At 38.6% G+C, this 144,179-nt stretch overlaps 4 protein-coding genes across 11 annotated transcripts; 3 read left to right on the top strand and 1 right to left on the bottom strand.

Moving 5' to 3' along the window:
- The first annotated feature begins 6,696 nt into the window (after positions 1–6,696).
- APOBEC4 (apolipoprotein B mRNA editing enzyme catalytic polypeptide like 4) lies at positions 6,697–8,423 on the top strand. The gene has a single exon (XM_044676162.1). The coding sequence runs from the start codon at positions 6,697–6,699 to the stop codon at positions 7,804–7,806; it is 1,110 nt and encodes a 369-aa protein (XP_044532097.1). The 3' UTR covers positions 7,807–8,423.
- A 6,290-nt stretch (positions 8,424–14,713) lies between these two features.
- ARPC5 (actin related protein 2/3 complex subunit 5) lies at positions 14,714–25,352 on the top strand. Of its 2 annotated transcripts, none has more exons than XM_044673088.1 (4): positions 14,714–14,996; positions 17,768–17,840; positions 21,149–21,325; positions 23,980–25,352. In XM_044673088.1, the coding sequence occupies exons 1-4, from the start codon at positions 14,854–14,856 to the stop codon at positions 24,040–24,042; spliced, it is 456 nt and encodes a 151-aa protein (XP_044529023.1). In that variant the 5' UTR covers positions 14,714–14,853; the 3' UTR covers positions 24,043–25,352. The 2 variants fall into 2 exon arrangements, with proteins under 2 accessions (XP_044529023.1, XP_044529024.1); XM_044673089.1 differs by having other exon boundaries at positions 17,759–17,840.
- Positions 25,353–62,982: 37,630 nt separating this feature from the next.
- NCF2 (neutrophil cytosolic factor 2) lies at positions 62,983–100,604 on the top strand. 4 transcript variants are annotated; one of them, XM_044676729.1, is made up of 15 exons: positions 62,983–63,156; positions 64,667–64,749; positions 80,010–80,118; positions 82,520–82,654; positions 84,756–84,863; positions 85,332–85,391; positions 87,963–88,006; positions 89,304–89,445; positions 89,612–89,680; positions 91,863–91,938; positions 93,306–93,331; positions 94,162–94,313; positions 94,399–94,510; positions 96,861–97,038; positions 100,321–100,604. In XM_044676729.1, exons 1-15 carry the CDS (start codon positions 62,983–62,985, stop codon positions 100,431–100,433), a joined length of 1,581 nt encoding a protein of 526 aa, XP_044532664.1. In that variant the 3' UTR covers positions 100,434–100,604. The 4 variants fall into 4 exon arrangements, with proteins under 4 accessions (XP_044532664.1, XP_044532667.1, XP_044532665.1 ...); XM_044676732.1 differs by having other exon boundaries at positions 93,306–93,334; positions 94,159–94,313; XM_044676730.1 differs by lacking the exon at positions 82,520–82,654.
- Positions 100,605–102,383: 1,779 nt separating this feature from the next.
- Positions 102,384–142,394, bottom strand: SMG7 (SMG7 nonsense mediated mRNA decay factor). Of its 4 annotated transcripts, none has more exons than XM_044677083.1 (21): positions 142,322–142,394; positions 140,988–141,120; positions 129,173–129,344; positions 127,792–127,863; positions 126,203–126,353; positions 125,628–125,763; positions 122,833–122,995; positions 122,360–122,516; positions 119,028–119,098; positions 118,232–118,292; positions 115,913–116,032; positions 115,110–115,398; positions 112,905–113,049; positions 111,905–112,287; positions 110,536–110,904; positions 109,548–109,697; positions 107,428–107,508; positions 106,796–106,955; positions 105,483–105,653; positions 105,221–105,369; positions 102,384–104,699 (listed from the first exon to the last, which is right to left on the bottom strand). In XM_044677083.1, exons 1-21 carry the CDS (start codon positions 142,372–142,374, stop codon positions 104,586–104,588), a joined length of 3,300 nt encoding a protein of 1,099 aa, XP_044533018.1. In that variant the 5' UTR covers positions 142,375–142,394; the 3' UTR covers positions 102,384–104,585. The 4 variants fall into 4 exon arrangements, with proteins under 4 accessions (XP_044533018.1, XP_044533016.1, XP_044533019.1 ...); XM_044677081.1 differs by having other exon boundaries at positions 114,972–115,398; positions 142,322–142,392; XM_044677084.1 differs by lacking the exon at positions 109,548–109,697 and having other exon boundaries at positions 142,322–142,393.
- Between the last annotated feature and the right edge of the window lie 1,785 nt (positions 142,395–144,179).

Below are 144,179 nucleotides of genomic sequence, written 5' to 3'. Positions count from 1 at the left end.
CCTCCACTTTCTTAGGGAGCTCCAAGGAAGACTAAAAAACAACTAATAAGAACAATTAGAAAAGAAAATGCTAAAAAAAATCAACAGCTTAGAACAAAAACTTACTGAAGAAAACTTCCCTTAAAAAGGAAATACACAGCCTCAGCCACTTCCCAGCTGTGTGACCCTGGGCAAGTCACTTGACCCCCATTGCCCACCCTTACCAATCTTCCACCTATGAGACAATACACCGAAGTACAAGGGTTTAAAAAAATGCTCTTGATATCTAAAGGGAATAAATGATGACTGACTAGTTTCTTTTAAAAAAAAAAAAAAGGAAATACAGTGCATCAAACAGGAAAATAACTCCCTAAACAAGGAAGTACAAAGATTCAAAAAAGAAAATGACTCCCAAAAAATTAGAATTGGACAAACAGAAGCTAATGGCTTCATGAGACAGCAGGAAATAATAAAACAATTTCAAAAGAATGAAAAAACTTTTCTTTCTTAGTGGAAAAATACTGACCTGGAAAATAGATGTAGAAGAGATAATATAAGTATCATTGGATTTCCTGAAAGCCATAATCAAAAAAAGAAACTGGACACCATATTGAAAGAAATTATCAGGGAAGACTGCCCTGATGTTCTTGAACAAAAGGGGAAAATAGAAATTGAATCTACCAAATACCTCCTGAAAGAAATTTTATAATTTGTACTTTCCTAGTATCTTTAATTTAAGCTCCCATCTCTCCTCTGACATGACCACAATCCTGGTGTAGGCCCTCATCACCCTTTACATGAACAATTAGTATAACCTTCCAATTGGTTTCCCTGCTTTAAGTGTCTCTCCACTCCAATCTATCATGGACTCAGCTACCATAGTGATTTTTTTCTGAAACCTATTTCTCTATTCCATAAACTTCAGTAGCTCCCTGTTACCTCCAGGATTAAATACAAAATTCTGTTGATGGCTTTCAAAGGTCTTCAAAGCCTTTTCCATTCCCATATGTCCACCATTCTTCTACTTCACTTTCCTCTTCATATTCTATCATCTGGCTTCACTGGTTTACTTAGTATTCCTCAAACAGGATATTCCCTCTCCTGACTCCCTATATTTGCACTAATTTCCCTAGATTCCTTCAACACTTAGCTCAAGTCATACCTTCAGAAGCCTTTTCCTGGCTATCTTTCCTCTCCTTTAGGATGGTCTTTTATTTGCACTATATGTATCTTAAATATACATTGTTTCTTGCTTTCAGTTTCTCCTATTATACCTTGAGCAACTTGAGAGCAAGAACCATGTTTTTATCTTTCTTTATATCCTCAGTACTTGACACAATTCCTGGCACATAGTAAATGCTCAATAACTATTTAGTGACCAGCTGACTGACTACTACATAAACATGGGAGTTGATTTCTAGTTGATGCCCCAGGTCTCTTCTAGCTCTAAAATCCTGTGAGCATATAGGGGTATTATTTACCATAAATACAAAGATAATCTAAACAGTGACAACAGAAATTTGAGTTAAGTGAAATCAGGCACAGAATGTTCAGCCAAAAGTAAGATTTGGTATAAAATAAAAAGCATTTTATTTCCTGTTACTCATAGAGACAAGTCACAGATCGTCTTGTTAATAGTCTACAATGTGACCAAGACTAGTTATTAATAAAGTTTGGGAGGGCTAAGTCAAAGTCTTAAACATACAGCTCATTTTAGGAGAATTCAATGATAGCTAATAATAATAGCTAACATTTATATAGCACTGTGATGGTGAACCTAGAGCACACATGCCAAAAAGGGCCTACCGAGCCCTCTCTGTGGGGACCCCACCAGAGTTCATTACTAGAAACCAGAAGATCTCCAGGCAGAGATGCTCCCCTCCCCGCCTCCATGAACCTGAGGACATTCCTCACTTTACCTGCCCTTCTGCCCAGTAGTCCAAGGGAACACTTTCTCCCTCCTGTCTGGGATAAGGGGGGGGGGGAGTGGGGTGGGGCTCACATGCTGCGTGAGGATGAGGTACAGATGGCAGGTTGTTGAGTCTGTGGTGAAGGCGATTCCCGTGGTGGGGCTGGAGAGGAGCTAGGTTTGAGGGGAGCATAGCTCACAATGTGGCACATAGCTGGAGGGGAGCAGAGCCCTGGGGCCACTTTCCACATATGCCTCTCATCACCTACCCCTCTGTCTAGCAGCCCAATAGGGGTACTTCCCCCCTTCCCTGTCTGGGTTAAGAGGGGGCAGGGCATGGAACTCAGTCTGACAGCTGGGCACAGCACTTGGCCTGGGGGGTGGAGTAGGGGAGGGGCCTGGTACTCCATCTCAAAAAGGTTCACCATCACTGATATAGCACTTGCTATGTGCCAGGTACTATGTTCAACACTTTATAACTATTAATTCATTTGTACCTCACAGTAACTCTAGGAAGTAAGTGTTATCATTTTACAGATGAGGAAACTGGGTCAGATAAAGGTTAAATTATTTTTTCCAGGGTTACACAACTAGTATCTGTGGTTAGAATTTAACTTGGGTCTTCCTGACTCCAGCCCCGAGTTCTAGGTACTGTGCCAACTAGCAGCCTTTGCTAATTCATTTTCCTACATGAAATCTCATTTTTCGAAACAAAATGAACCATATGAAATTAGAGCATACAAATATCAAAAGATGACTGAAGAAATATAGTTTGGCAAGCTTTCAGATTCTCCAAGATTTTTGACACTAAAACAATAATACATCCATGTTTGGAAGTTTTCCTCTTCTGCTTCTTTACTATCTTCTGATCTTCTTTGGTCCTTTTGATCAGGTTATCTCCCTCTACCTAGACATGAAGGTCTCATAGGTAGTAGGGGTTACCCAAAAGAAAGGGCACACATTTTTAAAGGAAACAAACATAAAAAGAAGATAAACCTATACTCATCTGTTTTGTTTCTGGAATCAATTCTACAGTTTATAGTACCTATACGACAATCTTTCATATGTAATAAAGTCATAATGTTCCATACTCACCCACCCCCAACTCAAGCTGCTGAAATCTTACTTAGTCTTCAAGGCTTAGTTTAAATATCACCTCCTCCATAAGCACAGATCCTTCTATCAATTCAATCCAAGAAATGACTAAACCTTATTAAGATGATGCAATGCCAAGATTTTGGAGGTGCTCCCTTTTGAGATGTTAATACCACAAAATGTTTCTCAAATGACTCTTTAAAAATGAAGTACTTCATCCCTCCCAACAAATACTCTAAGGCAGTGATGGTGAATCTTTTACAGATGGGGTGGAGCAGGGGCATACCAAGTGCCATGTCTGCCCCACCCAGAGACCTTGTGCTGTGCTCCTCCCCCCACCAAGTGTCAGGAATGCCTCACCTCCCCCCTGTAAGAGGGAAATAGGTTTAAAGCATTTTGGAAGCTTAGACAGACAGGCAGGAACTGAGATTCCAACTGGAACACAGTGGACTCTCTCAAAGAGGCAGTTGGGGTTTTGAAGGAGTTGGGGAAAGCCACTGACCTGAGAGACCTATGGATTTGGGTATCTCAAAACAACACCTGGGGCCCTACTACTGCCAGGATCAAGGAGTAGAAGTTGAGATTTCTGACTTGCTTGGTGGACAAGCAAAGTCGATCTCCCTGATTTTCTCTGAAGAGTTATTCGGCTGGTTCCTGTGCTCTTGGAGTATACTTGGACTACATCAGATCAAGACCATCAGATCATCTATGTGAGATCCCATTTGTCCCTTGTGTCTTAGCTGTCTATTTAGAGTAGTGTAGGGATTTCCCAGATCTTCAACTTTTAACCCTGAATTTGATCCTTAGTGTTTTAGGTTGTGTGACCTCTCCCATTGTTTCTAACCCTATAGTCTGCATTAAACCTGTGTTTTTATAATTTTTGGTCCCAGTCTACTCACTTGTTAGTTTCACAGACTCCCAGGCTAGGTGGATCTGTTGTGGTAGTTGGTATCAACTGCCAGTCCATAATCTCCCATTCCTTGTTCTTTGGTGGGGTTTGTGTTTCCCCAGTTTGTTAGTCCAGTCTGTTATCCCTATCCAGTCAGTTCTCCTTCTCCCCTTTCTCTAAACCCAGTAATATTTAAGTTACCCACAAGTGTTTCCCCATAAGATCCCTTACCCCACACAGGGGAGGGAGAAAGCTTTCCCATTGGGCTGCTGGGTGGACAGGCAGGGGGTGTGAAAAAAATAATCAGATCCAGTGGAGAGGGGGAGGGGAGCAGCTCCACCGAGTCCCTCTGCCTTTCTAGTAATGAACTGGGGGGAGAAGAAAAGGGGGAGGGGGATGCATGCCCACAGAGAGCATTCTGCATTCCATCTTTGGCATCCATGCCATAAGTTTGCCATCGCTATCCTAAGGCAACAACAGACCAGGAATTCTCCCCCACCAGGACTGGCTTTCTTATCTGGTTGTTTGATGTTGCCAGGCAAAGGTGAAGCTTAGACAGTTTCTATAATAGCTCCTGGCCTTAATGAGGAACTTATGTTCTGCTTGGGGGAGGAGGGAATATGTAAAAGAAAGTAATTTGAGGAAGAAAAGGATACTAACAGCTGAAGTATCAGAGAAGACTTTCACAGAAGAGGTGGCACCTGTGGAAGAAAAGGTAGGAATGAAGAAAGCATTCATTTAAGGATGGGGGAATACCTTGAGTAAGTACTGGAGAATGGAAGACAGAATACCTAGATTAGGGAACAGTGAATGGTTAAGAATAGTTACATTTTGATAAACTCAGGTTCTGGGCAACAGAATTATAGATTTCATCTCTAAAACTGTCTGAGATTTTTTCCTAGGGACTCTTGTGGAGAGAATCCCAGAGCAGAAATAATATTTCCTTGGGCTTCATACGGCACTTTGTACTTAGTCCCCGAATATTATTTTGTTGTTTGCAAATATGTCATATGCTCTGCTAGATTGTTTTAAGCTCATGAAGACAGGAGAGGCATGTCTTACTCATCTTGATATCTGATCCAATACTTTGCACAGTTCTCCAAAGAAAGGAGAATGGAATTGAGGTCAGAATATTAGCTAGCCATGTTAAATAGGTGTTCTCTTTCAAGAATCTTTGGGTTCATTCCATTAACACCTTCGAGGAGTCAAATATTTTGCCAAATATCCAAACATATTAAGGTCATTTGTGTGTGTGTGTGTGTGTGTGTGTGTGTGTGTGTGTGTGTGTAGTTTCCAACTGCACTAAGACTTTTGGAACACCCTGTAAACCTGTAAACATATATAGATACATACGTATGCATTTAAATATTTAAACCCTTATCTCCTCATTTTGGAATCAATACTGTGTCTTGGTTCCAAAGCAGAAGAGTGATAAGGGCTAGGCAATGGGAGTTAAATGGTTTGCTCAGGGTCACACAGGTAGGAAGTATCTGAGATCACATTTGAATCCAGGACCTCCTATCTCTAGACCTGGCTCTCAAGCCAATGAGCTGCCCAGCTGCTCCCTAAATAAACAATTATGCATTAAATAGGTGGTTTGAAATTCAAATAAATTGGGTAGGAAAGGGACTATATGTATCCTAGCATTAGTTAGTTTGCAAACATTACTGCGGCAATGACTAATCCAACAGGAAAAAGGTATTTATAACTTGCAAAATCAAACCTCCAACTAACATGAGATATAAAATGTCAAGAGAGTATTCAGTTGACAAGGAGACACATTTTTACGGTACTAATATCCTCAGAAGCTATGCCCCAAGTTACTGGAGAAATAAAGATAAAATTTAAGTGGTCCCTTACCTGGAATGTGATCCAAGCCTAGAAATAGCATGCTTATAATTACAGTTATTATATTTGTCCTTCACAGCTAGAAGATCATGTACTGATTGTGGAGAACAAATTCTGTTCTCCAATTATTTCAAGTAAAGCAACAATTTTACTGAACCTACTGTAGTTTATTTAGGTGAGTAAAAGAACATTTATTTAAAACCATTAAAGGCCAGCCTAACCCTTCCTCTGAGTGTTCTGAGTGTGCTATTCAGTGGTAAATCAGAACCAGACAAACCAAGGGATACTGTAAGGCTCCTAAACATGTTTCAAGAAACCAAAGACCCCAGAAATCTCCCTTGCTGAAAGCCCAGGGAGACTGGAAATCACAGGATGATTTTTCAGGCAGCAAAGAAGCAGATAATCAACTTATTTCTTGGATGTTGTCAATCAATCAATAAGCATTTATTTATTAAGTGCCTACTATGTTCCAGGTACTAAGCTAGGTGTTAGGAATATACAAAGATAAAAAGTTAATAGTCCTTCCACTCAAAGAGCTTTATTAAGCACTTACCACATGCCAGGCATTAATTACTATGCTCACCACTAAGGAACAAATACATAAAATTGAATAGGAAATTAGAAACTATAGAATTTAAATAGAACTGGGTTTTTACAAACTGAAACCCATGCTTAGTTCTAGGGACTTTCATAGACAAAAGGGACTGAAAGAGTCATTTGGGATATCATAAGGATCCATATCTATGAGGCTAACTCTTTCCTTTTTTCCTTTCTAGAGATTTGAATATACAAAAGCAAATGGATAGCTTTCTAATCCATGGACATAGTAATTCTCCTTCAGAACCAGAGGTGCTTGTGCTACAATATTACCTCTTCTGATGAGTATGTAGTTTATTAGCTAGAGTTTTTCATGAACAGTTTGCATATAAAATCTCTCCTTGTCAATGGTGATTGCTAGCAAAATACAAACCTAATAATGGAGCCCTTATACCAGGAATACCTAACAAATCATGGAACTGTAGTAAAACCTTATTATTGGTTGGCCTTGACTCTAGACTGTTCTAAGTGCCCTTATCACATCCGGACAGGGGAAGAAGCAAGAGTTACTCATACTGAATTTTATCAGCTCTTTGGATTCCCTTGTGGGCCTAGTCCTCAAACAAAACATCTCACATTTTATGAATTAAAAACTTCTTCTGGCAGCCTGGTGCAAAAGGGTCAGGCTTCAAGTTGCACCGAGTATGATACCCACCCAGAATCTATGTTATTTGAGATGGGTAGTTATCTTGAGTCACTCATACATAACAATGACAACGGTGGACAGATCCTTCTTTATTCTAACTACTGTCCTTGTAATGAAGCCAGCCATTGCTGCATCAGCAAAATATACAACTTTCTGATGAGATATCCAGAAGTTAGCCTCAATATATATTTCTCTCAGCTTTATCATACAGAGACTGACTTCCCTGTTTCAGCATGGAACCGTGAAGCTTTACGGAGTCTGGCCAGTTTATGGCCTCAGGTCACTCTGAACCCAATAAGTGGTAGAATTTGGCATTACCTTCTCTATCATTTTGTGAGTGGTGTCTCAGGGGCAATTCTTTACCAACCAATTTGGCCTGCAAGAGCACTGGCTGACAGACACAATGCTTATGAAATCAAAGCAATCACAGGAGTGAAACCATACTTCACTGATGTACTTCCCCAGACAACAGTGAACCCAAACACAAAAGCTCAGCTGGATTTACAGAGATGCCCTTTAAGCAATGTGTTCCCTCAGGAGTCTTTTCAAGTGATGAACAACCAACTACCACCCATGATGATGACCCCAGAACAGAAGATGCCTGTAATTTTTATGTTAATGCCTTTCGGAGAGCAACAACCATTCAGTATAGGTCAAAACCCACCCAAACCAAAAAACATTGTAAGGCACTTAAACGTGCCTCAGATGTTATTAAATGAAACCAAAGATCCAAGAAGACCCCCTGCTGGAAGACTAGTGGAGACTGTGGAAATCATAGAACAATTTTCAGACACTAAAGAAGAAAGAAAAAAGAAAATGAAAAAAGTAAACACGCATTTTTAAAAAGATAATGTTAACAGACATTAGAAGGCTTATGAGACTATTGGTGTATGTTTGATAGCTTTCATTCCTGGACCAGATGGATCTGGGCTACCTAGAAAGCAATCACACTAAAAAGCTATCCATTACATTTTTCATTACATCAACAACAAGCAGGCACAGTATTTTTTAACAGTTGAAATTTTTCCAATAAACAACTTGACCCCTTCAAGTAATAGCATCAAAGTGGAACTATAAGTCATTCCCCAATAGCTTTATGTGGGAAAGTAATGTTTTTCTAGGCAGCCCACATCATCATTGAGCACTGCAAAGAAAAAGAAAAAGAAAAAAGAAAAGAAAAACTTAAGTGAACTAAAGTGAGTCCAAAAATTAGTTTCAGTACAAAGATTTATTGTGAAGTTGGAAACCTGCCTGAAGTAACTGACATTAAGTGCTGTTTGCAGCAGCAAACCAGTGATTTTCCATTAATCATTTATTGTCAGCAGATAGACTTTAAGCAGCCCACTTTCTCTAAAGTGATTCAAAATAATTATGAAAAAAGAGAAGCCATTCTACTAAAGGATTTAATGCATCTATGGAAATAGATTGTTAAGTTCAATCACCCACTCATGATGGATGATTCTTACCTACCCAGGCTCCGCTTCATGAAATTAAGTTACTGGTTAGATATCTGGGTGAATGAGGCATTCAGCCCTGTGGAATGAAGTAACTATAACCTAAATACAAAATCTACATTTCTCTATTTGGCTTTTAAGGTTTCTCTCCACTCGCTTATTTCATGGCAGTATGTTTTAATTTCCCAATTTGCTTATAAGTTTCTGAAGTATAGGCTGTATGTTGTGCTTTAAAAAAATTCCCTTTGAACCTAGCACAGTGATAATGCTCATGTTTGGTAGTAGCTGAATCTTACTAACCTCGTTATTTATTACTCTTGGCATAAATCCATTCTAGCCAGCCATTGTCTTCCCATGTCTGACTTCTGCCTTGGGCTTACTATTTCCCTAAATGAAAGGATCTTGATCCCTACTCCCTTCCTCTCCATCAATCTACATCCTTTACTTCTTCAGAAAAAACATTCCACTTCTTGATTAACCTGTTCATATCTATACTTAGACTTATTCTTTTTATGCCATATTAATTTATTGCTCACTTGTATGTTGTCTTCTAAATGATAATAAGTCTTTTTAAGTATGTATATTCCCAACTAGAAGTAGAGGGTAAGGATCCATTAAAAAAAAATCTTCCCATAGTTTTTAGCACATAATGTATATTCAGTGAATGTCAATGACTAATTCAGGGACTCAGGGAACTGGATGGTTTTATTCTCTAGTAGCATGGCAATGTTGATGCAGAACTCATGCACATTAAAAGAGGGAAGGTGTATATGGTTATTATCATATTGTCTCAATTAAGTACCCCTATTAATCATGACTATCCAAATATACACAGTGATATAAAAAAAAAATCATTGACGGGCAACTAGGTGGCTCAGTGGATTGAGAGCTAGACCTGGAGTCAGGAGGTTGTGGGTTCAAACTGGTCTCAGACACTTCCTAGCTATGTGACCCTGGGCAAGTCACTTAACCCCCATTGCCTAGTCCTTACTACTATTCTGCCTTAGAACCAATACACAGTATTAGTTCTAAGAGGAAAGGTAAGGGTTTAAAAAAAAATCACCAAGCAATTTGGTTAGCTCTATAACTCCTGTAGATTTGCCAGGTCACAATCCTGGAAAGTCTCTGGGCTACTGGAGACAGTTTCAGAACTGGAATAATTCCTTGGCCTAGGTAGGTTCTGGTGCATTTTATTTTATTTTATTTTATTTTATTTTTTAAAGAAACCCTTACCTTTCGTCTTGAGAGTCAATACTGTGTATTGGCTCCAAGGTAGAAGAATGGTAAGGGTAGGCAATGGGGGTCAAGTGACTTGCCCAGGGTCACACAGCTGGGAAGTGTCTGAGGCCAAATTTGACCCTAGGACCTCCTGTCTCTAGGCCTGGCTCTCAATCCACTGAGCCACCCAGCTGCCTCAACTGGTGCATCTTATTAACCATATAACAAACCCAAGATCTAAAGAGATATCTCAAACGGTGTGTATCAGCTCTTACTTCCCATGGAGAGGCAACAGAATAAAATAAATCTCAAACAGGGTCACTCATTCTGGACAAGTCAGTATCTTTCTATTGTCTAATTGCATTAAAATTAAGTAGAAAGCCTGTGCAACCCATTGGGTTCTGTGGTCAGACTGGTTAGTCTGAGTAGACTATCCCAAAGAGCTATCAAACTGAAGTGGTCTCTTTCAGAGTGGAGATTAAGTGATGAAGGTAAGCAATGGGCAGTGATAGAGGACTCTCATGTTCTGAAATTTAGTCAAGCACCTTCTACTTAATTCTGGATCTAGATTACTAAAAATGTTTTTATATCTCCATTATATGTATTCCTGTAATAATAATTATACATTTGACTTATCTAAGAATCAATTCTTAATCTCTCAATTTTATTATTTTGTATTTATAGTTTACCACAGTTTTTATATACTAGTATATAGTAAAAATTAGTTAGAGATTTTAAAATTGATAAGTTTAAGTATGTTTTTAAAAAGTACACTTAGAAATAAATCAGGCATAATATTTTGTTAAAGTTATTTCCCAAGGTCTTGATCAATGATACATGTAAAACCCAGTGGAACTGTGTGTTGGCTGGGGGAGAGGGGGAGGAGGAAGAGGAGGGTTTGGAGGGGAAGAAAAGAACATGAATCATGTAACTATGGAAAAATATTCTAAATTAATTAAATAAAAATTTTCAATTAAAAAAAGAAAAAGAAAGCTATTTCCCACCACCATTTCCTCAATGTTTTCTCATTTATAAATTAAGAAATAATACACATTTTTAAAACAATAAATTATTTTTCAAATGTAATTTTGAAAATTTGAAAAGTTTCTTTTTTGAATTTTGAATTTTGAAACTTTGAAAAAAAAGTATTTTTCTTTAAAACATTTAAAGAATTAAACATACTAGCTTTCAACCTTTATTTCCTTTTTCCTAACAACGCTTTCAATTTTCAAAGTTCTCCAAGAAAATCTCTATCAAAAGAACAAAAACAGAGTCATCGTTAGTGGGTAAGTGAGACGTTTCTATTTAGTTTTATTAAAGTTATCAAAATGAGATTGAAATTTTGAATAATTAATCAAGATATTTCATGTGGCATCTAAAACCTTGGAAATAGAGGTGTGAAGTTCTAATTCAAACAATTATAGCCATATAAGAAAAGTGGCACAGTGGATAGAGTACTGGGCCTGGAATCAGAAAGGCCCAAGTTTTAATCTAACCTCACACACACTAGCTGTGTGACCCTGCACAAGTCATTTAACCCTGTTTGTCTCAGTTTCCTCATGTATAAAATGAACTGAAGAAGGAAATGACAAACCACTCCTCTATCTTTGCCAAGAAATGGGGTCATAAAGACTGAAGAACAAAAAAGAAAAGGAGAAGCAACATGACAGAGTAGATACAAGATTGGTCTGGAATCAGGAAAATCTTGTTTTAAGTCTTGTTTTTAACACATACAAGATCATATGACCATAACAACAGCATTTAATCTCTCAGTTCCCAAGGCAATTTCACTAAAATAATGAGAAAGGAAAAGTTGCTTATTTGCATTGGTAAAGGGAATTGCATACCAAGAGTTCCCCATATCAATGTTCAGACCAAAAAAAAAAAAAAAGTGTTACCCTAAATTTAAAGCTTCTAGAAAACTAAAGAGTTTGCAGTAGAGAATTTGCTGATAAACAAAGTAATTATATCTTCTAAACTTCAAGCTACTCTGAGACCACAACTATGGGAGTTTATGGTAGGGTATTAGCTAATAAGCTGTGATTGTGTCTTCTAAATGAGTTGGGAGTTCTATAACTGGTATTAATACTTATACTTCAAAGCTGTGATTTCACTCCTGTGGTTATAAGCAACTCCTCTACCAAAAGATACAATAAAATCTTTTGTGTTTTGAACTTAGTAGATAGTCTTTGAGAGTTTGCAACTGGCCAAAATACTCATCATTCCAGAACCAACTAGATGATGAGTCTCTCCAAACTTATCTAGGATTAATCTCAGCTGACAAACATATAAACCATAATCATGCTCATGTGCAATTTTCCAGCCTTAATGGCCTTAACAAAGCTTTAATTCCATTGGCATTCTCTTTAGAAACATGGGGAGAGGAGCAGCCAGGTAGAATAAGGGCCAGGCCTAGAGGCAGGAAGTCCTGGGTTCAAATCTAGCCTCATTAGAACTAATACACAGTATTGATTCTAAGATAGAAAGTAAAAGGTTTTTTTTAATTTTAAAATAAAAATAAAAACACACAGTCTCCTCAACATATATTATGAAGGCAACAGAGTAGGAGTTTAGGCCTTAATAGTGGAAAGGAAAAAAGTCTAGATCCCTCTTCCCCAAGTAAATGAAGGTATGTCCCTCAGTTCTTTTCTTCTCTAACTATACTATAAAAAGCACTGAATTTGATATCATGCTCACATCCTTTCCTTGCTACCCCAAAATAACCATTTAAGGTATTCAATTAAACAAATCTTCCTTGCCATTTAACAAGTATTTGTTGACAATCTATTACACACATAACATGCACCCAGTAAAAGTTCTGAGAATTCAAAGAAATATATGGCATGGTTTCTCAACTCTGGGATTTCTGGGACCAGTTAGATATTTAAGATTTCTACAGTGCGAGACCACATTTTATTAAGGGTTAAAATGAGTAATATTAAATGCTGTAGAAATTTAGAGAGAGAACTAAATTGAAGCAACTATGGGAAACCTTATGAAAGATGTAAGAGAGGCTGAATCCACAAAGATAGGTGAAAAACCCTAAGAACAGTCAAAGGCTACTTGAGCTAAGCATTTTATTAGCCTATTTGGAAAAACTTTCATTTAAATCAGCACTATAATACAGGGGTCACTCCCTCCTTGCCAATTACTACTACAATAAGGCCTCTACCATTAGAAAAGACATGTGGATATGTAATGGGATCAAAAAATCTAGCCCAATCATGAAATAGGACATAAACCAAAGCTGGCCTGAAACACAAATTGAAAATCTCCATGCTTTCATTGACTCTCCCTCTGGCAGGGAGTTTAGTCCCCTCTTCCCTTCATCAGTACTTTTGCCCCAGATCCCTAGAATCAAAAGACTGCATTTAAGCTGACCACCCCACCTCTCTAACATCTCTCATATATGTCCCTTTCCTTCAAATGACACTGCTACTATCCTAGTATAGGCTCTTATCAGCTCAACAGTACAATAGCGTGCTGATTGGTCTTCCTATCTCAAGCCTCCATCTTCCACTCAGATTTTTAGAGTCCAGATCTAACCATATCAACCTCAAACTTCTCCCACCCTTTTCAATACATTCCAGTAGCTCCTTATTACTTCCATGATCAAATACAAAATCTTCTGTTTGGTATTCAAAGTCCTTCATAATCTGCCTACCCTAACCTTTATCTTTCCAGTCTTCTTACCCCTTCACTCCCTCATTTACTCTTCCAGTTGACATTAGCCTTCTTGCTGTTCCTTACACTAGATATTTCTTCTCTGGACTTTAAGCCTTTTCACAAGCTGTCCCCTATGCCTGGCACATTCTTCCACCTTCCCTCTATTTCCTAGTTTTCCTTGCTTCCTTCAAGTATCATCAACAATAAATCTTTCTTGATCTCTCTTTCTTTTTTTTTTTTTGCTGCCACAATTTATCCCATACTTACCCAAGCTACATATATTTTTAAACCTTTACCTCCTGATTTTGGAATCTATGGATAGTATGGGTTTCAAGGCAGAAAAGCTGTAAGGGATAGGCAATTAAGTGCCTTGCCAGGGGTCACACAGTTAAGTATCTGAGGTCACATTTTAATCCAGGACCTCCCTTCTCTAGGTCTTGTTCTCTACCCACTAAGACACCTACCTGTCTCCCATATTAAGTATTCGTATAGTTGGTTGTTTTCATGTTGCGTCCTCTATTAGCCCTCCTTGAGAACAGGAACCTTTTTGTTTTTTTACTTTCTAGGCACACTGTCTGGCACACAGCAGTCGCTTAATAACTGCTTGCTGAATGCTCTGTACTCCTATGCTCTATAGGTTCAACGCGAGTAGGCCACCGGGGTCCCTCCTCCCATCTGGTCATGATTGCCACCCTCCCAATTTCCAGGCCAGGGTTGGAAGGCTATGTCGAGTGCTTTTCCATAGTGACTGTTAAATCCTTTGGGTTCTATCCGTCTGGACCTCTTCCCAGTCTGCCCTAAGATTTCTGGAGGAGGGACACATCCTGCCAGACCCGGTGGACCTCCGCTTCCACCGACCTACGCTAGTGCATGCTGGACCCCGCATGGCCCTGGCCCCTAGTCCAAGTCATCCATCCCTCCACTCCCGCGAGCACGAGCCCGTATCCTCAGCAGCTCCGTCGGGACCGAGGTTACAGCGCAGCAGCGGTAGCCGTTACAGCTGGAGCCCATCTTTACCAGTCCACCTCCCCCTACCCCGGGCGGGGAAGACTCATATCAGACCAGTTTAGAGACCAGTCCAGAGACTGTTTCTATGGTAACCCCCTGGGGATCACGTGACCCGTGCGGACGACCAATCGTCTCTTACCTCTGCCTCCTCCAGCGGTTTTGCTTTCTGCCCTTCCTCTTTTTTTTTTCCGCCCACCCCTTTTCCCCAACCCCGCCCCCTTTCTGCGGAGGGTGAAAGAGGTAGGGATTATGCGCCTGCGCACATGGAGAGGCGCGCTTCCTCCGCGGGCTCGCGCTGCCTCGGTGGGGGAGGGGCGGGACCGAGAGTGGGAGCCCGCCCCTCCCTAGCACGCAGGCGCAGTAGCGGCCGGCGCCGCAGCGGGCGACGCCCCAGAGCGGAAGAGGGAAGTGTAGGCGAAGAGAGAGCTGAAGAAGCCGGAGCCGAAGCCGACCTGGGGGGGTCGAGGACGGCTGGGGACCGGGGAGGGGACAGCGACGGCGACGACAACCACAAGGGCTAAGTGCCACCCGGTCCGGCGTGGGAATGTCGAAGCACACGGTGTCGTCGGCCCGGTTCCGAAAAGTGGACGTGGATGAGTATGACGAGAACAAGTTCGTGGACGAAGAGGACGGGGGTGATGGCCAGGCCGGGCCCGATGAGGGCGAGGTGGACTCGTGCCTGCGACAATATCCTTCCGCCCACCCGCGAGCCCCAGGCCATCCAGCCTTCCATAGCCTCCCTGAGGGGTAGCGGCTTCCCCCACACCCACCCTCCCCCGCGTGTGCATGGGCAGGACCTGTCACTGCTCAGGCCTCGCACCCAGAGAAAGAAAGAAGGGGAAGGGGACGGGGACATGCACCCTTCCGCTTCTGCTTCGGGAAGCCCCTACCCATGAACCTGGGGCGCCCTTTTCTCTTTTCCACGCCACCGCCTTTTGACCCTCCGTGAGTTGGTTTTTCTTTAGGATGCAGCCCTAACCCAGGGAACGCCTGGGAAGAAGGCGTGTTATAATAGTCGGTGGGGCGTTGTCTCCAGTATGGGCAGATCTATTGAAGGTCTTTCAGCCAGAGAGGCCCTAGCGTTCTGGGAGGGTGGGGCGATGTGGATCAATTCCTGGAGAACTCTTTTTTTCTCTTCAGAATTTGAGGGGTGGGGGGCGGGAGAGAGTCTTTATATTTCCCAGTTATCTCCTTATCCTTTCTGGCAGGTGTTTTTTTTTTTTTTTTTTTTCCTGTTCGTGCCGGTAGTTAGAATAATTTGTTAGAGTAAGCATGGATTAAATAATAGGTGAATTCTTTCTAATCGTGAAGGTAGTGAGAATAGCCTGTTTTGTCCAGTATCATTTGAATAATAGGTGAGTTCTTTCCAATCGTTGTCAGAATAACCTATTTTGTCCAGCTTTGATTAAATAATAAAACTACACTCCTTAGTCTAGAGACCCCTCGAAAGAACAAACTGTCAAGAAAACCACCTTCTCTGCTGGAATTATATCTGCCAAGAATTAGAAAGATGTTATCTCTGGGAATCTAAAGTAAAATCCCATTCATCAAACCCTAGAGGAACATAAATGGCTAGAGTAATGCAAAATCATTGGTGTGATTTTTGGATTGATGCCATTTTTATTTTAAATGAGGCCATCATTTCCCAGCAAATACATTTTATAAACTGGGTACAAATACATTTTATAAAATCTGTGGAAAGATGTGTGTTGCAGCAACCAAATTGGCTTTTTAAAAAATCTGCTAGTTTCTTTTATACTTTTCTAATTGTTCTTGGAATTTTATAAGCTTTTTTTTATATGTGATATTGAAGTGTTGGTAGAAATAGGCAAAAAAAATAAATATATTTGGGAGTACCCTTGATGTACTAAGGCATTCCTAAACACAGCTCTAAATATTTTTAATCAGCATTATTCTTCTAAATTTCTCTGCTTTAAAAAATGTCACTTTCTGCCTCTGTGGGCTGTGGTTATGCTCTATTACCTTTCTGTTTGTGAAATATTTAGTAATGATCCTCCCCTTCCTATATGTACCTAAAGTACAAAAAAGATAGTTGAGAAACCCCCTATTAGCTTTGAACATGGGGTGGGGGAGAATAGGGTTTTTTAGATTTTTAAAAAAATCGGTCATTGCTTCCCTCTAGCCAGTGGGTTCTAAGAAGTGTTATCCTTTCCTATTTATCATAAATTTTCTTCTGCAACCAAATTATCATTCGAAAACAACCTGATGTAATATAAAAGAGTATGGGCATTAGAGGTCTAGGTTCTAATCCCAACTCTTGTTTTGAGCTGTGTGACCTTGGGCAGGTCAATTCCCCTTCCAAGCTCAGTTTCTCTAATTCTGAAATGAAGGGGTTAGGCTAAATTAATTCTTTCTAAGGTCCCTTAGTGCCCTAAGACCATGACTTTGAATGATGGATTTAACATATCTCAGTGATTTCAAGTGATATGGTTATATTTTGATTAGGATATTCATTTCATTTAAAATATTAGTAGATCAATTGATAAAACTGCACTTATTAAAAAATAAAGATTTTTCTTCTTTATTTTACTAGAGCTAGGGAAAGATATACATTCTTGGAGCCAATCTATATGGTTCTAGAGATGGAGGAAACAAATGAACACTGTGTGGTTTTCCTTTTAGGGGAATAACTCTACATTCTGACAATCTGATTGGCTTTCAGTTCCTCATGATTGCTTAGTCAGTAGTGTTTGAAGAAGAATCTGAGACTTGTTGGTATGATCTAAATTTAGTGATTAACCTTTTGAAAAGTCCAAGAGAGAGGGGGAAAAATATTTCTAAGATAAAAGTTAAATGAAACTTTTAATGAACAAACAAAACAGGAAATTATTTATGGTTTATTGCCCCTTCTTACCTTGATTTTCTAGTGCTTCTTTATGAAGGTTGGCTTCATGAAATATTGCAAAGGTGCCATTAGTTCAATTTAGCAGTGTTTTAGTATCCCCTTTAACTTAGTATAAGGTGTTAGTAACAAGATGTTATCATTGTTTTAAGTTATAACCTTATATTTTAGTAGGTGATCAACTAAGGTTTTCCCATTGGGTACATATACCATTTAGGGGGCCTAATAATTCTAATGTAACATTTTGGGGTTTCTCTAATACCAGCCTTCTTACATCTTGGGATAATTTTTTGCACACTGGTGTTATTTAAAAACCAAAACTTTTCAAGCCTAATTTAAGATTTTTAGAAACAAATCTGAATGAATGAAATGACAATATCAAATGGTAGTGACACCTTTTTTTATTTTTTTGCAAGTATTTATAACATGAAAAGTAAGGTTTCATTATAAATTTGCCTCCTAGAAGCTAGCACATTGAATTTTCTCATTAAAAGTAATGATAATGTTTCCTTGAATAAATAAAGGGACAATTTTTTATGAATAGCTTTAATGCATTTGAGTGCTTGGTTTTCTTGTTATCCTTAACTTCCATTACAGGGAACATGACAGCTGCATTACAAGCAGCTCTGAAAAATCCTCCAATCAACACCAAGAGTCAGGCAGTTAAGGTAAATCATTAACAGCTTAAATGATCTCTGCTCCTATTACATCATATTTACTGAGGCTTAGGTAAATGGAAAATTCAAAAAAGTCCCTGCTTTTATTTCTTCAACTATTTTATAAACTCCTTGAGAGAGCATACACACAAAGATAATAACAATACAAAGCAATATATGATAAACGGGCAGCTAGGCAGTGCAGGAGATAGAGTGCCTAGTCTGGTGTCAGGAATTCTTTTTCCAGAATTGAAATCTGGCTTCAGATAATAGCTAAGTGATCTTGGGCAAGTCATTTAACCCTGTTGGCCTCGGTTTCCTCATCTGTAAAATGAACTGGAAAAGGAAATGCCAAACCACTCCAGTATCTTTGCCAAGAAAATAACAAATGGGGTCATGAAAAGTTGGAAACAACTGAAAAGAATAAACAACAATGGCATATTTTCCTCACGAGGTTAATATTACCATAAGAGTTATGTGATATATAATATGGAGAATGTGGACAAAGTAATGAACTAGGAATCATAGAATCTGAGTTTGAATCCTGTAATTCACTTAATTTCTCTGAGTATCCTTATCTGAAAGATAAGGAATTTGGATTAAATGACTTCTAAGGTCTCTTCCCACTCTAGTTCTGTGACCCTCTGCTTTGAAAAATGTCAGCTGTGATAATGATTTATAATTAGTCCAGTCTGGAGATGAGATTTGAACTACGCCTTGAAGGATGGTTTGGGTGGGATTTCTCTAGTTTGTCAAATAAACTCATTCACTAACATCTGATAGAGAATAAGTATTGTTGCCACCAATGAAATTGTGTGTTATAGCTCTGAATCTATTCTCATTAGATCTCTTAATTACAGGAAAAGGCTGGGTTTTAAGTTTTTATGGCAATCAATATATAGTATCTTAAATGTGGAAATAATCTAAGCAGACTGACTTTCTAACAAAAACAAATTTCCTTAGTTTCTAAACTCGGTGGGGAGCTTTTCTGAAGTAGTAGTTTAGTAGCTTTTATCAATTTTCATGTGGAAGGTTCTACATTGCAATGGCTGAATAAATATTCTCCAAATCCTTTAGTTGCAGAGTTTCTAAATTACTTCCCTACAGATAACAGTATGTGGTGGGAACATTTTGTAAAATTTCAATTTAAAATATACTTAAGGTATTCTAAAGGGAGAAAGGAAATATTGAAAGGAATAATGTTTCTTTGGTTGTTCTGATTACCTAGGGTCCTGGGAACGTATGGAAGTGAGAAAATAGCTTTGCTCTTGGGTAGCCTTTTGTAAAAGAAATTATTGAAGACAAATGAGGATATATACATTTTGCCACACTAATCTTAGTCTCTACTAAAATAATGAAAGAATCATATCCTTTTAAAGGCAAAGTTAATGCAAGGTGAAATCAAAACAATCTTAAAAAGTTTTAGATTTTGGAGGGCAGCTGAGTAGTTCAGTGGATTGAGAGCCAGGCTTAGAGACAGGAAATCCTAGGTTCAAATCTGAACTCAAACACTTCCCAGCTGTGTGACCCTGGGCAAGTCACTTAATCCCCATTGCCTAGCCCTCACCACTCTTCTGCCTTGGAACCAATACACACTATTGATTCTAAGGTGGAAGGTAAGGGTTTAAAAAATAAATAAACTAAATTTAGATCTTGGTCTGCAACTTCAAGACTGAATTTTGACCAGATAAAATTGAAGTCAAAGCACTACATGGGTTCAGATCCCACCATAGATGCCTCTTATCTACATAGCATTTAGTAAGTCACTTAACCCACTTTGCCTTCCATTTCCTAGACTAGATGCCCTCTGAAGTTCCTTCTGTCTCTAAATCTCTGGCTCAGTTCATCCAGATACAAAAATTTCAAACTTTTAGGCCATATTTAAAAATTGCAGCCATTTGTAATTTTTAAAAATGTCTTAAATTACAGAGACTAAGGTATGGTAAACATGCCTTGATAAATTTTTTTTCTCCCTAGGAGTTGCTTCAGGGCTCACTTTTTTTTTTTTAACTTCCTCCTTTTCTTTTTCTCTAGACTCTAGGCTTTAGAATGACGTAATAATAATATTGCTCTTGCCTTCAGCTTCATATTCAATGTAAATACTTGGTTCTGGATGTTCTGATATTGCTTTTATAACAATGTTACCATCTTAGCATGTCAGGATTATATAACTCACCTTCACTTCTACTAAGTTGTATATTATACTTTTTAAATTATATAAATGTTGTCTGTTGTATCTGTTTTTCTACATACAATTCAAAATAATCATGGTAAAATTATAGTCATGGGTAAACAACTTAATGAATAAGCAATATAGTGTATATTAAGGTTGAGAATTTACTGAGACTGAATGGAAACTAGAGAATAAATTATCTTTATCTCAGGTTTCAACAGCCAGTAAAATTCTAGACATATTCTTAAATAACAATTTAAGGCTGCCCTTCTTATGCAGGGGTTGGCAACGTATGGCTCTCGAGCCATAACTGGCTCCACCTCCCAACCAGCCAGTCCAGGCAGAGCCCCAGGATGTGCCCCAGGGGGGCCTTCAGCCCTCACCCCATATTCCAGCGCCTTCTGCCTCCATCCTCCTCCTTTCGCAAGCATTTATGGTTCTCATGGCCAAAAAGGTTGCTGACCGTTGTTATAGAACCACAGAAAAGCCGAGAAAACTATAGACTATTCAGAATGCCATGACTTTGACTGCAGCAGGATAGGCAAACTGGAGAAATAGGAGAAAAGAATTCTTGTTCTCTTTGTCTGAAAGTCTTAATTCTAGGTCAAGAACCACTCTCCCATATACCAGACCAGTGTTATCTTGACCTAAACTAGCATAATCCAGAATTCCTTCATTGGCCTGTTTCTTACATCAGTCTTTGGAGACCCAGTTATATTGTTATGTTATGGAAGTCCCTAGTGCACACATACCCCATGTGGCTTGGAAATACTATTGAGGTAACTCTCCTCTTGACTGTAACTGTGTTATGTGGAACTCGTCTTTCCTATCCCCTTCAAGTGATCTATTAGCTCCTGGGAGAATGAAAGTGCTTTGGGACCTGAGTTTAGATCCCCACTCTGGTTCTTATTACTTGGTGACTAAGCCACTTTAGGCCTCCAGTTACTTATTGGTAAGTCCCTTTCCAACTCTAACCCTTTGATGTATCCTGCCTGGTTGACTGTGAGACTCTTTCCAGCTGATATGAGGAGTTATTCCTGAGTACCAAGTCAACAGAGTTAGTTCTTTTCAGCATCATTCAGCTGATATTGAGCATGGCGTGTACAGCTCCTCATTATGATGCTTGTATGTGTGTGTCTTCTTATAGGACCGAGCAGGCAGCATTGTCCTGAAGGTGCTCATCTCTTTTAAAGCTAATGATATTGAAAAGGCAGTGCAATCTCTAGACAAGAACGGTGTGGATCTTCTCATGAAGTACATTTATAAAGGTTTTGAAAGCCCCTCGGATAACAGCAGTGCTGTGCTACTGCAGTGGCATGAAAAGGTCAGTTTCTGATGTGATGTTTTTGTGAAGTTGGTGGTAAGAGTAAAAAATAATGCTTCTAACATAGGACTTTGCTTCCAGAGATATATATCATCATTTTTCTTCTGGCAATTTTTACAGATAATTGTTTAAAAATAAGATTTAGACTTTGGTGTTCACTGTCCTGGATTTGGGCTTTTACTTTTGACCTAATATTCTCTGTAGTAATATATTCATTTCAATATTTCAGGGATCTGCAGTATCAGTGGGAGCAACTCTAAATAGATTGTCCTTAAGCATCACAATAGTTCAAATTATTTTTGCTCAGCAGACAATCTAGATGAGCTTTTCCAGATTTAACTTGGCTGGTCCTCAGAAAAGAGAATTGTGCTTTATCACTGAGCCTATATTCAAAGCCTTTCTGTCTTGGTACGACCTACCTGAGCTTATATTCTTTTGGTACAGTATTTGAGAACCCAAGGTTGTCTCCACAACATGATGATACATTTGAGTAGGACTTTATGTATCGTAATACTACTGGAGTAATATATGTCAAGTAATCAGTAAGTATTAAGTACCAGCTATGTGCCAGGCACTTTGCAAAGTACTCAGGATACACAAAGAGAAAACAATTCTTCCCTCAAGGAACTCACAGCCTAATAGGAAAGACAAGTAAGCAAGCAAGCAATTCTGTATAAATAAGCTCTATGCAGGATAAATAGAAGAGAAGATACTAGAATTAAGAGGATGAGGAAAGGCTTCCTGTGGAAGCAGAGATTTTTTTTCTAGGACTTGAAAGAAGGGGGTAGGTAGAGATGAGGAGAGAGAATCCAAGAATTAGGGAAAGCTAGAGAAAATATGGGTAGTCAAGAGATGGAGTATCTTCTTTGAGGAATAGCCAGGAGGTCAGTGGCACTGGATCAAGAGAGTAAGTGAAGAAGGGAAAGGTGTAAGAAGACTGGAAAGGTAGAAGAGGGAACAAGGTTGTGAAGGGCTTTGAACACCAGAGGATTTCATATTTGGTCCCAGAAGAAATAGGGAGCCATTGGAGTTTATTGAGTAGTCAATATGTGCTTTCAAAAACTTGAGTGGGAAGAAGATTTGTGGCAGGTTGATGAACCAACAGGCTATCATAGTAGTTCAGACATAAGATGAGATCCTGGCAGTGTCTAAGGAAAGAAGGATGTGTGTGAGAGTTGTTCTGAAGGTGAAAATAACAGGCCTTGTCAATAGATTGGGGATAGTTGAGAAATAGAGGGGAATCAAGAATGATATCTGAGTTTTGAACCTGGGTGATGACAAGACCGATAGTGCCCTCAAAATTAATGGGAAGTTATATGGTATGACATAATTACATGCAAAGTATCTTTCACTACTATAAGTCAAATTTTTACTTTGTAACAAGAACCAAGAAATCTTAAACTGAATTGCTGTTAGGCAAAATATTTCCCCAGAGTATAGGCATGTAAACAAAACTCTTAGTAAATAAAATACATTGAATGTGAAATTATTATTATAAGTTAATATTAATATGTTCATTATATATGTATGGTAGAACCTTAAATATATGAGTGTTGACTATAAAATAACAAGACTGGCTTTTGTATGTGTGACTTGTAGGGGTAGTTTTATTTTACAGGTAGCATTTTTCATATGTGCACTGCATATTTCCTTTGTGCTAGAACCAGTTACCATATTTTACATAATTATACCTTCAGAGAATGTGAATCTGAATACTTGAAACTACTTCAGAGGATTCATCATTCACACTTAAACAAGAGCCAGTATTTAGTTATCCCTTGTACTATATATGTATATGCATATAGCATTTATCAAGCCTGGTATGATTTCATGTTCTTAATAACAAGTGAACTAAATTATTCTCGTACTTTTTTTAGTTTTTTTAATGTAGTTCAAATATATGTGCTTTAATGTAATTGCCATCTTTCATGTAAATCATACTCATTGAAAATTTTTTAAGAAGTGATGTTCTGCTTGTTGAAAATATTTTCTAATTGCTATTTAAGTGACTTTTTAAAAATATTTTACAAATTGTAATCATAATCCTGACTTTGAGATGCCATAATTAACTTAGCTTTATGCAAACATACCATTTATAATTTGCTCTTATCAAGTACATATACAAAATTATTAAAACTTAAAATTGCTAAATTATGTCTTTGTATGTAAAACATAGATGCACACACACAGCCATTCAGGTTGAGCATAATGATGGAAAATCCAATTATTTTGGATTACTTTTGTGAGGAAATGGTCACGGTTTAAATATTTTAGAATATCTTATTAGTTATTAAATAGTACCTTTTTAATTTAAGAATAATATTTAACTTTTTTTACCCCAATCTGAATAGATATTGGAGTGGTAGATTTTAAATTGAATCACTGATTCATCATTCATAATGAAATAACCTATAAATATGTTAAGAGTTTGCATGTATCTGCTGGCCCCATTTATATTTATTTGTCCATGAATTTAAATGGGAAAACTTCATTTTGTTGCTTCTTTTCAACCACGTTATATATTAACCACGAAAAATCAACATCTTCACTCCATTTTGGATTACCAATACACATTAACTCCCAACATTTTATATAATCTAAATATGTTTGGTTAATGATTTTGTGTCAATATTTGTCTTTTGGTTTGTTCTTAGGCACTTGCTGCTGGAGGGGTGGGGTCCATTGTACGTGTCTTGACTGCCAGGAAAACTGTTTAGTACAGCAAGAAGTGAGCATCTGCCACGGCTATGGGAATTGCTGGTACAAAGACCAAAACAGCCAAATGCTACTGCTGCCCTGTGGGGAGCATCTCTGTCTCTCAGCTTTGCCTTCTTGCTTCTTTTTTCATATCTGTGAAAGAAAAAAATGCATATCAGTTTTTCTTTAGTTAAAAATTGGGGTAATGTAGAGGTGCAATTTTGTTTTAGCAGGCATATTTGATGCTCTCAAAACTGTTTCAGTCACATAGATACACACACACATACACACACACCTATGTATAAAATGATTTGCATTCAAGTATATTTGTGCAGTTTTAACCCCCATTGGCTGGATCTTTCAAGCTATAATAGAGATATATTTGATCAGAAACTGAGAGCAGTGTCTTAAAACATTGCCAAACAGAGGAGTATACCTTAAAAAAGATGTTTGAGAGACTGGCAGCTATTAACATTGCAAAACTGGACCAAATGCTGGTCAAGAAGAATGTATTACTGAAACAGATTTAAAAAAAAAAAAAAAAAAAAAGAAAATACACACCTTGCAGCTTTGGTTCTCTTTGCATCCAGATTATCTATATTGTGAATCGTGTGTTCTTTCTCTCAGCATCTACTATTTATATCTTCTCAGTTTCTTTGACTATTGCAGATCCAGAACAAGGGGTCAAAGTATAACCATAAAGTATCTGCACAATATTACTGCCTGACTAGCATAAGCATAAAGCTTTTGCCCCAGTGGAATGGCCCTGTTTAAGGGAGCTGTGATCCTGATGGGAATCATGATATGATTCATGTCCTGGACAGCACCTGAATAAATGCTATTTCCTACAAAAGGCATAGTAGCTGCCTTCAACAGTATGAAATGTACAACTGGTATGTGCCCTATAGTTGTGTCTCTGATCAGTGTTCTTCAGGTAGTTGGGATCTCAAAAGATTTGGTTCTGATCCAAACAAATACACATTCCGTGTAATATTACAGTGTTTTGTTTTTAAGAGAAACAACTACACAGCAAAAAGTGTTTACTTTGTTGGATAAACCAAATCATTTCTCTCAAAAAATGACAGGTGCTTTAAAAAAGCTATTCTTCAGGAACTCTAGAGCAAACCACCTGGGACCACCTGAATGCATATGACCAGGAGGGAAACCAGCCTATATCTAAGACTTACACCCGACACCAGTTCACATATCGGTAACTTCTGTGAAAACTGGTGCAGAATTTCAGAAAACTCTTTGCTGTTTTTGATACCTGCTTTTTTTTTTTTGTAAAAATGATGAAGTTCTGAAAATAAATTGTCATTGTTGAATATTTTATTTTTCTAGTCGTATTTTTTTTTAAATACAAGGGTTAAGGCTATATAGAAGAAAGATTTATGTGACTGTCTGGGAAAAGTAATGTCGGCATCATTTCCTGGGACTGTCAATTTATTCCTGGGTCTAGCTTCTCATGTAAAATTCCCCTATAATGAAAATTTTAAAGGAAACTACAAATATAGTAGTTGGATAGGCAGAGGGATACAGTAAGAATAAAATTTCCTTGCTAGAAGAAATCCCCATAGATGTTTTTACTGGGTCAAGTGCTTACAAAAATTCATCTGTTTGCACTGACGTTTAGAGATTAAAAACAACAGAAACAAAACCATTGGCAAATCAGAGCTCAGTCATTGGAGCATAATCAAGCTGGTGAAGGGACACCAAATCTTGTCATGTAAAGAATAAAAATTATATAAGAGAAGAGAAAACTGAGAGGTGGCATATCTGTCTTCAAATACTTGGAATGCTATAGTCTGGAATAGGCATACTCTGTTTTACTGGAGATAGAACTAGGCTTACGAAGTACTCGAGTTAAAGAATTTTGAGATGACTGATTTGTGGTCACAGGATATGGATCTCCATAATTACCACTCCAGACTGCAGACATTTCATTGTAGATTCTCACAGATTTGAGAATGGACATCTGCTAACCAAAACTTAATATTGTTGAAAGTATCTACTGTGACTGAAATGATTTATTTGACAAGTATTTGGGTGTCCATTATGGAGATATAGATAATTTGTTCTTTTTCCACAAAGTGTTAAGCTTCTTATTGCATAGTAAGTGGGTAAAAGGAATATTGAATTTGGAGTCAAACACTGAGTTTAAACTCTGACTCAATTGTGTGTCTTTGTCATATATTCTTTCTGATCCTTATTTTCCTCATCTTTAAAATGGACTTGGTAACTTGCATTATCTGCTTCACAACTGGCAGAGCTCAAATGTATTTGAAGTTCTCTCTAATAATAAGAGCCATGTATAAATATTGAAAGTCTAAGAATACAGTGTGGTTGAGGAGTAACTTAAGCATAGAAATAACATAAACTATGTGTAGTGTAGACAAGTAGAGTTGTCAGATGAGACAACTTAGGTTTAGGTACTTGGGGGGGAAAAGTTTTGTGGAAAAGGTGGGATTTAAGAATTTGAAGGTATTAACATTGAATAGGAAGATAAATCCAGTTTACAAAAGGTCTTGCCTCATTGGATCTGCTTAAGTTCACCTTATCCTTGGTTCATGCAGTCTAAAGAACTCAGGACACCAGTTTTGAATATAATCTGGGATGAACCCTGAGATAATATACAATGGCATAAGGGTAGTGTTCACTCAAACATCACCTTAGTCCAGCAATGGCAAATCCTTTAGAGAATGAGTGTCCGAACTGCAACCTTTATGTGGCATGTGAGCGCCCCCCTCCTCCACCTTATTGCAAACGGGAGAGGGAAGAAGTGCTCCCACTGGGCTATTGGACAGAGGGGTGGATCATGTGAGAAATGTCCTCAGGTACAGGTGGAAAGGGGAAAGGGAGCAGCCCACTCCAGCATGCATGCCATAGGTTCGCCAACATGGCTCTAGTCAGTCCATCTTAATATTTCAGTAAGACCCTGCAGGAAGACAAATTTCATATCCCGTTGCTCTCCCACCTTTATCCTTTTGCTTCTTGGCATTATTTTCCTGTCTTCCTTGTAATTTATCCCTTTATTTTTTAGCCTAATATATTCTCTTTACTCCCTTTTTTCTCCCCTAACTGCTTTCCCTTGTAGTCTTATCTTTTTCTACCTGGTCACATCTAAATCTCATTCACTGGAGAACCAGAATTAATTTACAAATTAAAGGAGATATATTGAATCATTTATTTTAGACTTGAGTTTTGCTTTTTGGGGGCAGGGGGAGATTGTCTTCTCTTGAATAAAAAATTTTAATTACATATTTGGTTTTACACTACCACTTTAAAATAATATCCTCTACTCAGGAAGCCATCCTTTGTGACAAAGGAATAAAGAAAAATCCTCTTCTCTGAATTCATCATATTCTTAAAATGTAACATTCTAGATAAGATTAGATCAAATTGTACCCATGTACATTCAAATAGTGCTCAAAATTTAGAAAAATGTGTTGTTTTTAAATATATACTAGGAATTGTTTTGGATTTGATTATTATAGATCTGATAAGTAGCTGGCAAATAAAACAAAAATTAAAATATAGTTTGTTTATCCCAAGTGCTATTGTACAAAGAATGAAATAATTCCAATTTATAAAAAGCTTACATTCTAAAGGAATATAAACAGGCTATATATAAATGTAAAGTGAATAAACACAAAAAGTTAAATACCAAATAATTTGAATGCAAAGGCACTAAAAGGTGGGATTAAACAGAACTTTGTGGAAAAGATGATACGGGAGTTTGGTCGTAAAGGGAAAAGTGCATTCTAGGCATGTGGGATGACCAGTAATGATGTTTCATGTGAAGAAAATAGGGAAAACAAGTTTGATTGGATTTCCAAGTTAGGAGGAGAAATGATATCCATTAAAGCTGGAAAGATAGGTTGGGGACAATATAGAAAGCTAAACATGGGTTTGTGTTTTATCCTAAAAACATCAGGAAGGAGGGCAGCTGGGTAGCTCAGTGGATTGAGAGTCAGACCTAGAGATGGGAGATCCTAGGTTCAAATCCGGCCTCAGACACTTCCCAGCTGTGTGACCCTGGGCAAGTCACTTGACCCCCCCATTGCCCACCCTTACCACTCTTCCACCTAGGAGCCAATACACAGAAGTTAAGGGTTTAAAAAACATTTTAAAAATCTTTAAAAAAAAAAACATCAGGAAGCCACTAAAGTCTAGTACTGATTTTGTCAGCACTGTGTATTACGAATTAGAATGGGGACAGACATGGAAGAGTAGAAGCTGTTGCAGTAATTTAGGCAATTACCACAACTAACGTAGTACCTGTACTGAGTGGAGAGGAAAGTTTGGATGTGAAGTTAGAAATATTGAGATGTGGTAGCTGATATGTCTAGAGTTGCAAAGTGCAGACTTGTGGAGAAAGCTGATGTTGTGAACTTTGATGTCTAGAAGAATGGTGGTGCCTTCAACAGGGAAAAGAAATGATTTCAATTTGGGACATGCTGAGACATTAAATTTGAAATTTCCAATAGGCAGTCAATTGGTGGTGTGGGGCTGACGAATGACTGAGCCTGGGAACAGCTAAGTAGCTCAGTGGATTGAGAACTAGAGACAGGCCGAGAGACAAGAGGTCCCAGGTTCAAATCTAGCCTCAGATACTTCCCAGCAGTGTGACCCTGGGCAAGTCACTTAACCCCCATTGCCTAGCCCTTACCATTCTTCTGCCTTGGAACCAATACACAGTATTGACTTAAGATAGAAGGTAAGGGTTTTTTAAAAAAAGAATGGCTGAGGCTGGATATATACATGAGTCGTCTACATAAAGATAACTAAACCCATGGGAACTGAGGACCAAGAAAGAGTATAAAGGAAGAGAGGACCTAAGGCAGAACACCCATAGTTTACAGGAGAAGGAATATGGATAATAAGTCAACAAGAAAACTAAGGAGTGGCCAAATGGGTGGGAGAACCAGGAGGTATTTGTATAAAAAAAAAAAAAAAGTAGAAAATATCCACAAGAGTGGATGGTCATCGGTGTCAAAGGCAACAGAAGGGTTAATAAGGTTTAGGACTAAGAAAAACCATTAGATTTGGCAAGTAACCAATCATTGGTGAATTTGAGGGAGAAGAGAAATTTTAATTAAGAAGTTGGAAGCCAGATTGGAGTGGAAAACCCTTTAGAAGGGATAGCTACAAAAGAAAAGCTCAGCTATGCTAACACATTTGTGACCCTATAGAAGGGCAGGGACAGACAGCTCTGACCACGGACATAACAGCGTACTTCTTGCTAGCTAAATAGGAACCAGAACTGGGGAGTAATAGAAAGAATATTCTGAGGCTGGAGAAAGTAAGATATATCATTTGCCTCTAGATGGTGCTACTTAACTACATTGGCATACTCCTTTCCTATAGATTCTTAAATATCTTGGAAGAAGTCCAAATCCCTAGATTTTCTTTGCCATTAATAAATTTGCCCTGTGCATAAATGGAATGACTGGGTTCTTGAAGGCTATGTCAATACAACACAAACTCTGACAGGCTGCACCATGCTGGAAAAGCTTCATGTATAGAATGATAGTTTGTATATTTGTTATCAGAGGCTAAATTTCTAGAGTTTCATCACCAGATTGGCCACAAGGTTATGAATTTTTCAACCACAAAAACTTTTAAAGACCATATACCAAGTTATACCAGCATTGTGCTACAAGTTGGTAAAAGGGGTACTCACGACAAAATTACTGATTCTTTGAAGAAATCGAATTTAAGGAAGGACGTGATATACAATTACAGGCAAGAAAACAGGTACAGAGAGGTCATTGTCCAAGGGCTTATAATATGTTATTAGGAGAAGAGTTAGAATTAGAACCTAAATCTTCTGACTGCACACACACACACACACACACACACACACACACACACACACACACAATCTTGGGACTCTTCAGGCTTCAAGAGAGAAGATGGATGGTGGTAACCCCACTGAAGGTTGCAAAAGAAAGACTGGGAAGAAGCTCAAAGAAGAATCAAGAAAGCAAATATTCTAGAACTCTCCCTGTCACCAACTCTGCAAAGGCACAGGGCACTGATATCCACCAATGAGGAGAGAGTCCCTTACTCAAAAGGTTTGGGGACTGGAATTATATTATGTAAACTATCAATACAACTGACTATAGGCATAATAAGAACAACAAAATATTATGGTTATATTAATAGATGTAGAAACAGCTCAACAAAATACAATACCCTTTTCACATACTAGAAAATAGAAATAATAGACCTTTCTTTAGCATGATAAAATATGTGTGTGCATGTGTATTCACATACACACATACCAAGAGCCAGCTTTATAGGTAATAGGGATAAACTAGAATCCCTTCCAATAAGAAGAAACGAGATATGTCCACTGTCATAACAATAAGAAGAAAAAGAAATTGATTAAATGAACATAGGTTAAGAAGAACCACTATTATTTTTGCAAATTATATAAAGGTATATTTATACAACAATTAAAATTCTCTGGAGACTGTATCTTAATTTTATAGTTATTTACTAGATATCAGAGAGACAGAGAGAGAAAAGCATGAGTTGCTACTACTTGGCTGACTAGCTCTTCCAGCTGCTTATTCCATGACCAGACTAAGCCAAGCCAGAGACAGATCTCATACCCTCCTGAATCTGTGGTTCCAGGAAAAAGGGCTGACTTCCTGCCCCTTCCATCTTCCTGATGTCCCTTTTCAGAGACTCTCTGATTGGAGATTTGGACCTCAATCAGGACAAAAGGTAGGTCTTCCAGGCTCCACGTACGATCACATGTAGCCATGGCACAACTATACTCTTACTTCACCACTCAAGAAACTTCTTGTTTACAGATAAAATGAGGACCCGATCTCCACCCTACCAGACCTTACTAAAAACAAAAGATGTAGAGTCGTAGACAAAAGGAGGAAGGCCCCTACCCATGGCCTCAGAGAGGGACAGTTTGAGCGTTAGCCCTAAAATCAAAATTTTGAGCTTTAAAATCAAAAGATTATTTGAAGATTCAAATGGTGTACAAATTAATATTAACTTTCCACACTTATAAAACCCTAAAAAGTCATCTAAAATTTAATAGAAACAATTACTAACACCAGCAAAATTTCAGAATACAAAATCACAAAAATAATCAGTATTTGTATATATGAATAAAATGTGACAGAAAAAGATCAATTAAATTAACCAAAGAGTATAAATTACTTTAAGGTCAACCTTCTAAGAAAAACAGAATTATATGAGTATAGTTGCAAAACTTGGTTAACAAAAATAAAGACAGACCCCAAAAGAGAAATATTAATTGCTTCTTCTTGGTAGTCAAAGAACAAATTCCAGGTATGTGCCAGACTTAATTCATACTGGCTCTCAAGAGCTGGTTGTTAAATTTTCAATGTAAGCATTTACACCTTGGAACCAGAGCTTAATTGATTATTTTGGTGATCATCTAAACTTAAGAAAGCGATAAAGAAAAAGTTAATACACATTAAACTTAAAGTGTGTTGTAGGTACATTTTTTTTCCACAGAGAGGTTGCTATTAACATTTACAAATACATGACTGAATTGAACTGCCATCAAACAAATTCATCTTTACTCTGATATTTAATTATGAGGAAAACTGGGACAAATTTTTCCTGTCCTATAAATATTCTAAGCTTCTCCATTGGTTCAAAATAATGCCTGATGTTTACTCTCTGAACTCCTGATGGAGAAACTAACTAAACGAGGAAGTAAAAACAAAAGATATATCTCAACATATTGAAAAAGTGTTTATATTGGCCAGGTGTAATTAGCTAAGCTAGGATTCTCTTAGGAAAAGGGTTTTACAATTACTATATAAATGGATAACTTATAAATATAGGGGCAGTGTAAGAATGCAATTTCCTAGTTTAAAAAAAAGTGTTCAATGTGAAGTTTTTAAAGACTCTTGAAGAATTCTGATTAAGTTTCTTGACCTAGCATATGGCACACAAGGCTGCTAGTGATGAAATAAAACACCAGGCAGAATGTTAGCTCTGCTTAATTCTGCTAAGTGATTTAATACTAATGGGTTTGGGAGGTCAGAAAGTACAGAAACAGAACCGGAAAAAGACTTTAATAAGTTATTTAATCCATCCTCCCCCCACCCCTTACAAAAAAGCTTCCACTAAACATGCCAGATAGATGGGTATTGATCCCAGAACCCAATCCCATGTTGTGTTAGATCCAAACTGGATTCCTCAGCCTGGCTTTCAAGACTTTCCATTAAATAAGCTAGCCCATCTTAAAGATCCAGACTCATTTTTTGATACTCCCCAGCCCAGCTTCTTCATTCTACAGAATCATAAGCCATCTGGTTCAGCTGGTAAAAAAAAAACTAGCCTTTCATCAGGCAAGTTCTTTGTCATCTCCATCCATATAGCCTGATCCCTTTTAAGACCTTCCTCAAGCTCTTGTCCTTCATTAGCATGCCCTTGGGCAGGGATCTTAGCAAGGTAGGGCTCTTGAGCCATATCTGGCTCCACCTCCCCACTGGCCAGTCCGGGCAGAGCCCCAGGATGTGCCCCAGGGAGCCCTTCAGCCCCTGCCCCATATTCCAGTGCCTTCCATCTCCATCCTCCTCCTTCCGCAGGCGTTTATGGCTCTCAAGGCCAAAAAGGTTGCCTAGACTGTTGCCCTTGGACCTCTTCTCTACAAAACCAAATCTCTTCCTTTCACCATAAACCAGTACAAGAATCATCCCCTCCATGAACATCTACCTAGAAACCTACATCACAGAATGGCTGAATAAATTGTCGTATATGGTGGTGATGGAATACTATTGTGCTATTAGAAATGATAAGCAAGATGATTTCAGAAAAAGCTGAAAAGATCTGTGGGAACTGATGCAAAGGGAGATAAACAGAACTGGGAGAACTGAATACAATAACAGCAATATTGGACAATAATTATCTGTGAAAACTTGGCTACTCTCAGCAACTCGATGATCAGGGACAATCCTGAAAGACTTATGATGGGGAATGCTATCATCTCCAGAGAAAGAACTGTTGGAGTCATCTTTCACATCAGTGCATTTATGGTTTTACTTGGGGGTTTTGGTTATGTGTAACTTTGGTCTTACAATAATGACCAATATGGAAGTGTTTTGCATGATAATAAAAATAAAAGAAAATAAAGAAAAAAGAAAAAAAAGAAGCCTACCCCATAGCAAGCATTCCCCTAACTCAATTTCTTCTGGTATAGTGGTTTTCATATAGCTTTCATACACTTCCTTAAATATAGCCTTAGAACTGTAATCAAATTATGTCTATTAGGCAGCTAAGTGGTGTGGTGAACAAAGCACTGGCCTAGAGTTAGTAGAAACTCGCTTTCAAATCGTCCCTCATATACTTACTAACTGAGTGACCCTGGGCAAATCACTTCAACAATTTGCCTCGATTTCCTTATATGTAAAATGGGGACAATAATAGGACCTACCTTCCAGGACTGTTGTGAGAATACGGTACCATTTGTAAAGCACTTTGAAAAACTTAAAAGTTCTATATAAATTCCAGCAGCTATTATCAAAATGCTAAATTATGTTTATATTCTGTCCTCCAACTATATTGTAGTTCACCAAGTCAACAGCACCCTACCATGTGCCAAGCTTAGGTCACCGAATTGATCCCTTAATGAACAAGTTCAAGTCTACACTGTCCTCTTCTCTTGAATTCCTATCTCTAATCTTACCTTACCAAGCATCAGCCTTGGAGTACTCCCATTCCTCCTTTGCTTTTACTTACCTGCTGCTGAGCAAAGCTGGAAAAAGTTAAAAAAAAAAAAAAACAAATACATGCTGACTGGGACCACTATTTATGTTACCTGACCTCAACTGCATAAAGGTAATCAGTCCCTAATTGACTCACTGTCCCACTCACCACAGAAGCAGATAGAGGTTAAATGACTTGCCCAGAGTCACCCAGCTAGTAAATGTCTGAGGCAGCAGCTTTGAAGATGAAGCTCTGCTAAGCTCCATTCATCAGAGTCCTGCAAGGATTCAGACATCCATCTGTCACTGGCCCTGACACCTCACCAACAGTGAGGATTCTCTGGAGAAGGGACATTAAGGTCTTGCTATTCCAGAGCTGTGTTCTCTACATGTATTCCTCATTACTGTTGTGCTTTACATTTGTGGACTCCATGTGTCATTTTGGAGAGTACACCTCATTTGGGGTGGGGGTGAGGGGGGAATCCTTTGTAACTATTGCTCTTGCTCTGTAGGTGCCTTTTCTTCTTTTTTTTTTTCATTTTTATTTTTTAGAAAATTTTTTTCCATGGTTACATGATTCATGTCCTTATTATCCCCTCCACCCCACAACCCTCTCTCCCCACAGCTAACGCCCATTTCCACTGGTTTCTTCATGTGTCATCAATCAAGATCTATTTCCATATTATTGATAGTTTTACGAGGGCGGTCATTTAGAGTTTACTTCCCAAATCATATCCGCATCAACCAAAGTGTTCAAGCAGTTATTTTTCTTCTATGTTTCCTCTCCTGTAGTTCTTCCTCTGAATGTGGGTAGCGTTCTTTACCATAAATCCCTCAGAATTGTCCTGGGTCATTGCATTGCTGCTAGTACAGAAGTCCATTACATTAGATTTTACCACAGTGTATCAGTCTCTGTGTTCAATGTTCTGGCTCTGCTCCTTTCACTCTGCATCAATTCCTAGAGGTCATTCCAGTTCACATGGAATTCCTCCCGTTTATTATTCCTTTGAGCACAAAAGTATTCTACCACCAAGAGATACCACAATTTGTTCAGCCATTCCCCAAATGACGGGAATAACATTTTCCAGTTTTTTGCCACCACAAAGAGCACGGCTATAAATATTTTCATGCAAGTCTGTTTATCTATGATCTCTTTGGGGTACAAACCCAGCAATGGTATGGCTGGATCAAAGGGCAGACAGTCTTTTAGAGCTCTTTGGGCATAATTCCAAGTTGCCATCCAGAATGGTTGGATCAGTTCACAATTCCACCAGCAATGCGTTAATATCCCAATTTTGCCACATCCCCCTCCAACATTCATTACTCTCCCCTGCTATCATTTTAGCCAATCTGCTAGGTGTGAGGTGATACCTCAGAGTTGTTTTGATTTGCATTTCTCTAATTATTAGAGATTCAGAACACTTTTTCATGTGCTTATTGATAGTTTTGATTTCTTTATCTGAAAATTGCCTATTGATGTCCCTTGCCCATTTATCAATTGGAGAATGGCTTGATTTTTTGTACAATTGATTTAGCTCCTTGTATATTTGAGTAATTAGACCTTTGTCAGAGTTTTTTTGTCATAAAGATTTTTTCCCAGTTTGTTTCCCTTCTGATTTTGGTTGCATTGTTTTTGTTTGTACAAACCCTTTTTAATTTAATGTAATCAAAATTATTTATTTTACATTTTGTAATTTTTTTCCTAATTCTTGCTTGGTTTTAAAGTCTTCCCTTTCCCAGTGATCTGACAAGTATACTATTTTGTGTTCACTTAATTTATTTATAGTTTCCTTTTTTATATTCAAATCATTCACCCATTCTAAATTTATCTTGGTGTAGGGTGTGAGATATTGATCTAAAACTAATCTCTCCCATATTGTTTTCCAAATTTCCCAACAGTTTTTGTCAAATAGTGGATTTTTGTCCCAAAAGTTGGGCTCTTTGGGTTTATCATAGACTGTCTTGCTGACGTCACTTACCCCAAGTCAATTCCACTGATCGACCCTTCTGTCTCTTAGTCAGTACCATATTGTTTTGATGACCACTGCTTTATAGTACAATTTAGTATCTGGTACTGCTAGGCCTTCCTTCCCTTTTTTTTTCATTATTTCCCTTGATATTCTTGATCTTTTATTCTTCCAAATGAACTTTGTTATAGTTTTTTCTAATTCAGTAAAAAAGTTTCTTGGTAGTTTGATAGGTATGGCCCTAAATAAGTAAATTAATTTAGGTAGAATGGTCATTTTTATTATGTTAGCTTGTCCTACTTATGAGCAATCAATGTTTTTCCAATTGTTTAGATCTAGTTTTAATTGTTTGGAATGTGTTTTGTAGTTGTGTTCGTATAATCCCTGTGTTTGTTTTGGTAGGTAGATTCCTAAGTATTTTATATTGTCTAGGGTGATTTTAAATGGTATTTCTCTTTCTAACTCTCATTGCTGCGATGTGTTGGAAATATATAGAAATGCTAATGATTTATGTGCATTTATTTTGTATCCTGCAACTTTGCTAAAGTTGTTGATAATTTCCACTAGCTTTTTAGTTGATTCTCTAGGATTTTTTAAGTATACCATCACATCATCTACAAAGAGTGATAGCTTAGTCTCCTCATTGCCTATTTTACTACCTTCAATTTCTTTTTCTTCTCTAATAGCTACTGCTAATGTTTCTAGTATAAAGTTAAATAATAGAGGTGACAATGGGCATCCTTGTTTCACGCCTGATCTTATTGGGAATGCTTGTTGATATGGTAAATTATGTGGATGGTTTTCCTAATGTTGAACCATCCTTGCATTCCTGGTATAAATCCTACCTGATCATGATGGATAACCCTCATGATCACTTGCTGGAGTCTTTTTGCTAGTATTCTATTTAAGATTTTTTCATCTATGTTCATTCGGGAGATTAGTCTGTAGTTTTCTTTCTCTGTTTTTGGTCTGCCTGGCTTTGGAATCAGTACCATATTAGTGTCATAAAAGGAATTTGGTAGAACTCCTTCTTTGCTTATTTTGTCAAATAATTTTTATAGTATTGGGATTAGTTATTCTTTGAATGTTTGATAGAATTCACTTGTGAATCCATCAGGCCCTGGCGATTATTTTCTTAGGGAGTTCTTTGATGGCTGGTTCAATTTCTTTTTCTGATATAGGGTTATTTAAGTATTCTATTTCTTCTGCTGTTAATCTAGGCAATTTATATTTTTGTAAATATTCATCCATATCACCTAGATTGCTATATTTATTGCCATATAATTGGGCAAAATAGTTTTCAATGATTGCCTTAATTTCCTCTTCATTAGAAGTAAGGTCTCTCTTTTCATCTTTGATACTGATAATTTGGTTTTCTTCTTTCCTTTTTTTTAATTAGATTTGCCAGTACTTTGTCTATTTTATCTTTTTTTTCAAAGTACCAGCTTCCAGTCATATTAATTCAATAGTTCTTTTACTTTCAATTTTATTAATTTCTCCTTTGATTTTTAGTATTTCTAATTTAGTTTTGATCTGGGGATTTTTAATTTGTTCGCTTTCTAGTTTTTTAAGTTGCATGCCTAATTCATTAACCTCTGCCCTCCCTATTTTGTTAATATATGCACTCGATGATATAAAATTTCCCCTTAGTACTGCTTTGGCTGCATCACATAGGTTTTGGTATGAAGTCTCATCATTGTCATTGTTTTCAGTGAAATTATTCATTGTTTCTATGATTTGTTCTTTAACTAACTTATTTTGGAGAATTATATTATTTAATTTCCAATTAGTTTTTGGTTTGCCTCTCCATGTACCTTGCTATCTATTTTTATTACATTATGATCTGATAAGGTTGCATTATTTCTGCTTTCTTGCATTTGTTTGTCAATCTTTGTGGATGTTCCATGTGCTGCTGAAAAGAAGACATATTCCTTTTTGTCCCTATTTATTTTTCTCCACATATCTATTAACTCTAATTTTTCTAGGATTTCATTCACCTCTCTTATCTCTTTCTTATTTATTCTTTGGTTTAAACTATCTAGATCTGATAGGGGAAGGTTTAGGTCTCCTACTAGTATTGTTTTACTATATATTTCCTCCTTGAGCTATGCCAGTTTCTCCTATAGAAATTTAGATGCTATACCATTCGGTGCATACATCTTGAATACTGCTATTTCTTCATTGTTTATACTGCCTTTTATCAGGATGTAATTACCTTCCCTATCTCTTTTAACCAGATTTATTTTTAATTTGGCTTTATAAGAAATCATGATTGCAACTCCTGCCTTCTTTTTCTCAGTTGAAGCCCAATAGATTTTGCTCTAGCCTTTTATTTTTACTCTATGTATGTCTGCCTGTGTGTCTGGTGTGTGTTTCTTGTAGACAACATATGGTAGGATTTTGGTTTCTAATCCACTCTGCTATTTGCTTCCTTTTTATGGGTGAGTTCATCCCATTCACATTCAGAGTTATAATTATCAACTGTGTATTCCCAGACATTTTGATTCTCTCTCCTTGTCCTGCCCTTTCTTCTTTTACTATTTCCTTCTATACCAGTGTTTTATTTTTAATCAATTCCCCTAATCCCCTCCCTTATTGTACTTACCTTTCTCCCCTCTCCCTTCTTATTCCCCTCTTATTGTTCTTTAGGGTTTTTTAAGCTACGCACTTCCCCCACACACACACACACAGTGTTGCTTCCTTCCCCACCAGTCCTTTTGTTACCCTTCTGCTTCTCTATAGGGCGCAAATCAATTCTCTGCCCCAATGGATCTGCTTGTTCTCCCCTCTTTAAGTTCATTTCAATGCACTTAAGAATTAAGAATTTCCTCTCTCCAACCTCCTTACCCTTCCAGTGTATTGGTCTTCTCCCATTTGCCCCATCTGAATCTTTATGGAATAGAAATTTACTCCATTTTGTCTGTTTTCCCATTTCTCTTAACATTATCTCCTTTTTTATCCTTTTGTTTTATATATATTTTTACATCTACACACACACACATATTTTGACATTTCATCCTATACAATTTGTCATTGTTTCTTCTAAGTAAACTTCTAGTTACCCTGTTTATAATAACAATTTTTAATATTAACCAATATCTTCTTTTCTTCTAGGGATACAAATCGATTGAACTTATTGGGTCCCTTAAAGAAAAGATTTTTTTGTTTATATGTTTTCTTTCTTCCCCACTCTCTTAATTACCTTATGGTGATTCTCTTGAGTTCTGTGTTTGGGCAGCAAACTCTCTGTTTAAGTCCAGTTTTTTCTTCATGATTGCTTGGAAGTCTTCAGGTTTATTGAATGACCATACTTTCCCCTGAAAAAATAGAGTAAATTTTGCTGAATAGTTGATTCTTGGTCATAGACCTAGTTCTCTTGCTTTCCAGAATATTATGTTCCATGCCTTCTGGTCCTTCAATGTAGATGCAGCCAGATCCTATGTTATCTTAACTGTGATTCCCTGGTATCTGAATGACTTCTTCTTAGCAGCTTGTAATCTTTTTTCTTTGGTTCAGTAGTTTCTGAATTTGGCTATAATATTCCTGAAAGTTGTCAGTTGTGGATTAAATATAGGAGGTGATCTGTGTATTCTTTCAATTTCCACTTTTCACTCTTGTTTGAGAATGTCAGGGCAGTTTTCTTATATAATTTCCTGTAGGATGATGTCTAAATTTTTTTTCTTTTGTCATGATATTCCAGTAGACCAATAATTCTTAAATTGTCTCTTTGAGATCTGTTTACCAAATCTTTGGTTGTGTCAATGAGGTGTTTCATATTCTCCTCAAATTTTTCATTTTTTAAATTTTGTTTTATATATTCTTGCTGCCTTGTGAAGTCATTTGCTTCTAGTTGTTGAGTTCTATTTTTTAAGACTGAATTTCATCCCTAGCTTTTTGGTCATCCTTCTCCTTCTGGTCTGATTTTCTTTGTTGATGATCTTTTGTCTCCTTTGCTTCATTTTTGAGCTGGTCAATTTGGGGTTTTAAGACCTTATTTTCTTGTTTTAGCTTGTGTATTTCCTTTTTCAAATTGGCTTTAGCCTCTCTTGATTGTTTTTTAAGTTCCTGAAGTTCTTAAGTTAATTGAATTTTGAGATCTTCCAAAGCCTGTGTCCAATTCACTGGAGCTTCCTAATCTTCTTCTATTTCATCTGTTCTTTTTTTGCTTCTGGGAAACAAGCTGTCAATTGTAATTTCTTTTCTCTTTTTCTGATATTTACTCATATTTTTTCCTTCTCTGTTCTGCTAGGTTAAGCAGGATTTAATGAGCTTTGATGAAAGCTAGCAATGGAGGTTTGTAGCTTCTTTCTCTGCAGTCTATGGGGAAGGGTGTTGGAGTTTCCCTGCCCTCTGAAGGCTTCTTGTCTATCCAATTGATGGGATTAAGCCTGTACTGGGTTAGTCTGTAGCTTAATGTCCCCTTAGGCCAAGACCTCAAGTTCAACTCCCTGAGTCTGGTGCCAGCAAGGCCCTCTCTTCAGGCTGGTACACCTGCCTGCCTGGAGATTTCAGAGGTTGCTGGAGACTCTGCAAAGCCCTTTCCTCCCATACTTCCCGCAAGACAGTAAACAATCTGATAGAGATTTTACATGTGAAATCATGTAAAACATTTTCCCATATTAGTCATTTTATGGATGAAATCTCAAATGAAAAAGAAAAAAAATTAAGTGAAATATCTTATGTTTCACTCTGAATCAGACTCCATCAGTTCTTTCTCTGAGAACAGATGGAATTTTTCTTCATGAGTCTCTGGGATTGTCTTGGATCACTGCATTGCAGAGAATAGCTAAGTTGTTCACCATTGTTCATCAAAAACATTGCTGTCACTGTACAATGTTCTTCTGGTTCTGCTTACTTCTCTTTGCATTAATTCATGTAAGTCTTTCCATATTTTTCTGAAATCATCCTGCTTGTCATTTCTTAGCACAATAGTATTCCATCACAATCATGTACCATAACTTATTCAACCATTCCCCAATTGATAGGCATTCTTCAAACTGCAATTCTTTGCTATCACTGGTTGATTAAGTGGTACACCAGTGGGTATTCTGTGAGCTATAATAGTGTTAGGAATAGTCACTCATAAGGATACTCCAGGTTTCAGTCTCCCCTCTCCAGGCCCAACTTGTTAGGGCCAACATGAATTGTGGGAGTGAGACCATAAAGGGTGCTATAATAATACAGGGTGTCCCAAAAGTCTTAGTGTGGTTTTAGTTTTATCAATGTAATATTGAAAAATTAATATACCAAATTTAATATGCTAAATGTAATATTTAGAAATTTGTTTGGAAATATATTCATTTAAAAAGGAGAGATTATGGTTGCCATTTACAAAAATAATCCTTAAGTCATGAGGATGATAATAGCTTTTAACAATTTAATTTTAATATAAATGTAGTCTAAGAAAGAAATAAGGAGGGAAGGAAATAGAGAAAAAAATTTCCTCGCCTACCATCCTAATCTTAACAGCCCACGTGAGTGTCTTCCACCCTTGCCACCAATGCCAAATCGCAGTCAGACCCCCAGCCAAAGACCTCCAGAGAAGAGCCCAGCCTCCTCTATGGTCTCATTTTTATAGTCCTCGTCCATGTTACGTCCTTTCCCTCTGCACTGGCTTACCACATCTCAGGAATCAATCAAAGTCTCTCTGACCTAGACCCATAACCCCTACTTCTGGGTCACTAATGGGCTGGCTTGGAGGAGCAGAAAGTTCATGATCCTTTGAGGAAAGGGTTCCCTTTACACATCACTCTATTTTTATGTACATGTTTCCCTCCCCCTATAAAGTGCACACTCTTTGAAATGTGAGGGTTAAATTTAATGGTTGGACAATAATTTTATGAAATCATGTGGTTGCCAATATTTATTATACCTCAAATCAGAAATTTGTTTACAATTATTTACAAAATGGAGAGGAAACAATAAAGTAGAGAAATGTAAAGAGGTTAGAGAGGTTATCTTAATCCAGGAAGAGATTAATTAGCTCTCAACTAGGAAGGCTGGTGGTGACTAACCATGCAGCCTCCTCCAAGATGGAAGCTAGACCCTCCAGAAACTAGGAAAGAAGTAAGTCTTTCACTCACTCCACGAAGTAGTCCAAGAGTCAGAATCCAAGTTGAAGCTGAGCTCCACCCCCCCTCCCACCCCCTATCTCCAGAAGACACTCTCTTCAGCCTATCTTCCCAAAGACAATCTGCTCTGAGGGAGTTTGGGGTTTGCTTTTATGATATTGAAGGTGTCAACTCTTATCAAAGGCCTCTGAAGGTATAAACTCTTATCAAAGGATTCACAAATTTCTGGAGTTGTCACCCATTTTAGTAAGTGACTTGCCAACTCCTCCATCTAGTTCAAACTTTTTGTTGGTTCAATCAAAAGGCAGACAAAGAAGAGTTAATTCTGTCTTTTATCTACTAGTGAGGTACTAAGTAAGGGTACTTAAATTAGTGTTAACTCAAGAGAGACAATAGAGTAAACAATTCTCTTTCACAGAAACCAGGGATTATTTCATTTTTATATTTGCATCTAGCACAGAGTTCCGTTCTTTGAGATCAAGGTCTTTCTATATCTATCTTTGTATCTTAAGCTTCTAGCTGGGGATCTTATAGTAAGGTATATTCAAAATGAAGCAGCTTTAAAAGCTACTCAGCTTTATGTAAATAACAATTCAATATAATTAGTAAATTGATTTTCTTTCACCTGTCCAATTTCTTAGCTATTGTAATAGCATTCATGAATCTTCATCATTCAGCTTTGATGAATTGTCAGGGTTTATTCCTCCCACGCTTCCTCAGACAAAAAGGTTATAATCATCTGCATCTATGAAGTACCTTGTTCCAAAATATCTTATAATAATTTCCCAATCAACCCTTGCCCTTAGGAAAAGTGCCATTGTTTGTTGTTTTGATATGGTAAAGAGGAGAACTGAGGCCCAGGGTCTAAAAATGAGTCAAGTTAAGTTTACAAATATTTATTGCATCTCTACCCAAGATGCCCAGGCCTTTGCTGAGTGATTTTGGGAAAACAGAGAAGAAATAAAAGCTATATTCCCTATTCTCAAGAATCTAGCTGGAGAGACAAACTAACACACATAAAACAAAATGAGACCAATACAAGTCAGAAAGGGCTGGATGGCCTACTAATTGGGAATTTTTCTTCAGATGTGTGTTGGACTAAATGATGGCTGAAATCTTTCCTAACTCTGAAATTGTGATATTGTGATTTGATTGTACAACTCCTAAAGCCAGAGTCAACTTTAAGTTATTCAAATTAATGTGAGTACATATCTCAATGCTAAATTAAGTGTGGAAGGACTTTCTACATTTATTCCATGTGTTTATATCTGTGGTTCCCAAATTTTGGGTCTCAGAATCCCTTTCATTATCTTAAAAAAGACTGAGAGTTCCCCAAAGAGTTTTTACTTCTGTGAGTTTTATCTGTAGATATTAAACACATTAAAATCTTATTGTTATTATGAAAATGGTTTTTCTATTTTTATTTATGCCTCTTATGCCTTCCAGACCCCTAAAAAGGGTCACATTGAAAACCACTGGTTTGTATATGTATTTGTTGTATCCCCTATTTGAATGGAAGCTCCTTAAGAATAGGGATTGTTTCATTCATTGTACTTGCGTTCCTCGTGCCTGGTACATAATAAGCAAATCAAGGCAACAATTGTGTATTTGTATCACCAGTACCTGGCACATAATAAGCAAGTCAAATCAAGTCAAGAAGCATTCATTAAGGACCCTCTACATGCCTGGCCCATGCTAAAGGCCAGAGATAAGGAAACAAAGAAAGGCAGAAAACTTCCTCTGCTTCCACTGAGCTCCTAGTGAGGCAGCTGAGGTGCTACAGAAGATAGAGGGCATGGACTGGATCAAAGACCTAAGTTTCTGTTTGCCTCAGTTTTCCTCACTATAAAATGGGGATAATCACAGCAACTCCCTTGCAGGGTTGTTGTGAGAACTGAATGAGATAATATTTGTAAAGGTTTTCGAAGAGTGCCTAGTGCATAATGGGGGTGGCGTTTGGTCATTTCAGTCATATCTGACTCTTCCTGACCCCGTCTGGAGTTCTCTTGGTAGAGATACTGGAGTGGTTTGTCATTTCATTCTCCAGCTCATTTTATAGATAAAGAAACTGAGACAAATGGGGTAAGTGACTTCCCCACAGAGAGTGGGAGACCAGATTTGAATCCAGCACACTGTATCCACTGCATCTCCCCCCTTTCTGGGGTCGCACAGGTGCTGACATCTCCCATGGACTAGCCAGCATGAGCCTGAACTTGACCAGAGGATTGTGTGAAGGAAATCACTGGGTGAATTGGGTCATGAGGAGAGAATGGCAGCAGCCAGAAAAAGGCAGCAGTAGAGTCTAGGGATCACCAGAGGGAGGGGGATGGGGGTGGGGAGTAGGCGATGTCTTGGCACTGGTCCCTGGGCTTCTCCCCTGAGGCCCAGGCAAAACAGAAAGCCACACTTGGCTCCAAGCCCAAACTGTGAGAGTTAGTGGATGGAGACAAAATTTGATAAACTGAGGCAAAAGAAGATTTTGGCTTCTTCTCATCATTGTTTATTGCTGGCTGGACTTCCCTGTGAGCATGGCTGGGGGGGGGGGGAGGGGGACGCTAATGGCCACCACAGAATAACAAGCTGGATGGAGAAGCAAAGAAAAGGAACTGATGAGTCTCTTTCCCGTTTTACCATTTTCCCCTACTACTTTTAATTTAATAAAATTATTCATTTATTGTCAGTCTCATAATTTCCCCTCTTACATCAAGTTGCCCCTATATAAATGCTTATCCACCTTCTTCCCTCCTAATGGGGGAGGTACTTAATCTATACATATTGAGTTCATTCCTTCCAAGATAATGTCCAGGAAGGAGGCCAGCCTGACTCTACTCTGGTGTACTATGGAGAGTCTAGAAGCCTGGAAAAAGAGGAAGGAGCTGGAGCACAAAGAGCTGAAATGACAGATGGAGGCTTTTGTATTTAGTCTTGGAAGTAAAACAGGAAAGGCCTTGTGTAGAAGACAGCACTTGAGCTGGGCACTGAAGAAAACTAGAAATTCCAGAAAACCAAGGAAGGAGAATATTCTGAGAACTGGGGACGGTCCTTGCAGAGGCATCTGGATGGGATGTTATGTGAACAAATAAGAATAACAATAATTAACTAATATATAACCCTTTGAGATTTGCAGTGTTGTACAAATATTATCTCACTTTGTCCTCACAACAACCTAGGAGGTAGATGCTATTATTATCCTAATTTAATTAAAAAAAAAAACCTGAAGCAGACAAGTATTAAGTGACTTGCTCAAGGTCTCTCATGTAGTAGATATTCCAAGGCCAGATCTGAACTAGATCCACTGTACCACCTACCAATCTCAACAACAAGCATAACAACAATAATATTCCCCGCCCCCCCAATTTTTTTTTAAACCTTTACCTTCCCATCTTAGAATCAATACTGTGTATTGGTTCTAAGGCAGAGAGTGGTAAGGGCTAGGCAATGGGGGTTAAGTGAACTTGCCCAGGGTCACACAGGTAGGAAGTATCTGAGGCCAAATTTGAACCCAGGACCTCCCCCATCTCTGAGCCTGGCTCTCAATCTGCTGAGCCACCCAGCTATCCCCAATAATTGAAATTTAAATAGTACCTTAAGGCTTCCAAAGTTACCTCATATCTCTAAGCCTCAGTTTCCTTATCTGTAAAATAAGGAATTTGGACCAAACTACTTCTGAGGTTCTTTCCAATTCTAAATCAATAGCCTTCTTATTTTATGCTCCACTTGAGTCACAAGGCCCAGTGAGGTTGGTAGTTCAAGTATTCTTGTCCACCTTTTAGTGGCTCTTATAGCCTTTAAAACTTGGCTCATACACCTGCTTCTATGTGACTCCTTTCTTTCTTCTTCTAGCTGCTAGTGCCTCTCCCTCTGCAATTCGCAGTGGACCAACCTAGACAAACTCTTCCAAAATGAGAAGGTGACATCTCCCTTGTAGAGTTCTAGGGATATGCTCTGAGGATTTAGAGTAGTTTTCTCTGATGTTATTGACTTGAGCCCCCATTCCAGTATGTTTCCCTCCTCAATTAGCCTCCAACAACTCATGCCCCAGGTCTTTCTACATAATAGAAAAACAGTAGCTTTAACAAAAAGGTATTTACTTAGCAGATAATAGCAAGAACAAAAGGAAAAACATTTTACCCCAACATCTGGGAGAAACACTCTCCCTTATAATTACCTTGGACCCTGAGAAGAGGAAGCTCAGATTAAATTAACCTTCATAGACATATACAAGACTGCTTAATAATAATGATTGTTGATTGGGTCATTCATCGATTTTACATTTGTGAAAAATGAGCTAACTTTCCCAAGGTCCTATAAATGGTAAGTGTCGGAGCTGGGACTCATGCCCAGGTCTTCTGACTTTTGCAGTATTCTTTTGACCAAACCATTTCTGTGGAGTCATGATTAGTTGAGTACACTTTTGTTCTCAATTCTCAGCCATTTAAAAAATAAATCTTCCTCAAACCACCATTATTCCTATTTGTGGAGCAATAGTACCACTGCCTCTGGCCAGAGGCAAGCTCACAGGCTCTAGCCCCTCTGTAGTTGTCTGATTCTCTTTTCTTGTGTCCAGGTTGCTATAGAGATTCTGGAGGAACTCTTTTGGAGGCCAAAACTGAGCAAGTACTCAAGGAGTCTCATCTTTCAGTCTAAAGGTATCTCAATAGAGACAGTAATGATGAAGGCAATTTTAAAAACTACTATAATTATATGCCCAGTCTTGATCTCCCTAGAGAACACAGAATCCCCTGTTCCTGCCCTGAGGTAGAATAAAACCACCACCATATGAAAGAACACTCCAAAATCATTAATAAAAAAAATCAAAATCAAAATAACCCTGAAGTCTTACCTCACACCCTGCACATTGGTAAAAATGACAAAAAATGACAATTAATGTTGGATGGGGTTGTACAATAATAGATACACTAATAATGTGGTTAGCTGAACTGTGAAATGATAGTCTTTATGGAACACAATTTTAAATTATATAAAATGACTAAAGTGTTTTAATCTCTTTGAACCAGAGATTCCAATATTGGGCTTACACACCAAGGAAGTCATCAAAAGTGTATGTAACAAAAATTATAAAGACCAAGCAGGACTTGGGAGATGGGAGACCCACAGGTGTTACATATTGCACAGGTTTACAAACTGTCAATATGTTGATCAGTTTTGCTGATTTATTTTTCCTCTTTAAACATGTTATTTGTAACATGGGATGACTCTTAAAAAAGGCAAAAGGCCAGTACCTGGGAAAATTATGATAATGTAAAGAAAAAGAAGACATCAATAAAAACTTATTTTTAAAAACCAAAAGAATCCTTTATAGGCTTTCCATTTAGTTGGCTTTGACTGTAGGAAAGGCAGGTTTCCTTGGCATATTCTGGCAAATTGACTTAGTGATTAACCTTGATGTTGCCTAAAGAAGCCAAATCCACAGACTCAGGTCCTCACCATCAGGACAGTGCCAGCTCACTCTGGAGTCAACCATCTCACAACCTTCGTAACTAATCTTAACCCATAAAAACAGTGCTATCAGGGATTGGTCTGCCTCTTTGGCTATTTCCTCTCAGATGTGTTCAAAAGAGGGCAGAATCAATCTGCCCTTTAGGTGGGAGACCCTTTAGGCACTTATGTCCCAACCATATGGCTCATTAATTTATAACCCCACTATTGCTTCTGTCGCTGCTGTGTCCATTATTTCTGATTTTAGGTAAAGGATGTTAGACCTGGCTCTTACCCTATGGGTGTCAAAGCCTCAGGAGAGCAACCAACCAGAAAGGCCTGGGTACAGAATCCATGCCAGATTTTGTAGCCAGGCAGTTCATCACTGAGGCCCCAAGGCACAACCTTTGGCCTTTGGGACTCAGCCTAATAGACTCTTCTACCTACTAAGTATGCTGCATTTGCAAATGAACTTGGTAGGGTGAATACTATATAGGCCCTAAGTCAAGTCTAATTCCACTTTCTCAAGGGACTTAGGGGGCAGAAGGGATAGTGTACCCCTAGGTGTTGGGTAGCAAATGCTTATAATTCCTTTTTTTGCTATATGTTTGCAATAACTATCTCTTTGTAAGAACTAATCAATGTAAAGTGATTGAATAAAATTGGGTAGTAACCATTGGAGGCCAACAGTGGGGAGAATACACCAAAATGGGGGTTCAATTTGATAGTAGTAGAGGAGTCCAATCAACCCTCTGAGGGGAGAAGTATAGCTGCCCCAGTGAATTTAGAGCTTTTCTACAGTAGCCTTCCTGCAAAGCCAAAAGGAGAGTTTGGTACCCACAGCATGCTGTCCCAGTTTGTAAGGATATACGATAGCCCTGGGCCACAGCAACCCAAACCTATACAAGAAAGTATGGCAAGAGGGAAGTTTGCCTAGGGAAGGACTGGAGTTGCCCCACTTCACTAAGTCAGATTCTAGCAGATGCTTAAAAGAGTAAAAGCTCTCAGTGTCTAGACCCAACTGTTTCTTCCATTTCAGGGCTGAGGAGTCTCAATGTGGACAGATTATAAACCTCCAAGATCAACTAACTCATTGTACTATAGGGGGAGAAAACCAAAATATTTGTTATCCTAAGGACTGAGAATTTCACAGAATTTCCATGTTATGATTAAAATTATTGGAGAGACTGCTTTGGGATAAGAATATAAATTTATTGATTAGGCTAGTATTATAACCTATAATCACAATAAACTGATGTTAATGGCCACCTTGAAAGACCAAAGACCCCAAAATTCCTTTGGTCAGATCTATAAATACAGTCTGGTACTCATTATCCAGCCCCTCCCTTGAGCTTCCCAAGATATCTCTAATTGGTAAATAGCTAATAACTAGAAGATGGTCCACCAAACTCCCAACCCCTCCCCAAACCATAGCTGATGGAGATCACATCCATTGTCTCCCTTTTTTTTTTTAATCAACCAAATTTTGTTAAAAAGAAGACAAAGAGGGGGCAGCTGGGTGGCTCAGTGGATTAAGAGTCAGGCCCAGAGACAGGAAGTCCTGGGTTCAAATCTAGCCTCAGATACTTCCTAGCTGTGTGACCCTGGGCAAATCACTTAGCCCCCATTGCCTAGCTCTTACCACTCTTCTGCCTTAAAACCAATACACAGTATTGATTCTAAGATAGAAGGTAAGGGTTTTAATGAAATAAATAAATGTTTTAATAAATAAACAAATAATGAAAAGAAGACAAAGAAAATGTAAAAATCAGTAGATGAGAGGGAGTCCCTCTAATCTAGGGCCCTGACATATAAATTAATACAGTATATGAAAAATAAATAGAATTTCAAATTATTTGTTATCATGAGGACTGAGAATTTTCCAGGTCTCTTTCCCTGGTCCGTTTTTAAAAAAAATTGTTTTATTGGTCCCTTTTGGCTATATAAAGTATCATAGTCATTTCCTACTCCTAACCTTGAGAATGAGACTTCCCTTGTGACATAAAAAGCAATTAAGCAAAAACATCTGCTACATGATAATAAATACAATATGTTGTCCTAGGAGTTCCTTTATACCTTTGCCTTGAGGGTGGAGATATGCTTCATTATCTCTTCTCTAGATCACTTGTATTTTCCATTACTCATAGCTCAACTTCCTCTTAATGATCTGTTCGTTTTCATTGTTGTTCCCGTCATTGTACTTTTCTCTTGGTTCTGATGATTTCTCTTCATCAGTTCATGCAAGTCTTCTCACATTCCTTGTGTTCCTCCCTCCTTCCTACATAATCATATTCCATACTACATGCATATATAAGTTTTTTCAGCTATCCCCCAATCAATGGGCACCTACTTTGTTTCCAGTTCTTTGCCACTGCAAAGAATGCGATGACTTTTGTTTTTAAAGTCTACCTCTTTATCTGTTGATTTTAGAAAAACAATGTTCTTGGGCAGCAGGGTGAGGTTATGAATAACCTATTTTTGAAAAAGAAGGATTAGAAGGGAAAGGGTGTCCAGGACTGAGGCTTCAGCTATATTATAGGTTCAAGGCTGCCAGACTGTTTGCCCAAATCTTCAAACTGCTCATCCTAGGCTCCCTCTGCTTTACAAATATTAACTTATTTTACCCTCCATGGAGCTTTCATAGAGTGTCCTCTTCCTTTAAAATATAGCTTGGGCACTGTGGAAAATATATGTAAAGGTAATGGGGACACCCGGGATATTATGATAAAACTAAGTAACTATGGGTACACACACACTGGGATTTATGAGAGACTAGACCAGGATGGAAAGACCAGAGTTTACTGGATTCCCACAGGAATGGCAGTTGATCTTAACTGTCACTCAGCTTCCCCTAGGCCAGAGTCTAGAAACAGGCTGACAAGGTAAAAGGGACTTAACAGCTTTAATTATGTTTGACTAAAAGGTGGGAAAAGGATTTCTATACTTAAAATCTAAAGGATAAAACAACAGGGCAATGGGAGGACTTATTCTACTCTTATCTAAGTGATCTAAACTAACAGGGCCCAAGGAGCTGTAAATGGAGTCTCTGGGTGACTGCCTCAGACCTGGAACCTGCCAGGCTTGAGTACAGATAGGGGCTTTGTGCTTTTGGGATTCTCACGGCAATCCACTGATGATCTCTAGATGCCAGGAGCTAAGGTTGTCTCAGGTACCAAGTAGGAAGAGTTTTGCTTGAAGCACTGTCCACCAGATTCTCAAAACTTGACCTCTTCCCTGGCACAGGATTGTTGATCTTCTCTCCTTTTGCTAGATGCCACCACTCAGGATCCCAGGGAAAAATCAGGATACAGGATGTCCTTTTACTCTGAGTGCTCCCAGGGCTAACCACAGTTTGTGTTAACCCCCAATGGAGTCCTTCTCAGAGCCAAGTCACTCATTCCTGCTTCTTCATTCCAACCTGGAATTCCCAGCTCCAGCTCCTTCCTGCTATGTACATCCTAATACCTAATCAATACCTATCAATACCTAATCTAATCTTCCTCACAACATTTCCCCCCTTTGCACAAAGCCAAAATTACCAAAATTTTGGTATTTGTGCACTACAAACTAAACTAAAATTCTAACCCAAAATAACAAACAACCTACACTAACTCTATTCTATCTAACACTATCCTACTCTACCCTACACTAGGGATTTCAAAAAGAAAGGTAAAAGGATAAGTACATTGAACAGTTACATAGTTCAAAGCATAAAACAAGTAACAATGCAAAATTTCCAACAAAATCAATAGCAAATATGAAATATCAACACAAAAGTCAAAACAAACATCAAACATAACTGCTATTCTAATACAGAAATATCCTACCAATTAATAAATGCAAACCATTTTGAAAATACATTTTAACACAACATTGCATAAGTCATTACATCAAAATTAAAACAAAACATTGAACTTCCTTATGCAAATTACACTTGAATGTTTGCAACTCAATCATATTAAAGTATTCACAGAATTTACATTTTACACATATATACACATGATACATACATACAATATATACATAATACATGCATGTATGCTATATGTATGTACACATAATATATACACATCAAATATACACATGTATACCCTTTACATATATATAGTACTTACACTATAATGCAATTTACAATATACACATACTATTTAAAGTATTTACATTATTTGTGATGTGATCTGTAACATGTTATATGTTCTTCATGTAATGCAATTTTGTTATGTCAGTTGTATCTGCACTGTAATGTACATTAGTACCTTATCTTATCCTCTAACCTAATCTAATACCATATCTATTCCACTAAACTATTCTAAACTAACCCTAAGGTATTAGTGTATTAGTCTAGCTACATCTATCAAAAAACTAGCTAATCTTTGTTAGTAACTATCCTTTGTTAGTACTTACTTATCCTATAGCTAATTCTAATATTGTTAATATTATACATTGTTTCATTCCATAAGGCATACAATGTATCCTAACATGTTTGTGTAGTATGTATCTGATTTGTTATGTTGTTTCTTTGCTATATTGTGTTGCAACATGTTACTGATGGATGCATGATACCTACCAAAACTCCAGATCTCCTGTAGATCTCCTCCAGATCTCCTTTCTTCTTATGATGTTCCACTCCTCTAGGAAATCTTCTCTCCGTTTTTCCTCTTCTTTTCTTCTTCTCCATCGAAGGTCTTGATAGTTTTATGTGCAATGTTGGATGCATATGAGTATGTAATGATACTATATACATTACCCAAAATACTTCCAAACCATTTAATCCAAATTGTCCATGATTAATCCTCTTCTTTAAGAAAATCCTTGAAACTGAAGTTTTATCAGTTCAATTCATAAGTTCATCAGTCTTAATACAAAGTCTATAAATCCTGAATCTTGAATCCTCTTCATCCATGTCCTCTTCCATCCGAACGTCCTCTTCCGCTGGAATGGTCCTCTCCTTACTGAACTTTCTGACTGCAGACTCTAATTAACTGAAGATCTCAAACTACACGATCTCTTCTTCTTCTTCTTCATCATTATTAACAATCTCTACATTTTCATTATCTATTCCATATGCTAATCTAATGTGAGAACAATGATACCACGAATCTCTACCTAAAACTTTCACAGAAGATGGCGAAACTAATACAATTGTATAATGACCTACCCAATTTTGTTTTGTTGCCAATGTTTTGGCAAAATTTTTCACATAGACCATATCACCTGGTTGAAAATTATGAAGAGAATAATCCAATGGACCAGATTGCATTAATACTCCCATATCTTGTAATTCTCTTAGCCTCTGCTGTAAAGCACTTAAATATGAAGCAATTTGGCAATCACCTCCTAAGAGTGATGCATAAACAGCCTTACAAGTTTTTGCCTGTAGTGGAGCATGTCCAAAAAGCATCTCATACAATGATATATGTAGATCTGCTCTTGGTCTCGTACATGGGTAAAACAAAGCTATGGGAAGAATCTCTGGCCATTTAAGATGAGTTTCAGCACAGAGTTTCCCAACCATAGTCTTGAGTTCCCTATTCATACGCTCCACCTGACCTGAACTTTGCAGATGATAAGGAACATGATATTTAGGTGTTATTCCTAGATTCTCATAGACTCTTCTAAGGATATCCTGAGTGAAATGAGATCCCTTATCCGAATCTATGGTTAAAGGTACACCAAATCTAGGTACAATTTCCTTGAGTAACACTTTCACCACAAAACTAGCTGTATTTGTATTTGATGGAAAAGCTTCAGGCCATTTAGTTAGTCTATCGACTATCACAAGACAATACTTGTATCTTCCAGCTTTAGGCATACAGATGTAGTCAATCTGTAAACTCTCAAATGGACAATATGCTAAAAGCCTACCACCCAAACCTTTCTTTCTGAATGCACTTTGATTGAACTTTTGGCAGACTGGACAGCTATTACAGATCTTATTTGCAACAGTACTTATTCCAGGAGCAACCCATTGCCTCCTGATGGAATCCACAACAGCTTGTGTACCAAAATGACGTTTTGTGTGGATGGCTTGACACAAATAGGTATACAAATCTTTTGGTAACAATGGTCTTCCTGTATCAGTAATCCATATCCCATGTTCTTTCCTAGCTCCAAATTTATCCTTCCATTTCTCAATATCTGAGTCTACATAAGCTTTCTCTAGATCATCAGAATCAATACATGTTAAATTCATTATATAAATTGGAGTATTCTGGGCTGCATACTTCACAGTGATATCAGCTCTAATATTTCCTTTAGAGACTGAATCTCTACCACAAGTATGACTCCGACAATGAATTACTGCCAGTTGTTTTGGCTTTTGGATTGCTTCCAACAACTCAGTTATTATTCCTGCATGAGCTATTGGTTTTCCTGATGCAGTAATAAAACCTCATTGTTTCCAGATTGTTCCTGTTGCATCCTCTCCTGATCCCCTCAAATGCTAGTTCTCTGTCTTCCAAAGTGCCTTACGAGATGTTCACAGAAGACTAACACCACTGGTGAGAGGGCTTGCTGAGCTTTTTTTTTCAGAGTGGCTCATTCATCCAACTGTCACCCAACTCTTACCTGGGTCTCCAAGAAGCTGTAGCATGCACAGTGGCCACACCCTTAAACACCATCATGGCAGACTGGCTAAACCAGTTTGAGTGTAGCCCACAGGCTTTAACCTGTGTGTGATCTAGGGGATGTATACCCCAAGCATGTGGAGACTTCTCCTGGCCAAATGGGCAGATGAGAACAATTTGGTTCAATGGCCATGAAGGCAGCTGAAAGGAATCTTGTGGAGTGCTTAGAGCTTGGTCAGTCATCGAAGATTCCAAAGTCATAACCACTAGTCATCTTTTTTTTTTTAAACCCTGAACTTCTATCTTGGAGTCAATACTGTGTATTGGCTACAAGGCAGAAGAGTGGCTAGAAAATGGGGGGTTAAGTGACTCGCCCAGGGTCACACAGCTGGGAAGTATCTGAGGCCAGATTTGAACCTAGGACCTCCTGTCTCTAGGCCTGGCTATCAATCCACTGAGCTACCCAGCACCCAGTCATCTTGACTTTTGTATTGCCCCTAGACTCATATGACAAGAAGAGAGAGTGAGGCTGACAATTTTGTGTGATTCTGCTTCACTAACACCCAGTTCACTTAGAGCCAAGATGTCACTCACTGTGATATCATTGGTCTTCTTCAAAAATGAAGGATGAATAAAAACATTTGTATTTATTAATTTTACATTTATGCTGCATATATTCATAAATATGTATTTTTTCCTCCCTTGTTAGAATATAATCTCATCAAAGCAGAGATTATTTCCTTCTTTGTAGTTTGTATGGAACAGTGCTTAGCATTAGAAGAAATTTACAAAGTACTTGTTTATTCACTGATTGAGGAATGGGTAGGGAGCCCAACCATTGTTTCTAAAAGACTTGAGGAGGATGAGCTTGCCCAGGCAACATAGCAAAGCAGGTGAGGAAACAAGGCAAATAATCTAGAAGCAGAGAGAAAAGTCAGAGTTATGGGCCAAAATAGTAAATAAAAATACGTTACAGGTAAAGAGGGCCCCTAAAATTCTATTTTGGGCCTTCTCTTTTTTCTCAACTTTCTTCCAGGATAATCTCATTCAATTTCATTATTTCAGATATCATAGATATGCAGATGATACCCCTGTCTATCAAACTGGGAACTAATAGAAAGTCACATAGACTTGTTTTTGTTTTTCCAAATATAAAATGGGACCTTAACCTGACAAAAATGGTAAAATGGACGACTCATACCTAAACTTATAAATAGTCAAAAAAACTCCTTTGTTCATAGTGAGTTTCCATTTTCTCCAGGATTACCTCATTTTTGAAGTACTCCTAGCTCTAAACTACAGCAAAGGGGAAGAAAAGGATGGTCTCCAAAGATTATACAGATATAAGTAACCATGAAATCCTGTTTATTTTTTTAAACTCTTACTTTCTGTCTTAGAATTACTGCTGTGTATTGTACTGGTTCCAAGCCAAAAAAGCTGTAAGGGCTAGGCAATGCCTTACCCAGGTTCACACAGCTAGGAAGTATCTGTGGTCATATTTGAACCCAGGACCTCCCATCTCTAAGCCTTGTTCTCAATCCACTGAGCTACCTAGCTGCCCCCTAAGATGAAGATTTAAAATCATTCTCAGATGAGTGAGCATCCATGGGAAGATCTAGGGAAATTTAGACTCAGAAGAGAAGATTTAGGTGGGATATAGCATTTATCCCCAAATATTTTTAGAACCATCACATAAAAGAAAATAGCAGTGGGTGAACTTACAAGAGGCAGGCTTAAGCCTGATGTCAGGAAAAAATTCCTACTAAGAACTGTCTAGAAAAATAGAATGAGCAGCCCTAGGAGAGAGTGATTTCCCTCTCACTAAGATCTTCAAGCAAAGACCAGATGACCAGTAAGCAAAAATGTTCTAGAGGGATATCTTGCTATGGTAATGAATTAGCATGCCTCCAAGGTCACTTCCATCTCAAGATTTTGAGAATTCCTCAACTCTAGCCAAGGATAGAGGCTGCAGGATTATTACACTGTCCTTTAGGCAATGGGTTTTCTTTTTGTGATTTGCATTTTCCTCTTTGATATTCTTTTTAATCTGACTTAATCTATCACAACAGGATTTCTTCCTAGATATTAGAGTTAACATATGTAAAGAACCTTGAAGGTATATACCATAAAGCGCTCTATAAATATTATTAGCTCAAACCCCTCTGGGGATAGCCTTGACTTCTGCAACCCTGCCTAGCATAGATCTAGGCCTACCAAATACTTGTTGATTATCTGATAAATTTAAACTTCAGTCAGTGGGATAACTAGGTTTTCCTCCTATCTGTTGGAGCACTAAGGAAATGAAGCAGAGGTCTAACACATTAGTTGTGATCAGGAAGAAGGCAAACCAGAGTTTATACAGAAAAGAGAAGAATGGCTTGTTTCATCACTGGAAGATCTTACTATAGAATGACCAAAGTTTTAGAAAGACTCCTAAATTTGTGCTGATCTTAAGTTTTAGGGTCCACAGAGGCATAGATTAAGACCTAGAAAACGCATTAAAGGTCAGCTGGCCATAGAATCCTTTATTGACTGCTAGAAGGGATCTTTGAGGTCAATTTTGTCATTTTCAAAGGAGGAAGCCAAGACCTCAAAAAATTATGGCTTGCCCAAGGCCACAGAGCTGCAAAAGCCAAGATTCAAAGTGATGTCCCCTTATCAACTGTGAATGGCTTAATCCCCCCACCAAGCTTTTCATTACATGATATGAGCATAAAGGTAAAAGGATGAGAGAATAATCATAGATCCAGACCTTGGACTCCAAAGGCAACTGTCCTAACTCTGCTCATTCTACATTTTTTTAATATTGAGCCTTTGATACCCCACTATTGGCCTATATCCCAAAGAGATCAGAGCTAGGGGAAAGGACCTAATTGTATAATAATATTTATAGCAGCCCTTTTTTGTGGTGGCAAAGATGGAAATTGAAGGACATCCATCAATTGGGGAACGGCTGAACAAGCTATAGTATATGATTGCAATGGAATACTATTGTGTCATAAGAAATGACAAACTAGATTATCACAAACAAAACCTGGAAGGACTTATAAGAAGTGATGCAAAGAGAATTGAGTAGAACCAGGAGAATACCGTACACAGTGATGGCAATAGCATACAATGATCAACTGTGAATGACTTAACTATTATCAGCAATGCAAGGTTCCAGGACAACTCCAAGGGATTCATAGCCACTGCCATAGAAAGAACTGATGGAGTCAGAATGCACATTGAAGCATATCATTTTTCACATTATTTCTTTCATGAGTCTTATATGAGCGATATGTATCTTCTTTCACAACATGGAAATATGTATTGTATGATGACACATGTATAGTCTATATTATGTTACCTGTCATCTTGGAGAGGAGGAAGAGAACATGGATTGCAAAATGTCAGAAAATGATTATTAAAATTTGTATCTACATGTAATTGGGAAAAATGTAATTTTTAAAATATATTTTAGAAAATATTAAGCCCTAACCAGAATGTTTTTGGCCCTACAGGAGTAAACCTTCTAAAGAACATAATATGATTCTGTCATATGTAAAAATGGATGTGATGACATAGTCAAGAAATAATTAGATCTAGGAGTAGTGAATAATAACAACAACTAGGCATTGCAAAGTTTTCTACTTGCAAGATAGGAAATTAAAGCATTACTATCCCCCTCTTACCGATAAAGAAACTGAGGTTCAAAAGAGATGAAGGAATAATTTGCCTATGATGAATCACATAGCTAATGTGTCAGAATTTAGATTAGTATCTAGATATTCTGACTATAAAATCCAGGACTTTACCCACTACAATGTGCTGAAAACTATTTGAAGGAAAGGCAAATTTCCAAAATGGAAAATCTTAAATCTTGAGGGAGTAAATGAGCAGAGCGGGAGCTAGCAATTCTGATGTCTTGGGCAAATAGCACTCAATTAAGTCACATTCAGTTTTGTAATTCAGAACTGAAATAAAAAGTATTATTGGTTTTGTTGAATAGGAGAAGGAACTAGTTGTCATAATGTCTGAAAATAAGCATTATTAACAATTCAAATCTAGCAGTTTCCTATTTCACTAATTATCCTTGTGAACAAAGTATTGGCTTTTCCATACTGCCTAAAGAGTACATATTTTATTTTGTTGTTGTTCAGTTCTTTTAGTCATGTCCAACTCTTTGGGATCCCATTTGGGTTTTTTTTCTGGCAAAGATACTAGAGTGGTTTGCCATTTCCTTCTCTAGATCATTTTAACAGATAAGGAAACTTAGGCAAACAGGGTTAAGTGACTTGCCCAGGGTTTCATAGCTAGTAAGTGTCTGAGGATGTACTGAACTCAGGTCTTCCTTACTCCAGGCTCTAAGCTCCACTATCCTAAGTTTTTGCAATAAATGACTGGGCCTTTTCTCCTGGACACTGGAATTTGTTACTTAAGTTTTTGCAACAAATTTCAATGCCTTGTAGCAAAGATCCAGTCATTCTTTTCTAGTTATAGTTCTATGTATGAGTTCTGCCTTGGTAAGGCAGAAGAGAAGTAAGGGCTAGGCAATAAGGGTTAAGTGACTTGCCAAGGGTCCCACAGCTAGAAAATGTGTGATCTGAACCCAGGACTTCCTATCTCTAAGGCCTGATTCTCAATCCAGCTAGCCACCTACCTGCCCCCATGAGATAAATATTTGCTCTCTATCTTATATAATTCCACAAAAGCTAGAGCCACTATAGTAAAATCCCCTGTTGGAGCAAGGCCCAAGTTAAAACTAAACCTTGGATTTTAAACCCTAGAATCCTGAATAGAATTCTATTGCCTGTGGTTCTGTGGTTTGGGTGTTGGGCCATGCCAGTCTATAGAAAAATGCAGCTGTCCTTAATTCTCCTGATGCCCTGCCCCTGGCAGCAAAGGAAATGCTTGAGGGTCCCTAAACATTTTTTTTTCTGTCTCTCCAAAGTTCACATTGTGAAGAGTGAATCAAACTCTCTTTGTCTATCAATCAGACTATGAAGTTAATAAAAAACTTAAGTACCCCTACTTAGTACCTTACCAGTCACTCAAGTATGAGAGTTCACAAGTTGCTTGCTAGAGTGGTACTTAAATTTTTGATTAACTTCAAAGTTGCTGATTGATAAACAAAGAGAGTTTGATTCACTCTTCATAACTTTAAAGGATGTCAGTATACCATTCCCTGCCTGCCTAACTTATCCCATCCTGAGCTGGTTATAAAACATTTCCCAGCATGTCCCTGTTTGGGTTTAATCCATATTGGTTGTGTGACCCTGGACAAATTACTAAATTTTGTAGGACTCTAAGCAACTTTCTAAGAGTATTTATTGCAGAGAAGGTAGCAATCTGCATTGCTAGAGAGTTTCCTCCCTTGAGAGATCCTATACCAGTGAAATCACAGGTCCAGTCCCTACCACTATCACATACTGAGCTGAACATAATACTCCAGATGTGGTCTGACCACAGCAGAGTGCAAAGGGACTATGACATCTCTTGACCTGTTCAGAATACTTTTTATTATTGAGGTTTTATAGTTTCTTAGCAACTACAACAGACCATTGGCTCATATTTGGTTTGTGGTTAACTAAGACTTACCACTCCATAGATTTTTTTTCATATGAATTGCTGCTGCCAACCCATGAAAAACTCCTCTGTTACGAGTTTCTAACCTCTGGGTCATGGACTCTAGAGGGATAGCAGAGTTATTGCAAATACAATATGAATATGGGTATCAGCAAGGCCATTTTTAAAAAACACTTACCTTCTGTCTTAGAATCAATACTATAAACTGGTTCTAAAGCAGAAAAGTGGTAAGGGCTAGGCAGTGGGGGGTTAAGTGACTTGCCTAGGGTCATACAGCTAGGAAGTACCTGAGGTCAAATTTGAACCCAGTACTTCCCATCTCTAGGCCTGCCTCTCAAAGCATTGACCCACCTAGCTTTCCCCAATGGCCATTTTAATCTTTAACAAATAACCTCCTATTGACTGATGTCTCACAGGCATATGTATGTAAGCTTTTAAATGTATTACATGTAAATATATAATTATAAATTTTAAAATGATTATAATTAATATTTTGTTTTTATATTATGCTTTTAAAATATGCATGTATGCTATTGTGATAAAGAAAAATTTTATTTAAAAGCGATTATGTCCTTTTTCAATCAACTGATAACTAAGTACACCTTTTATCAAAGGGATCTTCATGCTTGAAGAGATTGGGAACCATTTTACTAGGTTTTGAAAGTCTGTTTTTTTCCTTTCATGATCCCTTATTTAGTGTCTGTATCATTTATGGTTTGGGGCTAGGAAAAAGTGGAGAGAAGAGAGATTCCAGATGGGAGGGCAGCTGACTAAAAAAAGACTTCATTCTCTCATTCTTCTGGTTCAAACAGTCAATAGGGGGAGGAGAGTGGAAGAGAGAAAGGGAAGGAGGCAGAGATGGGGAGGGAGGGAAGAATAGAGATAGATAATATAAGAGTAATTTTAAGAATTTAGGTCTTATTACATTAACTCTATGGATAAGGAGCAGAGGAGCTGTCCATAGAGTTAATGTAATAAGACCTAAATTCTTAATATTACCCTTATAATACAGAGATAGAGATATGCAGACAAGAAAGATGAGGAGGGAAAGAGAGAAAGAGAGAAAGGGAGGGGCGAAGAGAGAGACAGAGAGAGAGACAGAGAGAGAGAGAGGGAGAGAGAGAGAGACTGAGAGAGAGGGAGAGACAGAGACAGAGAAAGTCAAAGAGAGAGACAGAGACAGAGAGTTAGTTTTAAAGTAGGAAATTTTATGTCCTATACAAAGGAGTTTCCTCAACAATCACTGATCCAGAATAGGCAGCCAATAACAGGAGATCCAGGTTTAATTGTGCCTGAGAATGTGATAGAAATGCAGCCTTGAGGCTGATAAGCAGGCATTGCCCCGTTGATAACAGCTACCCCAGCACACTAAGCTTCAGGGAACTAACTGCCTGCTCCTTCCACCCTCTAGCCAGAGTGCATTGGCCCAGGTGTCTGTGAATTCTGGCCAAGTCCAGTTACATGAAGGATGCTTGTGTATCTGGCCCAGAGATAATGGCCTCAGTGTGCTGCTCCTTTTTTGGCTCCACAACTAATGTTATAACAAGTTGTGTTGGTATAAGCAACTACCATGGTTCTGAAAAGCTGTGGGAATGCAACAAGTCAGCCAGTAAGACAGTAAACAAACAGTTATTAAGCACCTGCTGTATACCAAGCACTGTGCTAAGTGCTAGGAGTTTTTGTGTACCTAAAATGTACTATGATTGGGCTGAGCATATTGAAGGATATGTGACATATGTGCTTGCCCTCAGTGAGCTTAAATTTTAGCTATGGAGGGAGAATTAGTGAGATAAATTAAATACTAAATACTAGAATAATGAGTATAAGGAAAAGGGATCATAGAATCAGAGATATAGAGCTAGAAGGGACCTAAGAGGGTGTCCTGTGCAGGGGTTCTCAACCTGGGAGTTGGTGAGTTCATTTGAAAAATATTTTGAGAGCTTTTCAATATAACTGGTTTCCTTGATAATCATCTGCATTTTATTTTATGTATAATTAAAACATTATTTTGAAGTAGCAGCTAGGTGGCTTAATGGATAGAAAGCCAGGCCTGGAGAAGGGAGATCTCAGATTCAATTCTGGCCTCAAACATTTCTTAGATGTGTGACCCTGTGCAAGTCACTTAACCCCTATAACTTTTCTGCCACATAGTACTGGTTCTAAGACAGAAAGTAAGTGTTTAAAAAAAGGAGTTTATAAGTTTCATCAGGCTGCCCGAGGGGTCCATGACACAATAAAAGGCTTTTAAGCCACTGGCTGAGTCTAATCCTTCTAATCCTTCCATTTAATAAATAAGGAAACTAGACCCCAAGTGCTGGTCAGAGCCAGGATTGTGATCCTAGCCTCTAACCCACCCCACCACAAAATCTAGCTTTCTTTCTACCACAAAAAGTGGTTGTTGAGCATTCCCAGAACTAAAAAGTTATATTTTGGTTCCATGAACTACACACACACACATCTTTTTCACAAACACAGGAAGAAATGGGGTGTTCTTGCTTTAAAACTGATCAAAAGCATTCCACAGGAGACTTATAATATGTAGTATATTATAGATAATGCCTCATTAATGGACTCAGAGCCCATTAATTAAAAATTCATGAGTCATTTATTCGATAGTTGAAAGAAAAAACTTACCTTGTATTTATTTATAACAAACCAATTTCCTAAGCAAAAGAATAGGGCCTTCAAACTATGCAAGATCAGCTGTTTTCAACTTTTAAGATAACTTTTATCTTATATATTTTAAGATAACTTTTATCTTTATAACCTGGAAAAATTTTGCATATGCATATGCATACACACACATAGACACTCTCCCACAACATTTTTGTTTTCAATCTATATTTTATTAGAGTATATTGTTTATTTTTATAACATTAGCTAATGTGAATTAAAATTGAATTAAAAAAAAAAACCTTTACCTTCCATCTTAGAATCAATAATAGGCATTGGTTCCAAAGTAGGGCTAGTAATGGGGTGAAGTGAATTGCCCAGGGTCACACAGAAAGTATCTGAGGCCAGAAGATTTGAACTCAGGACCTCCCCTTTCTAGGCCTGGCTCCAGATCCATTGAACTGTGCTCAAGAACTAGATTTCTAAAAGAGTCCAAGAGAACCTTTGATTGCAGCACCACATCCACTCTCATCCTTTCAGATAGGGAAATTGAGGAAATGATTGATCCAAGGTCACAAAGATAGAAAGTGAGAGAGCTTGGTGTAGAAGCCCGGATAAAGAGAACAGGACAGAGTGGGAGGGTCTGAAAATGAGAGAGCAGAACCATTTAGAGGAACTGATCCATTGCAGAAAACACTTGATGTACTTCCTCTCTTTCTCCACCCCTCCCCTCCTCTCCACCCCCACACCTCCCTCCTTCCCCCTAAAAGGTGGGGACATTTCCTGACATGCTTACAACACAGAGAAGTCAGTGTGAGGAGGACTAGATCCTCTTCTGAGGCCCCACTTGAAGAAGGAAAAACACCAAAGCCCTCGCCCTTGCCCTGCCCAGGAGAGACAGAAGGGAACAGGCTCTGGTGGGAAATACTTCTCCATTGATCTCTTTCCCCTTCGGCCCCTGCCCTACACCTCAGAGCTCCTCTTAGGGCACAGTCTGTGGTCTCTGCCTCCCGTTCTCCTCTGGCCATGTCCTTAGCGGAGGCAATCCGCCTTTGGAATGAAGGGGTGCTGGCTGCAGACAAGAAGGACTGGCACGGAGCCTTGGAAGCCTTCACCGGAGTTCAGGACCCCCATTCCCGGATCTCCTTTAACATTGGCTGCATCTACATGATCCTGGAAAAACTGCAGGAGGCAGAAAAGGTGAGTATAGCACACGTGCCCCTGCTTTGTGCCTTTGAGGTGCCCCCAAACTGTACCTCTTGATGGGGGATGTCTTCTTCTCTTAGCATCTCCAAATGGGATCTATCCTTCAGGATCTGTCATCTCTGGGAAGCCTTCCTGGCCTGTTCCCCCTTCTTGAACTCCTCTTGTGTCCCTTGGACCTTCCCACTTAGGTTATGATTTCATACCATCTCATGTTCATCTCAGATACATTTGGCAATTATTAAGTGCTTAATGAATACTAAATGCCCTGCTAGACTGGGAGACCCACAAAGTTCAATCATTCATGCCAGTCACTATCATCTTCCCAAGGAGAAGGTGGATAGGCATCAGCCTGGGCAAGGCTTGCAGTTATCTATGGAGGTGCCATATTCCTCTTACTGGAGTGGGAGTGAGCTACATGGGATGATGGAGTGGTGGAAAGAGTATAATTAGGGAAGATTTATTTTTTACAGAGAGTAAATGGACATGAATCCATTCAACTTCTCTCCATTGCAGCCTCAAAACCTTAACTAGGACAGGGCACTTGGACATTTGTCCCAGGGTGCCATCATCCTGGAGAATATGCTTTTGGTGGGACAGGACACACACATATTTTCCCCACATCGCAACCTGAAGACAAGCATCCCTTTGTCTCACTCTTCTGAAACTTCCCAGGCTTTGCCCACTTCGCTACAAGGTAGTACCTCACTCCCTCACCTAAGCATTCCCTTTAGAGCTGGCAACCTTCTTCAGTCTAATAGCAGCTCACTTACAAAGTTTATGTGAAGTTTGAGATGGAGAGAGGGAGGAAACAATCTTAGCTTGGGATGGGGGAGGGAGTGTTGGCTTCAGCAAAAGCTGATTTATCTCAGTGACATAAAACATTAAATCCATTCACAGTTTGATGCATAGATAGATGGGTCAGGCAGCCAAGTAAGTGAACCCAAAGGCATGCCATAAACAGACTCTAGCTCTGATATCTATATATACTGGCTGGAGATTAAAATGTAAACAGGTGTGCTTGCTAATTTAAGGAGAAAGAGTGGGTTTCTTGGTAAATAGCAGTGGGTTCAAAGGGCTAACAGAAATACTCAGGAGAGAGACAGTGGGTTCTCCTGGAAAGGAAACATGTAGACAAGGAGAAAGTAGAAGTTAGGTGGAAAATATGAGGCTTTCTCTACTCACTGTTAATAACTTAGAGCTTACCCCCATGGTGTGCTTTTTGTCCAAAGCCCAGCAACAATGGAGAAGGTTGGAACGGCCAATCTATTCCCCCATTTCCCTTTATTTCTATTTTTTAAAAATCTTCTTGAGCTTGGTTTCTCCTGCTTCACCTCTTCTGTTGGCCTTCTAAACCCATCTCTTTCTTAATGTTCCTGTCTTCCTCTGAAGGAGCTGTAAGTGTCTGGCTCCTTTTGCCCAGCCTCCAGACAACCCCCAGCTCTCAGGCCCAAGATAGTCATCTTGACTTGCATACCTACATACAAACCCACTTTCTCTCTTACAGGCCTTTACCAGGAGCTTAAAGAGAGACCAGCATTTAGCAGTGGCTTATTTCCAACGAGGAATAGTCTTTTATAAGATGGAGAAGTAAGTCTTTGATATCACACAACAATGGGAATGACATGAAGGAACTGTGGGAGATGGGGGTTTCCTTCTGTGTTCCTTGAAAGTTTTTCCTAGTTTCTGACTCTAGACTGTCTGATATCAGTATAGTAACCCTCTGTGAGGAGAGGTGGTGCCTGTGTTATTGTTCCCATTTTACACACAAAGAAACTGAGTCTCAGAGAGTTTGATGATTTACCAAGATCATACAGCTAGTAAACGCCAGGGCTGGGACTCAGAAGTAGGCCCTAAATCCAGGCAGGGTCATTTCTATCATAGCCTGCTGCCTCTCTTGTCATCGTGCAGCACATTCAGACATGGCGGCATGGGATGGTGACACAGCCCGAGTCTCCCAGAGACAGATGGTGTCTGAGTGACCCTGAACAGCTCACCTGCCCTCTCAGTTATACCCCGATGAGAGACACAATTTCAAAGGTTGTAAATGAGAGGAAGTTACTTATCTGCATTATCAGAGGGAGTTTCCTTACTGTGAGTCCCTTGTACCAATAAAATAAACAAAAAATTATGCTGAAAATACTAGTGAAGGACAAGGGCTAATAGCAGAGCTATGTTAACTAGATCATTGCATAATCTAATTATTTGTACAGGTAGCTAGTTGGGCCACGGATAGAGTGCTGGGTCAGGAAGACATGATTTCAAACTGTGTGACCCTGCACAAGTCACTTTACCTCTATTTGCCTCAGTTTTCTCTCCTTTAAAATGAGAATAATAATAGTATCTATCTCCCAAAGTTGTTGTGAGGATTGACTGAGATAATAATTGGAAAAGCCTAAAGTTGCTATATAAATGCTAGCTATTATTATTGTTTGTAGTCACATCTTTAACAGAGTAATGTTTTAATAATGTCTGTCATAAAGCTCTTGAAAACCATCTTTCATTTTTTTTTTAAAACTCTTACCTACTGTCTTGGAGTCAATACTGTGTATTGGCTACAAGGCAGAAGAGTGGTAAGGGCTAGGCAATGGGGGCTAAGTGACTTGCCCAGGGTCACACAGCTGGGAAGTGTCTGAGACCAGATTTGAACCTAGGATCTCCCGTCTCTAGGTCTGGCTCTCAATCCACTGAACTACCCAGCCCCCACCATCTTTTATTTTTGTCAAAGAATCTCACTTAAAGCTAGGTGGCTCAGTAGACTGAGAGCCAGGCCTAGAGTGGGAGGTCCCTGGGTTCAAATTTGGCCTCAGACACTACCTAGCTGTGTGACCCTGGGCAAGTCATTTAACTTCCATTGCCCAGCCCTTACCACTCTTTTGCCTTAAAACCAATACACAATATTGATTCCAAGACAGAAGATAAGAATTTTTAAATTAAAAATTTTTAAATTAAAAACAATCTCATCTAAATGTTCTAAGAAAAAAAATTTTTAATTTTTCAGAATTAAATTAATTTCAGTTCAGAAACCAGTCCGTAAAAGGCAGCTGTTGCTAGGGGCAACGACATCTGCTAAAACAATTCCTATAAAAACACAAAGTCTTTGAAGGGGCTTTGTAGGAGAGAGAAGTCTTTCAAAAAGAAAAAAATATTGCTGATGACATGGAAGACAGTCACCAGGAGGAAAGAAACTTTTGAGTGGAGATAAGAGAGGGCAGGCAGGAGGGCTTCTGCCCTTTTAGAAAGTCTACCTCCATATGCTGGGTTTTCTTTATATTCTTTGGCTGCTGTTGCAGTGAGAGCCTACAAAGAGAGCCAAAGGGGACACAGGCTACAACTTCTAGCTGAGCTTTCCTAGAAAAGCAAAATAAAGCCATTCCTCTAATTAGTTCTCATAATTTTATCAGGGGGATAGACCACTTGTGAAAATGATGGAGAAAAAACACAGGCTTTCCAGAAAGACTTTTAACAGTGAATCATCCTAAAGTCCCAGAGCTTTGGAGAAATTTGTTTCTGACACAAGATTTAATTAGGATAAGTTGGAATAGAATATTCTCATCAAAATCTGTGGAAAAGGGAAAAGGAAGAGAATAAACCTTTATTAAATGCCTGCTGTGTGCCAGGTAAGGGCAGCTAGGTGACTCAGGGGATAGAGTGTGTCAACCTTGAAAAACACAGAACCACCAAAGTAGTTAGAAAGAACAAATCCTTGACTGAAAACAAAACACTGGAGGTAAGGGAAAGAATAGAAGGAGTACGGTTAGGATTAAAGAAGGAAGTTAAAATGGAGGGGAATATACACAGATGATAATCATAACTGTGGATGTGAAAGGAATGAACTTACCCATAAAGCAAGTGGATAGCAGGTAGACTAAACATCAGAAAGAACAAGTCTTTAATCAGGACAAGGAAGACAGAGTAATGTGCAAAATACCACACAGAGACAAGCTCTGGGAACAGTCTTCTGAGGAAATGCACCTAGAAGGAGATTTTCCAAAGAACTGAAGAACTTGGGATCTTATATACCCTTTGGGGAATAAAAGAAAGGAAGGACAATTGATTGGCCTACATGGAGACTAGAGAAGGAGGATTCCATCCTGGGGCTGGGAGCGGCCTAGATACAAGGGGAGAAATTTCTAAGTCAAAAGAGTACTTTTGATTTGATTATATCTACTAATTTTATCAAGGTCAAGATCATTGGGCATTTTAAGGTTTATTGTTCAGTCTAAGACAAGAATCATTCTGGGAATTCACTGAAGACAAATTCCCAAGGGACAAAGGTAAATTTAGGGGTTCTATAGAACAAGGTCATCAGGTGCCAGACAAGGAGTCATGGATATTCCTCTTCCTGAGCTCAAATGGCCTCAGACATTTGCTACCTGGGTGACCTTGGGCAAGTCATTTAACCCTATTTGCCTCAATTTCCTCATCTGTTAAATGAGCTGAAGGAGGAAATGGCAAACTACTCCAGTATCTGTGTCAAGAAAACCCCAAATGGGGTCACAGAGAGTCAACAATAAAGAAAATTAATTTCTGCATTGGCTATGTCCAAAAATATATGTCTCAATCTGCATTTTAAGTCTATTACCTCTGTTGCAGGAAGTGGTTAGAATGCTTCATCTTCAGTCCTCTGGAATCATGATTTATCAGCATCCTGAAGTCTTTTAGATTTGTTTTTCTTTATAATATTATTGTAGAAATTGTTTTTAATTCTACTCACATTACTTTGCATCAGTTCACAGAGATCTCTAGTTCCTCTGAAACGGTCCATTTTATTATTTCTTACAACGTAATAATAATTGGTTACATTCATATATTGTAATTTGTTTAACTGTCCCCCGATAGGTAGGTATCTCTTTAGTTTCCAGTATGGGGCTACTATGAAAGGAGCTATATGTATGTGTCTGTATATTTGGATGGTTGTTGGGTTGTTTTCACTTTTTGCTTCAGCCTATACTGATCTGGGTTGAGCCTGTAGGCTATTCAGCTCCTCAGAGCTCATCCATCTGACTGGATTCCAAACTTCCCCTTTGAAACAGGTTCCACATAAGGCCTTTTTAAAGCGAATCACCCCATAGATCCACTTTTTAACTGCTTGCCCCAATTTCCCTGCCGTTGCCTGTCTTTGGGATCTTTAGCTCCTCACACAGTCCCATTCCAGGCTTTCCTGCCCTGTTCGGTGAAAACTTTTATATTTAGACAGTTTATGCCCCTCAACCATGCTTCACTGCCTATGACTACCTTGTACCTTGCCCACTGTTCCCTCTCTTGCTCTGGGTATAGTAATGAAGTCAACATAACCCGAGTCTGAAATGGGCATGATGTTCAATTGTTCTATGGTTCCATTTAGCATTCTGGGACTTTCCAGACTTCCCTGACCATCCCTTCCCTCTATGTGCTGATTCTCATTATTAGAATGTAAATTCTTCAACTATCTCACTTTTCATATTTGAATTCCTGGTGCTTAAGCCCAGGGACCACCTATTACCTTATAATAACAACATTTATATAGCACTTTAAGGTTTGCAAAGCACTTTATATATCTTATCCCATTTGATCCTCACAACAATCTTGGGAAGGAGGTGCTATTATTATTCCCATTTTATAGGTGAGGAAACTGAAGTTAAGAGATTTAGTGACCAGCCTAAGTCATAAGTGTCATAAGTATCTGTATCAGGAATCAAACATAGGTCTTTCTGATTACAGGAATTATAGCTGCTTCTTTCGTTCATGGTTCAAGGCCATTTTACTTGACCTGGGTTGTAATGTTCTTAGAATAGTTTATAAAGAAGAGGTTTATTAAAGGGAGATTTGTGGTGGGCTCCTGTAGGCTGTTTTAGAAATTTTAGCACATTCATTATTTAAAGAAATACAGCAAGGCACCGAAGGTAGAGAACCTCTCTTGGTGTGAGGACTTGCCAAAGGTCATTTTGACTGAGCAGTATCTGAGGCAGGACCCACACTCTAGCCTTTCTGAATTCCACGTCCAGCACTCTCTCTTCTACCTGACTTTGCTGCCTCCATCATTAAGATGAGGTAACTGAAGCTGAGACAGCAACTTGCCTGGATCACAAAGCTAGTAAGTGTCTGGGGGCAGGACTTGAATTCAGTTCTTCCTGACGGCATCCTATTCACTACACCCCCTACTCACCACCAGCCACTTGGATTCAGATGACTTTGGCTCCAGATAGATGCCTTCCACTGAGGGCAGTCCTGGTGGTGCTGATTGTGGGAGAGCTTGAGAAAACCCTGGGCCAGGACAGATGCTCCCTTAAGAATGACAGGCTCCAATGATTATCTTTAAAAAAAATAAATGTATTTTTAATAAAATGTATTAAGAGAAATTTATTAAGTTGAATGCAAGTTGAATGATGGAGAGGCAGGTGCAGGTCTCCCATATCCATTGCACAGGGCCAGCTGACTGACTAAAGGGACTCTAGTCACTCCTTCATGGGGGAAGGATCTCCCAGCCACTGCCAAGAGATCCAGGCTTGGTTTCACGGGGCTGTAGGGGTAGAAGATGAAGAATTAACTTAGAGGAACTCAGCGTGGAGCTGTTGGCCACCCAGCAGTCTTCTAAGGGGGCCAGAGAACTGGTGGGGAAGAGCAGAGGGGCATGGAAGGGAGCGTTCTCCTTGTCTGTCTTTTGGATACAATGCTGGGATATTTAGAGGAACAACGTCAACAGGCTGCTGGGACGCAGACCACCCACACACGGAGCATTTGAGCTCGATTTAGGAACCACTTTTAGCATTGAGTTTCTTGAGACAAGAGAACATCAGCAAACACAGATGTGTGTCAAGAGGGAAGAGAAGAGAGGAAGCAGAGAAGATTGGGGCAAAGAAGGGAAGAAGGGGGCAGCTGGGTGGCTCAGTGGATAGAGACAGGAGCTCCTGGGTTCAACTCTTGCCTCAGACACTTCCTACCTGTGTGTCCCTGGGCAAGTCATGTATCCCCCTTGGCCAGCCCTTACTGCTCTTCTATCTTATAACCAATATGCAGTATAGAGTCTAAGATGTAAAGTAAGGGCCCAAAAAAAGAAATATAAATTAAAAAAGGGAAGAAGTTGCTTTAGGATGAATCAGAGGATGGAGGTCAGGAGTGGGTAAGGGAAGAGGAAAGGCAAACTTTGAAATAAGGGCAAATTTTCAATGTGATAATGACATACATAGAAGCAGGGGGGCAGGGTTTGTCCATAGGGAACACTAGGCACGTCCTGCACTCTCTGCTCTGGCAGAGTGGGTTATGCCAGAATGGCAGGTGTTGGGGCTGGATCTCTGAGAACTTGGCAGGAGATTTGGGACTACTAGTGCTTTTCCTCTGAGATTACCCTGCATCTATTATGTATGTGTGTGCCTGCATCTATTATATTTATATATCATGTACAGTACGTGTATATATATATAGTAGATGTTATACTGTAGATGTATGTATATGTACACATGTGTGTGGATCTTGTACATTGTTGTGTTGTTTAATTATTTTCAATTGTGCCTGACTCTGACCTCCATTTGGGTGTTTTTTTTGGCAAAAATACTGCAGTGGTCTGCCATGTCCTTCTCCAACTCATTTAACAGATGAGAAAACTAAGGCAAAGAGGGTGAAGTGACTAGCCCAAGGTCACTGAGCCAGTAAGTGTTTGAGGGCAGATTTGAAGTTAGGAAGAAGAGTCTTTCTGATTCCAGAAGTGGCTATCCATTGCACCAGGATCTTGCACATACTTTATATAAAACAGATCTAGATACACACATATTTATATATAATAGACAGAGATCTATACATACTATATAAGGAATAAATACTAGTGTAGTAAAGTAGATTGGAAACCAGCCATGGATCCAAATGACTGGATCCAAAGAGTAGTTCAATGCCAAAAAGTGAAAGTCTCTCGTGGTAGGTGTCCCCCAGGAGGGCTCTGAGTTCCTGCCTTTGCAATGTAATAGGAAGAATGAAGGAAATACTTGGCCAACCATGATACAAGTTATCATCTCGATGGACAGGAGAGTTCAAAATGGAGATCTGGGATGGGAGAGAACATTTACACTGGGATCAACAAGGGCTTCATGGAGGAGGTGTCATGAGCTGAGACTTGAAGGAAAAGAGAGCATTCCAGACAAATGCCAGAGCATGGGAAAGATAACAGGCTGCCAAGGGCAGGCAGAACTTGAGGAATTGTGATTAGTCTGGTTTGTTTGGAATGTAGACAGTACTAAAGGGCAGAATGTGATAAGGCTGGAAAGGTAGGTTGTAGAGAGCCTAGAACTCCTCGATTAGGAGTTTTGATTTGTTTTGATTTTGATAGCCAGGAGGGGCCATCACTGAAGGCTTTTGAGCAAAAGAGTGATCTGGTAGAATCTTTGTGTGAGAATGTACTGGAGGCTGTGAGGCCAGTTGGGTGGCCACTGTCATTATCCAGAGGAGGGGCAATGAAACCCTGAACTAGGGAATCTGATCTTACTGACCTGGCCTTGATGATGGTGGGAATGGAAAGGAAGAGAGGCCTAAACAGCAGCCCAGCATAGGTGATAGGACCCTGGAAACAGGGTCAAGAAAATCTGAGTTCAGATCTTGCCTCAGACACATTTCCTATCTGCACAACCAGTTAAGTCACTTTACCAGTGTGAGCTTCAGTTTCTTCATTTATGAAATGGTGACAATAATAGCACCTACTTCATAGGCTTCTTGGGGAGATCCTTATGTTTAAGTGACAATGACGATGGTTGGGAGAAATACTGGCAAAGGAGAATAGACAGGTGCTATGATTGTCACCAAGTGGGAAGAAAGGCCTTGGGTAAGCGTTGAAGAGAGTGGCAAGGTTAAGGCCAGGCTATGGTTTGAAGAACAATAGCTAATAATAACTAGCAATCATGAGATAATATTTATAAAATGCCCTCAGCACAAGGTCTGACACACACTAGGCACTCTGTAAACACATTATCTTCCTCCCTTCATTTATATAATGTTCTAAGGTTTACAAAGTGCTTTATAAGAATTATCTCATTTTATCTTCACAACAAACATGTGAGATAGGTATTATTATCTCATTTTATAGTGGAGGAAACGGAAGCAGACAGAGCTTAAGTGATTTGTCTAAAGTCTAAAAAAGAAAAAAAAAAGCTAAGAAGGATCTGAGCTGACTTTGAACTCATTTTCCCCAATCCTGGTGCATCATGGTATTTGCTGCACCACCGAGTTGCCCAAACCAGAGATCACCCCAAAGAGAATACCATTGAGTTGAGTGGCTTAAGGTTCTTCCCAGGCTCAGCCTGGAAGGAGTGTGTGTCTGTCTTTGCTTTCAAAGTTGAGAAATGGGCTGGCTCCCTTAGGGCACTTAGAAATCCTCCAGGTTGGATGCAGTAGACAATAGAGTAGTCAGGTATTCCACTGCAGTCAAGATGGGTATAACCCTCTCCCTAAAGTCTTGAAGTTCTTCAAAGAATTTCCCAGGGTTAGAGACTGGAAGAAGAATAACAGGATTTGGCCCAGGGCCCTAATAGGAATATTTTTATCAAGAATTTTTCCATTTTTAAAAAATATGAAGCAGATTTCTTTTTTGGGTGGTTCTTTAATTCAATCTTTCCTTCTCTTATTTGGCACAGCTCTCTGGATGTCCTGATGGGTTAAGGATTTGGATAGAAGGAGACCTTATGAGGCTCATTCAATATCTCCATAGAGAGAGGGACCCTAACACAGCAGGGTTTGACTCATAACTGAAATTAATTTGCCCACTGGGGAGAAAAATCTTATTTATAGGTTAATGATTAGTTTTTCCCTCAAAGGACCCTCAATTGTCATATAAACAGTGAATATAATATAGTAGAAATTGTATAGGACAAAGAATCAGGACATTTGACTTCTAATCCCCACCCTAATTCTGCCCCATGTTCTTGGCTGGGTGACCCTGAGCAACTTAACCAACTTTTCTGAACTAAGAAAATGGTAAGAATGAAATCTTCCCTTTTTCTACCTCAAGGGACCATTATGAGAGCAAATTCTATTATATACTATGTAGACAGACAGATAGACAGACAAACACACACACACACACACACAGAGTATCAATTCTAAGACAGAAAAGCAGCAAGGGCAAGGCAACTGGGGTTAAGTGTCTTGCTCAGGATTACCTGGCAGTATCTCTGGCCAAATTTGAAACCAGGACCTGGATCCACTATCCTACCTATACACACATATATTTCAAATGGACCTGAATTCACTGGTGCAAGGATGCTCTATCAATGCAGATTAGTACCTGACTTGCCATTAATAATCTTAAAGAGTTTCCTGGGAACTGAATAGTCAAGTGATTTGCCCCCAGGATCCCACAGTCAATAAGTGTCAGGGATGAAACTTGAACCTAGATCTATATTGACTCTGAGGCTGGCTTGCTATCTATTATTCCAGAGTGCCTTATATTAAGGTCTAGGGGCTGGATCTGTGATTTCATTGGCATCAGGAGCTCCCACATAAACCATTTCAACCAATGCATTTGGCACCTTTTGTGCAACTTATAGTCTTAGGAACTTGCCTGAAATGCTAAGAGGTTAAATGATTTGCCCAGGGTCTCACAGAGAGAGTATCTTGGTCTTTCTGGCTACCAAGCCAGCTCTCTAATGATTTATTATTGTTATTTTAATCATGTCTGACTCTCTGTGATACTATTTGGGGTTTTCATGGCAAGGATATGAGTGTGGTTTGCCTTTTTCTTCTCCAGTTCATTTACCTATAAGGAAACTGAAGCAAACAGGTTTAGGTGAAGAGGCCTCATTTGAACCCAGGAAGAGGAGTCTTTCTGATTGCAAGCCCGGTGTTCTCTCCACTTCACCACACAGCTGTCTTCTCTGTCCACTAAACTATGTCAAGTTTCTTCTGTTATGTAACAATAGCTAGCATTTATGTAGCACTTTAGGGTTTACAAAGTGCTTTACAAATATCACATTTTATCCTTACAACAACCCTGGGAGGTAGGTGCTATTATTAAAACCATCTTACAAATTAGTAAATTGAAGCAAGCACGGTAATGGAATGCTTACTATATAGAAGGTATTCAGGAAAGTTCAAAGATAAGTTAGGCACAATCTTATTCAAATTGCTTAATGAAAACAAGAGAGATCTTTATAGGAACAATTTTTTTCCCTCATCAAATCATGAAAGCAGTTTTAAATCCACTTAACCATGTGATTGTGTAGACTCCATCTCTCCATCTTGTACATTAGAATAGCACGAGACTTTGTTACATGCTTTACAAAAATCTAGGTAAACCATATCTACAGTTTTCCCCTGATCTACCAGTCTAGTCAGCCCATCGAAAAAAAGGAAATTGAGTTAGTGTTATATGACCCATTGTTGAGAAAGTCATGCTGACTCTTTGTCATCACCACTTCCTTCTCTAGATTTTCACTAACTACCCTTTCAATACAGTTTAAAGTTTTGCCAGAAGTCAAGGCCACCCTCAATGCATGACAGTTAATAGACTCCATTTTCTTCCCCTTTCCAAAAATTGAGGCCATACTTGGCTTTCTCTAGGCCAGCAACACTCCTCCTGTACCATGTGATGCTTCAAAATGAGAAACAAGATTTTCGCAATCATTTCTCAGTTCCTTCAGGACCCTGGGATGTTGTTTGACTGGTCCTGACCCCCTGAATTTCCCAAGGGCAGTTAAGTTCTCTCTTCCTACTGCCTTGCTCTACTGGGTATCCACTTCTCATTGGCCATTTTTGCTCTGCTTTATCCAGTCCAAAGATCATTTTCCTTGGCAGAGAAAATGGAAGTAAAAGAAGAATGAGGCCTTTCTGGTTTATTTTGGTCAGTTGTTGGTTATCCTATCCCTTCCTGGATCTTCTTTTTGCCAATATTGCTTACACAGAACACCCACCTTTGTGTTGTAAATTTTTTTTTTTTTGGTTACTGTTACAGAAGATCTATGATTCTTCTTATTTTGGGAGTTCTTTCCCATTGAATTAGATTGTAGTCCCACCACAACATAATAGAATGTCTTCATAAAGTGATATGATCAAGAATATTCCTCTCCCTGTGGATAACGTCCTAGAGATAGAAGTGAACTAGGTTACTCTGAGTGAACAAATGTACAGATAAATTGTTATAGGGCCCATACTACAAGTTTTTTCAGAGTTGGCATTCTACCAACCTAGTCTTTGGATCAATTCAAGGTTATTTTCATGCCATGTTGAGGCATGGGTAGGAATTTCTTGAAAATTAAAAAGTTTAGGATAATTTAGGATAATTAGGACAATATTGATTAAGAATGTAATAACAAAAGTAGAGGGAAGAAAATAACTCCATTTCCCAGTTCTAAAAGTCAGATTCTGTCTGCATTTAACTTTAGAGGAAAATGACATGTATGTTACTTCTCAGTTATTTTATACAAGCAAACCAAATAACCTACTTCGTGAACAACATGAGACAAGTCTTCCTAATGTAGTATTTGGTCAAGCAGAAATACACAATCAGTTTCTTGAGGTTGGGCATCTCCTACTTCTTTTGCGACCTTGATCAGGAAGAAGGCAGCCCTGTAAATGGCCATTAGATAGCTCAGAGGGCAGAATATGAGGCCTGGATTCAGGAAGTGTTCTAATCTGGCATCAGACACTTACTAGCTGTGTGGCCCTGAGCAAGTCACTTCACTGTTTACCCTCAATTTCCTCATCTGTCCAATTAGCTGGAGAAGGAAATGGAAAACCACTTCAGTGTCTTTGCTAAGAAAACTCCAAATAGAGTCACAAAGAATAAGACATGACTGAAACAACTGAACAACAAGTCCTATATAAATACAATGGGCACTGCACTTACTGGATGAATTATAATAATAAAATTATAGAATATTAAAGTTGAAAGATATCAGAGAGCAAGTAGTTCAATTCCATCGTACATAGGAGGAAATTGTTGTTGTTCAGTCATTTTTCAGTCATATTCAACTCTTTCTGATCCCATTTGGGGTTTTCTTGGCAAAGATGCTGAAATGGTTTGCCATTTCCTTCTCCATCTCATCTTACATAAAAAGAAACTGAGGCAAACAGGGTTAAGTTATTTGCCCAGTGTCATACAGCTATAAGTTTCTGAGGCCAGATTTGAACTCAGGAAGAGAAGTCTTCTTGACTCCAGGTCTGATGCTCTATCCACTAGCCATCTAGCTGTCCCAGGAGGAAGTTAAGACCCAGAAAAATAAAGGAACTTTTTCCAAGGTCACATTGTTAGTTTTGGTGGGAGAAGGAGGGTGAGAATAAGCATTTACATAGCTCCTACTATATGCTATGAGATTTTTACAAATATTCTCTCCTTTGATCGTTATAATAACCCTGAAAGGTAGGTATGGGAGAAGATAAGAACCTGAGTTCCATGTAATTGAAGTATAAAAGATTCTTTTAAAAACAGTTCCAACATTGCCCTTGGATGGCTGCCACAATGACTTACCATACCAAGCACAAAATACTTAAGATTCTCTATGTGTTGTCATGTTCCCATCAGAGATATCCCTTGATAGGATTAGAGGTAGGACTAAAACTTGAGTCTACTCATTCCCAGGGCTTTTTCCACTGGAATCACAGTGTTCCCTGAGGAGTAGCTGCCAAGTCTTTCTCAACAAAATCTCTTGGATGGCCACATTTGGCATATTAGCATTGCTACCAGGGGCTGAAAACATTGGCAAGGCCTTCAGATAGGGTCAGCCAGACTCTCACCACACCAGGTGTTATAATTATGGGAGGTCTCTTCATCTATTTGAGATGGTAAATTGATGTACAGAGAGAAATAAGATGACCCTTCTCCCTTATAACAGTTGCCCAGGCTGGATCCTTCAGGTCTAAGAGGTATATCCCTTCAGGACCCACCTGGGGTTAATTGATATGTTGATTTGGGCTCTTTAGCTAGGATAAAGCCTTGTATTCAGACTGTGATTTCTCCCTTCCCAAAACAAGCTTTGAAACTGCTTTAGGAAGGTACTTTAAACTTTATATTAAACAAGAAGGATATGGGTAAAGGACTGTGGTATAGGAGACCCTATTCTAATGGTTACTAATAAAATCTCAACTGCTGGCAGATGAAGAATCAATGTAGCTTCCCTCTGTTTCAGCCTGGCCAGGACTAAACCAGAGTAGGTAAACTGCTGGGATATCTTTAGCTTCTTCTTCAATAGATCTTCAGCCTTACAGTTGAGTTATGTCCACCCTTTCCACCCTCTTCTTCGTCTCCTGCCCACTTCCCGGATCCCTCCTGGGCCCTGGAAAACCTAGATATCTAGATGATGAAACTTCTAATATCTAGGGGCAGTAGACACCAAGGTGGTGGTCAGGTACAGGTTGGCACGGTATCTCAAGTACAGGAAGAGTTTGCAGAGAGATGTTTGCACCCTCTCACTCCAAGACCAGGATCCACCGATCTCCAGCCTCAGCACAGGTCAAAGACCCAGAACTTCTGCTCAGGATTCTCAACTGCCCCTCCTCCTGCCTTTCGCATGACTTCCCTGGGAACACCAGGCCATGAGTCAGACCTTTGAGGTGAACTCTAGTAGCTGACATACCTCTCGGCATAGAAGAGGATGGGTCACCAATTATCCTATGGTCCCATGTTAAAATTCATGTGCCGTGAAGGCACTATAATGGGACATTCTTAAACCTCTTGGGTGAGAAATATGGGAAAAGTACACAGGAGACCCTGTGGTGTCATAAGATTATAGAATTTTAGAATTTAAAGGAATTCAATTAGACCATCTAATTCGACTCACATGTTTTACAGATGGAAAAACCAAGGCCTAAATGAAAAAATTATAGATTAAAAAGCAGAAAGGACTTTAGTCCATCCATTGTACAGACAAGGAAGTGAGGCCCAGAGAAATTAATTCATCTGTACAAGTTCACACTGGTCATAAGAATTAGAGTCAGGATTATAAGTAGAGTCCTCTGACTCTGGATTCAGCTTTCCATTGTATGTATCATGCTGCCTCCTAGAAAGGGATGGAAGGGAAGCTGATTTGTCCACGGCCACACACCTACTGTAGGAGGGCTGAGATTCCTGCTGAAAGTCCTTACTGAGTTGATAAACCTCAACTCCCTGCTATGACTCCAGACACAGGAGTCCAACAAATGGCTATCAGTTCAAGATGTCAGGAAACATATTAGCTGTAAACTAACTCGAGAGGTTGTTGAATAATATCCATACTACAGAGACATACTCACACATAAAGGCTACAAGGAGACATCAGCATGTCTTCTTCACTTGCCCTGGTTCCCATCTTTGTTAGTCTTGTGGCAGTGAAGCTCCAGACTCCCAGGAGGTTGGTCCTACTGAGATAATGGCCCCCACCAGCAGAAAAGGGAGTTCCATGTTTCAGTACAGGATCAGCAATTCCTAGCTGCCTTTGAATACTATAATCATGAGTAGGTAAGATAAGGATAAATACAGGGGCTGGTGGAATTCCTTTGGAGTCAAGGGTTACTGCTTTCTTTATCAGTCTCCCTGGCTATCTCCAGATGAGAGAATCTGATCTAGTCAGCTTGCATCTCTAACATTAATTCAATATGATTATAATAATAAGTGAGTCTTTTTCCCTCTCCCAGATCACAGAGAGACATGTCCAAACACAGAAAGAAAAAAATCTCTTCAACTTTCAGAGAACATATGTATGGGTAAAAGGCAGCTAGGTGGCCCAATGCTGGTCCTAGAGTCAGGAAGTCAAATCTGGCCCAGATACTACATGACCTTGGACAAGTAACCTAAAGCAGAAGCAAAATTATCCCTTCTACTTATAAAGGTAAATCACTTAACTCTGTTTGCCTCAATTTCCTCATCTGTAAAATGAGTTGGAGAAGGAAAAGGAGAAGGGAATTACTCCAATATCTTTGCCAAGAAAAACACAAAAGGTTTTGGGCTCAACCAAAGCACTGAGTTGAACTGAAAACAATTTAACAACACAAGAGTAAAGGAACAAATTGAAATTTGAGTAGGTTAAAGAATAAGTATTGGAAATGCAGCAATGGTAAGTCAGTTGGTTGGTTTTGGGGAAGAAGGCACAAGAAGGCTTCAAAAGTGGAGATGTGAGTGGGATCCAGCAGAGGGAAACTGGGCAGGAGGGGCTGTCTTTGCAACTTGAGTGTGCTGTCAGAGGGAGTGAGTGTGGGTGCCCACAGCCTTGGAGCTAAATCAGGCTGTGACATTTCTTACTTGGCAAGGAGGCTCACTCTGACTCAGCTCTTTGACTCAGAAAACTGAGAAGGAGGATGAAAACCATAGGGGAAGGGGGTGGGGAGAAGAGCAAGCTGGCTGCCCCTTGTCGTGCAGTGAAAGGAGCCGCCAGTCCCCCTTCTGTGTCTAAGAGCCAAAGTCAGAGCTGTCAGAAAGGTGGAAGTGTTTGTGCTGACAAAGAAAGAAAGACTGACCTTGTGGTAACTTGAGACAGAAGAACAGCTTGAGAGGAAGGGAAGGAGAGAGTAATATGGAGGTGAGGGGGGTGTCATATAGCATTGCCACTCAGCTTTGGTGAAAAGGCCAGTTCAAGGCCAAGAAATGTGACGACGTCTGTCCTCTGGAGATCAATGGGGATAACACTAAGAGGAACACTCCCCCTGAGGTCATGTTTGGTGGGTCTGGTCCATATATTCAATGCTGAAGAGCAGCTACAAAAATGGAATAAGCATTTATTCAGTGCCCACTACAAATACAGATCTCATTTAATTCTCATAACAACACTGGGAGGTAGATGTTATTATTATCTCTATACTACAGATGGGGAAACTGAGGCAAACAGAGGGTTATCCAGGGTCAGGCAGGCAGCTAGCAAGTGTCTGCAATCAAATTTGAAGTCCAACTCTTAATCTGCTGACTAACCTTCTCTGCCCTGCAGATATGACTCAGCTCTTAAAGACTTAAAAGAAGCACTGACTGAGCTCAGAGGGAACCAGCTGATAGATTACAAGATCCTGGGGCTTCAGTTCAAGTTGTTTGCCTGTGAGGTAAGGAAGGCAGGGAAGAGAAAGGACGGAAAAGCTATAATCTGGAACCAGCCCTCCCTAGCCCCCTTAGACAACCGCTACTGTAGTTTCACCATCTAAAACAAGTTCTCTATGACACAGCTGCCTAAGTCATCTTTGAAGAGTACAACCATGATCCTCCTTTGTTTTATCTTTGCCAAGAAAACCCCAAATGGGGTCACAAGGAGTGGGACATTAAAGATAACTGAATAACAAAAGCAATAAAACTTCACTGGCTCTCTATAGCCCCTAGAAAACTAAAACCAAAGCAGCTAGCTGGCACAGTAGCAAGAGCACTGAGTTCTTTGGTAAGGAAGGACTGAGTTCAAATCCATCTCCAGACATGATCCAGTTGATAACTGTTGGGAGTTAGGAGTCTAGTTCTATTGGAATTGCTTTCCAATTTGGTCAGATATTGTTCCATAATCACAGCCCATAACCTCAACCCCCGAATCTTCCATGTGTATCAAAATGTATACCTTTGGTCAGAAGGATCAGCTGGCATAAACCCTTTTCCCACTTCTAAAAAGGCATGACTTATGGATAGTTTGACAATTTCAATGTTCTCATTTGTGAATTATCATCAGTAGTTAAGAGCAGAATGGTTTTGCTTCCCCATGACCGTGTGCTTCCTTCAACCCACTCGTAATTATGATGCAGCAATAGTTTCACAAAGACAAGTTGGTTTTGAGAGAAGGCAGTATGTAGTAAATGAAAAGAATCCTGGTTAGGAAGTCAAAGGACTTGGGTTCAAATTCAGGCTCTACTACTTATTACCTGAGTCACCTTAGCCAAGTTAATTAAACTCTCTGGTCCTCAGTTTTATGCTTTATAAAATAATTAGGGGGTCAGAATACCTTTTGTTTGAAGACCTTTCTAGTTCTCTCTTTATGACAATCTTTATTTAAAAGAATTTCTAGGAAAAGCTCTTTCCCCTTTGTTTCCCAAGCATGAAAAATGAGCTTTCCCATGTCAGTTTCTAACCAGGACTAAAAACAGATTCTCAGTGTCGCTTGGGAATGGCCTGAGCCCCTGGGGATGTGTATTTTGGACTCTGGTTCTAATGTTAGAGCTGGAAAGCTTGCCTCACCACTCCATGGCCAAGGGGACCAGACTTTTTAGCTAGACTCAACAGCTTTTGGAAGGGTTAGGTTAAAATGCAACAAAACTGAATTCCACAGAAACTCTATTCCACTGGGTTGGAGAAGATAATCAAACATATCTAGGGGGCAGCTGGGTAGCTCAGTGGAGTGAGAGTCAGGCCTAGAGACAGGAGGTCCTAGGTTCAAACCCAGCCTCAGCCACTTCCCAGCTGTGTGACCCTGGGCAAGTCACTTGACCCCCATTGGCCCACCCTTACCAATCTTCCACCTATGAGACAATACACCGAAGAACAAGGGTAAAAAACAAAACAAAACAAAACAAAAAAACAACATATCTGATTTTTTCAGTCCTAAATTCTCCATCTTCTATGTACATAGAGTAAAGGCACTTGATCCCAGGGATTTCACTGGAGTATGTGTTAATTCAGGAAAAAGAAGTTGTTCTTTGGAAATGATAGAAATGGACTTTGAAAGAGAGCTCAGAACTCCATATCACAGCACATGCTACCCCTGCCCTTCCACCTTCAACCCAAACTTTGCCTGGAGCTCCACTCTAGGAATGGTACTGCTCCATCAGCATTGCACAAGGCAGCCAAAGACCCAGGAGAGAACCCTCACCAAGTTCTAAAATCTCCCATTGATAGGCAACACGGATCTCTGAGGAGCTCAGAGCTCCTCCTTGACTTACTTTCGTGTACTCTCTCACCAGACATCTTCTCAAGAGGAGCCAAATATCCTGTCTCTTCATTATAAATCAGATAGCTGAGATGCTAAGAGAATATTTGGGTTGGGAATAAAAACCACATCTTTGGACCCCTAGGCCAGCTCCTTGACCAAATGATACACACAATATTATGTGTATATCACATAGCTGGATGGAGAGGTGAAAGCAATGAAGGAATGTCATGAAGAAGGATTAAATTCTGACCCAAAAGGATGGAAGAGGGCACTACCAATTCTCTATTTTTTTTGCCTGAAATTCCTCCAAAATAGTTAATCCTGTGTATACTAGATGAATGAGGTGGAAATGAAAGAGAGTCGAGGCCTGGGGCAATGGGGACAGAGGAATAAGGACCAGATGATGGAAAGGAACAGGTGACCTGGTAACTCAATCTTTCCCCTCACCCTGGAGGCCAAAATTCAATAATGGGATGTACTCACTGTCATCTTTAACAACATGGGCCACTTTCTATTTCTACATCTGGGCAAAATTCCCACTTCACAGGTTCCTATGTCTAGAGCACTCTCACGTTCATTGGAGACACTTAATGATTTTCTAGGTGCTATATAACATTGCTTTCATCCATGCCAAGAAAGAGGAATGGAAGAAAGCTGAGGAGCACTTGGCACTGGCCATGAGCATGAAGACAGAAGCTAGACACTCCAAAATCGACAAAGCCATGGAAGCTGTCTGGGTAAGGTTCCTCTTTAGGCATGTGAAAAAGATAATGGAGGCACCAGGGATGTTATAATAAATCTAAATAGTTGTGGGTACACACACTGGGTTGTAGGAGAGACTGGACCAGGATAAGGAGACCAGAGTTCACTGGATTAACACAGGAATGGCAGTTGGTCTTAACTGTCACCCAGCTTTCCCTAGGCCAGAGTCTAGAAACCAGCAGGCAAGGTAAAAGGTTTTAACAGGTTTAATTATGTTTAACTAAAAGGTTGGAAAGGGATTTCTATACTTAAAACCTAAAGGGCAAAACCACAGGGCAAGGGGAGGACTTCTCTACTCTAATCTTAGTGATCTAGCAGGCAGAGCCCAAAGGAGCAGTAATGGAGTCTCTGGGAGGCTGCTTCAGACCTGGTCCTGCCAGGCTTGGCCAGCACAGCTAAGGGCTGAGGGTGGCTTTGGGGTTTCTCACAGTAATTCACCGATGATCTCAGGATGTCAAAAGCCAAAGTAGTCCAAGGTATCTAAGCCGAGAGGGTGTGCTTGAGATGCTGTCCACCACATCCCAAACTCCTCCTTCCGTTGGTGCTGCTCTGTAGTTCTTGTCCTTTTTGTTAGAAACCACCACCACTCAGGATCCCCGGGAAATCAGGATGCAAGTTCTTTACTCTGAGATCTCCCAGGGCTAACAATGGTTTGATGCTAACCCCTAATGGAGTCTCTCTCAGGGCACAAGCCCCTTCCTGCTCCTTCATTCCATCTTGGAATGATCCAGCTCCTTCCTGCTAGGTACATCCTTAATACTTACTTAATTACTACCTAATCTTCCTCACAATAGGCAAGAGTGGAGTTCCAATGTATCTTCTTTCCTACTTTGCAGGAGGTGAGGTGAATTCAGGTAACTTTGAAGGAGTTGACTTGAGCTCTTGAGCCAAGGGATTTGTCTAGCCAATTGGACAGACTTATAATATATTCAATTTTAAAATTAAAATAAGCCCCCATAAAAAGAAGTAGGGAACAGTTCTATGATTTTATTGGCATGCTCTATTCCCAAGTGATAAAACTATCAATGCAGGTTGGTAACTGTTCTATAGTTTATGGACTTGGGAATTGCCTAGGGGAACTGAGATGTTAAATGACTTGCCCTGGAGCACATAGCCAGTATGGAATAGTGATAGCACTTACACTTTGGTCATCTTGACTCTATGTCCACTATGTGACAAGTCATGAAAGGGTAAGATGGGGAAAAGATTCATATACCACTTTACTATTCTCTCCAAATTTAGGAAAAAAATCTTGGGTGTTGAGAAAAGAAAATCCAATTTTGATCTTTGGGGTAAATTCTCTCTGAATGTCTCCATGAGAGTTAAATGAAATTGTGATTGAGGAGCAGCTAGTTCGCTCAGTGGATAGAGAGCAAAACCTAGAGATGGGGGATCCTGGGTTCAAATCTGGCCTTAGACATTTCCAGCTGTGTTACCCTGGGTGAATCACTTAACCCCAATTACCTAATCTTTACAGTTCTTCTGCCTTGGAACTGACACTTAGTAATGAGTCTAAGAGAGAAAGTAAGGGTTTTATTTATTTGTTTGTTTGTTTGTTTGTTTGTTTGTTTGTTTGTTTATTTATTTATTTATTTTTAGAGGAAATTGTGGTTGAAAGTAGGAGGATAGCCAGATCTAGGTGAGAAGATAAATAGGGAGAGAGAGGGTGTTGGAGCTTGAAGTAAGACTATTTGAGGATTGGAGGGTAGAAATTATTTGGATTTGATTTAATCAGATTTAAAGATAAAATATACATTTTAATTGTAGCTAAAAGGAATCACCTTTAAGCCAATGTATTTTGGATGGGTTAGGGATTATTAAGGAGTGAAATCAGTATAAGCACAGGGAGCAGATTTTAGAATGAAGTTCAGTATAGAATTGCAACTGGGCTCTGCCTCTGAAAGTGGGTGAGGAGAGTTTGTGGCCTTTCTACATCACTGAGTTACACTGCAAGGAGAGGCTCTGCCACCTGATCATGTAGGCATCATGTAGGTTTTTTTTCTGATATTGTAGTTTCCCAATTACATGTAATAACATTTTTCAACATGTGGATCGTGTATGATTTCTGTGCCCTAGAAACAGAAACTATATGAGCCAGTGGTGATTCCTGTGGGGAAACTGTTCAGACCTAATGAGAAGCAGGTGGCCCAGCTGGCCAAGAAGGATTACTTGGGCAAGGCTACGGTAAGTGGAACTCTCCCATAGATTTTCTGTAGCCTGGGTCACACAAAACAAGGTAGAACTGGCTCTTGAAGAAGCAGGTATTTTTCCGGTGGTTGTCCCCTTAAGGTGGGGACCAGGGTTGTTGAGGATGGGGAAAGATGAGTTTATAACCAAGAGCTTCCATCTGTAAGAAATAAGGGTTCACAGGATCACAGAATCAGAATTCAAAGCTAGAATGGACCCTAGGACCCTGGTCTCCAGAGCCTATGATACCATAAGAGAAAGTATTGCTAGGAATCAGGGGAAACTTGTTTCTTTTTCTGCAGAAATATATATCTGCGAGGTCAATGATCCAAAACCTTGCTATAAGAATAGAATACCCAGAGAAGACATAAGTGAGGGCCAATCCAGGGCAAAGAAAAAAGGAGGAAAAAACAATGGGAAAGCAAGTATAGTGGAATCTTCATAAACTCCCTTCCTCTGTTTCAGGTTGTAGCATCTGTGGTTGATCAAGACAGTTTCTCAGGATTTGCCCCTCTGCAACCCCAGGTAAAGTAGACCTAACCTCTTTTCACTTGTAAACATGTCAGTAGGGTTGTCCAAAATGGGGGAGACTTCCTGGTTTGAAGCTCCTATAAGATGACTTGATGTTTTTGGGGACTCTCAGATCTCCATATTCTTTAAATGTTGGTTGAGCTCCAAGGGAAGGCAGCCTCTAAATTCTTAATCTAGAATCATTCTGAAACTGGAACTTGCAACTTAAAAGAATCTTGGCTTTACTTTTCTATGTCATTTATTTCTTGATTCTCCTAAATCCATTTCCCGTTATCTGTTCTTTCTAGGAATTTAACTGTTGAACATATAAGCTTATAAAAAGATTCTTCCTTAGAGTCTCTTTTCCCAACTCCTCCCCTGTCAGAGAGTGATTAAGGGAATCTGTTAGATATTTCAAATGGATGAAGTTCTGGGACTTCCTGGTCTCATTCATTTGCAAAGCACAGAAGACACTGTACAAATTATTTTTTTCGCTTTTAGATTTTTTTATTTAACAAAAACTTTTTTCCCCTCCTATTCTTCCACTCTCCCCACTCCACCATAGAAAACAAAAGAAAAATACAACCCTAATAAAAAATATAGTCAGGGAAAACAAATTCCTGCACTGGTCAGATTAAAAAAAAAAAAATCTCATCCTGTATCTTTAGTCTATCACCTTTCTGCCATGAGTTGAGTAGTAGTATGCTTCATCCATGAATCTCCTAGAATCATGATTGTCATTGTATTAATCATTTTTAAAATCTTTCAAGATTGTTTTTCTTTACAAAATTTTTAAACCCTTACCTTCTATCTTAGAATCAATACCGATAGGCAATGGGAGTTAGGTGACTTGCCCAGGTAACACTTGTAGGAAGTTGCCTGGGGTCATATTTGAACCCAAGACCTCCAATTTCTAGGCCTGGCTCTTAATCCAGAGTCATCTAGCTGCCCCCTACAATATAGTTTTTATTGTATAAATTGTTCTCCTGGTTCTTGTGTGGTTGATTTAACATGAACACATCCAGGGATGAAGAATAATGTCTACTCCTATTCATGGAAGGGTTGATTGTGAATTGAATAGCCCAATAGTTTGGAATGTATCACTGTAGTGTAGGTAAGAGTGCTTTAAATGGGAAACAAGCCAAGTTAAGTGAATATTTGGAGTAGGAAGACACTCTAAACCAGTAGAGGGTAGCATGTGAATATGTGGTCATACACAGACATATATTCACGTTGTGATCAAGTATGTTTGTTTCTGAGGCTCCTTCCACCATGGCAGCACTCCCACTCCACCAGGCTTTTTGAAGTTTCTCTTTACAATTTGTAAATGAGGTTGAAGCCAAGAGAGGCCCTATGGCATAGTGAATAAAGTACACAATTGGGAATCTGGAAGACTTAGGTTCAAATACTATCTCTGACACTTGATAGCTTTGTGACCAAGGGCGTGTCCTTAACACTGACTTTGGTTTCCTCATATGTAAAATAGGACAAGAGTCAAAGTTTGCTGTCAGGATGAAAGATAATTTAATTAACTTGTTATACAACATAAAGCAAAATGCAAATTTTAGATCAAACAACTCAACAATTATTTAATAGACACCTGTTGTGGACTCGAAAAAGCTTATAACTATTATTTTTTTAAGGCCAAAAAATGGAAGAACTCTTAAGAATAGTAATCAGCTTCAAAGTAAGATACCAACTCAAACAAAAGGGCCATTAGGCAGTGGGGAAAATTTAACTTGATCAGGATGGCAGATGATATAAAGTGGGAAGATTGATCCCACGGGATCAGTTCAGGAACTGGATGGTTATATTTAGGCTGTAACAGAAAAGACTGGAAAAAGGGAGTTCAGCATAGCTATCTTCAAATATTTGAAGGGCTCTCATGTGGAGGAGGGGTTGAGCTTTTTTGGTTTGGTCCCAGAAGATAGAACCAGCAACAATGGGTGGAAGTTGCTAAGAAGACAATTTACAACATCATTCAGCGTGTTCTATCAGGGATTCCTTTCCTGTATTTATTGGAGTAGGTGGGAGCCAGGTTCTTTGCAGGTCTCAAATTCTGTGACTGATCTTTCCAAGAATTATTTTGAATACCCAGAAATAGCATAAGCTGATGTCTTTAAGGCAAAATTCCTGGGGCTTGCCTAGAAAATGGACAAGTGGTTACCAGCAATATAACATTTCTAGGGAACTGTGTAAGTCTGTAACAATTGACTTATCTGGAAGTTGGATTTGGCTTCAACTTGGTTCCAGCCTCAATTAAGTCTTTCTCTTAAGAGAAACTTGTAGGAGGTAATGCTTTCTAGCATATGGTCAGAGTGCTATTCTCTTCTCTATGAAATTTCCTGATCAAGTCAGAAATGTGTTTTGTGGACTCCTGGGACTGGAGAAGCTCTAGCATTATCATTAATTGCCTGCCCTCTCTTTTCCTCTCTTCTTTTTACCTAACCTGCAGAGTTGTTATGAGGGAAGCACTTTTAAAACATATTAATGAGTTTTTATTCATTTAAATCATTTTGTTCCCCTTTTATGTTATTTTTCCTTTTCTTGATTTACTATTATTCCTTTCTTCTTAACTCTCAATAGGCAGCTGAACCTCCTCCAAGACCTAAAACACCAGAAATCTTCAAGTAAGTACTAGCACCAATACTTGAACCAAGAGACTACATCAGTTCAAAGTCCCAAAGTGGATCTTACATTGTATTGTCGGAAGGCAAAGATGATAAAGCTGAGAGTGATATTAAAATCAAGTGGAACTCTGTTGGAGTTCAGACAGAGCTATAACCAGAAGGTTTTGCACCTGGAGTGCAGAGAGGGGAGCTCAATTAGAGTGTAACTACTGAGGACAAGGAAGAAAAACCTAAATTTCAGCACCCTAGAGGCAAAGCCCCAACTACGCTGCCCTAGGTAGGGCTCTGATGTTAGATCTAACTTTTTTTTTAAGTTATAGGTTATAAGAAAATTGGATGGCATTGTGGAGAAGGGAAATCTGTCATCTTTTCTAGGAGGTCTAGTACCAGTGTCCAGTGGCTAGCATACTGGGTAAATAATATTATCAAAATTCCATAGCTAAACATTGGGCAAAAAACATCAAGTGCCATCAACCATCACTCTAATAGGTAAAAAAGAATTATTCTCAGCACCTATGAGGCCAGCAAAGGGCCAGGCAAGCCCACATCTGCAGAGAGGGTGGTGAGAGTCTCTCAGTGACAGGCAATGAGTGGGATGAAAGAATGCAACACTACTTCTCCTTTTCCTGTGTGGGTTTTAGATTTGGAATTGGCATGATCCTTTTTGAAGAAAGAAATAACAGGAAGGACTTGAGAAAAGAAAGTCATTCTCTCACAGAATAAGGGACAAAGTGTGCCATAGCCCACTCCTTAAGAATTCCCACTCTAAATGAACAAACCAAACCAGCACTAAGGAGGTGAGAGGAAAGGAGAAGACAGGGGGAAGTTATTAAGATTTAAATAAGTAAAGTGTCTGCAAAAAGAGCCAAGAGGAAACTAAAAACAGAGGAAAGAGCCCTGAGTGGGAAATGTGGAACTTTGGATAGGAAAGAGGAGGAAAAATGAACCAGACTGTCAGAGGGTGCTGACAGTCTGGTTCTCTGCAAGCTGGTAGCAGAAGTGAGGGTAGTGCCTAGTTCGCAAGAATAATTAGTAAAAATAAGTAGCTGTAAGATGGGACTTCCTCTCCCCCTCCCACACTGTGGCTATACCCTAGGGCACCCCTCTCATTCTCCCCTTCCCCTGCCCAGGACAGATCTCCCCAGAAAGGGCAGGATAGCTGTCTGCTGATGCTAGAAGAATGTTCTGAGTTCTCTTTCCTCCCGCCTGACCTCCAAGGTCCTTCCACTATCCTTCCTCAATAGCTTGTCTTAGAGGCCAGAGCTTGTGGATATGTTTCTGGTCTAACTCTTCTCAGGGCCCTGGAAGGAGAGGCACACCGAGTATTATTTGAGTTCACACCTGAGACATCGGAGGAACTCCAAGTCTTGCCAGGAAACATCGTCTTTGTCCTGAAGAAAGGAAATGACAACTGGGCCACAGTCATGTTTAATGGGAAGGTATACTGGGAACTGCCTTCTGTGTGGACACTGAGCCAACTGCCCCAAGCTCCCAGACAAACCAAAGGGCAAAGCCAGCGCCATTTCCTTGGATTTCTAATCTGTGGCTCAGGCCTGTAGGCCCTGCTCTCTACTTTCTTTCACAAGTCTTATTGTTTTGCTACAGAAGGGACTCGTCCCCTGCAACTACTTGGAACCTGTCGAACTCCGGATCAATTCTCAACTTCAAAACCAGGTAAAATCACACCTCGACCCATCATTTAGCTCCTGCTGCTCTTACTTTTGAAGGCAGTTTCATGGAAAGTGGGGAAGGAGGTAAATGCACACGATACACCTCAGAGACATTCAGTAAATACAGAATAGAAATTGGGCCTTGGAAGAAACATTGCCAACGGGGGAAATGTGTTACCATCTGTTGTCTCTCCTGTCTCAGTGATTCACATACGTAGCACAAAGCTAAATGTGCACACGAAGTCCCTCCAGAAATACGGCTATGGAAAAGTTGTCTCACAGATTGGTAGCATGCTTATCCCTTCCCAGATTTCTTTGTTATTATGATTTTTTTTCAAGACTTCAAGGATCTGTGACTTCAGGGCAGACAGAAACACAACTCCAGATTTGTCTAATCTGGCCCCCACAGGTAGGCCATGTAGTCTGGTCACTTTGCTCTGGTTGCCCTACCAGAGATTGCATTGTACTGGTATGATCCCAGGTTACTTACATGCCAGGAGGCATCAGAGTAGGAGTTATGGTGAAAGGATTTTTGTGATTGTCACTTAGAAAAAATAAATAGCTTGCATCCTTTTTCATCTGTCCCCTCTTCATTTAAGTCTTTCACAGAGTTGCCAAATTGATGTGCCTAAAGCACAGGTTTGGCCATGTTGCTCCCCTGCTCAAGAAGCACTGATGCTTCCCTTTGGCCCCTAGGATAAAATGCAAACTCTTCTGGCTCTTAAAACTTTTCACAATGGGGATCCTGCCTATCTTTCCATGAATACTGTGCATGGCTCATCTTCACAGATTCCATGTTCCAGCCAAACTAGTGGCTTTACTGTTCCCTCAACCCCAACTCCACTACAGCCAGCACCACACATACACTGGCTCCCTGCCTTTGCACAGGCCATTGTCCACTCTTGGAAAGTCTCTTTCTTCACTTTCTCTCTGAGAACCTCCAGTTCCCTTCAAGGCTTACTTAGTATGGGGTGTCACCTCCTAGAGGAACTCCTTTCTTATCTGCTGTCCTTTTAGTTACAAATGTACAGCCTCTCATTAAAAAAAAAATAACTTGTATTTACTACACATGCACCTTCTACAGTTATCTGGGTCTACATTATTTGCTCCCAATAGAATGTAAGCCCTTTGAGGGAAAGGATTGTTCCTCTACTGTCTGTTTTTCCAGTGCCAGGAACAGTATTTATTACAGAATAGGTGGTTCATGAGTATTTGTTACACGAAAGATACTGGAACAATATACTGAAAAGAGAGAGACAGACAGAAACAGAGAGACAGAGACAGAAAGACCCAGAAGCAGAGAGAGATAGAGACAGAGATAGACAGTGGCAAACAGAGACAGAGAGACAGACAGATAGAGAGACATCGAGGCAGACAGAAAGTGACAGATAGAGACAGGGACAAAGACTGACAGAGACAGGCACAGAGACAGAGACAGATAGAGACGCAGAGACTGAGACAGAAATCAACTTCATAGCATCCTGTAGGAAATTACTATGAAAAAGGAATTATTTTCCCCAACCTCTGAGGCAGGCCACGTGCTTTCCAGTTCTTCTCTGCCTTTGCCTTTGGCTTTATTAGCATTCTCAGTAGTTCCAATAAGTTCTTCTGACATATGGTGGATTTTAGCAGTTTTGGAAAGGATAGAACAAATTTGTCTTTTGTTCATTCAATCTGACATGTCCAGGGCATTCATCTAGGGCTGAGAATATAAAGACAAAAGACAACCTGGGCCCTCATGGTGCTGACATTACCCTGGGAACTAGTTTGTTTCTGGATACTGGATTATGAAAATGCCTTGAGAAGTTATGTTCCCTCTGAGAACATGAGGTGGTGTTTCCTTTTGCAGCAGGTAGACAGGCTCTGCTCCTGAGAATCATGGACATAACCCCATGGCACAGAGGAGTGCTCTGTTGCACACCAGATGTCTTCTGCTGTAGCTGAATTAGCCCAACCAAGGAGCATCCAGGGTGCATTTGGTGGAGTTTTGGGTGTTTGATGCTACCACATTTGCAGTTTTTCCCAGTTCAAACCTGCCCAGTATAACTTCCAACTTTTTTTTTCTTCTTGTTTATTCCAACTACTAGAAATCATTTCTGATTGGTCTTGTTAGCTAGGAGAACCTCCAATGTCTCTCATTTAGAACGCTATCTACAGATCTGATTGCCATTCACTTTCATGTCTAGGAGGGAGCCTCTCCAGATTCTGACATCCCAGCACCACCCAATTCCAGAGCTCCTCTTAAGCCCCAATTGCTCCCAGGTGAGTGACCCTCTGGGAAAATTCCCTTCCATCCAAGCCCTGAAGGCACCAACAGCCAACAATTACACCGAACTTCTGCCTGACTCTGAACCCAAGTCCCTGGGAGGCACTACTTGGTTAGTGTTCACAATATCCCATGAACATTCAGAACCAGCATCTTCTCCTCTTTTGGACATAGTCCCCCAGACTCCCTGAACCACTTTACAGCAGTTGCCTTTCCCACCTCCCTGCCAGGTCTGACAAAGAACTCTAGGTTCTAGCTAATCCACTAGCACACCAATTCCTGGCACAGAGTAAGCACTTAAAAATACTTGCCTGATTCATTTACAGATCATGACTGTCAAGAAGGTATAACCTGGTATAATAGAGAGAACACTGGGTTTGGGGAGTGGAGAGAAGCTGGGATCAAAACCTGACTCTGTTTTATAAACAATTACCTTTGTGACCTTGGGCAAGTTACTTCTCTTAACTTTGGAAAAATAAGAGGGTTGGACCAGACAACCTCTCAAGTCAGTTTTAGATAGTAATCAATGATTCTATGAAATTCTAGGAGTTCTAAAGCCAGTCTGATATTAAATATCTATTACACATAAGTTATTTGAAAGCAGGGGCTTGGCCTACTTATATATTTAGTATAAAATCCTGATATTTTAGACCTGAAAAGGACCTAATGTTTCCTATAGGAAACTTGAGGTATAAGCATAGTTTTTGAACTCCAAAAGGCTGAAAGAATCTATCATGCTCATCAAAATAGTTCTATATTCCTAAACAGAATAGAACTCTCTGTCCTCTTTGTACCAGTTTTGGAAACTTTTCTAATAAGTCAAGGAGTAGAGGAAGAATCTTAAGAATGTTATTTGAGGGGCAGGTAGGTGGTGGCTTAGTGGACAGAGCATCAGGCCTGGAGTCGGGAGAACATGAGTTCAAATCTGGTCTCAAAAACTTCCTTGCTATATGTGACCCTGGGCAAGTCACTTAATCCCAATTGCCTAGCCCTTGCCCTTCTGTCTTAGAGTTGATAGGGCTAGAAGTTGCCAGATCCCTCATTTCTATAAAAGAGGAAACAGAGACCCTAAGAGAGGATTAGTGATTTGCCCAGTCGCACAGGGAGAAAGTGGAAGAACTGGGATTTGAGGCCACTTTCTTTCACTCTCAATTCAGCATTTACACTGAAACATGCTCTCACAGTGGCTTAAGCTTCAAAAACAAATGTCTCCTACATTTGCCAGCAAAGGTAAGTAGACAGAAAGCCTTTCATTGGAAATAAAGACTGCTGCCTTCCTGAACAGATAGCACGAGATAGGTGCTAGCCAGGTACAGTGCATTCACTCATATTTTCTTTCTGTCTCTTTCTCTGCCCCATTTAGGCAAGAAGCAAGCTGAAGAAGGGCAAGCGGTAAGGCTTTTCCTTCTCTGGTTTGATCTGGAAGGAAGACAGGCCAGTTTGCCCTGGGCACCAGTACTGGCTATCTAAGAGGGCCTGAGAGGAGGGAAACAAAAAGCCAGTCCCAGCCTCCTAGGACATTAGAGGAAAGGGGGCTTAGAATCCATTTTAGTCAACCCTATCAGCTGTCTGATGAGAGACCTGGAACCAGGAGGGAAATGTCTTGTTCATGATTAAATAGTGGGGGCAGCTGGGTGGATTGAGAGCCATGTGTAGAGACAAAAGGTCCTGAGTTAAAATTTGGCCTCAGACATTTCCTAGCTGGGTGACCCTGGGCAAGTCACTTAACCTCCATTGCCTAGTCCTTACTGCTCTTCCTTGGAACCAATATACAGTACTGATTCTAAGAAAAAAGGTAAGGGGTTAAAAAAAAAAATCAAATACTGACTTCGTGGCAGAAGCAGAATTAGAACTCAGGCTTCTCAGTTCCTACCCAGTATATGGGCTGCATCAAGTCCTGGAATGGAAGTTTCCCCAGCCATTTAAAAACATTTTTTTTTTAGTTTACCTATCCATTTGCAAACACATTTCCTAGAGGTGCAAGCTTTAGTTTCTTGGATACTCAGTCAATAAACACTGATTAAGCACCTACTGCACATCTGGTTCTGTCCCACGAGAATTCCCACAGGAGATGCCCATTGAAGAAGAGTTGCAGGCTCCAGAGCCACGAATCACGACATCCGCTGCTTAGGCCAGGTTTGGGAGGGAGCATTATTCGCTTCCGCTGCCTCGTTTGCGCAGGCTCCGCAGTCACGTGTTTTTCTTCCCTCCTCCAGCAGGACCTCGCCCTCAGCGTCCCGACGCCCTACACCCTCAAAGTGCACTACAAGTACACGGTGGCCATGGAGACGCATCCTGGGCTCTCCTACGCCCAGGTCTTGGACATGGTGTGCAAAAAGCTGGAGCTTCTCCCGGCGCACACCAAGCTGAGGTGGGTCCCTGTGGCTGGAGGGAGAGGGAAGGCAGGCAGGCGGGGGCGGAGGGCCGACATCCTCTCGCTTCTGACCCCTCACCAGCCACCGGCCAGAGGACAACGAAGGCCTCGTGACCCTTTCAGAGGAAAACCTGAAGACTGCGTGGAGCCGAGTGAAGAATTACTGCCTGACCCTGTGGTGTGAGAGCACAGTGGTGAGTCGGCCCCGGGAGGGGGTGGGGGTGTGTGGTTGCGCGGCTGAGGGCGCATGCGCGGCAGTTTACCCTTTCTGGCCCTGGTCTTCCCTGGTAATGACTTCTCAGGCACCTGAGGAGTGGCCTCAGGGCCTCTGGTGTCCCCCTCTTCTGAACTTGTTTTTAGGCAACTAGCCGGGTCCACTGGAGAGTGCACCCAGGCCTGAAGGCAGGAACACCTGAATTCAAATGTGACTTCAGACACTTCCTAGCTGGGTAGCCCTGGACAAGTCACTTAACTGTTTGCCTCAGTTTCCTCATCTGTCAAATGAACTGGAGAAAGAAATGGCAAAACCACTCCAGTATCTTTGCCTAGAAAGCCCCAAATGGGGTCACAAAGAGTCGGATATGACTAAAACAACTGAACAACAAAAGTGATTTCAGTACTGGGAGTACTTGCCCCAATTGGGCTGATTGCAGCTCTCATCCACACATTCTCTTTTTCTGTGATTCTTGTCTGTATTCTCCTTGGAATCTCCAGGGGTTAGAAACTCAAATTCTCAACAGGGGCCAACATTTTAGTCAGTGTTTCCAGTATTGATTTAAGCCCTGTGATTCATGTGTTTGGAAACCCAAGTCCTAGCTCCAATTTTTTGTGGGAGGTGACAAGAACCAAGAGCCTGCAAGTAGGTTGTTGTTTTTTTTTTTTTTTTTTAAAACTCCAATTTTTAAGTTATTTCCTTTCAACTGAAGCTAAGCCCCTATTTTGACTCCATGAACTAGGCACAGCCATTATTTTGAGGTTCATCTGTGGATAATTCCCTTTTTTATTATGCGCCAGTTGGGAGGAACCCCCCCCCCCCCCAGGACTCTAGCTCCTGATACAGAGTTATCAGTGGTCTACTATCCATTGATGCCCACCCCATACACATGGCTTCTCTTCATTGTCTAGGAGTTGGAAATCGCTACTGAGGAACCTAAACAAAAGCTCTTCCCATCATCCACCATTTTTTTTTTTTGGTCCCATTTCTAGCCCATGACATTTGCATTTATTCTTACCTAGAAAAATTGCCACATGTGAACAAGAGCTCTAAAGAGCTATGACTTGAAAGCTATCTATATCTGGGACTACCAAGCCAGGAATTACATTAATATATTCACCAAGGGAAGACTCGGGAACATAGATTTCAACAGTGTAGCAGGAAATATTTCCTTTCTCGGGTTCCTTACTTTTCCTTCCTCTGTCTCTCACCCCTTGCCCCCAAAAGATGTGGAAAGAGCTGACTTGGAGATTTAAAGGGCAGACATTTTTGATAAAGCAAATAAAATGGGAGGAAATAAAATATTTAGCATTGGGGCTAGTGAAAGAGGAAAGCTTTATCCCATTATTCAAATGGATCTGAGAACTTACAGATATTGATTATTCTTCCTCTTGATGCAGATAGCAACCTATCTATGTTTGTCAATTCCATGAGACTCTTTTTGTCCTCTCTAAGTTTGCCAGAAAGGGGCTACCCATGGGTATGGAGGACCTGTTTACTTTCCCTTGATATAGCAAGGATACCAGTGGAAGGCAAGAGCCATTCACTGGCTATCTGTGAGCTTGGAAAGTTGACCTGATAAAATAAATGTTATCATTTGGATCCAGTTTCCTTCTCCAGATGAATGTAAATGACATAAGCTGAAACCCCAGGAGTAACCAAATCTCCTTCTCCTAAAATCAAGAAGACTTTTACCCATGCCTCTCTTTTGATCACAACCTCTAAGAGTTACAAGGAAAGCCTCTCTGATCCTCAGCTTCCTCAGTTGTAAAATGAGGATAATAATAGCACCTGCTTCAAAGACTTGTTGTCAGGATCAAATGAGACCATTCATGTAAAGCATTTTATAAACCTTAAAAGTGCTTCATAAATGTGAGTTATTGTTATCTGGGATTTCATTGGTCAGAACTCCCTCCCTCCATTGATACAAACTGCAACCCATCTACTCCTCCTCATTTGGCATGGCCCATGCCCATATCTGCCTAAAAATCCCTCAGGACTAGAAACTAGAATTTCTGACCAAGCCCAACATTTTTAGTCCTCCCAGTGTTTCCAATTAAACACTGTCTCAGAAAACTCATAAAATGCCATTTTAACCTCATACAAACTGATAGGCTTTGTGGAAAGGCAACAGGAATAAAATATTTTCAATGACTTTTTTAAAACTCCTGCCCTAAAGTCACTTCCCTTCCATCACAACCAAACCACCATTTTGACTGGGTGTCTCAAGTATGACCACTGGCATTAATTACATGGTCATTTTCCTTTTTAGTGAGGTGGAGTAGATACAAGTCCAAAAGCTGGGGTAAATGGGATCTTTGATATTCCAGGGGGATCAAGGCTTTCCAGATGTACCAGAGGAAAAAGAAACATCAAATGACAATATCCATGTGACAGCACCTCAACAGAAAGAAGGAAGCCAAGTACTGGCACTATTCAATTATGAGGCTTCACAACCAGAGGACCTAGAATTTCTAGCTGGAGATGTGATCCTGGTGCTATCAAAAGGCAAGTTGTCTTTGTGTCTCTGATATCTTGATTGGTAGTCCTTCCCATGCTTATATAGTTAATACTCAGCTATCTGGGGCAGCTAGGTGGCATAGTGGATAGAATTTCAGGTCTGGAGTCAAGGAGACCCAAGTTCAAATTTGGCCTTAAGACACTTCTTGTGTGACTCTGGGCAAATCACTTTACCCTGTTTGCCTGTTTCCTCATCTGTAAAAATGAGCTGGAAAAGGAAATGGCAGACCACTCCAGTATCTTTGCCAAGCAAATCCCAAAAGTTTATGCAGCACAAAAGTCCTCCTCCTCTGGAGCCTCAATGTGGCTTGGAGGGGACCCCAGCCCTTTGTCAGATATGCCTGAAATGACAATGAATGACAAACTCAGTGACCCACAGGAGCCAAGTGCTTAGACAGTATTGAACAGATAATCCTCAAGCAAACTTGTAGTTACATAAACTCCCAAGACTTAGAAGAGTATTTGACACCATACCAATCCCCTTCTCTGATGGGGAAAGGAATCTAAGGCCTAGGGCCAAGAGGGGACTTGCCCATGGTCACATGGCCAATAGTAGGGCATTCAGGACCCAGCTCCATCTTCTTTTTTCAGATGAAAACTGTTCTCAACAACCAGGTACATTTTCCCCAATAAGCCTTTTATCACTTCTACCTTTCTCTGGATGCCCTGGGGAAAGACAAACAGGCAGTGTCCTAGGAAGCATAGGGTCCCAGGGTACCAGGTCTGAAGTCAAGACTCGCCTCCCTGAGTTCAAAGCTGGCCTCAGACCCTTTCTGGCTGTGTGACCCTGGGTAAGCCACTTAACTCTGTTGGCCTTAAAAAAAAAAAAAAAAAGACAAGAAACAAAATGATTTGGCAGCCTATTTCTAAGAAATACTTTCATAAGGAGTATAGAGGCAAATAGTAGAGAGAGTGTTGAATCTGGAGTCAAGAAGGTCTGAGTTCAAATTCTCTGGCAGAGCTATATGAACATAGGCAAATCTTGGGTTCACAGATTTAGAGCTGGAAGTGACTCCAGAGACCTACTACCCCTGGTTCAGCGTTTTCATTTTAACAAGTGAAGTCACAGAGACATATTCCCAAAAGATTTGGTTGCAGACTATACCACCCTAGACCCAGAAGACCAGTCCACAAAAACCTGGGATGTTTTGGGATAGACAAAGTCGGAAAAGGGGCAGGAACTGTGATTTAGAATCAAGGCTGAGGTTACCAAACCTGAGTTTCCCCATCTATAAAATGGAGACAACAATGCCTGTAGTACCTCAGAGTAAAGCTGAAAGGTTTGTGTCATCTGGTACTCTCAGAGGGACTGTCTAAACATAAAAACTCTTTGGGGAGAAGGCTGATTAGCTAAAAAGTCTAGCAGTATATTTGCCCTTTGTAGCAGGTGGTTTTTGTCTGAGGACTAAATTAGTTCTATTCAGAAAGAAGCTCATCACAAGGCTGACTTCTGGTGATAAATTTTTGTGATTTATATTTACGGAGAAATCACTGGTCTTGAAGCAGCGTCAGCAAGTGGCAAGCACACTGAAGCTGGACTCAGGAGACCCAAATTCAAATCCTTTACTATGTGAAGATGAACAAAAACAGCCTCTCTAAACCCTTTTTCAAATTTTGCAAATTAGAAATCCTACTCAGACCACCTGTATTGAAAGGCTATTGTGGGCAAAGCACTTTAAAGCCTTAAGACATTCTCTAAATGTGGTTGGTCGTGGTCTTCAAGTTACTGGAACTGAAAAGTTCATCAGCAAAGGGAAGCCTCACTATAGCCTCTAAATTAAGCAAGACTGGCCCCCAAACAGCCAATATAATCTGTCACAGGGCTCAAAGCCCTTCTAGCCTGTTTAAACCTTTGAGAAAGAGCCCAGGGTCCACTCCAAGCCACAATGTGGCTTCAGAGAAGGAGGATTTTAATGTTATGTAAACATTATTTAAGTTCAGATAGTCCCAAGTGAAGTAATTGATGGAAATAAAAACATTAGTTTTCTGTATGTCTAAAGCAAGAGGGTTAGATGAGATGATCTCAAAGGTTCATTTTCTTTCTTTTTTTTTTTTTAAACCCTCTCTTTTTCTCTCCTTGATTCATGTATACTCTGAAATTCTTTTGCCATTTTGGTTTAATGAAATGGCACAACTGGACCAAGAGAGCCTAATTGCTGCCTTTTTTTTTTTTTTGGGGGTAGGAGACAGATTTTAGAGCATCCATACTATGGACAGTAGAAAAATCAAGTGTCTTAACAAGTGTCCACGGTTATTAGTCATTAACTTAAGTTCATCCCAAGTCAGGAAAAATTTTGGTACATCATTAGGAAGAATTCAACATCCATGAATTTGGTATTTATTTTCACTTTTTTTAGTCATCACTTTTGATGAAACTCTTATATTTTCCTCTAAAGATACCGTTATTTGGGGTGGTTGCTGAGAGGGCGGGGGAAGGGGAGAAATACTAGTGATATAGAAAGCAAAAAATATTTTAAAAAAATTTATAGAATTCAACATGAAGCAGACTCCTCTTGGACCTGTGTTGACTTAATGAGCACTAAAAATACTTATTAGGGGATCCTACAATCTAGATCCCAAAGATAGCATTATAATGAAAGGTAATTTTCAGTAGATTAAAATGAAAAGGGCATTTCTCATCTAACAAAACCAAATGTGTTCTTTTTGGCACTTGTCAGCAACAAGATTTAATTTTTCTGATATGAACATGATTAGTGATCTGAATTCTTCTTCAGTGTTGATTGGTACCTATGTTTTTATTTGACAAGTAATTTCTTGTGCTTAAATTTAAATCTTGGCTAAGCTAGGAACCGAACACCAGTAACAAGTGTTACTGGTGAAACACTCAGTCACACTGTTTTTTTTTTTTTTTTTAACAATACTCTTTTAAAAAACAATACAGATTCGTTGCTCAGTTCATCCTCATAAATTTAAATTTAAATTTGGAAAAAAAAAGACTTTTAGAGATAATCTAGCTGCCATATTTACAATTGGGGAAATTGAGGTCCACTAAGTGGGCCAACTTGCCTAAGGCAAAGTTAAGTGGTTAAACCAACTTCCCATCATATCTACCTTACTCACTAGTGTTTTCTTCATTTTCTCCCACATTAATATTTTGTTGACTTTTGAAGCCTTTTCTTAATAGCTCTTTCTGGATTTGCTTTCTCACATCTGGACCACCTTTGTACCTCATATGTAAAGAACTTGAATATGGCAATTTCCCAAATATTTCTACACAGTGATATGTATGTTCTCTCCTTCTCACTCTAGTGAATGATGACTGGCTTGAAGGAGAATGTAATGGGAAAGTGGGCATTTTCCCAAAAGCTTTTGTTGAAGGATGTGCAGCTACAGGCCCAGAAGGCCAGGCCATGAAAGCCTAAGAAGTTTCAGGGTAGGCAAAGAAGTTGGAAAAACAGACAGAAGTTCTGAGCATTTCAAAGATGCACAAGTCGGGTGTCCTGAGAAACAATACCAGCTGAAGAATGTTAACTTGCTTTTCTGTTAAGCTTTATCTGATATTTTTAAACTCCATTAAAAATCCTGTTACTTAAGTAGTTGGGACCTAGATAATGAGTGGTGTTTCCAGGGAACAAGGCATTTGATCCAATCAGGAAACATCAGAGTCCTTGTTTTACAACATCAATGCCAAGCATCTCTTCCTTCCCTCTTAGTCCATGAGGGTGTTAAGTATCAGAAGTCCAGTTCCTGAAGATTCAAATACATGGGTAGCACTGTAAGCCATGAAGTAAGAGAAAGCCATTCTCAGGAACCAAAGTATTCTAGCTTAAAATCTTTATATTAGCAACTAGCATTTACATGATGCCTTAACATTTACAAGACATCTTCTTCAGAATCACCTCAAGAGTTAGCTTATACTAAGTCTGAGATAGGTAGGGAATTGAATCTATGACTTCAATGACATGGGGATCTCTTAGAGAAGAAACTCCCTCTACCAATACAAGATCCTCCCCACTCTATAGTCTTAAGAGTTGCCCAAAGCATGGAGATTTAAAGGACTAGCCTAGGACTACAAAGGCAGTTTATTTTTGAAGCAAGACTTAAATGAAACCAGGTCTTCCAGTTATCTACTATCTATTGTCTCTTTAGCATTCCAGTGGCCCTTGAGGGTTTTCAAAGTGGTTACCTCCAAGTGCTAGATTATTCTTATTTTAGTGATGAGCAAAATTAGGCTCACAGAGATTAAGTGATTGACTTGTCCTACTTTTAGCCACATTATCTGGAACCCAGGGTTCCTTCTACCACCCAGTCTTCCTGGTTCATCCTCATAGCTTTTTTGTTTTGTTTTCCCTAGCTTTGTCATGAAACTCAACTGTTCATCTTTTAAATATTTCTCCTCTTTGCTGACAAGCTAATTCAGATCTGTTAAGTTCATACCAAAGTTTTTTTGTGTTTACATAATGAACTACAATTGTAAAAAATCAGTTTACTAAATTTGTTTTAAAATAAACCAGCCAAAGTGAAGGGCTATAAATTGGAGCTGAAGGTTCATGCTTACTAGTCTTTTTTTCCACTTATTTCTTCTGGTTGAGATTTGAAGTTTTCTTCAATGATTTTTTGAGTTAGAGAGGTATTTCCAAATGGCACCACAGATGCAAATTCAAAACTAAACTGAAAGAGCCAGAATCATGGCACTTTGCCTTTTGCTGGCATGTTATTATGACTCAACCATTAGGTTAGAAAAAAAGGTCAATTCTGGTTTAAATCACATTGAGGCTTGGCTTGCAAAATATGAGCCTAACAGACTGCTTCTGGAAAGGGTAAATGGCAGTAAGTGAAGCAAACCAAAGCTTCTACACTTTTAATTGTTCCCATAGCTTTAATTTAGGGAAATAGAGACATTTTTCCAAAAAAATAACTTCATGGGATTACTGTATTCATAAAATAGGGAAAGACTTTAGAGATAATAATCTAGGTCCAATCTCTTCTTAAAAGCAAAAATGGTGACAGGTCCAGAAGAGTTTTTTTGACCAAGGTCAGCCATTCAAATTTCCCATCTAAAAGGAAGGACTTGAGTCAGATTGGTGGAATCTTGCCTTTGAAATCACCTCCCGTTTTTATTAAACTGCATTATCCTGAAAACCAGTTTCTCTTTATCTATCCTTTAAAATGAAAGACCTAACCCTTCATGTGTATGATATATGTGGCTGTGACTACCTTTGTCTTCCCATAGGAGAAACACCTCATACAATTTAACTGTGCTCTTTTGAAGTCTATGTTAATATGGTACATGCATGCAATTCTTAAAAAAGTTGGCTTAAAAAAAAAAACTAATTTTGAAGGCAGAAAAAAAATGGCATCTTACACACAGGTTTGGTTGGAGAGAACATGGTTTAATTAAAGGCAAAGCTGATTTCAGCAGCTGCATGTCTTGCACAGACAGACAAAAACACAAAAGAAAAGCTTACTACACAAACCAGTTTCTGCTGGGGGTCCCCTCCCCTCCTCATCACTCCACAATGAGTATGTTAGGGTAGGGAGCCCCACCCCCAAGAATCAGAAAACATTCCAAACACCAGATTCTCATGCAGAAATGGGACTGTCGGGCACTGCCAGGAGTGAGATGGTGAACCTGGTTAGCTTGTCTAGGGTGCAAGAGTCAGTGACGTTTCAAACACTGGAATGTTGCAGCTGCCTGGATGCACAGCTCAAACACACAAACTGGGGTGAGGTTGGCTGGAGGAAGGGGAAAGAAGCAGAGAGAGGGAAGGGCTGGAGAGAAGCACGGAGGGTTTCATACTGCCACTGGGGGATGGGGGTGGGTGGGAGGGAGGCTTGACCCTTTTTGAGACCTTTCAAAAATAAAAACAAAACAAACTCAGAGCGTTAATGCTGCAAGTACCGGGGGAAGTCAACCGTTCCCAGGGCTGAGCAATGTGCACCCTGCCCCCTGCCCAGACTCTGGGGATGCCCGGGCTCCTGGCTCTGCTCTGCAGCTGTGCCCCAGCTCTGAGGTCCTGAACTACCTCATATATACGTGAGCGTGAGTGTACAAGCACATGTGCACCCTCACACACTGAAAAAAGGAAAAAAAAAAAAAACAAAACCCAGGAAAAAAAAATCCTATCACCAGCGCAGCAATTGGACATTTAGGTTGTTTCCATAATTTTCCCATAAAATATTAACTTTTCCAGGAAATGGCTATCAGAAATGTTGTCCTTTTTTTTTCCTACACAAGGAAGTTTCCAGTCTTCTTTCCCCCAATAAATATCAAATAAAGTTTATTGCCCTTTCTTTGCACCTTTTCCAGAACACATTGCATTGTTTCTTCCGTGTACATGAGGCGCGCGTGTCCTTGGGTGCCTTGAGTTTCACTGTAGAGCTGGAGGGTTGGGGACTGGCGCTGTGCAGAGGCCTGGGCAGCTGGGTCTGTGCCCCTTGGTGGGCTGTGCATACGCTGCTGCTTCCTGCCTATCCGGACCGTCTTCTGGGGTGGGCCCCCACCTGCTGGACCCCATGCTGCTTCTTGGTGAGATGTTGTACATTAGGAATAAAAACTACTAGCATCCAGCATAGGGTAAAGGGAGAAATCTGGGGGTGGGAGGAAGGTAGGTGAAGAGGATAGGGGAACAAAAACAAAACGGGAAAAAAAAAAACCACACTGAAAGCTTCTACTAGCTATTAAAATGGGTCAGGCCGTGAATGGACAGACTAGCCTGGCTTCTGTGAGATTGCTTGCTATGCTACTGTAAAATGTACAGGAATCAGAAACGTTAATTTAAAACCCTACAGCAGTCACCTGCTTGTCCAGCGCAGCCCAGCGCACACACTGTTGTCCCTGACTGCGGCTCAGAGTATCGACAGGGTGAAGGGCATTTCCTGCTGGATCCTCCAGGCCACGAAAGGGCCAGCCAGAGCCTTCTGAGTGAAGGAGGAAGTCACGTGCTCTCCTTTTGGAAACACTTCCCCTGGCTGAGGAGACACGTTCCCCCATCCTGTCACCACTACCTCGAGCAGGAGCAGTGAACGAGGCCTTCATCGCTACACACTGACTAGAAGCACATCTGTGTATGGAAGAATTCAGTGTGATCTTTTACTACTGAGAGTAATAATAATAAAGATGTTTAGGAATAATTTCAACTACATTCTCAGTCAGCAAAGCAATCATTAATGGATTCCTATTTTATTCCCCAAAGAGGAAAAAAGGATCGAGAAGTTCCCATCGGCTTCTCCCATCTGCCTTTCATTCTCAGCTTTCCCTTCCCATGTGGCTGGGGACATGCACGATGGAGAAGGTGAGAGGCGGTGACATCAGGTAACTGAGTGAGACAAACAGCAGTTCCTCTCTCCCTCCCGGTGGGCCCTGGGGGGTCAGGAGAGTTCCTGATGTTTTTTGTTGTTGCACTGCGAACATTTCGTGCACACTCAGCGGGCTGGTGGAACACTTACACCCTCTCGACAGCGAGAAACAGAAAAGAGGGCTGCCACCCGCAGGTTCCTGTGTGGGCCAGTCCTGCAAACCCAACATGCCATGGTTCATGGAGCCTTTGTTCACCAGGGCTGCCACCTTGGCCTCAGTGCGGTGGGTTCATGGTGCCTTGTCCACGCTGCTGCTTTTGTTTCTGCTGCATCAACAGCTGCTCCAGAGCTGAAGGTCCAGGATGCATCATGGAACTGGACCAGATAGACTGAAAAACACAGATCTTGTTAGGAGAGACAGGTCTCTCTCAGTGACCTGAAGGAGTGTGTCTACCAAGGCAATCAAACTTGTTGGAAAAAAAAACAAACCTCTCATTAGGTCTATTATGATTTTGATCAACCAATAAAAGTGAGAAAGCAATCTAATAGATTCTTGGCTAAATTCAGTCTCTTCTAAGAGAATTGAAGAATGACTTTTATGAGTTTTAGTCCTACAAGGAAACCCCACACATGACACTGGGCATTGTCCTCAGATAATGTCAGAATAAACTTAGACCAAATGTTTTCCCCCTCTCCAGCTGGAAAAAAATGAAATCCTCATCCCACTTTGTCACTAATCGATTTTCCAACAGGAAACTTTCCCAAGAGACTCATGAAGCAGATCAGTGGTTCGCAAACCATTTCCATATGTATGCTTTACAGTAACCATTCCTATAAAAATCTACTGATTAATACTTTGAAGAGGGAAGAATATTCTGTTTTCTATTCCTTTTCCCTGGAATATACGCACCTTTAGGCTTTCCATAAGGACAGCAGAGGAATCCTCCATGGAAGGGCCATGGCCTGTCCAGGTACCACTTGGAGTACTGGCCTGGTGCCAGCTGGTCTCAGAGGATGAGGATGTTGCTGGGAGATAATCAAAGCCAAATCCACCCATAGCTAAGGTAAGAAAGAAAGACGTTTAAGAGTTTTATTATTTGCCAAGTGAAGGTAAGGAAGGTTCTAAGAGTGGCTCTTTAGTGATGTCATTAATAATGAAAATTAACTCTCACCTGGTTTATCTGTTTTCCAACGATCTGCAATCCTCCTATCTCTATTATCTGGAGTCCCAATGGGCCCAAAATTGGAGAATGGAACAGAATTATGGTTGTGAGTTGGAGGAGAACTTGGCAGGCTACTTGGGTTAGAAGAGTGAGGAGACTGGCTGGCTGGTGTTGAATGATCTATTAAATAATAATAATACAAGAAACTACAGAATTTAAGTATTTCACAAACACAACATGACCTAAAGTTTCCCTTTATTGGAGCACTGAAATCACAGTGTAAACAAGAAACCAAAGGTCTTAAGGGGCAGGAGTAAGGAAGGGGCAGGTTAAACTCTTGCCTCCAGAACAATCCTACCTAAAGAACTGGGAACGGATGAGAGCACTTGATTGGAGATTAAAATGTTAGATATAAATAGAACACAATACATGTAAACACATATAGATATGATCAGAATGAATCTGATTTCCTTAGTTTTAAGAACAATCCTTATATGTAAAGAGCTTAGTATCTACAACCACAAAATAGGATAGCTGAAATGCTATACTTTTGAAAACTTGTACATTTAAATACCTCAAAACCCGACAAATTTCTTCATAACCACATATCCCAGTCGAGCATTCCTTTGACAAGCAGGCAGGACAGGACCAAGAACTCAATATTGGCTTTCTTGCCTCTACATACTGTAGCAACTTAATCCTTGGTTTGTCTTCTCTGCAATCTTGTTAAGTTGTAGGAGGTATTTTCTCCTTAGGTTGCTTCTAAGTCCAGCTCCAGTTAGACTTTCTGTCAGAGCTCTTTTCTAATCTCCCCCTGCTGTAAGAGCTTTACTCCAAAAATTACCTTCGTTTATTTTGTACATATTTATAAATGGAGTTGTCTCCATATATATTCTTTGAGAGCAGGTATTAGGTTTTTTTTTATATATTTTTTTTTATTTTTAACCCTTGTACTTTGGTGTATTGTCTCATAGGTAGAAGACTGGTAAGGGTGGGCAATGGGGGTCAAGTGACTTGCCCAGGGTCACACAGCTGGGAAGTATCTGAGGCTGGGTTTGAAACTAGGACCTCCTGTCTCTAGGCCTGACTCTACAGTAGGCATTTTTTAAAAAAAGCATGCAAGCGTTTGCCATCTGAGAAAACTATTAAGTATCTCTCAGTCTCAAGAACTCTTCTTTTTAAATGATCTCATTTCACTCTGGTTTCATAATTAGTTTTGCAAGCTACTAAACAGTTTAATTCTATTATAAATATAGTACGTACCTAATGAAATAGTTCAAAGTGTGCATGAAATACCTCTATAATAAATTCGTATTTCTTACCTGAACTGGCAGGAAGGGATGGAGACCAGGGAGTCCCTTCAAAAAGAGAGTATAATGACGTTTCTTGGTGGGTCAATGAGGGATTAATCTCTGCTTTTCCGCTGGTAGTTAGGTTTTTGCCATATACTTCGTTAAACATGCTGTTATTTGGGTATCTTTCCTGAGTGATTACAAAATAGAAACTCAAGTTATAAATATACAGCTTTCATGAGTGGATGTACTTGTATATGTGCACAAAGACCCTGACACATTTTCCCTCACAAATGTAACCATTTCCCCCTTTCTTTCACCATGTGTGAAGAACCATCCAGCCACAAAAGGCAAGTAAGTGATTTCTTTGGCTGTAGAACAAAGTCATAATTACAAATTTGACATTAATGAGAACTGCCAAAGTGCTCTTAAGAGGTTCACTGAGAACCTTTAACCTAGTCCAAATGGTAATGATAAAGGAAAAGTTGAGGAAGGAGAATAAATCTCTAGAAGATGTTCATCAAATGAGGAAGAAATTCAAAAAAGGAAAGAAAAATTCAGTAAAAACAAAAAAGGTTAGGACTCTAACTTGTAATAAAAATGTATTACAAACAGGTTCTATCTATAATATGCAAAAACAGATTTCTTAACTGTTAGCTTACCTGATTGAGAGAGAAGCCAGTGAGGGATAGGAAAGAAGAAGAATGAGACATGAGTTCTGAGGGTTTCTCCAACAAGGACTTCTTCAGAGACCCAAAAAAAGAAGATTTCATCAAGTTAGTTCTTGCATTTTTTGCCCTTATTATTTTTAAATGTTACTGAGCAGAAGCCAAAAGCTATTACATCATCACAACTCATTCTATCTTCTAGATAATCTATCTTACAATAGGTCTAATGTCCACAAAGAAAAATTGTGAACTATTAGAACATGATGTAAACTAATAAAATCAATGTCTTGATACCAACATATTATTATCATAGCTAAAAACTGTAATACAAAGAAAGCCTGTTTCCTTCCTCCCATCACTTGAAAGTAAAATATAACTTTCACACATCAGAAGATTTACTCTAGCACTGGGTTCTTAGCAAATACCAAATTTGTATTTCAGATGTGAGCACCCATTAGGCACCTAGAAAAAGTACATTATAATTGTAGAGAAAATATCAGCCCCATTTTAATTAATACCAGTTGTCAACAGACAATGGATTACTGCAATACTTTTTGGTTCACTGAGTTCTTGGCAAATAACTTTATTATTAATGATTGAAAATAGGGTCACTTTTCATTCTATTTGCCAGCTCCCTTTACAGATGAACTAAATTGGCTAAACAAATAAAGCAGGGACATAAAAATTAGATCAGACCTAAGAAAATATTTATGTCGTAACTTTAATAAAAATAGAAAATAAGTCACTCTCATTGGATATATGCTAAGTCAGTATTTATTGAGCACCTACGTGAAAGGCACTTTCAGATAGAAAGCATCATCAAATAACAAAATTAAGTTTGGAATGTAGTGGTGAAGATTTCTGGGGTCAAAAGTATTTTTGTTTTAAATACTATGGGAAGACTATATTAAAAGGTTAAGGATTCAACAAAATAAATTAGACAAACACTCATCTCAACCCTTGTTTGTTTAAAAGGATGCCAGCCACTAGGAAACAAATGAACAGAAAAGGTTGGGTATTTAGAGGGAGAACAGGAAAATAAAGCAATAGAAGAAAGAGAATGACCAGCCTTGAGGTGGGACACTTCCTCCTCTCACTCTCCGATGGGATAGTAGCACGAATGCTTACTGGGTGACTAACTGCTTGTTATTGCTGGCCTAAAGACTGCTGCCATAATCTGCAAAAAATGAGAGGGACTAAAGGTGCTCTACCCACTCTCAATTAGAAGATTCTGCAAGGGTTTTCAGTGTGGGTGGGGAGTAGGACTCCTGGTATTACGAATCTCAAGTTTTACTTTCCTGGTTTTGAAATCATTTGTTCAATATGACTAGTTTTTGTTGCTCTTGGCCCAAAAGGCAAACAAGTAGGGCTCAATCTTTTATTTAAAAAAAGTCACCAGCAACTTCTATATGTATGATATAAGCATGGGGATCTCGACTCTCAAGAGTGTTTAGAGCAGTATATTGCCCCTGAATTTACATCAATTTTATAAATAACTCTATAATTCTTTTTTCTAAAAATTGGACCAGTGGGGAGGTATAAGTAAATTTTGTGAAAATAAATACTGCATGAAGTGACTTTAATCTACAGCTGTTTATAAATTTTGTGCTTGCACTTTATTCTCTATTTTATCACATAAGATATTTACAAATAAGACTATTCCCCACTCCCCCTTCTCCCCCAGCTGTTTTGATCCAGAACAAACTACAAATCTCCTGTAATATAAGAATGTATTTTGTGAATCTTGCTGTTCCTTAACAAGACTGAAAAGCTTCAAGTTCAAAAGAGAATTGTCATCTAAATAATGAGTTTAGCAGTGTCATACCTGCATGTGAAGGACAATAATTTTTTTTTGGGGGGGGGGGGATATCATATCCACTTTAGGTAATATTTTTCATCCAAGCTAAAGTGAGAATATTTGAGGGGGGGAGGAGAATCTTGAGTTAGAAATGTTTTCCATGCTTTCTCTCCTTCCTAGGTCTAAGGATAATAAAGAAGTTTTGTTTGAAAACCCAAGAAAGAAGAAATCTCAATCTTTATGGATTTCAAATAAAGTCTCAGGAAAAGGAGTCAGCGTTAGAGCAAGCAGCAGCAGAATTATGTCAAATACATACAAAGAGGCTTCGTCCAGGAAGAGAGGCGAGAGGCCCCAGCAGAGCTGGGTAAAGATCAGGAGGGTTAGAAAAAATCAGCTCTTCCTCTTCCTCCAAGGCAGCCAGACTCTTTAACAGGTCCGGAGGAAGCAGAGGGGAGCTCTTGGGGTCCTAGTGACAGAAAGGAGCACAGTGAGACACAGTAAGGGAGAAGGGGAGAAAAGCAGGAGTGGTGTGAGCAAGAACATTGGCTGAAATGGAGCCAGGGAAGGTTAAGAGGGAAAGAAGAAACTGAAAACAAAATAAGCATAGGTTATTAGGCAAGGAGAAGAAAGGGTTCTAGCAAGTGGGGGGGATCATGGTACTACAGTGATAGATCGTGAGCAGAGAACAAGACAACAGACCATACAGAAAGAGAGAAGACAACAAGCGCTGAGCAGAAACCCAGGCCATTGCCTTGATGGTATGAGGAAGGGGGCTACAGCTGTCAAATTAAAAATATGCCATGGATCCTGGGGCCTGGCAGCAGGTGAGCTAGCAGGGCAGGAGCAGCTCCCCTTTAGTCATGTATAATGACCTACTAATATAGTCTGTGCAAGAGAGGGGGCAAAGAAAGGCAGTCATAAATAAATGTCATAACAGTTGATTTTTGTCCCTATCAAGAAATAATTTCTGGCTTAAAAAAATGAAGTGACCCTATAATCCTATTTTTACACAAGTCAAGTCAGCCCTATTGGGCTAGTCCCATGTCACACATTTATTTTTCTAAGATGATGTACCTTACAAACAGATTTTCTGCTAGACCATCTTTACTATGGCAATCAAATCTGAGCGATGGAATCATCACAACACCCCAACATAACAGTTCTTTTGCACCAAACAAAAGAATTGGATCAAAGTTCATTTTTCTAAGTAAATATGTCCTTTGTTCTACAGCTTTTCACATAACAGTACCGGAGAGCTCTCCACAAACAAAGGCCTCTGACTGTAGATGTGAAAGTATGCTCACCTCAAACGGCATCCTAGGGACGGGATCCTGCTCGGAGGGAAAGACGCCTGGCGGCCTTTTGCCCCGACGGTCCACACTTGCTTGCTGGGTCATCACTGCTCGATTATCAGCCATGTTATAAGTTGGATCCCAGTAGAATTCTGGGACCTTGACTTCTGAGGGATTCTGGTTATATGGCTCCATGGTAAAAGGCTTCATTTTTTTCTCTAGAGGCTGTTGTTGCATTACAGGAGGTTGCAAGGACGGTTCAAACAGTTTTAGGGAGTCCTGGGTCTGAAGGTAGTAGGGCTGCTTCACAGGCATAATCTTCCCTAATGGGCCTTGGACCTGAGGTGGATTCCACAGCTGTTTGGAAGCGTCTGCCTGATACTAAAAATGAAATGGATTTCAGCAAAGATGAATATATAACGTTAACACTACTTCATGACTGGAAACGAAACTACAAAATCTATATTTTAGACTACAGTAGCTTCTATTCTATTGATTATCTTATTGGCTTTTCAGTATGCTGAGCTTCCTAGAAATAGAAAGAAGAAAAAAAATAGAATGCTAGAGAGCTGGAAGGTGACCAAAGATATTATGTAGTCCAGCCACTGAATTATATAAATGAGCAAGCTGAGGCCTACAGAGATACATTGGACTGGGCCTGATTCAAGGTGATATACCTCTCTCTTGCCCCTGGCAGAGACTAGACCTCCCATTATGTCATGCTTCTTATCGTTAGAGCATGAAGCTCACGCATGGAAAATTACTTTTGTTCCCTAATCATTTTGGAGGCCAGGGAGTTTTCTTGCCTCTAGTATAGGTAAGCATGGCAAAGTCTGCAGCTGTAGATATCACTCATTCCATACCCTAAGATCAGGAGAGATAATGGTGCCACTCCTCATGCTTTACCAAATATACAAATGATAGAGAAAATTCCCCAAAGGGATTTACAAGTAAAAAGCAGGAAAAAGATCTGGTAGCAGCAAGAAAGAATGATAGCCAAGGACAAGCATGATAGGCCAGAACCTTTGTTAGATAAAATGTTATCCTTCTATTGGTTATCTCCAATTGATATCTTATGGAGACTGCTGGTCTGTTTACCAGTTTACTCGTGGTCTCCCCCATCAGATGAGCGCCTCCTTTTGCACAGGGTCTGCCTTTTGTCTTTCTGTGTCCCCAGAGTTTAGCCAAGTGACTCGTACATAGCAGGTGCTTAATACATATTTACTGACTGGCTCACTATTCCCTTTCAGTGACAGCTACATCTTATAAAAATTACCATTTTAATCTAGCCTACTGGAATATAATTCCTGCAGCTATTTTCCCTTTCTTTCCATTTATAGGTGCTCTGTTGTAACCATAGCTCTTCCCATTTCAATTTTACCTGTTGGAATCCAGAGTGATGAGGAGGGCTTTTCCCCAAAGACTGCACAGCCTTTGTAGGAGACTGTTGTTGCTGAGCCAGTGCCTGGACCTGCAATTGGCTTGTAGACTGTGCTGTTGGCTGAGCTGGTAAAGATGAAAGGGATTGTTGAGAAGGTGGCTGTGACTGTTGAGGTCCCTGGTTCATTGGCCCTGGTCCAGAGGGCCTTTGCTGGCTGTAAGGAATGTGGGACTGTTTCCCAGCTTGCACCTGGTTTCCTGCTGGAGAGTGAGCTGTAGGCTGAAGATAGGTTCCTGGGACAGAAACACCAGCTGGGAAGGTGTAACCTGAGCCCATAGAGAATGCCACAGGAGGGGGGATAACATATGCTGGGGGTGGGAACCCTTTAAAATAGAAAAAGAAAGATAGCTTAGCTATAGGGAAAGAGCCTTCATATTGTCATGCAGAACAATTTAAGAAAGGGCATTCTGTCATTTTTTTGTCTTTAGGATCCAACAGATGAAATGTCTTGATGAGATAAAGGCAGCATATAGTCAGTCTTAATTTTTAAGCACTACATATAGTTTGGGCATTTCTTTAGGAAGCCTACTTTCCAAGAGTTTTGTTACTGTTCAATTCTGACAATGGTAAGCAGGAAATGCTCCAGCATATTTTCTAAGGAAGATCCTACTGTCTGTTGGTAGCAAAGCTCAAGTGATACAAGGATGTTAGTACATAAACTAGAGGAATGTTAAAAAACACAACTCCAATGTACTTAGAGAATACTTTTCAGCTTCGGTATTTTGCTACAGAGAACTAAACCTGAATTTGTTTTCTCAAGAATACATTTTCATACAATTGAAATTAAATAAAAGATGAGTCATTGTCCCATGATGAACATTTATTAAGTGCCTAATATAGCTAAGGGAGAGTATCAAATAACATGAAGAGAATTTTAAGGATAAAGATAATACTCTTTGCCCTCAAAAAAGAAGAGATTCCAGAAAATAAGTAGTTTTACCTGGTCGGCTGGGAAGGGGAGGGAAGGCTCCTGGGTGATGTATAGGGATGAACTGGGAATTGCTTGCCTGACTTGGGGTCTGAGTTACAGGTGTTTTTCTAGCTTCAGACACTGGGGTCTTCCTTAACTCAGTCTGAGATTTCACCTACAACAAAGAGAAATAACAGGAAAAAATTTCTGAAATGATGGTAATAAAAGCAAATTGGCAACTCTCATTTTAACAATAAGAAACTAGAAGTTAGGGTAAGAAAGAAGGACCTGCTTTTGAGGAAGCTAATTAAAACCAGGCCATTGCTCTAACATTTAAAATCAACAAGCATTTATCAAATGTTTACTATAGCCAATGCATTATTGTCATAGAATTAAAAAAATTTTAATTCATAGGCATTTAGAATAAGAAAATAGATAATTAATTGCCAGAGGAATTTCACACTATTAGGACACAGATTTACTCTATAGGAATCATCTCACTTTTAATAAAGCCAATCATTTTACTCATGCAGAGAAGCCTCAGAGAAGAAATCCTCTATACTCTTATGTACTGATTTGAGAGATTAGAGATTTGGCAATGGAAGGCAATGTATAAATCACCTAGTCCAACTTGCTCATTTTGCAGATGGGGAAACTGAAGTTCAGAATGGGAGCCTTGCCTTGCCAAAGAACCAGCTGGTAAGTGGTTCAGACCTCATATGCTTCTACATCTTGTACGCCCTGCTTACTACCCATTGCTGCTTCTTGCATGGCTCATGGTAGATTTTGTACCATCAAGCTAAAATTACTAGTCACTCCCCCCCTCCCTCCCCCCAACACCAATCTCCTCTCTCTGTTATTATCACCATGTGCACAAACAGTCAGAGACCAGGGAGTCCATGACTTAACCTCTCATTCAAAGTGGTAATTTAGATTCTTGATGGTTTGCCCCAGGAAAGATTTATTGGTGACAAGAGCCTAGCTAGAGCCCAAGGAACTAGAGATCTTGTTTGTCAAACAATAACTACAGGTAGGTTGGTTAGGAAATTTTAAAAAAGAGATATAACCTCTAGGCTGGACCTAGGGGAGGGAAAGTTGCAGCTTTGCACTCAGATGCTTGTCTTTTCTCCTATTCCTTTGCTTGCTTGGTTCTTTCTCTCATTCCCACCTTGTACTAAACCTCATGGTTCCCAGTCCTATTTTAATCTTGCCACAAAAGTGAATAAACCAGCATTATTAGAAAGAGCTAAGTCAATATATGTTAAGACTCTCTTCACCCTTTAAACGCTGTTATAAGGGATGGCTCTCTGGGGAAGAATACATATATATGCATGTGTGTAAGTATATATCATCTTCATTTCTGCAAGTACACACACACGCGCACGCACGCGCGTGCCCCCCCCCTCCCCACACACACAGAAATGAAGGTGATAAGAAACATCAACAAAAAAAATTTTTTTTAATTTAACTCAAAGAACAAGCAGTATAGGTAGTCCCAAAAATCTTTGTGCAGGTTTAAGGGATTAAAGCTTAAAACTCTATCTGTGTAAGACAAGTTGAGATTAACCTAGTAGTGATATTATACTCCCGACCTATAAACAATATGTCCTCTCAGTTGTATTCAGTGGGGGAATGTGTCAAGTATTTGGTCTCTCAACAAAATCTTTGAGCAGTTAAGTGTAAAGAGACTACTAGAGTTTTAACGTAATCGTATTTTATAGGAATTTGGGGGTTCTATCTGGAATGGGAGGGGGAAGAGTGCAGGTCTACTATAATAGTACTCATATACAGGATTCATGCTTTCCAAAGGAACTACTAGATGGTAGTACTGTAGTACTACTACTGCTGGTGCAGTGGAAAGCTTAGACATTTAAATTGAACAACCAGATTCAGGTGAAATGGAACATAAATCTGTGACAATGGTATCCATTCTCTAAGCAGAGACTTAAATCTCTATCTTACTCAGATCCTAAGCCCTGAAAAGGTCAGTACCAAAGCCAGCTCTCCCCTGTGTATCTCAGCAGAAGGTCACTGGGCAAGCTTGGGCACAACTAAAGCTCTGTCTCTTCCTCTACACCTTATTCACATGTGTCTTACCTGCACCGCCACACTCTGCTTTCCCGCTTCCTGCAACTTCTCTAAGGTGCATTTCTTGGTCTCATTTTTCCTCTTGTTGTTGTCCTTCTTTCCATCACTCTTAGTAACAGCTATGCTTTTGCTATAGTCCCTTCTCACCTCTTTGGGTGGGTAGCTTCTTCCTTGCTCTCTGTTCACCTCTCGAGGCTTAATGTTCTCCTTGAAGGTGACCATGGGCTTCTCCGTGGTGTCACAGCTGTTGCTCACACTTCTGCCCGTAGAGAGCACAGATTTTAGGCCTGGGCTCCCATCTGCAGGCAGAGGCTCTGTGAGGGAGGCTTCTTGAAGGACCAGGTTCTCTTTGGCTTCACTGGGGTCTTCTAGTAGTAACTCTGGGATCTCTGTGATAAACAACAATTTCCCTACCTCATTTTCACACTGAATCAGCCTAAAAGAAAAGTAAAAAATAAATCCACACATGAAAGATGCAAACCTAATAAGTAACCACTAAACAGTGTGTAGGGTCCAACAATTAATCAGTGTAGCCCAATTGCATTCACTACTGCAAATAACCAAATTGTGAGTATGTCTGGGAGTTAACAAAGGAGTCCTGGCCAGTGCTCATCTTTATCCTTTATTACTTCCTACAAGTGTCATCATGTACCTCCTGCGTCCTCTGCCCTCTCCACATATCATCACTGCATCACTGGAGTATGTATTATGCAGTCAGATTTATATGCAAGTCTCTACATTACAAGACAAGTCTAGGTTTGGGAATAAGGAAAACACCCATGTACATAAACAACTATATTGTGAGACAGAAACATATCCTTAGTTAAAATTGATAATACTATAGCATTAGTTTTAACTTCCGGCTTTTAATTACTGTTTCAACAAAGCTTTAAAAAAAATAACTTTAATGAGCAGGCAGGAAAAAAGGACACTAGAAGCCCTAGAGATACCTTGGCTGATTATCAGCAATCCATTTGCCTATAGAGATCAAGCGTTGTTGGCGAATTCGCCACTGTTGTCCCTCTTTATCTCCTGTAATCCCTTGGTGGCCTTTGGAGAAATCTAAGTTCCTAGAAATGACATGAGCAAACAAAATAAAATTAAGTCTCAATACCTCTTTCATGATGTGCACTGAGTAAATCTAACTCTCATGATTTCAAACTTTTGAAATATAGAGTAGTTAATTAATTACTATTAGGAGTTTCCTTACTCTGCCACAGATTAGCTGTATGGATACTGGGCAAACTACTTAATAATCTCTGTGTCATTAAACCTCTTTCCTGTAAAACGAGGAGGTAGAACTAGATGATATCTAAGGTAACTTTTATTTCTAGAATTTTATACTCTTCCCACAGCAATGAAATAGCAGAACAAAAGAAATATGGGAAGTAACCAAATTTACACGTGTAAATGACTAATTAGTGCAGAAATTATGAGATTTTTACAATGAGTTATGTTAAGAAAATATTTTACTTCTTTCTTACTATCTGAGGCTACCAGATTATACTCCAGGACCTTTTAACTCTATAAATTATAGCTTTTCCCTACACTTTATAGGACAGTAAGCTGAGAATTGGTACAGCTTAGTAATTTGCCCTAGATTATAATCATGCTACTATGGACCTTGGTTTTTCAGGTCCTGGTTTTTAATGACTACAGCTGATATTTCCTAAGAGCTTAATGTATAGAAATAGATGTAGCATTCCACAAAAAAGAATACATTTCTGAAAATGAAACTTTAAAGGGAATGCTACATTATAACAAGATTTATGTTAATTAAATGGCTAAATATTTTTGTAGACTTAGTTGATTTCCAGCATATACAAGGGACCAAAAGCTAAAACCTAGGGAGGAAAATGTTAGCTTTAATATAATACTTTACATGTGCAGTTTTTCACTTCTCCTTTAAGCCCCAGCTCAAATCTCACTTTCTATAAGAAGCCCATTTCTCAATCCCTTTTAAGTCTAGGGCAGCGATGGGCAAGCTATTCACTGTAGGCCAAATCCAGGCCATAGTTTTCCCATCACTGCCTTAAGCAATTCCCTAATCACTGCATCCCACATCCAGATGTAGTGATTAGGGAATTGCTTAAGGCAGTGATGGGCAAACTATGGCCTGGATCTGGCCTACAGGGAATAGTTTGCCTATCCCTGGTCTAGGGCTTATCTCTTGTTTTATTCTAATTTATCCTATATATAACTTATTTGTGAAAAGTTATTTGCATGTTGTCTCCTCTATTACTCAGTAAGTTCCTTGAAGGCAGAAAGGCCTTTTTCTTTTATATCTCTAACAGTTAACACAGTCTTTGGCCCACTATGGTGGGTAGTTTTTTATTAATGCACTAGTAGGATATTTAGTAAACTCCTCTTATACAGACAAGGAAAACTTATGCCCAGTCCCTGGCTTGATCATAAATGCAAATCAGTGGACTCTGACTAATGAAGCTTTATTGAAGATAATATAAAGAGATGGGAATAGCTTAAATGATGGAAAATATGAAGAATACCTATCTTTAAACACTGAGTGGCTATTAAAATGTACACCATGTTTGTTACATTAATTGAACTAAATTTCTTCCCTCTAAATCTCTTTGAATTCAAATTTCCAACATTGTGAATGGTCTTGCTAAATTTACAGACTCCCCCCCCCCCAGTCATGCTTAATAAATATCTTTACTGCTTGATATATAATCATCAAGGGGCAGATACCCAGGGCAGCAGTTAACAAGCACTTAACACCATTATCAGATATTTCATAGGCTCTATATAAAATACAAAGGCTTATCACCCGAGGAGACTTCTCATCAGATAGTCAAGTTAACAGACAAAAAGATAAAGCAGAAAGGAAGCAGAAAGATAAAACCATAAAACCTGCCCTCAAAGGGTTAATTAAAGCAAGGTTAAATAAAATTCATGATAATTTCACACTGTGCTTGCAGGATGCTTTATCATGCTAAAATTGTAACACAAACAACATGCAAAAATGTACTAATATCATATAATGCACAAATGTATCATTATTCAGATACATCAATTTTGATATTTATATTTTTTCAGTTCTTGTAAAAGCATGAAAAGCATTATGCTGAAAGCAAATTGTTTTCTCTTTTATTCTCTATCACATTATCTAGCATTTCCTACTTGTGTTACAATTCTATTCTTGCTTCAAACTGTAGTAGGGAGGCACATCAAAGACCTTCCCCCATCCCCAGAAATGCTTATTTCCACAACATTTTAATACTGTCATCAATAAAAATAATGCCACCTACCTGAAAGAAGGTCTTAATGCTAAGAAACCCTGTAACTCAAATTCTTCTGGAAGCGGAGTAGCTTTGAAAAAATAGACATAAGAAATGTATATGAATGAACAATGTTATTAAAATACAATTATTCAGAACATAATACAGATCAAAAAATAAATACATGCTGAACCTCTTCTACTTAGAAAATTATGGGTGGCCCATAGCTCTTTGCCTTAAAACCAATAACAAAAGTGTTCCTATTAAAAATAGGCCAATTTTCAAAATACTTCAAAATGGTACTCACAAACACTAGCTATGAAAGATTGTATCTCATTTGTTCCTGTTATGCCTAGCACCTGGCACCTGAGAAGATGAAGGCAGAAAGCTAGAATTCTAGCTAACTAAAATGATTTCCTGAAACCAACCCTTTCTAGACTACACATAGTCACTAAATGGAAAGAATAAGAGAAGATAAAAGGAATGACATTGTAGAGCAATGTAGACCTATTCATATCTTCCTCCCAACTAAAGGTACATGAAAAAGAAAATTAGTAGTCAATTCGATAATTATCAAGTCCTTAATATTTACATGGCAATTGTACAAGGCCTTGTGCTCAGAAACTAGGTATACAAAGATGAAAATGAAAGGCTTTTGTCTTCAAGGAGGTTATAATTAAGCTTATGAACACCATATATATAAAGAACCAAAACTCGAATTGAAAAATGACTGCTATGACTAGGGTAACCTCTAAATTTATCCAATTTTGGCCATAAGACTATTATTCTACATTGGGAACCAGAAAAAATATAGGAAAACTGTTACCATTAATGCTGGAGAGATCTTCTTCATGGGGCTGGAAGCTGTTTAGAAGAGAGATCAGCCAGGGCCAAATGCTGGAAATCAAAGATACCATTTTTTATACATCATGATATACAAGATAAAATGGAACTGTATCCTGATCAACCACAGCATTACCTCTGTAGACCTCAGTTTCATATATTTTCCCTCACTAGAGAGCTTAATAATTTCCTAAAGAATGTTTATAAAATCATCTAGAGCCAAGATAAATTTCAATGGCCCAATTTCCATGTGGAAGCCTAGAACTAGATCATTTCCAAGGATCTTACTATAAACAAATTAATGAAACCAATCAATTCTGTTAAAATATTTAAAGTCAGATTTCACATGGAAAATTTTGGGTCATTTACAAAACATTATTGAGCACTAGGTAATGACATCTCACACTTATTTAAGACAAGTCTTAAAGCACTTTCACATGTTATATTTGATCAATAAAGTTCCAATATACCATGAATATGATTATATTGCAGGTCATATGATATTGCTTATATAGTGATGTAATTTATTTTAAAAATAAGATTCATAGTATCATCAAAGAATAGAGCTTGAAAGAACCCAACCCCAAAGCTATATATAGGCCAATGCCCTTAATTCACAGTTAAAGAAAAATTTAGGTTCAGGGGAGGTTACCACTTGCTCAAAGCTGCAGAGGGTATTTATTTCCTTATTTAAAAACCCTTACTTTTTTTTATTATAATCAATACTGTGGATTGGTTCTAAGGTAGAAGAGTAGTAAGCCCTAGGCAACTGGGGTTACATGACTTGCCCAGAGTCACAGAGTTACAAAGTGTCTGAGACCAAATGTCTCTAGACCTGGCTCTTTATCCACTGAACCACATAGCTGCCCCTACAGAGGGTATTTAATTAGCTGTTAAAAATGTGCCTGAGCGGACAGCTGGGTGGTTCAGTGGATTGGGCAAATCACTTAACCCCTATTGCCTAACCCTTATCACTCTTCTGCCCTGGAACCAATTCAAGGTGTGGATGGAATACAATCTATGACTGAAGGTAAAGGTTGAAAAAAAAAAAAAGTAACTGAATTCTTGGCTCTTCTAGTTCTTTCTTAAGCTATTACACATCTAGTTCTTTCTTAAGCTATTACAATTATTTGTATTCTTTGAATACACACAAACATTTAAGAATGGGGAAAGTTATGAAAATGTGGCCAAGACCCCTCCTCCCAAAGTGAGTCATTTATTGACTATAATACATGTGTATCTGGAAAGGTGGGAGTGAGGTACATATTTAATAAATTTTAAGAACATATTCTGCTACTATGGTTAATCTCCAAAACATCTTTCCAATGAGTGTTTTTGTTGAAGACATGTGGGGATATAAGGCACCATAATAACAAGAAACAATTGCAAAAGAAATGTTAATGGTTTTAAAAAGAATTTCCAGACTGTAATAATGGATATAATGTTTTCATGCAAGAAAAATGAGTTCCAAGAGGAAAAACTATAGAAAGCAGAATGATTAGTTTACTTGTGGATAAACTGTCATGGAGTACTGATGCTTCCCATAAAGAAAAAGAATCCATAGACATCAGTACTTACTTGAAGCAGAACTTATTAATCTCTAAAAAGGATGGAGAGGGGGAAATCTATAAATTAAAAATGTAAGGTCAGATGTAAGAAGATGAAGATTCTTTGAATATGCACATGATTATAGTTCTTAAAACACAACTTCAATTATTTTCTCATCATTACAAGATGAAGTATAGGAGGGCAGAGCCAAGATGATGGCTTAGTAAGCAGAGAAAGATGAAACCTCTCTGACAAGCCTTCCAAACCAATCTTTAAAAATCATCTCAAACAGGAATAAAAAACAAACAGCAAGATAGAGTGAGGGGGCTCTCTTGCTGAACACAACTTGAAAGGTAGGCAGAGAAAATTGATTTTCACAGGATAAGGGGGAACCAGAAGCAAAACTGCATGCAGAGAGTGCTGGCTGAACACCACCCCTCTCCACTGTGCCAGGTTCTGCAACTGGGCACAAGCTAAATTCGGGATCCTGGGACATAGGTTACACCAACAAAAGAGCACCCCAAGATGAAGTATATAAAGAAACAGGGCTCTTCTGTTTAGTCTACTACCCTTCTACACAAGTATGGCACAGCAGAACTAGGAAGAAAGGCATCAGGGATATCAAAGTCATCTTACAGGAACAAAAAATCATTTTTAAAGAAGATTCTAAATTCTAGATCACAAATACTAAAAACTCCCTGAAATCCAAAAATCTATTAGTATAGTTGTTAAGATTTACTAAATCAAAGCAAGAAAAATAGACTTCAAAGAATTTGGGAAGAGAGTTGGGGAGGGAAGTGGTAAAAGAAAAGAAACTCAGAAAATCTGAATATACTATAAAATATAAATACAAATGCAGGCAATATTATCAGATTCACAGTATTCTATTGCTAAGTTCTACCTATGAATCTGTCCTAAAATGATTAAGACTAGAATTACAAGCTTTAGAGATACAAGATACAGAAGATTATAAGTAGAAAAACAATGGGATCCTAACCTTGGCTAGGTCATTTTTACAATATGGTCATGGGCAACGGTTTAAATTATAGACTCCCAAGCAAAAATTCTATTCCCCACTCCCTTCAAGGAAAAAAAAAATTCCTTTTTATAAAGAAAAAAATATGTATTAAAAAAAATTAGCCCCATCACTTACAATGCTGGAGTTCATGGGAAAAATTTATCTACATGATCTTGGGCAAAATATATTATTTTCACTTATCACAATAAATTCAACAACAAAAACATAATCCAGAAATGCTCTGAAACTAAAAATTTAAAGAATCAGTCAATAATAACCAAATATTATCTCTACAATCAAATATCTTACATTTCTCTTCAAACTAATTATAATCATTACTATAACAGTTAATAGCAACAGCTTATATGAATAAAATAATAAAGGAGAAAATGCAATTTCTCTACTTCCTGTAATTTTTAAATAGATATGTTTGGGTATATTGTAAATGAATAAGTAAACTTGAAAAAATGGAAGGGTTTTCTCCCCTAAGATGGCAACAGGATGACACATTTCTGATGACAGAGGGGGGTAGGAGTGAGTCACATATCCTTAGGATTTGTTTTTTACATAAGGAATTCAAATAAACAAAAAAACAACCCAAAGGAGTGTTCAGTCCTATTTTCCAAGAATATCCAAAACAAACAATATCATTTACTGCTTAAAGTTGTGTTTTAGAACAGTCTTTACATATCATACAAATCAGAACATTTCTCATATCACACAGTTACACTATGCTTTAAAACACTTACTATTGTCTTTCATCCACTACAGCCTCCTGAAAGACACTGGGTCTAAGTTTCAGCCAGTCCATTGAGACCTTGACAGCAGGAAGGGGATATGCACTGCATGACTCCTCCTGATACTCATTCTGGAGAGGACACTTGCACAGGATGCCAAGAAAAGAGACTTGGGAGACAAAGAGATAATAACCCAGAATACAAAAAGATATGAAACAGTGCACCAATACAAGTAAAATGAAGCAATTATCAGTCTTTAGCTACACCTTTGTCAAAACTGCCCTTTTCTTGAGGGAAAAACACTCAAGAGAAAGGCTCATGAAAACACCCAAATAACAAGTAACAATATGAATGGTGAAAAATAGGACTAAAAAATGCCACTACCTCTTTAGAATGAAAAAGACAGGCAACATTTCACTTCTAAGATTTGCAAAATAAGAGCTAGGACAGCAGCAGGGACCAAATATGGGTATTTTAATACTCACTAAACAGGGCCAGTAGCTGTGTCCAACACAGCTGTTCATCCTGGCTATAACTGTGTTGTTCAGTTTCATTGCTAAAGTCGCGAAGGTGATGAAGTTGAAACAGGTTAATGACAGTGACGTGAACTAGCTGTTGAGAGTTGAATGCTTTTTGGAATAGCAGTCTCTGAAAAACAGAGAGGAATACTTACATATGTCATCAAGATATAGGAGTCCTCTTTAACATAAGGAATTAAGTTGGTCAAAATGCATTTATGGCCACATGACATAGCTAGCAATGAATAAGTGGTTTCATTTTTTTTTCCCAAACCCTTACCTTCTAACCTAGAATTACTATGTATTAGTTCCAAGGCAGAAGAGTAGTAAGAGTGAGAAAATGGGGGTTAAGTAACTTGCCCAAGGTCTTACAACTAAGAAGTGTCTGAGACCATATTTAAACCCAGGACCCCCTATCTCTAGGCCTAGCTCTCAATCCACTGAGTCACCTAGCTGGTTTCATTTTTAACCGTACTGCTATACCTTAAAATTAGGTGACTTCACTGGATTGAAAGGACTCATTCTAAATTCTTTGCTTAGAAATTAATTGTTGGAGAAATTATTAAATTATACATGACTAGTTGATAATTAGACTGCCCTATAATACTACTTCCAGAAGAACTCAAGTTTTGTAAATACATCTGAGAGAAGAAATATATGGGACTAGCAAGGATTTTTAGACTTCAGTATTCAAAAAAAAAAGTCATATGATTATACATGATACAATACAAGAAGTTAATCAGTAAGAGCTGCAGCACCTGACACCCCCCACAATCTCCCCACCCCACTACTGTTACTTCCAGGGTCTCCTCACAGGACATCAAAAGTCATGCCACTATCAATCTGTACAGGGTGGACATAGTATTTAAAAAGTAAAAACTGGGGTGAGTAGAGAAATTCATGTCTTCTTCAGAAGTTTAGGAACCACTCCACCAGACAGTCATTTCATGATCTATGACCAAATTTTGAAGGCAAGGTCTAACAGTCAACACCCATGACCGCCCCACCCCCCAACCAACCCCCAAACAAAACCAACTAAGCAAAAGAAATATCTTTTTGGTAAGACTATCTATATATGAGATTATTTTAATGCTTCCGTAACTAACCCCTCCCTATTCCCCCTATCTCTAATCCTATTTTATGCAATGATAAATTTTCTTCTATAGCAATAAAAAGCAAGTTTCAAGTACTTAACTAATCTATTCTACTGGAACCTTGTGCAAACAAATTCTTTTTCTTATTTCAAGTTAAGAGCAAATATATAGTTGACTATATTCTAGTTTAGAAAACTTACAAGTTTTGTTTCACTTGAAGAGTAAAATGCCTTTTTATAGGTTCAAGGCTGGGTGAAATCTTAACCACCTATGGCAACTAAATTCCTAAACCAAGCATAGCAAACTACTTTAGCGATAGACAAATTACGACTTGTCTGCACCTTGGTCTCAGTAGAAAAATCACATTTTCTTTTCATAATATTCTTTAAGTACATGGAGATTTACTAAGAAATTGCTAAGCCATGATCACTTCTCTCAGAAGAACAGTTTAAACTGTTTATAAAGTCATCTTCTCTTTTAATGGAACTGAAAAAATTTAATAATTATGTAAAGGGCACTTTTCAAATACATCATGTTAAACTTTTTGTTTAGGCGAGGATTAAAGAGAACTCTAGGGGGCAGCTGGGTAGCTCAGTGGATTGAGAGCCAGGCCTAGAGACAGGAGGTCCTAGGTTCAAATCTGGCCTCAGACACTTCCCAGCTGTGTGACCCTGGGCAAGTCACTTGACCCCCATTGCCTACCCTTACCACTCTTCCACCTATAAGTCAATACACAGAAGTTAAGGGCTTAAAAAAAAAAAAGAAAACTCTAAAAATAAAAGCAGAAAAAGTAGGGAATGCTTAAAGTTTTAATGAAAGTTTAAGTACTGAATGTGTCTATCCCCTATCACATCCCTATCAGCTTAGCACAAAGTGCTCCATCAATGTTGAATGAATATCACAAAATATTTTGCATGAACTGTCTTTAAAACTAAATTATTCACAGATATCCCTTTAGAGCCAGCTTTCAAGACTTTTAGGCTAAAAAAAAAAAAAAGACTATCTTGAACTTAAACACACAGAGAAAAAGATAACACTGTATTTAGGTATTCCATCAAAATAAATGTAAAAATCTCAATGCTAATTTCCTTCCCAACAAATTTATTCTAGACCAAATGCATATGTACTTAGTACAAAGATCAGTCAGAAAATAAGACATTTTTCTTCGTTTTTTATGCACAAACAACATGGAAAAATTTCTTTGCAAACTTTTGAAGTGCTTGGACCTAGTTTTTAAATTTAAATATCATATGTAAAAACAGAATAACTGATGTGGAAAATAAGACCAACTATAAAGTAATAACCAAGCTACTAGTTACCTACTGACATTTGGAAATAACTCAAGCACAGTCAAAAGTAGTACTTTAGAATCCTGGATCAGACTTGTTCACAGGACTGAAAAAAGAGAAGCTGTCCTTTGCACATATCTGCTATTTTGGTAATTCCCCAACAAAAGCATTGCTACTTTCTTCCATGTTTTTTTCCAAGTTATCTCTTGCATCCAAAATTGAGGAATAAGGAGAAGGAGAAGATTGTAGCATTTTGGATGTATCCCTGATAGCAGAGGGGTCAGAGAGCAATATTAAATCAGGAGTACTTTCAGAATAATTCAACCTCATATTTTTAGATTTAAAAATAATAAAGAATTATGTTTTCTTGAGCTCTGACCTTAAACTGTTCCTCCAATTTCTCTCGAAGAGGGCTCAGCTTCTCTAAACTCTTGCTCAGGTACACATGACCATGGAATTTAATAAAAGCTTTGATGAAGTCAGAAACACCCCATCTAGTTTTCACTTCATCCCGGCTGTAACAGAAGAAGAAAAAAAATTTTGAATCTTAAATAGCAAAAATTACTCATCTCTTTTAGACGGCCAAAATTACCTTTAAAAGCAAATGAAACAGTAGGGTCCTTTATAGAATTGAGAGTTCTTCCCACAAAAAAACAAATGGTGAAATGGCTAGATTTACCAATAAATACCACAACAAAAGAAAGAAGCTCCTATATCTCTAGATTTTTCCTCATCTACTCTATTGAACACATACACTAATTTCTACAAGTCTATTAACACTGACTTTATGTTTAAAAAAGTTACAAGCAAAATGGATGGAATTGTCTTATCTGAATTCTGAAAGCGTCAAAGGAATGTTGAAATGCACAAGTATAGTGACTATCAGATACAAAAGTTTCACAGGTACAGCTACTAAAGGGGAACAAAAAGTATCCCAAGAGAATTTGGGCAAACCTTTCCAGTGCTTTAGAAAGTGCTTTTTGAAGATTAGTGGACGCAGCTGGGAAAGGAAACTTCACAGCGATGCTTCTGCAGTAGTAGAAAATTGTGGTCAGATGGTCTCCTTTGGAAGAAGCTAAAATAGCCAACTGATTATAAGGCTGACCTAGGGGAAAAAACGTATCCTTATTTATAGAGCTGTCAAATTTTCTACCACAACAATACAAGAAAGAAATCTTATAATTCAAACCCTAATTCTAGAAAATTCCTACATATAGATCAAGTTTCATGAGCTAACAGTGACCACAAGTGACCTCGAAGGGGACATTAGAAGGCACGGCCGAGGGAAAGGATGCTGGCCTTAGAATGAATGGGACAATGTGGTTCTGCCACTTACTGTCTGTGTATGACCTAGGACAAGGCCCTTCACTTCTGGGGGCCTCAATTTTCTCATCTGTAAAAAGAGGTAATTATGAATGCAGAATAAGAGAATTTTTTTTTTTGCTTCTGTCTTATATGGAAAAGTGTTTTGATTACATGTTTGTAATGGGTTTCGTTTTTCTCATGTTCTCAAATGGCAGGTTGTTGTCTGATTAAAACAAATTTTTCCCATAAAAAAAAAGTTGAAATAGACATAAACAATATCTAAGGTTTCTTCTAGCCCTAAAAAGTGGAGCATGATTTACTACTTCATATATATTCGTATTTCAATTTCTAAGCCATATAAATGGGCAAGAAGGAACTTTAAGTGGTCCAAAGTCTCAAAAGACACCTTTCTGAGATATCTTGGTTAAGATGTAGCTTTAAAGGAACTGATGAAAGATTATATTACTTAATTCTTGTTAAAATTTCCTTAATTAAAGAAACCTTAATTAATAGGAATCTCACAATAAGACACAAAAGCAAATTTACATGTTTATAATGGCAAGAGTTACAAGAAAGCTGTTTTTTCCTTAGCAAGACCAAGGAAGTTAAGTTTTTTGAAATTATCTAAGAACCCATTGGAGAAGGGCCACTGTATAATTTATTGATCAAAACAAAATTTGTCTTATGTAAATGGTCATTTTAGTATGCATGGTGACGCATTTAGAAGGAAAAACTAATACAAGATCAGAGGCTAAGAGCTAAAAGAAACATTAGATGTTAACTAGTCCAACTCATATTTTACAGATGAGGAATCTGAGTTCGAGTGATATGGGGATTTATCCAAGGAAAAAAATGAAAATGGAAGAGAGAGGATTTGAAACTAGGTACAACAATTACATATGCAGTATTCTTTTCAAAGTGTCACACATGTGCTGGAGTCAGGGACTAGACCTATGATTATTAATGGTATTAGGAACACCTTCTATTATCAATACAAGTTAGTACCTTTGCTGCAAATTACAGTCTTAGGCAAGCTGACTAAAGCATTCATGATTTGCACAGGTCTTCCTGGCTTCAAGGATGGCTCTCTATCCTCTAAGACAAGCTGCCCCTCTTATATTACTGCCATAAAATGAAAATGAGTCTTTAAAAAATATTTAGGAGAATTTTTTTTTATATTTATAAAGAATGCATCAGGTGTCCAACTGCTAGTTGGTTTTAACAGGACTCAGACTCACCATTGGAGGGGACAAGCTGAGCTGCATGCCTATAGTAGGACTCTGCCTGGCTGGTCTGGTTTCTATACCGAGCTGAAAGCAGGAAAGAAGGAAATTGAACAAATGAAACACTAAAACTTCCTTTCCTTTCTGAATTTCCCCAATTTTCCTGCCTACTCATTTAAAATTCTAGAGACTATGAATACAATACAATTTACTTACGACTCATTACAGAGAAAGCATATAAATAGTTTAAAATAAATTAACTGTAGGATTATGTGTGAAGTGTCCATCTTCCATTATTTGGGACATTCAGCATGTAACCAATTTTAAAGCTTACCTAGCCCCCATTTTCAGGTCCTCCAGTGTCATGCATCACCAGCTCCCATTATGGACTATGCTGGTGACCTGGAGCCGGCCCACAAGAAGGGGAGATTTTATATGGCACTTAAAAACAAAACAAAACAAAAAACACTATACAATATGATCTGGCAAATGGTTTATTTCTTTTAAAATCTCAATGTGATTTTTAAAATGCCTCCAAACCTTTTTTTTTTTTTTTTCGGGGATATAAAGGATGTGTGTGCAAAAAAATACAATTAAAGCAATAACAACTCACAAACACACCACTTCTTCAGCCTCTCCTACAGATAGCAGAATCACATGCTAATTTTGACATGACCCTCTCATGGAGCCAAAGCTATGACATCAAAAGACCTAAAAAAAAAAATGCTAACTTAAAATCAACCTTTCCCTCACTTGCTATTTTAGGACAGCTAATACATAATCCTATAGTTAATTTATTTTATAACCATTTTAGGTCACCTTTAAAGGAAGAGACAAGTTGTAGAAACAAACAAGAGGAGTACAAAGAACTGAGCTAAAATAAATACATAAGAAACATGAATCCTTTTCTAAAGAATATTTTCAAAGGAAATAAAATTGTTTAAAAAGTGTTCATTCTTAGTATATCAGCAAAAAGAAAAAATAATCTAGCTTCTAAAAGGAATAACTAACATAGTGAAGGAAAATCTTCATAATTATAAAACAGAGCAGCATTAGAGTATCTTATAATACTTTAAAAAGCCTAGAATATACTAAGTTTTAGCTATTTACCATATTCTTATAGAGCAACACTGTCCTTCCATTCAGTCTGAAAAAGATTTGTACCAATGTGGAAGTTATTTTTTTCAAGGGCTTCTTGCTTAAGTCTATTCCAAAGTACTCAGAGATTCTACATTCCTTTTAGCACATTTCACATCACTCATAATCTCAATTCAGAATATGTGGCTAACTTCCTGAAATTATATCTGAAAAATAGCTACAGGTAGATGAATTTCTATGACTCTACTCCAAAGAAAAAGAGAAGCATCGCAATGATCTTTTCACTTCAAAGGCTCACCAATGTCTCCAAGGTGGACGAGGCAGTGCTGGCAGATATATGAGCAGGAGCTAGACTGTGGCTTCACTATGGCGCTGGTATGCGTCTGTTTATTGCTGATAATTCCCAACTGGGAAGACTTCACACGGCAAGGTAAATCTACATTAAACACTGTGCACAGCTCCTGTAACAACTAAAAGAAATGCAAACAACAGATTTAAAAGATGATTTGGAACATTTTTTCCATAATTACTACAATCAATTATGCTGTCTGAATATCACATACAACAGAACACTGACAAATAACTACAGCTAAATTTTATAGCACCATCTATAGGAAAATATAATCCTATGTAAGAAGAATCTGTATTACTCATCAAACACAAATTTTCATTCACTAATTTTTCAGAAATCCAGGAAAAGATCTAAAGGCCAAAAAAGGGGGGAAAATGCTTTCTAGAATTGTTAACATTGTAAGCATCAATCTGCATATCATATGAAGTGAGTTTGATGCCTTTCCTATACTTAAAAGCATGTAACCTCAAAAGTCCTGTTAGACATTTACATAAGTAAGATATAACAAGTGAATAATTTCTTAGGCTTTTGGAAAAAGCAAAAATTCTGGGCAAGTATTTAGGCACATACAGGGAAACTACAATAAGATACAAGAACTCTCAACGTGAACAGCATCCAATGATCTGTATAAAGGAGTTTATCTATACCTACAAATATAATGCTTACATTTAATACCTGCCAAAAGCCCACAGACAAGAACATTTTTAAACTGATATAATGATAAATTACATTTTAAAAGTTCTAGTTATCTACTAAGTAACTTAAATTTCTAACTTTTTCTAAAACAAACAGAAACCCAGAGAAGTTGAGAAACTCCTAAAAGTCTTCATTTCAGGAAAGTTATTATATAGCATTCATGATAAATTGATAAATTTAATAAAGCTGAAAAAAACCCATCGGATAACAGATTTAGAGCCAGAAGAGACTTTAGCCATCTAGTCAAACTTTCTGTTTTATAGATGAGCCATCTGAAGGGCCTTTACAGGTTATGTGACTTGTCCAAAGGTAAGGTACATAGGTAATAAGTGGGCAGAACTAGGATTCATATCAAATCTCATTTCCCACCTGGCTGAAGTACTTTGGGACTTCTCTGACTCCTCCACCATGCCCCAGGAACCTCATCATTGGAAAACGTCATCATCCTGCAAGATCGAATCAGCCTTGGTACTCACACCATATCACTATCTTCTCTTCCCCTTTGACTTGAGGGTAGAGGCAAAACCTCCATTTAAAGAGAAGGCTCAAGATAGACAACTCATTTCCCACCTGGCTACACTATTATGGGACTTCTCTCCATCTACCTCCATTTTTTCAGCTTTCTTTTGTGTATGCTCTCCCCGCTATTATAAGTTATTTGAGTGCAGAAACTGTCTATCCCCTCTCAATCCCCAATTTGAAATCCCAGCACTTAGGACTGTGCATGGTACATAATAGACCTATAATAAATGTTTACTATTGACTATCAAGGTTCTATGACTCGAAATTCAATGCTCTTTTCTTTGTACTATACTATCTCCTTGAGATGTTAAATTTAAACTACCTCTCTGCCACTACCTGGCAGCTTGCAATTAGGCACACCATTAAGTCTGTATGTATTTCTTTTAATTATTCTAGAAAAACCTAGGTGAATGTTTGAGGGAATTTGTTCATAGATTGAAGTCATAACAATGGACATTACTGATTTTTACCAAGATAGATATCACTTTCATGGCATTTCTAGACTCAGCTATACTTATTGAATGAGCAAACTACATTATCAATAGAGAAGTCTACATTTGTTTTCTATGACAACATTTGGAATTGTAACTAATTATGATAATGAAAAGCGGCAACCCCTTTAAAAATCCCACAACTTAATTACATTCAATTCAATAAACATTAAGTGTTTACTCTCCTGACTCCTATTTATTCTGTCTTTCAATTATTATTGTTTTTGCTGGTAGTAGTTTCTTCCCTGAAAACAATCAGGCAGTTTAAAAGGTCAGTCAACCCTGAAAATTATATGAAGGGAGGGAAGAACAGCAGAGATCACCTAAACAATCTATGTAATTTCATTCAACAAACATAACATACTTGTGTCTAACATAGTGTGCTAGGGAAAAATAAAATTTAAATAAGTTTCTGCTCCTGACTTTATGAAGCTTAGCAGATAAGAGCAGGTGATATAATTGGGAAATATTGGGGAAAAAAACAAATCACAACATATAAGGTGAATTTGAAGTTTTCTAAGGCCCTATGCAGCTGGGAAAGTTGTTTGTCTTTTTTTTTTTTTAATTGATTTTTTTTAAACCCTTGTACTTCGGTGTATTGTCTCATAGGTGGAAGATTGGTAAGGGTGGGCAATGGGGGTCAAGTGACTTGCCCAGGGTCACACAGCTGGGAAGTGGCTGAGGCCGGGTTTGAACCTAGGACCTCCTGTCTCTAGGCCTGACTCTCACTCCACTGAGCTACCCAGCTGCCCCAAGTTGTTTGTCTTTTAAGTTTGACAGCACTGGTCTAGTGTGAGAATGGTCCGTTATTGATTTTGCAGGAAGTGTGGGGAGGGAGAAAAACTGGGGGTGGTGGTGGGTGGATGGATGGATGGAGAGGGGGAGAAGCATGAGCACTATAGTCAGAGAATGGTAGAGGGAGGGGGGTAACATTTGTGTTGGTGGTTTGGAATTTGTTTTGCTTGACAATGTTTAACTTGTTAGATGAGTTTTCTTTTTCTTTCAATAATGGTAAAAGAAAAAAATCCACACATAAGAATGATGGTTAAGAATTCAACAGGCCAAGGAGAGATTTGAAAAAAGATTCCAGGGATAAGTAATGGTAGCTGTTAAGCTATGGAGGCAAGAGAACCCAAGCTATGTTCCAGGCAAAAGGTAAACTACTTTGGTTGAGTATGTAGGGCTGGTAGGAGTAAAGTGAGAGAAGGCCTGAAAAATTGGATGACTTTACATGGTAGTAGAGGCCTCAAATTCTTCTGGTTGGCAATACAGAACAACTAAAGAGTTTCAGCTGAAAAGTGACATAATCATTGGTTAGCTAGGTGGCCTGGTGTATTGAGAGTCAGGCCTAGAGACAGGAGGTCCTGGGTTCAAAATCTGGCCTTAGATGCTTCTTAGCTCTATGACCCTGGATAAGTCACTTAACCCCCATTGCCTAACCCTAACCACTCTTCTATCTTGAAGCCAATACACAGTACTGATTCTAAGACCTCAGGTAAGGGTTTTAAAAAAAAGTGACACCATCAGATTATAAATGCAAATCACAGTACTGCTTTGTAGCAGGATAGGATGGAGTGGAAAAAGAAGGGAAACTCTTAAGACTTGTCAATAGTACAGAGAGGTAAAAATAAGAGCCTATAGTAAGAATGCAGCAGGAAGAATAGAGAAGAAGGATTATACTCAAGAAAATGTTGTAACAATGACTAAAACATGAGACTTGATAACCCTAAGGATATATATATAAGACAGAGTGAATGATAGTACCACAAGAGACCAAAACATGCTATCAGGAGAAGCAAGTCATTTTTAGGGAAGTGGGAAAAGCACAGCTGCTTTTTGAGACAATAAACATCAAAGTAAAGAGATCTTACAGGTAACTGGGGCTTAGAATTAACGTTAGGATAGGAAAAAGATTTATAACATTCTAAGTCATCTTCATACTGGTGGTAATATAAGCTATGGAAATAAAAGTGATTGCTGAGAGAAAATGAAGGAGAACAAAGTTGGTGTTGGTGTTAGCCAATGCCAAGTCAAAGAAGGAAACACCAGACCAGGAAAACAGGGAGCCTCTATAATCAAAAGAAGAAAGTTGGAATCAACAAAAGCAAAATCTACTAGAGAAGCCAAGAAGGAAAAGAAGTGGGAAAACCCACTGTCTCTGAGTGCTTTTAGGCCAATGGTGATCACTAAATGAGTAGTTTCAGGAGAATGATGTAGGCAGAAGATTGTCAAAAATTGAGGACAGGTTAGATAGTAAAGTGCGCTGGGGCAGACAATTTCTTCTATAAGTTATGAAGTTGGACAAATGAAAAGAAGACAGGACAGTAGCTGAATGGGCTAGGAAAAAATGCAAAGCTTTTTAGTACAGGAGTGATCCAAGGAAGTTTATAAAAATTTAATTACATTCAACTTGCATCTAAGCACCTAATAAAACACCCCGCTATGAACTAAAATAAAGGAAGGAGACACTGAGGTGAAAGAGAATAACTATTAAAGAAATGAGAACTAAAAAGGTAGAGAAATTTTTATCAGTGAAGAGTACAAGACATCTACCTCCTTTTCTATAAGAAGGAAGGAATAGGTGATGATGAGGACATTTCAGGAATGAGTATGAGAGCCAAGTAACTTACAGCTAATGTTCTCAATTTTCTTAGTGAAAAAGAAAGTTACAGTCACTAGGTGCAAGTTTGAATAATAATAAGGGACCGGGTTTAATAGTGAGAGGTTTAAAAAAAGGAAAAATGATTTGGAACAGTAATAAAGAATGAAATAGAGTAGATATAAGTAGAAATGTTGAATTTCTAGCAGGTATGATCAATTAGATTTTATGATTATCTTTAATAATTATTTGTCAATTTTAGGTCCGGACTGAAAAAAATGTGATGATAGGTTCACACCAAGGACTGGAGATTCATAAACTAGGAATGATGAAAAGCCAGGAAAACAAGAGATCCTAGGGTAGTGAAATATTAAAGGGGCAGGTGATGGAGGTCAATTCAGACTAAGGAGACAGGGAAGCCAAAGTGGTAGACATATAAGTAATTATATCTGCAAATGGTTCAAATGGGATTATAAATATGTTTCTAGAGTAAGAAAGGTTGAAGAGATATATATGCTTATTTTCCCCCTGAAGAATATTGAAGCCTTTGGGCACAATACAAGGGATGAGTTATGGTTTAAATAAGATCACTGAGAAAGCTCAAAAAATGGTATGGGAATTGACAAGAGCAGTAAACACAATGCAATGTTAGGTAAAGAGAATGAAAAATTTTAGAGTTGTAAGGTATTTTATACGTTTTCTCACTTTACAAGTGAGAAAACAAGAGACTAGGAAAAACCAGTGATTTGTCTTTGAAATCATATGATTAATTACTAGCAAAACTGAAACTAGAATCCACACCTCCCAAATCCTATCCAATTATACTATCCCCTACACCACAGTGCCATCTAGACAATAATATCCCCAACTTCTGAGAACATAGCTGAGAATCAGGAAGAGGGAGGGCATTAAGTTGATGAAAAAGTTGTCATAAAGCTTTGCTCTGTGTGACCAGATCCTCAAACTCTCTTTATTTTCTCTCATTTCAGAAATAGTTGCACAAACTTTGTTATCCGATTTCTCAGCCCATGACATATTGGAAATCTCAAATTAAGAGGGTAGGAAAAGAGGAGGATCAGTACAGATTGAAATCTCAAATTAAAAAGTAGAAGAGAGTTAAAGGAATAGTTAATAGTAATAAAGGAAACATAAAAACTGTAAGAGACAAGAGAACTCCACCCCCAATTCACTTCCTGGCATTTTAGGATCTTTAAGAATATAGGTTTAGAAATTCTACATATCATATTTTAATATTCTTAGAAGATACTACCATGTTCATTGCCCCCCATTTAAGAAAAAACATGGAGCTATCATAAAAAAAATGACCAGGAATGCTATAAATATTATTAATTAGATTTTTAGGAAAGCATTTGATTCTATTTTTGTGGAAATAAAGAAGTAGGGACTAGATAGTGCTAGTAAAAATTGAAGAGAAAACAATTAGATGATTTAGAACTGGTTGAATAGCTTCTCACTCAAAACATAGTACTAAATGGCTAAATGTCAATTTGGCAGATGGTGGACTGACTGCTTTAGGGGATCTGGGTTTAGCCATATACTGTCTAATATTTTTTAACAGTGATTACGAAAAAAGATAGAAATGCCATGCTTATCAAACCTACAAATGACACAAAGCTGAGAGGGAGAGAGAACACATTTGATGACAGTCAAGATAATAAAAGATGCTCATAAGCTAGAGCATTAGGTTGAATCTTATATGATCAAATTCAGCAGGTATAAATGTAAAATCTTACACTTGGGTTAAAAAAAATCAATTTTATAAAGTTAGGATGGGAAACCCATACTTAGATGCCTATTTGCCTGACTGAAGTCAAGGAGTTCTATTCAACTATAAGTTCAATAAGTCAGTAGCACAATATAGCATCCAAAAAAGGTAAACTCATCTTGGGTTGCACTGAGAGATACAAGTTCCTCACGAAAGCGATCACCCTTCTGTACTCCATTGTACTCAGACTATTTTTGTATTATTACATTCAGTTTTGGTCATCACCAATTAAGAACATGTAGAAGCTGATGATGATTGTCCAAAGGAGAGCAACCAGAATGGGAAAGAGCCTTGGGTGTTCCTTAAAGATAAGTTGAAAGAACTGGGGCTACCTATCATGCAAAAGATAAGGTTCAAGGCGTCATGGACATGAAACCATCTTCAAGTTTCTGGAAGGCTGTCATTCATGTGAAATATGGATGGATGAACTAAATATTGGGTAGAAGTTGTATAAAGACAAAATTAGGCTTGATGTAATATGAAAACTTTCCTAACAAGTAGAGCTTTTCACAACTGAAATGGCTGCCTTATCCTACCTCAAAAGAAGTCTTCAAGTAGAGGCTGAATAATCACTTGCTAAACATCTAATACTAGGGATTAGTTTCAGATAAAAGTTGGACTAGAGAGCTTTCTGAGGTCCTTTCTAATTCTCAAATTCTGTGTTTCTTGAGAATGCAGAGAGGTGTGGAAAATCTTTCAAAAATGGACACAAGAAGCAAAAAGCACCAATAAAAATTAACTAAAAGGTAGTTATGTAAGATATGTATACTTTCAATTTGATCAAAACTGATTTCAATTTTAGAATTTAAGCTTCAGCTATACAGAAAATTTACTTAAACAGAACAGCTTATTCTTCAGTGATACCAGATAATGGAAGTCTAAAGGTAGTTAACTTGGTAAAATCCTTGAGGGGGAAGCTGCCCCTGTTATCACTCTATCCAACATAATTCCTACAGCAAAGCAATCACTAAAGAAAAATACAAACTGTGGAAAATATATTTTCATAAATAATCAAATAAAAAAATACTCATTAGATACTATATACTGGGCACTGAGGCTATTATAAATACAAAGAATGAAATTATTTCTAATCAAAAGGAACTTATTACATTCTAATATGTAAGAAAATAAATACATATATATGTGGAACATATATTATAAAATGAATTAAAGTAGTTTAATATAAGGTAATTTGGGAGAGAAGGTATTAGAAGTTAGGAAAATTGGGAAAGATTTCCTAAAAAAGGCACTATGAGGCAAAGGATTTAAGCAGAGCATATATTCAGTTACATAGCAAGGGTAGAAAAAAAGCAAGGACATTAAGTCTGAAATTTCCACATTGGCAACTGGTAATGGGGGGGGGGGGGGGGCAGGAGAACTGAAGCACAGGGAAGAAACCAGGGCTTGATTATAAGCATATGGGCTTATAGTACATCATACAAATTTGCATGCAAGCATGCAACATATGGAGGGAGAGGAAAGGTGAGGGGGAACAAAAGAGAGATAGAGATCTGTAATTCACCAGCACAATAGTATTTTAATATATTTGGACACAGTACATGTTAATACAAAACAGTATTTTTTTAGACTTTTTTAGACTTAATTAAGCAGAACATGGCACCTATACAAAAACTGACCATGTATTAGGGCATAAAAACCTCATAACTAAATTTGAAAAGCAGAAATATTAAATGCATCCCTATTAGATCATAATGCAATAAAATGTACATTTGATAAAAGGCCATGAAAACAGATTAAAAATTAATTGTAAACTTAAATAATCTAATTCTAGAGAATAAGAAGGTCAAAGAACAAATCATAGAAAAAATAATTTTGTTAAGGAGAATTAAATGAGATAAGATACCAAAATTTATAGGACGCAGCCAAAACAGTTCTTAGGACAAAATTTATATATCTAAATGCTTACATTAATAAAATGGAGAACTGATCAATGAATTGGGCATGTAACTAGAAAGAACAGATTAAAAATCCCAATTAAACACCAAAATGGAAATTTGGGGTGGGGGTTGGGGTAGGGGAATCAAAGGTGAGATCAATAAAACTGGAAGAAAATTACTAAATTAATTTTTTAAAAATCAATAAAACAGATAAACCATTGGCTAACTTAATTTAAATTACTAGCATCGAAAATGAAGAGGAAATTGAAAAATCAATTTTTTATTTCAATACTATATAAATGATTTGGAAAATTATGCGGTAATACCAAATTTCTTTTATGATACTAATGTGGTGCTACTGCTTAAACCTGGAATAGCAACAACAGAGGTAAAAAAAAGCCTGTAGATCAATTTCCCTAATGAATATTGTTGCAAAATTTTTAAATAAAATACTAGCAAGATTATAGCAATATACCACAAAGGTCATATACTAAGACCAGGTGGGATTACACAAGGAATGCTGGGTTGGTTCAATATTAGGAAAACTATCAGTATAACTGACCAAAAAAAACACAAAAATCATTGTGATTATTTTCGATAGATGCAGAAAAATTGTATTTTGACAAAACACAACACTCATTCATATTAATACCAGACAGCATAGGAATAAATGGAGCTTTCCTTAAAATGAAAAGTAGTATCTATCTAAAAAAACACCAACATTTTATCTATAATGGGGATTAAAGGTGGGAACCTTCCCAATAAAATCGGAGGTGAAGCACAGATGTCTAATTATCACCACTTTTATTCAACATTGTACTAGAAATGGCAATAAGACAAAAAAAGCAAAAAATGGAAAGAATTAGAATAGGTAATAAAGAAACAAAACTATTACTCTTCACAGATGACATGATGGTATGCTTGGAGAATCCTATAAAAATCAATGAAAAAACTAGTTTAAATAACTAACAAACTTAGTTAATTAATTATTTTGTTCAGAGTGAAAAGCAACATGAGACTTCAAGGTCAAGAAAGCCCAAGTTCAAGTCTTGTCTTAATGAAGTAAAGATGTTGACCTGTATTTGTAGAGGGAACATCTTATCTTAGGACTTCTTTATACCAAATGAAAAAAAATTACAGGTTCAGGCTCTATTCTAGCAGAAGATACAAATATTTAAAAAAAACAAAGGAATTCTGGGAGGTGATATGACACAAATGAATGCAAAGGTTTGAAGCAGAAAAGGTCATTCCAGAAATAAGGAGAAGGAGGATCAATCATGGTTTCATGAAAAAAGATGCAAAGGCACAGAGAGCTGTGAGGTGGCAAATAATTTAATTTGGCCAGATGGTAGGACGGTTAGGCCAGACTGTTGAAACTCAGAGATTTTTAAAAGCCTTGAATGTTGGGCTAAGTGGCTAGAATTTTATTCACTCAGTAGTGTTCTTAAGAGAGAAGTGGTATGATCAGATCTGTACATAAGAAGATTCATTCAGCAGCAGCAATAAAGACAAGACTAAGGAAAAAAAGAGATTGGAGGAAAAAAACAGGTTTAAAAAGCAAGTGAACTAGCTCAGGTAAATGATAATAAGGATTTATGCTATAATGGTGGCAAACGCAAAAGAAAGGAGATTGTGTGATAAAAGTGATATTGGGCAAAAGAACTGAAATGATGTGGCAAATAATTACTAGTGGTGAGATCACAACTTAGGTTTTAAACCTGGGTGATAGATTTATGCCATTGCCATTAATAAACTAATAGTGAATCAAGAAAAGAACAGGTTGAGGAAAAAAAGCCATTTAATATTTATTGGACATTATAAGTTTGAGGCACTAATGAAAGCAACTATGTCATAAATATATACCCAGTTTATAGATAAATTTCTATTTTTATACTTTAATAACTGTATACACTTCAAAAGGCTAGCTGGCTAAAATGGAACAAAAATTCTGAAAAATACTTTAAAATTATGTTAAACAGGTGATTAATGACCATACCCTTTGCTCAAGAATTTTCACTGTTAGGCCTATAATCCAAGAAGGTAAAGGTCTCATATACAACAAAACAGTTATGTTTCTGGCATGAATGGAAACATAGTATATTTCTTTTAGTTGAAGAACAATGAAAACAAACCATTGTACATGAATGTACATGGAATACTATTGTCTAATAAGAAATGCTGAATAGAAAGAATACATAGAAGCATGGGAAGACTTATGTGAACTGATGAAAAGCGAAATGAGTAAAATTAGGAAAATAATATGCATAATACTAATATAAACAATGTGAAAGGAAATAAAAAATAATGATGACAATAAACACTGGTTGCTGTGTAACTAGAATGAGCAAAATTGACCTCCTCCATGAAGAACTGTGTATATACTTCAAAAGGCTAGCTAACTAAAAAGGTCAAAAAATTCTGGAAAGTACTTTGGAATTATGTTAAATAGGTGATTGATATCCACATCCTTTGCTCCAGAGTTCTCACTGTTAGAAAATGGGTAGAGTAGGTGACTATGGGTAAGCATAGCATGTTACACTGTCAGATTTGGTTGATATGCTAGTCAGTTTTGCTGAACTGCTGATGGCTCTGAGGTGCAGAGAGGTGAAAGATTTACCTTAGAAGCGAGGGTAACAGAAAAAACCCAAAAGATGTCAGTTCTTTTATATGCCTGACTAAATATGAGTCTGTATACAATTCAATGTGGAAAAACAATATTGGGAAAGGATTTAAGAATAGTCTTAAGACTAAAGAGAAAAGCCTGCAAGATTTAATGGCATGCCAACACCTCTTTTCAGAAATTATTAACATAGGCAAAGCTTGAAAACTTATTTTAAATTGTAATTGAGACTCAGATCTACCTGGAGTTAGCAACAATGCTAACAAAAACTATCCATTATTCTTACGTGGAAAAATTTAATAAATTGATGCCAAGCTATCTCAGGATTCAACACTGACTCACCTTCCCAACAATCTCTAATTTAAAAATATAGGAGCTATAGGATATATCCGTATAGATATGAATATATAGGAGACAAATAGTAGTACAGGAAGAAATCATAAAAGAGCTCTCCCAGTGCAAGAATTCCATACCCTTTATTTTCTTTGCACCCAGAACTATGTGTTAATATATGTAAAGAGATATATTCAAAATTATTGGTGTCATTATGCAATTCTAAGGTATCTTCCAGCTCTAGGAACCTATGTAGTCTAAAACACATCAAAGCTGTAAAAATGAATTTCTCTGAAAGGATTCTAAAAGAATTCACATGATGCTCCAAGTTTCACTATTTCTCTTCTGCCATCATATGACTCTACTTACAGAACACACAGAATCCTACCCAAAATTTCACATTTACGATACTATTTTTTAAAAAGGGAGGAAAAAAAACCTAGCTGAACGATTTTCTTTAGGCAATGCTCATATTAGATCTTTTCTACTGAATAGTTATCCTATTATCCTTTCTAGAATCCCACACCTTTCTAAAAAAATATACATATGTGAATATCTGCATACAGACATCTTATAAAAATGTTTATGCTTATATTTATGGTATTTAAAAATCCATTGATTTTTCACATGACAAAATCCAGAATATCCTCACCTATAGACTGGGGGCTTGTTCCATGTTCTGCTAAAAGATTAATTTTATAATTTCTGCTAACCCTGGTGGGGAGGGGTACAGAAAGCACAGTATTATGAAAAACTTTAAAATATTTTATTTAGTAACTCAACAGTTAAATCTGATGATTGCAATGTAGAACTCACCTGTGTATAGAAGCCACTAGCTGCCTCTAAAAACAGAGAAAGGTTTGCTTGAACTTCACTCCGATTAGGGTTTGCTCGATTCTTTGCCTGGCCCTGTAGTGTTGTGATCTGATTCTTAAAGGCATGATTCCAGCTGAAAACAAAACGTAATTCTATTTGCTATAGCAGTGACTCACTGGGCAGACACTGGTCCCCCTGAGAACAAGAAAGAACTATTTGTTATAATTATACCATTCTTAACAGTAAAATTATATTAAAAATTGCTCATTTATTAAAAAACTACCTATTCTCTAACCTAGTACTGAAATTACTGTGGAATCTAAATAATCTTAATGAACACACAAAATATCTGAACAAATTGTGGCATCAATACTCATTTTCTATGGATAATCACAACCAGAAACTATTGGGGCATTTGTCCAAGAATAATCTGATAAAAACTTGTTCTCAAGGTTATAAGATCTTACACTAGCGTGTTTCCCCACAACATCCAAATTTAATCAAAGACTTAAATTTCTGAACACTGAAAATAATGATATAAATGAGGTATGAAAACCATTAAGTGCCTATTGTGTTCATTCAGTTACACCAAGGGTTAGATTTTATCTCCAATGTACATAAGTGTAATATATTATCCTCTCATCATAAAAAGCCTACTAAAAAAAAAATCAAAGAAAAACAGGAAAAAGAGTGACTAAGTTAAAGGACCCAATAATCAGGTGGGTTAAGAGACTACCTGAGCAAGCCAAGATCTCTTTAACAGGTCATGCTCTTAGTAGAGGAATCGTTATTACTATGCCCTCCCTGATCATGTATGAAAGAGGTCTTTATCACTGAGCAATGACATCAATGATACCATAGAGTTTCACTTAAGAGAATTATATTTACTGAAGACAGACTTTGCTGAACTGTTTGGAGAGCTCCACTGATTCGCTCCCTTATCTTTCACCTCCTAATCAATCTTAATTTGTATGTCATGCTGAGGAAAATGTATAGCATAGAAAATGACTGTGCAGAGTTATTAATAACCCCAATCACTCCACCCTCCTACTCCTAATGCTAAGTATGTCCTAATAAATTTGTCTTGTAAGAACAACAAGGCTGCCCTAAACAGCCTGGTAATAAGATTTTTGTGGTTCATTTCCTAAAACTCCTCATTCTATCCCTGAAGTCTATTTTTATATTAAAGTGGCCAAAGATTTTGTTCGAAGAATAAAACAATCAGTCCTCTAATACAGGCTTGTTTTGATAGCAGTTAAGAAAAATTTTTCTTTAAAGTACTGAAGAGATGATTCTTTTATATAACTACTATACCCCCAAATTTGAATACTTACAGATCCTGTTCCACTTTCTTGTCTAAAGCATACTCCAGATCAGTAACTAGCATTTTCTGGTACAGGTCCTGCAGAGCCTGCCTAGATGTCCAGACCTCAGCTGGACCCAGCTTGGAATCTGAGTAACAAAAATAAAAACAAAATAACATTGTTTAACTCAATGTACTATATCAATCACTTTGTTCTCTTTCCCTAACCAAGGAAAACTACTATATACAACACACTATCACAATAGATCAGGTTTTTTCCCCCTTTATAAACCTTTACTGTCTGTCCTAGAAACAATACTATGAATTAATTCTTTACTATCTTTTAAAAAAATTCTTACCTAAAAGAGGAGTAAGGGTTAGGCAATGAGGGTTAACCAACTTGCCCAGGGTCATAGAGCTAGGAAGTGTCTGCGGCCAATTACGAACCCAGGATCTCCATCTCTAAGCCTGACTCACAATCCACTGAGCCACCTGGCTGCCCCCTGGGTACTCAGGCAGAAGAATGGTAAGGGCTAAGCAACAGGAGTTAAGTGACTTGCCCAGAATCACACAGCTAGGAAGTATCTGAGGTCCTATTTGAGTCCAGGACCTTCCATCTCTAGACCTGGCTTTTAATCTACTGAGCCACCTACCAGTCCCCAGATCAGGGGATTTAAAACTAAAATATGTAAGATGTTTCTTTAAAAAAAAAAATCTGATAACTGAATTATGATAGTTTTTTAAATTAAGTCCACATATTTTATTTTATTCATTTAAAAACATTATTCTAAGGATATCAGAAGATTCACCAGAAAGCCCAGAGTCCATGACACTAAAAAAGGTTAGAAATATCTATAAAAGATGGTCTTATATTAGCAGATATAGCCTCAATCTAACAATAATGATAGGAAATAAGATTAGGCTGACTTTAAAAATTCTTTAGTTCTTTTATCTGGTAGGGGGAAATCACTATAACCTGACCTACCAATCAAATATGCTATCCATAAAAAAGGGAAAGGAAGCTGAGTGCCACTTAAGTGATGCAACTAACAAGATAGAGTCTCTTACTTTCTCTGCTTCACACAAAGTCTCAAACCTCTTCCAAAATAGGAATTATCTGCCTTTATTTGCTAGCATTCTAGAAATGTTAGCAATAACAATAGGACAAGTAAAAGAAATTAAAGGTATAAAGATAAAGAAGAGATAAAACTATACCACCTACAGGGCACATGCATCATTTACTTAGAAAACCTTACAGAATCAATAAAGTTCTTCATTGAAACTAACCAAAACAAAGAGTTACAGAATACTAAACAAAATTCAATAGAAAGTTACAGAAATCAAAATCTTATTCCAAAAAACTAAAAATAATATGTTTGGGGATCAATTTACCCAAAATATTTATATAAATTCAATTTCCTTTAAAAAAATCCAGAGGAATATTAAAATAACTGGAGGAATATCTATTCCTCTTGGTTAAGTTATGTCAATGTAACAAAAATGATATTACCAAAGTTAATTTGCAGTTTTAATATTACACCAAATTTTCAAAGGGATACTTTATAGGACTTGATAAAATGATAACACTTCATTTTGGAGGAACAAAAGATCCATGATATAAAAGGGAAATGAGTAAATGTTGGTAGGATCAAAAGGAGTATAGAATGTACAGGCCCCAAACTACATTATAAAGAAGCAGTCACCAAAACTATGTGGTATTGGTTAAAAAATAGGTAGATAATGAACTACTAGAAGGAGGAAAATAAAAATAAGACCTCTTCATCAAGCCACCAGGAACATCATAATATACAATCACATCCGCCCTGGAATTTATCTAACCAGAAAACAGAAGGGAGACCTTCTCTGCCAACCCCAGAAGCACTCTTTTG

Source organism: Gracilinanus agilis, chromosome 4 (assembly GCF_016433145.1).
Source record: "Gracilinanus agilis isolate LMUSP501 chromosome 4, AgileGrace, whole genome shotgun sequence".
NCBI lineage: Eukaryota > Metazoa > Chordata > Mammalia > Didelphimorphia > Didelphidae > Gracilinanus > Gracilinanus agilis.
This window is presented reverse-complemented; position numbering and strand designations above follow the sequence as displayed.

Excerpts from the sequence above, each read along its gene's own strand:
- APOBEC4 (XM_044676162.1), top strand. The coding sequence starts at position 6,697 with ATGGAGCCCTTATACCAGGAATACCTAACAAATCATGGAACTGTAGTA.
- ARPC5 (XM_044673089.1), top strand. The coding sequence starts at position 14,854 with ATGTCGAAGCACACGGTGTCGTCGGCCCGGTTCCGAAAAGTGGACGTG. Across the intron at positions 14,997-17,758 it reads GTGGACTCGTGCCTGCGACA|TTCCATTACAGGGAACATGA; the intron begins ATATCCTTCCGC and ends GTTATCCTTAAC. Across the intron at positions 17,841-21,148 it reads CCAAGAGTCAGGCAGTTAAG|GACCGAGCAGGCAGCATTGT; the intron begins GTAAATCATTAA and ends GTCTTCTTATAG.
- SMG7 (XM_044677081.1), bottom strand. The coding sequence starts at position 142,374 with ATGCTAGTTACTGATCTGGAGTATGCTTTAGACAAGAAAGTGGAACAG. Across the intron at positions 141,121-142,321 it reads AAGAAAGTGGAACAGGATCT|CTGGAATCATGCCTTTAAGA; the intron begins GTAAGTATTCAA and ends TTTTGTTTTCAG. Across the intron at positions 105,370-105,482 it reads TTGGAAAACAGATAAACCAG|CTATGGGTGGATTTGGCTTT; the intron begins GTGAGAGTTAAT and ends TTCTTACCTTAG.
- NCF2 (XM_044676732.1), top strand. The coding sequence starts at position 62,983 with ATGTCCTTAGCGGAGGCAATCCGCCTTTGGAATGAAGGGGTGCTGGCT. Across the intron at positions 88,007-89,303 it reads AAAACACCAGAAATCTTCAA|GGCCCTGGAAGGAGAGGCAC; the intron begins GTAAGTACTAGC and ends AACTCTTCTCAG. Across the intron at positions 89,681-91,862 it reads ATTCTCAACTTCAAAACCAG|GAGGGAGCCTCTCCAGATTC; the intron begins GTAAAATCACAC and ends TTTCATGTCTAG.